This window comes from Scyliorhinus torazame, chromosome 1 (assembly GCF_047496885.1).
Source record: "Scyliorhinus torazame isolate Kashiwa2021f chromosome 1, sScyTor2.1, whole genome shotgun sequence".
NCBI classification, from domain to species: Eukaryota; Metazoa; Chordata; class Chondrichthyes; order Carcharhiniformes; family Scyliorhinidae; genus Scyliorhinus; species Scyliorhinus torazame.
The window spans coordinates 174,389,899-174,496,024 of NC_092707.1; the positions used below are offsets into that span (position 1 = coordinate 174,389,899).

Sequence of the window (106,126 nt, forward strand, 5' to 3'; positions counted from 1 at the left end):
TACTGCACTCCTCGAGTCTCCTGGAGCCATTGCCATTGTAACTAGCACAACTGCCAGATGCAGTGCAACAATCCAGTCCCTTGTCATTTTTTATCCAATAAACACCTCAATACATGGTGTGGGAAGAGAACTGGAATTTCAATACACGGTGGGAGACCATTCAACCATCACTGCAAAGCCACTTTTGGCCATATTTGCTCATCTCCAGCAAGGCAGTGCTTCCAATCAAGAGGTCCAACCTTTGTTCCCTCAAATCCAAAGAGCAGAGACTTTATTGTAACCAGCATAAAGTAGGCTTAGCCACCCAGAACCCAGTTCTGCCTGGGCCACATCACTACCAGACCTTTATCTCCTCCACCAAAAGCTGTCTACTACTTTAAGACTCTCCTAGATGTCAATGATAACCCTGAGTTTCTTTTCCCTATTTCTAACTTTTTCCTTAAAGCATATTTTTGTTTTTTTCCCCTTCAATGCGTAAATTCAAGGCGTTTATGGATTTCTTCATTAGCAAGACATAAGCCATCCATTCAGTTGCCCCTTTGTGAGTTCTCCCATTTCCTTTGACCAGAAAGCCAAACCACCCAAACTCACTTCAGCTCCAGTCTTGGACCTTTATCTGTTTCTAAAGTTTCTTTCCCATCGCTGAGTCAAAATCATGGAACTCCCACCCTGACAACACTGGGTGTACCTACACTGCATGGACTGCAGTGGTCCAAGAAGACAGCTAGGGGTAGGCAATAAATACTGACCTAGCCAGCAATGCCCACCTCACCTCTCTGCAAGCTTATCCTGTCATGACATTTACCTCCTGCTCCATCAAACCCATTCCCACTAAACAATTGAACTTGCCTTGCTGACCACAATGCTGGCTGGCATTGTAAACATTCCCCTCTTCAGTCACCATTCTTCTACATTCAAAACTATCATCATCATCACACTCTTTATAAAGAAACATGGGGCGAGATTCCCTGACCTCCCAGGGGTGTCTTTCGACAGCGGGAGGTGGCCCACCATTGGCCAGTAGAGAGACCTTCTAGTCCCAGTGATGTCAATGGGATATCCCATTGAATTCACCCCACACCCACAGCAAGGGTGTGCCATCGGCGGGACTGGAAGATCCCGCCAGCCTGAACAGCCGGAAGATCTTGCTCGTCATCTCAATCACTCTCTTCTCATTGATCTCGTTGCCAAACTCCATTTCCTCTTCAAGATATCTGAATATCTAGTCAACTCTCAGATCGTGTCTATCTCTGCTCCAGCAATATGTCTGTGGCTTGTACGCAGAACAATGCTTTTTGCTGTACCTCAGTAGAAGTGACAATAAATTAAAATGTGTTTGGAACCCTCAAATTAAGTTTATGCTCATCCAACAACACTCACCATAATCAAATATAGCACACTGTGATGTTCACCTTGCTGTATTACGTATCTTTCTGATCCTCAATCTCTCTGCAGCCTAATACATGGTTCACAAATGATCCAGCTTAGTCAAACTTTTAAAACACAAGACAATGTAATTTGCTTTCTTGAAAATTCAGAAAATGAAATCTGACAAAACTCACAGTGATGACATGGTATAGACCTATTCAATGGCACAGAAATCTTTAGCCTGAATAAGTAAGTGCTTGCAGTTAAGTCATGCTATTCAAAGGAGGTTCTGTTTCTGTGAAACCTTGCAAAGGGAAAAATCACGAACGATGAATGCATTTACAATCATAGAATCCCCACAGTGCCGAAGGAGGTCATTCGGTCAATCGAGCCTGCACCAATCCTCAAAGAGCACCCTACACAGGCCCACTCCACCGCTCTTATCCCCGCAACCTCACCTCAGGGCAATTTAGCATGGCCAATCTAACTAACTCGCACATCTTTGGACTGTGGGAGGAAACCAGAGCACCCAGAGAAAACCCACACTGACACGGGAAGAATGTGCAAACTCTACACACCGTGCTGCCCCTATGGGAGTTGATTAGATAGTTTCCAGCCATCCTAAAAATGTATGTGTATAAAGGATCAAGGGGATAAAACATTTAAATAAATTTAAAGAGAAATTTACTGGGGAAATAGTTTAATAAAACAAGAACAATGCAAAATCTGTCACACTTGAGCGTTGAGGTGGATAGTGATCAGGAATTAAATTGCAGCAACAAGGAGCACCCATGTACAAACATCACGCGCCCAATGTACACTTTCTACTGCAAGAAAGTAGTAATGGACACTTTCCATTTTCCTTATTTAGGCAGTTTTTTGTTTTTCAGCATTTTCGAAAGATAGCTTCTATTTTTAATACCACAGATAAATCAACATTTAGGCCCACAGTGGGTGAACTGATTTACAAAGACTTTTGCGCGGATAAACAAATTTGCGAAAGGTGAATTTGCGAAAGATGAAATCACGAACCGAATCCAGAAATTACACCTCAAATGTAATCGTATATAGATGTCAAATTAATGCAGATTTCAATGCACATTAAGTATAATAGTTAAATATCTAACTGCAATCTAGATATAAACTACTTCCTGCATAGGAACAAGTGTAGGCCAATCAGCCCGTCAATCCTGCTCCATCATTCACTACAATCATTGTGATCTATCCTGTCCTTTGCTTTATGTTGTAGGTTACAATTAATTTTTTGAAATTCTAGAGAATACAGATCAAGATTTCCCAATCTCTTCTTAAGACACCCGCCATCCCTGTTACAAGTCTGGTGAACCTTCGTTGCATTCCCTCTATGACAATGATATTGGGCGGGATTCTCCCATCGGACGGCTATGTGCCGACGCCGGCGTAAAAATGTGAGTGTTTACTCCGGTGTCGGCGCCCGTTCCGGGACCCCATTCTGCGGCCCACAGTTGGGTAGCGTGGCTCTGGAGTGGCCCACGCCGCACCAGCTGCCGATCCCGGCATGAACCCGGCGCCGCGGGGTCCGCGCATGCGCAGTTGGGCCGACGCCAACTAGTGCATGCGCAGTGGCCTTCTTCCCCGCGCCGGCCCCGACGCAAAATGGCGCATGGCTACAGGAGTTGGCGCGGAGGAAAGGAGGCCAGGGTGGCAGAGAGGCTGGCCCGCTGATCGATGGGCCCCGATCATGGGCCAGGCCACTATGGAGGCGCACCTCCGTGGCCCCCCCCCGCCCCCCCCCCCCCCCGAACAGGCCGCCCCTAGACCCTTCAAGGCCGAGGTCCCGCCAGCTCAGAGGATGTTCGAACAACACCGGCGGGATTTGGCTTTTTGTTGACGGCCGCTTGACCCATCCAGGCCGGAGAATCAGCGCGCTGGCCCGGGCCGGAGAGTGGGCGCATACCCCGACCGGCGCCGCGCCAGCCACGCGGCCCCAGTGGCGCTGATTCTCCACTCTACGGAGAATCGCGATCGGGGCAGCGTTGGGCGAATCGCGCGGCCCGCCGGCGATTCTCCGACTCGGCGGGTGTCGGAGAATTCCGCCAATTATTTCTGAGGTAAGAGGATTAAAATTGCACACAGGATGCTAGGTGCAGTCTAACCAAGCGTCTATACATTTGAAGTAAGACCTCACTACTCTTGTACTCAAATTCTCTTATGATAAAGGCTAACATTCCATCGACCTTTTTAATAGCTTGCTGCATTTGCATGTTAGCCTTCAGTACTATGTGTAAGGACCCCCAGGTCCCTTTGTACATCTTATTTATATTTCATTGTTTAATACACTATAAATTAAAATATAGAATTCCACAGTAATCTGTTATGCCCAACATAATCATTTTTAAAGAGCCCCAATATCTCGGCAGGTTTAGGGTGATTAATTGAGTCATATCGACCCTGCTGAATGAACTTCTGCACCCAACTGTGATGCACATTGGAAACACAGACATCCTCAGAATCAATGTATCATCCTGGTAAATCGACACTGTATTGGCCCTCTTAATATATATCCTTCCTAAATAAGGTGTGATGCCCAGTCTGAACGCAGAGCTCCAGGTGTAATCTAATCGGGGCTTTATTTCAATTTCCTGGGAGAACAGGCTCTTGTCTGACATACTAACTAAATTCACTGTATAATATTTTAAATTCTAGAGTACCCAATTCATTTTTTCAAATTAAGGCACAATTTAGTGTGGCCAATCCATCTACCCTGCACATCTTTGGGTTGTGGGGGTGAAACCCACGCAAACACTGGGAGAACGTGCATACTCCACACGGACAGTGACCCAGAGCCGGGATCGAACCTGGGACCTCAGCGCCATGAGGCTGCAGTGCTAACCAGTGCACCACCGTGATGCGCCACGATTCACTGTATCTATGAATGGCTTTGATGGCACAAAAATAGGCAGCAGTGCAGATGAATAGAAAGATAGCATAACATAGATATAAAAATCTGGAATTACAAGTATAATGATGACCAAGAAACCATTGTTGATTGTTGTAAAAAAAATCACCATAATATCCTTTCGGGAAGAATATCTGCCATCCTTACCTGATCTGGTCTACTCAAGACCCATGGCAATGTGGTTGGCTCTTAACTGCCCTCAATTCAAGGCCAGTTAAGGATGGACAACAAATGATGGCCTTGCTAGCAATGCTCACATCCCATGAAAGAATAAAGAAATAAATATGATTCAAATGAGCCAAGCTGCAGCAAATGGATTTCAATGTCAGGTCGTCCACTTTGGACCTGAAAAGGATAGATCTAGCATACCTTCTAAATGGTGAAAAGCTTGAAACCGTGGAGGTCCAAAGAGACATCACGATCCATGTACGTAAATAGCTAAAATGTCATGGGTATGTGCAGAAAAAGATCAAAAAAGCTAACAGAATTATCAAGAGGCATAGAGTACAAAAGGGTAAAAGTCATCCCTCACCTGTATAAAGCCCTGGTTAGACTACACCTGAAATTGTGTGTTCAGTCTGGGCACCACACCCGAGGAAGGATATGTGAGCCATTTGGGATATACAGCATAGATTTACCAGAATGATGCATAGGCTCCCAGGATTAAATTACAAGGAGGGTTAAACAAACTAGGGGTGGATTCCTTGGAATTTAGAAAGTAAACTGCAATTTGATTGAAATTTTCAAGATTACAAGGGAAATTGGTGGATAGAAACTTTCCATTGGTTCGGGAGTCTCTGACCAGCCTAAACAATAAAGCTTGATCTTTCAGGAGTGTCATTAGAAAACACTTCTACACACAAATGGTGTTCGAAATTTGCAACACTCTTCCCCAAATGAGAGTTTTTCTTTTAATTTAAAGTGCTCAATTTTTCCAATTAAGGAGAAAATTAGGGAGGCCAGTCCACCTATCCATCACATCTTTGGGTTATGGGCGTGAGACCCACGCAGACACGGTCCCTAAATGAGAATTGATATGAGAATTATTATTAATTTTAAATTGGAGATTGACAGATTTTTGGATAATCAAAGTTATTCAGGGATGTGGGGCAAAACCAGGAGTTGAATTGCAGATCCGTTATGGTGGATGACGGATCTGGTTTGAGAAGCTAAAATGGCCAACTCCTGTTCCAATGTTACTCATCTTATTAAACGAGTAGCTGAGCTTTACCAATCAGTTACTGATTTGACAGGGCAGATTTTACACTGCGCACCCCCCCCTCCCACTCCCCAAAGGCAGGGGGCAGGTATAATTGCATGGATGGAATTCCCCCAGGATCCCACTCCCCTGACCCAGATGCAATTTCATGGTTGGACAGGCAGGGTGTTTTACCTATTAAGGCCACTAAGTAGCCACTTAAGGCCCTTTTCCCATCCACCTTCAATTTTTAGATTGGCAGGAGTGGATGCAAGTAGAGCGGTCGATAGAGAAATAAACCGAGTCTTCAATCTGAAGGCCCCTTCAGACTTCCAGGACCTTGGAGCTCCAACCCTCCCACTCCCCCAGCCTACACCTGGACACCTCGATTGTCTCCCTCTGGACACCTCCCAGGTCATCCCATGCCCTTCTTCCCCTTAGACTCTCGGGACTTATCTTGAGATAAGTTCTTGGGACTTAGTTCCTGGCAGAGCACTGCAGTACCTCTTGTGGCCACTACAGTGCCATGCCTGGATGGGTTGGGGAGCTGTTGGCCAATCTGATTGACCAACAGTTCTAACAGGCAGGACTTCTTTCCAAGGGCAGATGGAAGTCCCACCCACTGCCAATCAACACTCAGGTGAACATTAAAAGGCTTCCGAGAGTCAAAGGTAGCGTGTTACACACCAATTCTCAGGATGGAGGGGGGCAAGCACTCTCCATCCTTAAAATTCTACCCATAGAGTGGAAAGTTAGTTGATCTCGGTGGGTGGCAAAAGGGCCTCTACATTTGGCTTTAGGAAATATGGTTTCAGAATGGGAATGTTCTGAAATCTGATCAACCCTTCTGGACATATGAGAGGAAAGACATGATTTCACCCATGATCAAATGTTCACCTAGACTAACATAAATAATGGCCACATAGATGAACATTGGAGGGCATCCAGGACCATCAAAACAATAAACCAGAAAAGTAGTTAAGGATATACAGTTATTAGTGGTCTTATGTCAAATAAGAAGTGAACTGTTTTGTTAGAAGGATTATCTTTATTTGGGAGGGTAAAGATCCAGTTGTTGTGGTCTATGTAGGTACCAACAACATATATAGAACAAGGACAGAGTTTCTGCTGAGGGACTATTAGCAGCTAGGGTTTAATATAAAAAGCCCTGGGTCACTTTGGCCCCAGCTATTTACAATCTATAGTGACGACTTGGATACAGGGCTAGAAGGTCCTATAGCCAAATTTGCAGATTACTCTAAAATGGGTTGGACAGTAAGTTGCAATGAGGAAATAAGAATATTACAAATGAATATAAATAGGTTAGGAGAGTGGGCCAAAATGTGACAGATGGAGTTCAACATGGATAAATGTGAGGTCATCAATTTTGGTCAAAAAAATGGAAAGGCAACTTATCTGAATGGGAAGAGACTTCAGGGTGCCCAAGTACAGAGGGATCTGGGTGACCTCGTGCATGAATCGCAGAAAACGAGCATGCAGGTACAGCTGGTAATAAAGATGGCAAATGGAATGTTGGCATTTATAGCTAAAGGAATATAGTATAAAGGAAAGGAAGTGTTGTTGCAACTGTACAAGGCATTGGTAAGAACGCGCACCTGGAGTATTGTGCAGTTTTGGTCCCCTTATTTGGGAAAAGATGTAATGCCATTGAAGGCAGTTCAGAGGAGGTTCACTAGATTGATTCCAGAGATGATGGATTTGTCTTATGAAGAGAGGTTGAACAGTTTAGGCCTAGACTCTCTAGAATTTAGAAGAACGTTGGGAGATCACATTGAGGTACAAGTTGAGCATCCCTTATCCGAAATGCTTAGGGCCATGGATCAGATTTTGGAATTTTTTGGAATATACTGCACGGGTGCGGCACGCATTGAGAACTGTGCATGTGCGGTGCACATTGGGAACTGTACATTGCCCAGGAGCCTTGTAGGATTTCCCATTCATGCCATCACGTTTGAACTCAAAAGAAAAAAGTGCAGAATTCAGAATCTTTTGTTTTTTGGAATTTCCGATAAGGATGCTCAACCTATATATGATAAAAGATATGGATGAAGTTGACATGGAACGGATGCTTCGTCTTATGGGGCATTCTAGAATGAGGGGTTAGAGTCTCAGGATAAGGGGTAGGAAATTTAAAACAAAGGTGAGGAGAAACTATTTCTCCCAAAGCGTTGTGAAACTGTGGAATTCACTACCCCAAAGTGCAGTGGATGCTGGGACAGTGAGTAAATTTAAGGAGGAGTTAGACAAATTTTTAATTAGTAATGGGTTGAAGGGTTATGGAAAACAGGCAGGACTGGAGTTGAGACCATCATGAGATCATCAATGATCGTATTGAATGGTGCAGCGGGCCTCGAGAGGTTAAATTGTCTACTCCTGCTCCTAGTTCTTATGTTCTAAGAAAGAACTATTCTGTCCAGCTCTTGACCTGTAGCCCTGTAGGTAACAGCACCTCAAGCACAAATCTGGTGTTCTTGGCTATTAAGAAAATTTCTTGATTAATAAGGGGATCAGGGGTTAGGGGAGAAGGCAGGAGAATGGGGATGAGGAACCTATCAGCCATAATCAAATGGAGGAGAAGAACCCGATGGGCTGAATGGCCCAATTCTGCACCTATATCTCATGGTCTTATGTTGAGAGTTAGCATAGGACAAGAATTTGTGCCATTTCACTATTGGGACTAACAATTACTGAAAATATACCGTTCATGCCAATATTCCATTGCATTTTACTAGTGTAAATAGTTAATCTGTTGTTTTGTTAAGTGCTGCACGAGGATGTATATCATTGTCTTCTGAAGTTGTGATCACAAATTGAAGTACAACAGCAAGGGCTGCCAATTTGACTCTTAGATCTTGTATCTTACTTAAATATTAAATGAAAGGATCCTCTAATTCAAGATCTCCCAATGAGAGTGGTTGGGTATATGAAACCAAGAGGAATATCTTGAATAAAATCCCTAAAATGTAAGTGATGTCATTTTGAAAGTAGGTTGTTCAACAAGTATGCATTGTAACAAATGTGGCCTCACCAAGTGAAATATTAAAAGGTCATTATGACTTGCTCTGATTTGTAATAAAACACCAGATAACAAAATCACAATTAGAAACCCTCTATGACTCTGGCCTGGGTAAATCATACCATCTCATCCTCCTAGATCTCTCTGAAGTCTTAGACACAAATTAACCATTGCGTTCTCCAGCTCGTTGGTGTAGCCCTCACTTACTTATGGTCTTACTCATCCAATGGTAGCGAGAGTTGCTTTACTGCACAGATTTGACGCCAATCTCACCCAAACAGCCATGTTAATCTGGAGATCAGAAAACACACATTGATGTTTTGTTTAGCCTACAGTTGTTTATAAAATGCAGCCAGATCAGTTTTATGGTTGGATCATTACTTCAACAAGAGATTTTGATTATGAAACTTTATCAGCAAAGCCAGTGACTGGGAATATTAATTGCAATTTTAAATCATTGACATCACTCACGTTCTGTTACAACTTGTTTCCTTGAAACAAAACAAGATTCCCCAAGAGTTCACTTCCAGACCCCCATGCTAGCTGACATTGTAATTGCTTCTCTCTCCTTGGGTACTGCCCCCCTTCTCTTGCATCATAATTGCCCACTCACTTCAGAAAGCTCACACTGACCCATCAGTCCTCGCAAATCATCAGCCCCCCAACCAGGCTGATCACCTGGAATGTACGAAGGCTAAATGGGCCGGTTATGAGAGCACGCGTGTTCGCGCATTTGAGAGGACTGAAGGCGGACGTGGTAATGCTACAGGAGACGCACCTTAGAGTAGCTGATCAGATTAGATTAAGGGAAGGGATGGGTCGGACACGTTTTTCACTCGGGGCTGGACTCGAAAACTAGAGGGGTCGTGATCCTATTAATAAGCGAGTGGTTGAGGCGGGTAGGATAGTTTCGGATGTGGTGAGGGCCGGTTACCATTATGGTCAGTGGGAGATTGGAGGGGGTGCAGGTGGTAGTAGTAAATGTGTATGCGCCAAATTGGGATGAATGTGGAGTTTATAAAGAGGTTGCTGGGGAAGATCCCAGACCTGGATTTAGCATTGGGAGGGGACTTCAACACAATAATTGATCCTGGTTTAGACCGGTCAAGCTCAAGGACAGGCAGGGTGCCTGCAATGGCAAAGGAGCTAAAAGGGTTAATGGAGCAGATGGGGGGGGGGGGGGGGGGGGGGGTGGATCCATGGAGATTGGGGGTGGATCCATGGAGATTTGGGCAGCCAAGAGTGAAGGAGTTCTCCTACTCACACGTGCATGAAGTGTACTCTCGGATTGATTTCTTTATTTTGAGCAGGGCCCTACTGACGGGGGTGGTGGACACAGGGTACTCGGCGATCACAATCTCAGGCCATGCCCCGCACTGGATTGACCTACAGGTTAGTAAAGACAGTAACCAGCGCCTGCAGTGGAGGTTGGACATGGGACTTTTAGCTGACGAAGAGGTGTGTGGTGGCGGGCTGAAGAAATGTATTCAGAACTACCTGAAGTCAACGACACGGGAAGTTCCCGGTAGCGGTGGTAAGAGGGGGGGCTGATCTCGATACGGGCCCACAGGGAGAAAGTAGACAGGGCAGAGACTGACCGTCTGGTAAAGGAGATATTACAGGTTAACAGGAGGTATGCGGAGACCCCAGAGGCAGGGTTTTCAAGGGAACGGCGAAGGCTACAGGCGGAGTTCGGCTTGTGTTAACCACAGGGAGGGTGGTAGAGCAGCTGAGAAAGGCGAGGGGGGCGATTTATGAGGCATGGAGAGAAGGCCAGCAGAATGCTTGCACAGCAGCTTAGAAAGAGGGAGGTAGCTAGGGAGGTAGGGAAAGTTAAGGATGGGGACGGGAACCTGGTTGGAGACTCAGCAGGGGTGGAATAAGGGCATTCAAGGAGATTTATAGTAGGCTGTATGGGTCGGAACCCCCACCTGGGCCGGAGGGGGTGAGGCATTTCCTAGGGGGGGCTAAATTTCCCGAAGGTGGGGGGGGAGGGGGGGGGGGGGCTGGTAGAAGGGCTGGGGGCCGCCGATTGGGTTGGAAGGATAGCAGAGGGTCTGAAGGCTATGCAGTCGGGTATAGCCCCGGGGCCGGACGGGTACCCAGTGGAGTTCTATAAAACATTCTCTGGGACGTTGGGGCCGCTGTTGTTGAGGACATTCAATGAGACAAGGAAGCGTGGGGTGCTTCCCCCGACGATGTCACAGGCCACGATTTCACTGATCAAGGGTCACTGTTAGGGTTCGCTCGGAGGTGGCAGCCGTTTGTTGACGGAAAATTAATCGTCAGCAGAAGGGGGAGAGGGGGGGGGGGGGGGGTTAGTTTAGCTGAGAGTAGGGGGTTAATAAAGGTGGGACCTGTAAGGGAGGAAGACGGCTTTTGCACTATCTTTATAAATTCATGTACATTTCATATTTTTTTGTCGTTGTAAAACCATAAATACCCCAATAAAATGTTTATTTAATAAAAAAGAAACTGCAGCAAGATTCACCTGTGGACATGAGAAGTGTTGCATATAGAGTAGGTTTACAACTGATGTTTTGCAGCACTAATGATCATCCTTCGCTGATGTGCCATCAGAAAGTCAAATGTTTTTTTTAAGAAATATTTTAATTCAAATTTTTACATACTTACAGAAAAAAGAAAAACAAATAACACATAAATAAACATCTTACAACTACATCACGAATTCCCCCCAATATACAAACCCCTCATTAAGCAATTACAAACACAGTAGAAAACACAAAGTGCACCCCCCCCTCCCCCCCTTCTAGGTTGCTGCAGCTGCTGACCACCTCCTAACGCTCCGCTAGAAAGTCTACGAACGGTTGCCACTGCCTGAAGAACCCTTGCACAGACCCTCTTAAGGCAAATTTTACCCTCTCCAATTTAATGAACTCTGCCATGTCGCTGATCCAGGCTTCCACGCTTGGAGGCCTCGAATCTTTCCACTGTAGCAGAATCCTCCGCCGGGCTACCAGCGTCGCAAATGCCAGAATACCGGCCTCTTTCGCCTCCTGCACTCCCGGCTCGTCCGATACCCAAAGTAGTGCGAGCCCCCAGCTCAGCTTAACCGGGGTGTTCATCACCTTAGACACAGTCCTCGCAATGCCCCTCCAACACCCAGCCAGTGCCGGACACGCCCAGAACATGTGGATGTGATTTGCTGGGCTCCCCGAACACCTCCCACACCTGTCTTCCACCCCAAAGAACCTGCTCAGCCTCGCCCCTGTCATATGCGCTCTGTGAAGAACCTTAAATTGTATCAGGCTAAGCCTGGCACAAGAGAACGAAGAATTAACACTACCCAGGGCATCAGCCCACAGACCCTCATCTACCTCCATCCCAAGCTCCTCCTCCCATTCACCCTTTAGCTCCTCCACCGAGGTCTCCTCCTCCTCCTGCATTTCCTGGTAGATCACCGAGACCCTGCCCTCTCCAACCCACACCCCCAAGAGCACCCTATCCTGGATCGAGTGCTGGAAGCAGCGGGGACCCCCTCCCCTGCCGTCTTACAAACGCCCTTACCTGCATGTACCTGAAGGCATTTCCGGGGGGAAGCCCAAATCTTTCCTCCAGCGCCCCAAGGCTTGCAAATGTCCCATCTACAAACAGGTATTCCCCTATCCCCCATCCTTCTAATTTCCGCCCTGTGCCAGCTCAGGAACCCTCCATCCATTCTCCCCGGGACGAACCGATGGTTCTCCCGGATCGGGGACCAAACCGAAGCCTCTACCTCCCCCCTGTGGCATCTCCACTGCCCCCAAATTTTCAAATTCGCCGCCACCACCGGACTCGTGGTGTACCTAATCGGCGGCAGCGGTGCTGTCACCAGCGCTCCCAGACTCGTGCCCACACAGGATGCCATCTCCAGCCTCTTCCACGCTGCCCCCTCCCCCTCCATTACCCACTTGTGTATCATCGCCACATTGGCAGCCCAGTAATACCCACACAGATTAGGTAACGCTAACCCTCCTCTGTCCTTACTCCGCTCCAGAAACACCCCCTCACCCTCGGGGTCTTTTTCGCCCACACGAATCCCATGATGCTCCTATTGACCCTCTTAAAAAAGGCCTTGGGGATCAGGATGGGGAGGCACTGGAATATAAACAGGAACCTTGGGAGCACCATCATCTTCACCGACTGTACCCTACCCGCCAGGGAGAGTGGCAGCATATCCCACCTTTTAAACTCCTGCTCCAACAGCCTCGTCAAGTTGAGCTTGTGTAGGGCCCTCCAGCTCCTGGCCACCTGGATCCCCAGGTACCGAAAACTCCTTTCCGCCCACTTCAATGAAAGCTCGTCTATCCCCTTTCCCTGGTCCCCTGGGTGTACCACGAAGAGCTCACACTTCCCCACGTTGAGCTTATACCCGGAAAAGTCCCCAAACTCCCTGAGGATCCGCATCACCTCCGGCATCCCCCCCCACAGAGTCCGCCACATACAGTAACAGGTCATCGGCATACAACGATACCCGGTGTTCCTCCCCATCCCCTCCAGTTCCTGGACTCCCTTAGAGCCATAGCCAAAGGCTCAATTGCCACTGCAAATAGCAAGGGGGATAGGGGGCACCCCTGCCTCGTCCCCTGGTACAGCCGAAAGTATTCCGACCTCCTTCGATTTGTGGCCACACTCGCCACCAGGGCTTCGTAAAGTAGCCTAACCCAACTAATGAACCCCTCCCCGAACCCAAACCTCCTCAACACTTCCCAAAGGTACCCCCACTCCACCCTATCGAAGGCCTTCTCCGCGTCCATCGTCGCCACTATCTCTGCTTCCCCCTCCACTGCAGGCATCATGATTATGTTAAGGAGCCTCTGCACATTGGTATTCAGCTGCCTTCCCTTAACAAAACCCGTCTGGTCCACGTGAATCACCCCCGGGACATTCTGGTAGCCAACACCTTCGCTAACAGCTTCGCGTCCACATTGAGGAGAGAGATTGGCCTATATGACCCACACTGTAATGGGTCCTTGTCCCGCTTCAAGATCAGCGCCCTGGACATTTTCGGGGCAGGGCCCCCCCCCCCCGCCTCATTGAAAGTCCTCACTAATAGAGGGCCCAGCAGGTCCATGTACTTCCGGTAAAATTCCACCAGGAACCCACCTGGCCCCGGTGCCTTCCCCGCCTGCATACTCCCCAGCCCCTTAGTCAGCTCCTCCAGCCCTACCGGTGCCCCAAGCCCAGCCAACTGCTCCTCCTCCACCCTCGGGAACCTCAGCTGATCCAAAAATCGACGCTTCCCCCCCCCCACCCCCCTCCTCCGTCGGGGGCTCAGATCTATATAGCCCCTCATAAAAGTCTCTAAATACCCCATTTATTCCCACCGCACTCCACACTGTGTTCCCCCCTTTATCCCTAACTCCCCCAATCTCCCTCGCTGCCTCCCGCTTCCGAAGCTGGTGTGCCAACATCCGGCTAGCCTTCTCCGCGTACTCATTCACCGCCCCTTGCACTTTCCTCCACTGCACCTCTGCCTTCTTGGTGGTCAACAGGTCAAACACGGCCTGGAGGCATCGTCGCTCCTTGAGTATTCCCTCCTCTGGGACCTCTGCATACCTCCTATCAACCCTTAAAATCTCCCCCACCAATCTTTCCCACTCTCTCCTCTCCTTCTTCTCCTTGTGGGCCCTAGTGGAGATTAGCTCTCCCCTAATCACCGCCTTCAGCGCCTCCCAGACCACCCCCACCTGCACCTCCCCATTATCGTTAGCTTCTAGATAGCTTTCAATGCACCCCCGGATCTGCCCGCTCACCACCTCATCCGCCAACAAGCCCACATCCAGGCGCCACAGCTGGTGCTGGTCCCTCTCCTCCCCTAGCTCCAGCTCCACCCAATGTGGGGCATGGTCTGAGATGGCTATGGCCGAATACTCCGTGTCCTCCACCCTCTGGATTAGTGCCCTGCTCATAACAAAGAAGTCTAATCCGGGAGTAGGCCTTATGGACGTTGGAAAAAAAAGAAAATTCCCTGGCCCCCGGCCTGACAAACCTCCATGGGTCCACTCCTCCCACCTGGTCCATAAACCCCCTCAGCACCTTGGCCGCCACCGGCCTCTTACCCATCCTGGACCTGGAGCGGTCCAATGCTGGATCCAGTACCGTGTTGAAGTCCCCCCCCCATTATCAAGCTCCCTGCCTCCAGGTCCGGAATCCGGCCCAATATGTGCCGCATAAATCCGGCATCGTCCCAGTTCTGGGCATATACATTCACTAATACCACCCGCACCCCTGCAGCTTACCACTCACCATCACATACCTACCTCCATTGTCTGCCACGTTGTTCAGTGCGTCAAACGACACCCGCTTCCCCACCAAAATCGACACCCCTCGATTCTTTGCATCCAACCCCGAGTGGAAAACCTGCCCGACCCACCCCTTTCTCAGCCTAACCTGATCTGCCACCCTCAAAAGCGTCGCCTGGAGCATAACCACATCTGCCTTCAGTCCCTTCAGGTGCGCGAACACACGGGCCCTCTTGACTGGCCCGTTCAGGCCTCTCACATTTCAAGTTATCAGTCGGATCAGGGGGCTACCCGCACCACACCCACCCCCCCCACCCCCCCCCCCCCGCCCCGCCCCCCCCCCGCCGATTAGCCATCCCTTTTTCTAGGCCAGCCACGTGCCCGCGCCTTCCGCACTCTCCATTCCCCCCAACGACAGATCCCCACCCCAAATCTCTCTCCGAGCTCCAGCTCCCCTTTGGCCAATGCAGCAGCAGCCCAGTCCCCCCCCCAGCTAGGTCCCCCCCGAGCTGCGTTGCTCCCCCCCATAGCACTCCCGTAAGTCAGCTAACTCCTGCTTACCCCGGCCACTCCCGCCACTCCATTGACCCCCCCAGTGTGGTAGTCCACCCCCCCCCCCCTCCTGTCCATCAGTGGCCGCTCCTCTCCAAAACTGCCCTCCCCCCGCCCCCTTCCTTCCCTAGCGCAGGAAAAAGCCCGCGCTTTCCATCAAACCGGCTCCGCCCTCTCTGGCGCAATTCCCTTTTGCGGCCTAATCCCAGGTCCCCCACCTCGGGCCTCCCATCTCCCCTCCCCCCAACGGGGCCCCATCCTTCCAACCACCGACGCCCACACTCTCACAAAACCCCCACTTCGAACCATTTCACCCTACCCCACCCAGCACCCAGGGAAACAATACAGAACAGAACAGAACGTCCCCCAAAGCACAGTAACCACAGTAGCCCCCTGCGACCTCCCCTCACAACCGACCCTCAGTCCGTATCCAACTTTTCGGCCTGAATAAAGGTCCACGCCTCCTCCGGCGTCTCAAAGTAATGGTGCTGGTCCTGTTTTTAAAAAAAAAAAAATGTTTATTCAAATTTTTCCAACAACATTTTTTAACAAACAAACCCCCCCCCCCCACATAACAAAAAGAAGAAAGAACACAAACACCACAATCAAAAATAATAAACTACTTATACATCGGGTTTCTCCCGCATATATTAACCTCCCATATGACATTCAAAAGTACCCTTGGGGAAACTCGCCCAAATACCCCCCCGAAAGAGACCCCCCCCCCCTCCCCCCCCGGGTTGCTGCTGCTGCTGACCTCCTCCTAACGCTCCGCAAGATAGTCTAGGAACGTTTGCCACCGCCTGAGGAACCCCTGCACAGACCCTCGTAAGGCAAACTTTATCCTCTCCAGCTTAATGAACCCTGCCATGTCATTTATTCAGGCTTCCACACTGGGGGGCTTTGCGTCCTTCCATAATAGCAAGATCCTCCGCCGGGCTACCAGGGACGCAAAGGCCAGGATACCGGCCTCTTTCGCCTCCTACACTCCCGGTTTGTCCGTTACCCCAAATAATGCCAACCCCCAACTCGGCTTGACCTGGACTTTCACCACCTTGGACATAGTCCTCGTGAAACCCCTCCAGAACCCATCCAGTGCCGGGCACGACCAGAACATGTGGACGTGATTCGCCGGGCTTCCCGAGCACCTCCCACATCTGTCCTCCACCCCAAAGAACTTACTCAACCTCGCCCCTGTCATATGCGCTCTGAGTAACCTTAAATTGTATTAGGCTGAGCCTGGAGCAAGAAGAAGAGGAGTTAACCCTACTCAGGGCATGATCTCACAGACCCCCATCAATCTCCTCCCCAAGCTCCTCCTCCCACTTGCCCTTTAGCTCCTCCACCGAAACCTCCTCTTCTTTCATCTCTTGATAGATAGCCGAAACCTTGCCTTCTCCGACCCATACACCCGAAATCACCCTGTCCTGAATCCTCTGTGCCGGGAGCAACGGGAATTCCCTCACCTGCCGCCTCACAAACGCCCTCACTTGCATATACCTGAACGCATTTCCCGGGGGTAACCCAAACTTCTCCTCCAGCGCCCCTAGGCTCGCAAACGTCCCATCTATAAACAGGTCCCCCATTCTTCTGATCCCTGCCCGATGCCAGCTCCGAAACCCCCCATCCATCCTTCCCGGGACAAACCGATGGTTCTCCCGAATCGGGGACCAAACCGAGGCTCCCATCTCCCTTAGGATCCACATGACCTCCACCATCCCCTCCACTGGATCTGCCGCATACAGCAACAGGTCATCCTCGTACAGCGACACCCGATGTTCCTCTCCCCCTCGGACCAACCCCCTCCATTTCCTTGACTCCCTTAGTGCCATGGCCAAAGGCTCAATTGCCAATGCAAACAAAGGGGACAGGGGGCACCCCTGCCTCGTCCCTCGGTACAGCCGAAAGTGCTCCGACCTCCGCCAATTCGTAGCCACACTCGCCACTGGGGCTCTATATAGGAGCATGACCCAACTGATAAACCCTTCCCCGAACCCAAACCTCCGCAACACTTCCCAAAGATACTCCCACTCCACCCGGTCGAAGGCCTTCTCCGCGTCCATAGCTGCCACTACCTCCGCCTCTCCCTCCACCGATGGCATCATAATCACGTTGAGGAGCCTCCGCACATTAGTGTTTAGCTGCCTGCTCTTTACAAATCCCGTCTGGTCCTCATGAATCACCCCAGGGACACGGTCCTCAATTCTCGTAGCCAGCTCTTTTGCCAGCAACTTCGCATCCACATTGAGGAGCGAGTTCGGTCTATACGACCCACATTGCAGTGGGTCCTTCTCCCGCTTCAGAATCAGCGAGATCAGCGCCCCGGACATTGTCGGGGGCAGGGTCCCCCTCTCCCTTGCCTCATTGAAAGCCCTCACTAACAACGGGCCTAGCAGTTCCACATATTTCCTATAAAACTCGACCGGCAACCCATCTGGCCCCGGGGCCTTCCCTGCCTGCATGTTCCCCAATCCTTTAACCAGCTCCTCCAACCCAATTGGCGCCCCTAAACCAGCCACCTCCTGCTCCTCCACCCTCGGGAATCTCAGTTGATCCAAAAATCATCGCATCCCCTCTTCCCCCACTGGGGGCTCAGATCTGTACAGCTCCTCATAGAAGTCCTTAAATACCTCATTTACTCTCACCGCACTCCGCACCGTATTCCCCCTGCTATCCTTAATGAAATGAAAATGAAATGAAAATGAAATGAATGAATGAATGAAAATGAAAATCGCTTATTGTCACAAGTAGGCTTCAATGAAGTTACTGTGAAAAGCCCCTAGTCGCCACATTCCGGCGCCTGTTCAGGGAGGCTGGTACGGGAATCGAACCATGCTGCTGGCCTGCCTTGGTCTGCTTTAAAAGCCAGCGATTTAGCCGAGTGTGCTAAAACAGCCCCTGCTGGTTTAACTCCACCTGTCTCCCTCGCTGCCACCCTCTTACGGAGCTGGTGTGCCAGCATCCGGCTCGCCTTCTCCCCATACTCGTACGTCACCCCCTGTGCTTTCCTCCACTGTGCCTCTGCTTTCCCTGTGGTCAACAGGTCAAACTCCGTCTGGAGGCTTCGCCGCTCCCTAAGTAGTCCCTCCTCGGGGGGGCCTCTGCATATCTCCTGTCCACCCTTAAGATCTCCCCCACCAACCTCTCCCTCTCCCTGCCCTCTCTCTTCTCCCTGTGGGCCCTAATGGAGATTAACTCTCCCCTTCAACGCCTCCCAGACCACCCCCACCTGCACCTCTCCGTTGTCATTGGCCTCCAAGTATCTCTCAATGCACCCCCGCACCCTCCCGCACACCTCCTCATCCGCCAGTAATCCCACATCAAGATGCCACAACGGGCACTGGTACCTCTCCTCTCCTAACTCCAGCTCCACCCAGTGCGCGGTGTGGTCTGAGATGGCTATGGCCGAATACTCCGTTCCTTCCATTTTCGGGATAAGCGCCCTACTCCAGGGGCCTAGCAAACCTCCATGGATCCACTCCCCCCATCTGATCCATAAACCCCCTAAGCACCTTGGCCGCAGCCGGCCTCTTCCCCGTCTTGGATCCGGAGCGATCTAATGCTGGATCCAGCACCCGTGTTGAAATCCCCCCCCATTATCAAGCTTCCTGCCTCCAGGTCCGGAATCCGACCCAGCATATGCTTCATAAATCCGGCATCATCCCAGTTCGGGACATATACGTTTACCAGTACCACCCACACCCCCTGCAACCTACCCGGGAAAAAGCCCGCGCTTTCCTGAGCCGGCCCCGCCCCCTCTGGCGCAGCTCCTTTTGCGGCCTTATCTCAATTCCCCCATCCCCGGGCATCCCCCCCTCCAACATCGGCGCCCACACTCTCCCACAGCCTCCCCATCTAATCCCTTCACCCATCCCCATCCAGCACCCAACCAAGGGAACATTCCCTACACGTAGTTAAAACCATATATACAGCAAACATCCCCCCCACAACACCAATCCTCAATTTGAGTCCAACTTTTCAGTCTGTATAAAGCTCCAAGCCTCCTCAGGCGTTTCGAAATAGTGGTGCCGATCTTGGAATGTGACCCACAATCACGCTGGCTGCAGCATACCGAACTTCACCCCCTTCCGATGGAGCACCGCCTTGGCCCGATTAAAGCCAGCTCTCTACTTGGCCACGCCTGCACTCCAGTCCTGATAGATTCGGATCTCCGTGTTCTCCCACCTGCTGCTCCGCTCTTTCTTGGCCCATCTCAAGACACACTCTCTATCCATAAAGCGGTGAAACCTCACCACTACAGCCCTTGGCGGCTCGTTGGCCTTGGGTCTCCTCGCCAGGACCCGATGAGCCCCATCTTGCTCCAGGGGGCTCGGGAAGGCTCCTGCGCCCATCAGCGAATTGAGCATCGTGCTCACATATATGGTGCCGGTCCTTAAACGTGACCCACAGTCGCGCTGGCTGCAGCATCCCAAATTTCACCCCCTTCCGATGCAGAACCGCCTTAGCCCAATTGTACCCGGCCCTCTTCTTGGCCACCTCCGCGCTCCAGTCCTGGTATGTACGGACCTCTGCATTCTCCCATCTGCTGCTCCACTCCTTTTTTGCCCATCTTAGGACACACTCCCTGTCCACCAAGCGGTGGAACCGCACCAATACCGCCCGCGGCGGCTCGTTAGACTTGGGCCTCACCGCCAGGACTCGGTGGGCCCCATCCAGCTCCAGGGGCCTCGGGAAGGCACCCGCGCCCATCAACGTGTTCAGCATTGTGACCACATATGCCCCAGCATCCGTCCCTTCCACTTCCTCCGGGAGACTCAGAATCCGAAGGTTCTTCCTCCTCGACCTATTCTCCATGTCCTCGAACTTCTCCTGCCATTTCTTATGCAGCGCCTCCACCTTCACCGCCAGGCCCAATATCTCGTCCTCATTCTCCGAGGCCTTCTGCCGCACCTCCATGATCACCACCCCTTGGGCCTTCTGGGTCTCGACCAGCTTGTCGATCGAAGCCTTCATCGACTCCAGCAGCTCTGCTTTCAATTCCGTGAAGCAACGCTTGAGAAACTCCTGCTCCTCTTGCGACCATTGCGCCCACGCTGCCTGGTCTCCACCCACCGCCATCTTGGCTTTCCTCCCTCGCACTTTTCGCTGCACCAAAATTACTTTTTTCACCGCTCCACTCCTGGTCCAATCCATACAGTGCCGGGGAAATCGTACTGTCACCTTCCCACACTGGGAACCGTCAAACAAATGCTGCTGGGGCCCCTAAAAAGAGCCCAAAAGTCCGTTTCTGGCAGGAGCTAACAGCACGTCTTTCGGGACTTGTGGGAGGAAACCAGAGCATCTGGAGAAAACCCATGCAGTTGCAGGGAGAACGTGCAGACTCCACACAGACAGTGACCCAAACCGGGACTCAAACCTGGGACCCTGGCACTGTGAAGCAACAGTGCTAACCACTATGCTACCTTCATAGCTAAACTATTACACGTAAATAATTGTGGCCATGTTGCCTTATGCAGTGAACAGCTCGAAATGCAAGGTAATTGGGCTTCAGAGACTGCTAGAACACCTAAAGAAATGAGATCAAAAGGTGACCCATGTTTGTTTAATAAATTCAGATAAGAGATAGAGTTTACTTAGCTAAAGAACTGGAGATGTTATGTCTGCAAAGCTCGCAAGAACAATGGCAGTCCAGAGAGATGTTTTTGTTTTGTTTAGTTAATTTTAAATCATTCAATTACCTTGAAAGGATGTAAAATCTATGTACTTAATTAGATTAAAGAAGAAACTCGATGAGGAATAATTAACTTAAATGGCAGTTTGAGGACAGCCCAGAGCAGGCTACATCAGGATGAAGGTGGGTGGAGTCGAGGGAGGTCCTCTGATTTCAATTTACTTGGGTGTATGGTGAGAGAGAGAGAGAGTGCATTTTGGACCTGATGCAACTTGTTGCTCACTGAAAAAAGTTAGCTACAGTAAATGATAGTTAGATGGACCTGCACTGTAAATGGAGTAAAGATCAAATGTCATCATTGACCATGTAGAATGCAGGTGAGGCTAAATCTCAATTTGAATCCTCTGAGGGAAAAGCAGCTTGGAGATTACTTAGTGGGAGAATCCATAATTGGTCTCACAGTGTCATTGCAAAAGAGAGTAATCAGCTGAATTAACTTGGAAGTATTGGAAAGGAATTAGAGCAAGAGATTGGGACATCCACAGCTGAGAGGGTAAATGAATGTTTTACTTCTGAGAATAGCTGGAGCGGAGGATAATTCTTCTGAGGACTGTGATGAACTTATGGGTGATCCAACAGTAGTAAATAACTTTAAGATTTAATATGATCCCAGTTAATGTGATAACTAGATGGGAAAATCCCGAATTGAACCATTGCTCAAACGACCATAACTTATATTTTTGTTTTTTTTACAAAATGTGGAGGAAGTCACAGGACCACTAATTAGCTGTAACACAAAAAAAAAACGGGTTGTGATACAATACACCTTTACTCTGTCTCTCTCTCTCTCTCTCTTCCCCCTCCCTCCCCCCTCATATCTGAACAATTACACACAGGTGTTAGGATTAACACAGACTACAAAGTACATCTTAATCTACAATGGTCTCATTAACACAAAGTCCCTTTTAAGAACACAAGATGACTGTGGCAAATGCACTCTCCACTTTGAACTCCCAAGTGAATGTGGATGTCTCCTCAGAATCCCCCCAGATGATTGTCACATGAAAATTTCCAAATACCGCTCACAAAAACATGCTTTAAAATCTTCTCTCATAATTATGCTTCCCTTATTGGTTTGCATTCTGAAATCCAGACCAGGTTTCCCAGATGATACTTTTAAACAAAGTTCCCATTTCACTTTTAACAGTGAATCCAGCCCAGGATTTTACACCAACCCCTTTAGGATTTCTTTGCCTTGATGTGCAAACTGTTCACAATTGCTTTAAGTCTCAAATGCAAACTGTATTAAAATGGCATCCTACATGCTTTTGCGTTTTATTTATTTTTCACACCATAGCCCCTCTCTAAGCACAATAGAAACACAGTTGGACCAACCCCCACACATACAAATATCTTTGTCCAGCATGAATCTAATTATAGATTTTACCGTTCCAGACAGAGAAACATTAAATTAAACCCACATTATTATTAAAACTATACCTTATTTCTGATCTTTACCAATACAAGTATAAATCCCTTCATTTTCCGAACAGATTGATGTGTTTTATACCTGGCACAACAGAAGGTGGTTGTGGTTTTTCGAGTTCAATCATCTCAGTTCTGAGGGTAGTGCCCTAGACCCAATTATTTCAGCTGCTTCATTAATAACCTTCCTTCCATCATAAGGTCAGAAGTGGGGGGTGTTCGTTGATGATTGCACAATGTTCAGCACCATTCGTGACTCATAAGAACATAAGAACTAGGAGCAGGAGTAGGCCATCTGGCCCCTCGAGCCTGCTCCGCCATTCAATGAGATCATGGCTGATCTTTTGTGGACTCAGCTCCACTTTCCGGCCCGAACACCATAACCCTTAATCCCTTTATTCTTCAAAAAACTATCTATCTTTATCTTAAAAACATTTAATGAAGGAGCCTCTACTGCTTCACTGGGCAAGGAATTCCATAGATTCACAACCCTTTGGGTGAAGAAGTTCCTCCTAAACTCAGTCCTAAATCTACTTCCCCTTATTTTGAGGCTATGCCCCCTAGTTCTGCTTTCACCCGCCAGTGGAAACAACCTGCCCGCATCTATCCTATCGATTCCCTTCATAATCTTATATGTTTCTATAAGATCCCCCCTCACCCTTCTAAATTCCAACGAGTACAGTCCCAGTCTACTCAACCTCTCCTCGTAATCCAACCCCTTCAACTTTGGGATTAACCTAGTGAATCTCCTCTGCACACCCTCCAGTGCCAGTATGTCCTTTCTCAAGTAAGGAGACCAAAACTGAACACAATACTCCAGGTGTGGCCTCACTAACACCTTATACAATTGCAGCATAACCTCCCTAGTCTTAAACTCCATCCCTCTAGCAATGAAGGACAAAATTCCATTTGCCTTCTTAATCACCTGTTGCACCTGAAAACCAACTTTCTGCGACTCATGCACGAGCACACCCAGGTCTCTCTGCACAGCAGCATGTTTTAATATTTTATCATTTAAATAATAATCCCTTTTGCCGTTATTTTTACCAAAATGGATAACCTCACATTTGTCAACATTGTATTCCATCTGCCAGACCCTAGCCCATTCACTTAGCCTGTCCAAATCCCTCTGCAGACTTCCAGTATCCTCTGCACTTTTTACTTTACCACTTATCTTAGTGTCGTCTGCAAACTTGGACACATTGCCCTTGGTCCCCAACTCCAAATCATCTATGTAAATTGTGAACAGTTGTGGGCCCAACACTGATTCCTGAGGGACACCACTAGCTACTGATTGCCAACCAGAGAAACACCCATTAATCCCCACTCTTTGCTTTCTATTAATTAACCAATCCTCTATCCATGCTCCTACTTTCCCCTTAATGCCATGCATCTTTATCTTATGCAACAACCTTTTGTGTGGCACCTTGTCAAAGGCTTTCTGGAAATCCAGATATACCACATCCATTGGCTCCCCGTTATCTACCGCACTGTTAATGTCCTCAAAAAATTCCACTAAATTAGTTAGGCACGACCTGCCCTTTATGAACCCATGCTGCGTCTGTCCAATGGGACAATTTCCATCCAGATGCCTCGCTATTTCTTCCTTGATGATAGATTCCAGCATCTTCCCTACTACCGAAGTTAAGCTCACTGGCCTATAATTACCCACTTTCTGCCTACCTCCTTTTTTAAACAGTGGTGTCACGTTTGCTAATTTCCAATCCGCCGGGACCACCCCAGAGTCTAGTGAATTTTGGTAAATTATCTCTAGTGCATTTGCAATTTCCCTAGCCATCTCTTTTAGCACTCTGGGATGCATTCCATCAGGGCCAGGAGACTTGTCTACCTTTAGCCCCATTGGCTTGCCCATCACTACCTCCTTGGTGATATCAATCCTCTCAAGGTCCTCACCTGTCATAGCCTCATTTCCATCAGTCACTGGCATGTTATTTGTGTCTTCCACTGTGAAGACCGACCCAAAAAACCTGTTCAGTTCCTCAGCCATTTCCTCATCTCCCATTATTAAATCTCCCTTCTCATCCTCTAAAGGACCAATATTTACCTTAGCCACTCTTTTTTGTTTTATGTATTTGTAGAAACTTTTACTACCTGTTTTTATATTCTGAGCAAGTTTACTTTCATAATCTATCTTACTCTTCTTTATAGCTTTTTTAGTAGCTTTCTGTTGCTCCCTAAAGATTTCCCAGTCCTCTAGTCTCCCACTGATCTTTGCTACTTTGTATGTTTTTTCCTTCAATTTGATACTCTCCCTTATTTCCTTAGATATCCACGGTCGATTGTCCCTCTTTTTACCGTCCTTCCTTTTTGTTGGTATAAACCTTTGCTGGGCACTGTGAAAAATCACTTGGAAGGTTCTCCACTGTTCCTCAACTGTTTCACCATAAAGTCTTTGCTCCCAGTCTACCTTAGCTAGTTCTTCTCTCATCCCATTGTAATCTCCTTTGTTTAAGCACAAAACACTAGTGCTTAATTTTACCTTCTCACCCTCCATCTGTATTTTAAATTCCACCATATTGTGATCGCTCCTTCCGAGAGGATCCCTAACTATGAGATCCTGAATCAATCCTGTCTCATTACACAGGACCAGATCTAGGACCGCTTGTTCCCTCGTGTACTGAAGCCTCATGACTCCTCATGTACTGAAGCAGTCCATGTGCAAATGTAGCAAGATCTGGACAATATTCAGGCTTGGGCTTTCAAGTGGCAAGTAAAATTCATGCCACTGGAAGTGTCAGGCAATGACCAGCTCCAACAAGTGAGAATCACCCCTTAACATTCAATGGCATTACCATCACCAAATCCCCCACTATCAATATCTTGGGGGTTACCATTGATCAGAAACTGCATTGGACTAGCCATAAAAATACTGCGACAACAAGAACAGGTCAGAGGATAGGAATCCTGTTGCGAGTAACTTACCTTCTGACTTCCCAAAGCATGGTGAGTCATTCTGCATTTACAGTGCAGAAGGCCAGGCCATTTGGCTGATCGTGTCTGCACTGGCCCTTGGAAAGGGCACCCTACCCAAGCCCACACATCCACCCTATCCCCATAACCCAATAACCCCACCCAACCTTTTTGGACACTAAAGGTAATTTAGCAAGGCTTATCCACCTAACCTGCACATCTTTGGACCATGGGAGGAATCCCACGCACACACTGGGAGAACATGCAGACTCCGCACAGATAGTGACCCAAGCCGGGAATCGAACCTGGGACCCTGGAGCTGTGATGCAACTGTGCTAACCACTATGCTACCACTGTTCCTTACAGGAAAGAACAAACTTGCACCTTGCCCATGGTACTCATTGTTTTCCTTCCTATGTGTGATTCACTGTGATGCACTTGGTGTGAAAGCTATCTCTTCCTATTATAAGTGGGGGTCTGACTTGTCAACAGGCTCATCTTGCAGTTTAGCTTCCTGTGCAATGTGCTCATCAGTTTGTTTCCTTGCCTCACTGAGAAGTTCTGTGGTCAGTTGATGGCTGCTTCTCTGTTTCAGCTTTGGATAATGGTAGCACTGGCTAAAGGTTGCAGCATCTGTGTTGTGGTACTTTGAGGTACCTTAAAACAGATGCTAGAGGCAAGAGGCCGAGGTTCTTCTTGCTGCTGGTTCATTTCTTGGCTGTCTTCCACTTGAGAGGCTCCATGGTAACCATCTTGGTGGTTGGTTGGTCTGACCAATAAGGAGCTTCTGGCACCAGCAAAGAAAATGGACAAACCATCTTTGTAAAGAGAGTAGACAATTCCGAGCTGAAGTCCCAGTTGAGAGTACATTTTCTGTTGAGGCTTTGGGAACTTGCAGTTCTGTGTAATTGATGGCAGAGGTTGTTTTAAAGTCTTCTGCCATTTTATGAAGGTTCAGAAGATTGGGCCTCATAAAATCCCACAGTACAGAAGAAGGCCATTCAGCTGATCAAATCTGCACCAACCCTCTGAAAAAACATCCCACCTAGGTCCACTCCGCCACCCTATCCCTGTAACTCCACCTAACCTGCACATTTTTGGACACTAAGGGACAATTTAGCATGGACAATCCACCTAAACTGCACATATTAGAACTGTGGGAGGAAACTGAAGTACCCAGAGGAAACCCACGCAGACACGTGGAGAATGTGCAAACTCCACACAGTCACCCAAGGCTGGAATTGAACCCGGGTACCTGGCATTGTGAGACAGCAGTGCTAACCATTGTGCCACCGCTCTGCTCAGAAGAGAAAAAAGACTGGTTAAGGATGAGGTACATGACTTCAAAGATTTTTTTGGCCTTGGCTTTGTTTAATGCAGTCCTCTTCTTCACCAGCTCTGCTCCCACGTTTTGATAAAACCTGATGGTGTGTCCTTCCCATTTGAACTCAAGATGCTCCTTCGCCCATCTCGGAACCCGCTCTTTCTCTTTTAAGCTATGAAACGTCATTATTGCATGTGGTTGATCCTCAAGATGAGGCCTTTGTAGGAAAGGGAGTACCACGTTATGAGCTTATCACACCATGATGGTGTGGTGTTGCCTGTTACTGGGCTCTGGGTGCTATGGGGAAGTGAATCATTAACGGCCGGGGGGGTTGGGGTCAGGGGGTTCGCGTTCACGCGCAACCGAATACACATTATAATGGTGGTGATCAACACGGAGGATGTCCTCATTGTTCTTCTTCTTTCTCTTCTCGTCTCTTCCTTTCTGTTTCGTCTCTTTCCCTGGAGCTTCTGGGGTTCTATGGATTAAGCATAGTGTCTGTTACTATCTTGGTTAATATCTCGTCTGTTAGCATGTCTGTCCTTTAGTGCCAATTTCCCTTTACAATTTGTCAACATGTGTGACTCCCTCATTGTTTTTAAAAAAACGAATATTCAGGACAAGACACACTTTAAAAATACTGAAACAGTGCGATCCGTCTCGCAGGCTGTGTGATTTACCATCCAAATGTTTGAGAATGTAAATAGCACAGGGATGGCAACCTAAGGGTTTCCCGAAAACAAAACAAAACTTTTTGAACCAAGAGTGCCGAAATGAGGTGCGTATGGGCCGCGACGGGTAAGATTTGGATGGAACCCCCGGGTAGGACGGTGACCGATGCCGTGTGTGCTCTACCCGAGTGTAGCTGACCAGAGGGGGGTCCTCAGGCAGGGCGGGTCTCATGCCGTTTCTCCACTGCCTGAGCAACCGACAAGAACGGGCAAAAATTTAGTCATCGTGGGGGGTTGCCGTATTGGTTCTACCTTCGAACCAGAAGAGCAGTTATGAACGGGGCTGGCAAGCTCTCAGCGGTTTCTGCCGATGAGCGTGCTGGCAGGTTTTCATAGGTTTCCGCCGACAAATAAGGCGTGGGGCCGTGGAAAAAAATTCCGATCTTACATACAACACATAACAATAAGAGTAACAAACAACATTAAACAACATACTGCAAGTTCCATCAGAAAGGACACCATTTCTCCCAAGCGGTTCCTTTTTAAAACATCATCTGGACACCTGAGTTATCAGTTGCGAACAGGGTTGCAAAGGGGTTCTCGCTTTGGGTGTCAGACTCAAAGTCGTCATCTTCTCCCGGATGCCATAATCTCGAATGTATAAGGGCTGATAGGGCTGCACGGTGCAATTTGGGGTCCATCTCATCGTTCCGGATGTGCCTGTATGAATTATTGCGGTGCCAAAAGGTGGTGTCAAGTTCTGTGGGGACGGAATTGTCATCGTAGGGCGGTGGTATTTGGTGGGGTTTGTTGAGGAAAGTGATGAGGAAGGGATCACTCGAATCGTGGTCAGATTTGCTGGGTGTGGGTCCTGTTGCCTGGGGATAGTAGGGAGGCGTGCTGTGGCTATTGTCTGAGTCACAGTCGCTGTTGTCTGTGGGCGTTCCGGGGCGGAATCTAGAGATCGGGGGGTGGAGTCGAGGGCGAGTCCGTGGATGTGGTGGGCGTGTTGGGGGAGGGTCGGGATACGTTGGGTATGGGCGGGGTGTGGTCTGCTGAGTCGAGCATGATCTGGTGTACGTGGTTAGACTGTGGGCCATATGCCTTAAGCTGGTTAATATGGAACCACGCAGTCTTTCCGTTGGGGTACTTAATTTTATAGACTGAGGGGCTTACTTTGTCCGCAATGGAGTACGGACCCGAATACTTCGGTGACAGGAATGTGCTGGGGTTGTAAATTGAGAGCATGACCCGCTGTCCTATCTCAAACTCAGTCGCATGCACTGTCTTGTCGAAACAGGCCTTGCTCTGTTTCTTCCTTGTGCCGAATCTTACTGCGGCTGCTAGCTGAGCCGTTTTCACATTTTCAACTAACTGTTTGACTGCGATCTCGTGTGTGAGGGCCGTCACTTCGGGGCTGGTCAAGTCCAATCCTAATAAAAATTCTGTGCCTTTCATGGGGTGTCCGGCCATGAGAGTGTGTGGGGTGTATCCTGTGGATGTCGAAAGTGTTTCTCAAAAACATCAGCGCAAAAGGGAGGACGTAATCCCAAGTGGTGTTGTTTTGTTGGACCATTTTTCTGAGGGTTGTTTTTAGGGTCCGATTCATGCGCTCCACGATACCACTTGACTGGGGGTGGTATGCGATGTGGAATTTTTGGGTAATGCCAAATATCGGGAGGATGTTCATGACACGTCCCGTAAAATGGGAACCTTGGTTGGATTCAATGCTGCGGGGGAGTCCCCATCTCGTAAAGATGTGGTGGGTTAAGATCTTTGCGGTGGTCTTTGCCGTGTTCGTTCTGGATGGGAATGTCTCTAGCCATTTGGTAAAAGTGTTTATGACGACTAATACATACTTGTGACCATTCCTGCAAGGGGACAATGGTCCTATAAAATCGATCTGGAGGTTAGTCCAGGGGCCATTAACGGGGCGGGTGTGACTAAGCTGAGCCTTCTTTGTGTATCTGTCCAGATTGTTCTGGGCACAGATAAGGCAATTCTCAACATAGTGCGTTACGTCTTCTTTTAAACTTGGCCACCAACAGAGCTGCCTAAGGTTGGCTGTAGTGGGATCAATTCCCTGATGCCCATGACTGTCATGGAATAAACAAATAAGCTGATTCCTGTGCTGTTCAGGAACCACATAAAGGGTGTCTTTTAACACCACATCGTCATGTGTGGTCAGTGCATTTTTAAATCTCTCGTAAGGTGCTGGAAATTGTCCTTTCAAAATCTCCCTGAGATTGCTATCCTGCTTCTGGGCCTGCACTAAATCCTCGCTATTAGTCTGCGAGACCTGAACTGCATTCACTGGTGTGCTTTCGGGGGGTGTCCAAAAATATCCAAGCCTGGAACCTGCTTTAGCCAGCGCGTCGGCCTTTACATTTCCAGGGTGGGGGAGGACCAGTGACGACTACGAACTTTAACAACACCAAAGGTCCTGTCCTGTGCTTTCTCTAAAATGTGGCGGAGCAATGGGGCTGAAGGGAGGGGTTTTCCGTCTGCGGAAACAAATCCTCTTGCTTTCCACAGGGGTAGGAATTCTGTAAGGCTGTTGCAGACATAGAGGCTGTCCGTGTATATGTCTGCTGGGCTGGGGAAGGAATCTGGGTGATCTATAAAGTACGCGACGGCTGCTAGTTCTGCCACCTGCGCGCCTAAGTGTCCTAGTAGTTTTAGTGAGATTTCTTCTAGGGCGCGTCCTCGACATATATGCCGCATCCTGTAATGCGCTTCCCTTCTAATACTGTGGAAGAACCACCCACATAAATCCTTAAAGGTGCGCATGTGTCTGTGTGCTGGGGGTTCTGGGGTGAACTACCTATCTTTTTGGGAGGTGTTTTCACAATAAAGGGGCCTGTGTTGTGGTGCGGTGAGATGATTTCACATTCGTGGGGGGGTGCCTGGGTACTGAAGGTTATCGGCTAAGTGTGGGTCTTGGTCCGCTTAACCGTGATGACCCGTCCCTGCAAAAGAAGGGTCCATCTTGCTGCTCTAATTTGGCTGACTGTACGTCAAGTAAAAGTCGTCCGTCAAGTAAAAGTTGGGTGGGGGTGTGTTCCGTGAGGATTGTGATGGGGTTTAGTCTGGTTATGTAGGAAAAATTCTGAACTGCCCAGAAAACTGCGAGCAGGTGCCTTTCACAGGCCGAAAATCCCTGCTCCACAGGATATAAAAGTCTGGATGCGTAAGCCACGGGTCTTAGCTGTTCGTGCCGTTCCTGGAGGAGCACGGCCGAAAGGGTGCGGTCGGTGCTAGCTTTCTCTATCGCATAGGGGAAAGCGGGTCTGGAACCTATAGTGCGGGGGCTGCAATGAGGGCTCTTTTCAAAGCATCCACAGCATCCGTATGCTGCGGAAGCCATTCCTAAGGAGCTCCTTTAGGAGTTCCGAAAGGGGTGCTGCCTTGTTGGTGAAACCGTCAATATGGTTTCGGCAGTAGCCAACCAGTCCTAAAAACGACATGAGGGCTGAAACATTCTGTGGAAGTGGCAATTTGGCGATCAAGTCAATTCTTTTGTGCTCAATCTCGCGTTTACCATGCGTGATAATCGTACCCAAATATATCACTTTGTTTACCTAAATCTGGGCCTTTTTGGAGTTTACTTAGCATCCAATTCGCTGTAGGAGTTCGGACAGAAGCGCAATGTGCTCTGCCTTGGTGCCTGTCTGCAGTAATAGGTCGTCCACATACTGGACCAGACATTCGGGGCGAGAAAACTTTGACAAACCATTTGCCAGCTCTCGGTGGAAAATGGAGGGGGAGTTGTGGAATCCTTGTGGAAGGCATGTCCACGTGTACTGCTGACTTTTAAAAGTGAAGACAAATTTGTATTGGCACACTTTTGCCAATGGAATGGACCAGAATCCGTTACTGACGTCCAAAACCGTAAAGTATTGTGAGTTGAGTCCCTGTTTGAGCATGGTCTCGGGACTTGTGGCTACCGTGGGGGCTGCTGCGGGGGTGACTTTGTTGAGTTCCCGGTAATCGATGGACAGTCGCCATGATCCATCGGGCTTTCTCACTGGCCAAATCGGGGCATTATTAGTGGAGGCTACTGATCTGAGTACGCCCTGCTCTAATAAGCTGTCGATAACTTTTGCGATTTCTCCCTCTGCCTCTTGGGGAAATCCGTATTGCTTTTGGGGTCTAGGGTCAGGTCCTGTGATTTGAACGGAACCAGTCATCCGGCTACAGTCGTGTTTATGGGTTGCGAATGCTGTCCTGTGCTTCTGCAGAACTGCCCTAACCTGCTTGTCTGTGCTAATCGTGGTCGGGTCAAACCAGAAATCGCCGACTGCGCTAATCTTGTTTGCGTATTCAGCTATTGTGAGCGTTGCAGGGCTCTTGCAGATTTTGCCATTCTCCAAACACATTGGTTTACCGGATCAAATGAAAGGTGGTGGGAGTTCATAAAGTCAATTCCCAAAATGTGTTCTGCTGTGTGGGGTAGATCGACCAAAACTATGGGGTGCTTTGTCGTTCTATTGCCAACCTGAATGGGTACAGGGGCTGTGATGTGTGCCTGCTGTGAGTGGCCTGTGAAGCCACTGAGGGTGATGGTGGCTGTAGTGGGCCACGCGTCTTTCTGAAACATGGTGGAGGAATTAATTGTGGTGCGGGACCCTCCTGTGTCCCAGAGAAATTCGATGGGCTGTCCCCATATCTTTGCTGCAACTACTGGTCGGCCGGACCTATCCCAAAGGGTGTCGCAGACCCAACTGGGGGAGCCCAAACACCGTCAGTCCGTTCCGTTCAGGTACGTCTGGTCTGAATGGGTGCTCACGCTATGTATGGGCTCTGTCCTATTCTTATTCAGAGTGCCTGCCTGCTGGGCTCTCTGTGGCTTTCGTGGGGCATTGCATTCTCGTGCAAAGTGTCCTAACTGTCCACAGTTGTAACACTCCTGTGGCTTTTGTGGGGGGCTGTTCCTGCCTGCTGTTCGTTCACCCATGCGGGCTTCTGGTGTGTTTTCACCGCTTGGATGTCTGCTCCTGCCTGCTGTTCCTCGGGTTTCCTAACAGCGGGTTTGTTTTGGGCACATTGCTCCCAGGCACGGGACAATCTCTTTATAACCCATTTCTCATTATGCGCTTCTTCTGGGGGGTCATAGTTGGTACAGGCTTTTTATCCTGCCTCTGTGGCATGGGAGATAAGGGTGTGGGTCCATTTGGCCATACCGTCTTGGGACAAATGGCCGCGGTCTAAAAAACAGCTGTAAAGTGAATCCACAGGCATCCAGCAAACGTTGTGGGGTGCTCCGTCTTTTTCTGCCTGCACTTATTCAGGCCTTCTACTGGGTCACCTGTTGTAGCCGATCGCATCTAGGATCGCTGCGTGCATCTCTGCAAGGGTGCCTCCTCCTACATTCTGTGGGTCGGGAAGGGCTGCTACGACCGAAGGGTCTAAACTCAAAACTGTGAGCTTCACGTGCTCACGCTCATTCAAGCCGTACATGGTCGCCTGCTTCTTTACTCTGGCGAAGAAGTGGTGGGGGTCTGAGGTGGGGAGGAACGGTGTGATCTTTTCACACGCGTCCCATAATTGGGTCACGGTTAAGGGGGTCGTGTACAGGAATTCCGTGTCTCCTTCCGATGTGACTGCGCGGTGGGTGGTTACTGGGTTCATTGGTGCCTGAACCATCTGCTCTGTGGGGGGTTGGTGCGCTTTTCTCTTCTGGGGCTTTCCTTGCGCACATGTTCCCTGAACATATCTATGCGCGGTCTCATTTAATTCTTCCCAATCCGGGCCGTCTTCTGCATCCAACTGGGATCCAAAGGTGCTCTGGAATCCATTCTGAACTGAAAGCAAAGACTGAAGTTCTGCAATCTGCTTCCGGCACTTTGCGTGATCTAACAAGCTGTCTCTGCTCCATGGTGGCAGCATGGAGTGCTCATAATGCTGCTTTCAGGTCGCTACACTGCCTTTGCAATGCCTCTACCTGTTTCTCTGTTTCCTCTCTTACCAGGACTGCACGTTGCGTGTCCTGATAGGCCTTTTTTGTACTGTGTCTGGAAGCTGCTTAGGTGCGACAGGCAAGACTGGTGTGCCCTCTTGGCATCATCCACCTCTCCGTCCTTTGCTGCTAACTTCCTTCTCAACTCTATGTTCTCTTTCTCAACCTTGCTTACATCAACCTTGCTCTTTCGTGTATTGCTTCTATCTCTTTACGGAGTGTCCGAACGACCTCCTCTGTGCCTCGCAATTGTGCCAAACAGGACACGATTGCCATCGGCTTGCGAGCTTTCCCCAAGCTTTTCTTATGAATCTCTGACAGGTTCTCCCACCAAGTATGTCCTATACTCCCAGGTCCTGTTTCCTTATTCTCACAGAATTCACTCCAAAGGGGCCATCCTTTCCCTTTGAGATTCTTCCTGATTGCCTCTTCCCAAACGGGACACTGTCCTTCTCTGCTGCTGGTTGCTGCGACCACGAATTCTTCATGGTTCATGAGGTGTTGCATTGCCTGCATTGCCATCTTTCCTCTCTAAATACTCTTAAAATTTGGAACGACGGGTACTAAGGCGGTGCTGTAATTACGGGTACGGCTTTCGCTATTTTCCGGAATACAAACTCCCGACAGTTTTTTTCGCAACAAAAATCCATCAGTTTTACCTTATAGCCCTGTTAGTTACACATGCATTAACACACTTCCGAATTACGAGGATTGATCAGAACTGCTTGAACACTTGTGGTTTTGTGTTCCCAATTGGATTCTAATTCAAGTTTTTGGGTTCTCCCGAAGTGGTTAAGCCACTTCTAAGTCGGGTCCCGTCAGGATGTCGCCAATAATATGTTGGTAACTTTTGGTTGGCTCTTAATTCATAATTTGCTCTGTTTGTTTAACCTTTGCTCTAGAGTCGCCAGGTATCTTTATACCACCACGAGGTTCAAGTTCAAGTACTGATCAATAACGCAACACACCAATTAGTAAGATTCAAATCAAAACACATTTATTATATACAGTAAGTCACTACTTACGCATTTAACTCTACATTCTAGACTATTTCTATCCCTAAAAGGCCTATACTTAGCTTTGGAATTGGCCCACCAGGTCAGGGGAACAAATGGCCTTTCGTTCAGGTCCTGAGTCTGCAGGATTCAAAAGCCGGTATGGACTTGTAGCTAGGAGCGCCTATCTTGTAGCGAGCGTTGACTGGAGACTTACTTGGTTGATGTGGCCACTTGAGCAGTTCACTCTCAAGGGTTGATTCGCATTGTTGAGCGATCCTGCCAAGAAGGACGATTTGAACTTGGGGACTTTACTTTATAGTCCCCAGGGGCTTCCCGCCCTTCGGGGCGGACCCCGTACCTGGTTCCAAATGATTGGACTTCTCCAATACTGGAGTTGTTCCCTGATCGCTGGGCGGTCCCTAAATGTCCGTTGGCCTTCCTTTGTCTTGGCTCCTGCTGGCGCCGAGGAGGCTGGCTTGGCTTTATTCACCTTAAGTGTTTCAATTGTGCCTTGGAATCGCTTATTACCATGCAGATGGCTGCTGATTTCAGTGCTGTCTGGTTTTTGCAAGTTCCAATACACAGGATTTCTGCACTTGCTCGTTTTTGCCTGTGATGGCTGAATTTCCCTTTAGTCTTTGCGGTTCTCCATTTTAAGTCGGGAAGTGGCCAACCCAGGTGGTTACAGAACTCTTACCAAAACCCCAGATGCAAACATCTTTGTCTAACATGAATCTAACTATAGGTTTACCCTTCCTTACACAGAAACGCTAAATTAAACCCACTTGAAATGATACCTTATTTCTAATATTTAACAATGCAAACTGTAGCCATGTAAAATGGCTGACTCCCGATTAGAATGGTCAAACCCGATTTAAATTGGCGAACGGAAGAGGCTGATGGGAAAATCAGCCAACAGGACTCAAACTGACAGCTGCAGGTAAAACAGTGTATTTGCCTCTGGGGACGTCAGTCCAGACCGATACCTGCAGCCATCAACATCACAACAACCCAGCCATCTGCATTTTAATCAGCCATCCCCGGGAACAATTGCTACAAATTAGAAACTCAAAGCCGACCCAGACCTTTCGGCGCCAGCAGGGGCTAACACAAAGAAAGGTAAACGACCACCCCCCGATCAAGGAATCGCTCCAGTGGACTTCCGGGTGCGGCGATGACCAGCTAAGTCGCACGTTTCGGCACCTCCCGTTTTAACGGACTTTTGGGCTCTTATCGGGAGCCCCAACGGCAATTTTCGAAGGCTAAACCCACTGTGAGGCGACATAGAAGGGAGTTCCCCCCCGGATGTGAATGGATAGAAGAGATAATAGTGGCCAGATTGTAGAGGATCCTCTGGAGCAGCGGCAAAGAAGGGAAGTGAGAAGCAAGATGGCGGCGGAGGGAGGCCAGTTGGTATGGGGCCTGGAACAGCAGGAGTTCCTCCGGCGATGTGTGGAGGAGCTCAAGAAGGAGGTGCTGGCGCCGATGCTGCAGGCGATTGAGGGGTTAAAGGAGGCGCAGAAGACCCAAGAGATGGAGCTCCGTGGAGTGAAGGCAAAAGCTGCCGAAAATGAGGACGAGATACAGGGCTTGGTGGTGAAGACGGAGATGCACGAGGCACTGCATAAGAGGTGTATGGAGAGACTGGAAGCCTGGAAAATAGCTCGAGGAGGAAGAACTTAAGAATCTTGGGTCTTCCCGAAGGGGCAGAGGGAGCCGACGTTGGGGCGTATGTGAGCACGATGCTCCATACCTTAATGGGAGCTGAGGCCCCGACGGGCCCCCTGGAAGTGGAGGGAGCGTACCGAGTCCTCAGGAGAAGACCAAAGGCAGGAGAAATATCTTGAGCAATAGTGGTGAGGTTCCACCGCTACAAGGACAGGAAGATGGTCCTGAGATGGGCGGAAAAGACACGGAGCAGCAGGTGGGAGAACGCGGTGATCCGCGTGTATCAGGATTGGAGTGCGGAGGTGGCGAGAAGGAGGGCAAGTTTCAATCGGGCCAAGGCGGTGCTCCACAAGAGGAAAGTGAAATTTGGAATGTTGCAGCCGGCAAGACTGTGGGTTACACACCAGGGTAAACACCACTACTTCGAGACGGCAGAGGAGGCGTGGACATTTAATGAAGAGGAGAAGTTGGACTAGATTTGAGAAAGAAAGAGTGTTTGAAATGAAGTAGCAAGGTGGTGGCAAGGGACTGTTAATCAGATGGGGGAAAATTCTCTTTCCCCTCGAAGGGGGACACACATGAAGAAATGTGGGCGCCGGTGGGGAAGGGGAGGGGGAAGGAGAGAGGGAGCTGCGCCATCAGGGGCGGGGCCGAGAGGGAAGCGCGGGCTTTGTTCCCGCGCTATGGAAATTGTGGCGGGAAAAGGGGGCGCAGGAAGGAGGGGGCCTCACATAATAGCAGGCTAAGGATAAACGGGGGCAGCCGAGGTCAGCCAGAGTTTGCTGAGTTCCGGAAGCAATATGGGGGGAGCAACTAAGCTAGAGAGGGATCTAGCGGGGGGGGGTTTAACTGGGTTGCTGCTGCTAAGGGGAAGGGGGAGCTGTTACAGGATGGGATGGTCGGGACGGGAGGGCACCGTCCGGGGGATAAGTGGGTGCGTGGGAACCGGGTGAGGAGCTGGTCTAAAAAAGGGGATGGCTAGTCGACGAGGGAGGGGGGTAAAGAGCCCCCCAACCCGGTTGATCACGTGGAATGTGAGAGGGTTGAATGGGCCGATTAAGAGGGCAAGGGTATTTGTGCACCTAAAGAAGCTAAAGGCAGACGTGGTCATGCTTCAGGAGACGCACCTGAAATTGGCGGATCAGGTCAGGTTAAGAAAAGGATGGGTGGGACAGGTATTCCACTCGGGCTTGGATGCGAAAAATAGAGGGGTGCAATACTGGTGGGGAAAAGGTTTTGTTTGAGGCGAAGACCACAGTGGTGGACAGTGAGGGTAGATACGTGATGGTGAGTGGCAGATTGCAAGGTGAGGCGGTGGTACTGGTGAACGTATATGCCCCGAACTGGGATGATGTGAACTTTATGAAGCGTATGTTGGGGCGCATCCCGGACCTGGAGATGGGAAAGTTGGTAATGGGGGGGGGGCTTCAACATGGTGCTGGACCCAGGGCTGGACCGGTCCAGATCTAGGACCGGGAGGAGGCCGGCAGCGGCCAAGGTGCTTAAGGGCTTGATGGAGCAGATGGGAGGAGTGGATCCCTGGAGATTTACTAGACCAAGGAGTAAAGAGTTTTCCTTCTTTTCCCATGTCCACAAAGTGTACTCCCGGATAGACTTCTTTGTCCTGGGAAGGGCGCTGATCCCGAAGGTGGCAGGAACGGAGTATTCGGCTATAGCCATTTCAGATCATGCCCCACATTGGGTAGATCTGGAAGTTGGAGAGGAAAAGGAGCAGCGCCCACTCTGGAGATTAGATATGGGACTGTTGGCGGACGAGGGGGTATGTGGAAGGGTGAGGGGATGTATTGAAAGGTACCTAGAGATCAATGATGATGGAGAGGTCCAGGTGGGAGTGGTTTGGGAGGCGCTGAAGGCGGTGGTTAGAGGGGAGCTGATCTCCATAAGGGCCCATAAGGGGAAACAAGAGGGTAAAGAAAGGGAGATTGCTGGGGGAGATTTTGAGGGTGGATAGGCAATATGCAGAGGCTCCAGATGAAGGGCTATACAGGGAAAGACGGAGATTGCACACGGACTTTGACTTGTTGACCACGGGTAAGGCGGAGGCACAATGGAGGAAGGCACAGGGAGTGCAGTATGAATATGGAGAGAAGGCGAGCCGGCTGCTGGCCCAACAACTTAGGAAGAGGGGGGCGGCGAGAGAGATCGGAGGGGTTAGAGACGAGGAGGGAAAGATGGAATGGGGAACGGAGAGGGTGAACGGGGTGTTTAAGGTATTTTACGAGAGGCTATATAAGGCTCAACCCCCGGAAGGGAAAGAGGGAATGATGCGTTTCCTAGACCAGCTGGAGTTCCCGAAGGTTGAGGAACAGGAGATGACAGGACTGGAAGCGCAGATTGAGGTGGTAAAAGGAATTGGGAACATGCAGGCAGGGAAGGCCCCGGGACCGGATGGGTACCCGGTGGAGTTCTATAGGAAATACGTGTACTTGCTGGCCCCACTTCTGACGAGAACCTTTAATGAGGCTAGGGAAAGGGGGACACTACCCCCGACGATGTCGGAGGCGACGATATCGCTGATCCTGAAAAGAGACAAAGACCCGCTGCAGTGCGGGTCAAACAGGCCTATTTCCCTCTTGAACGTAGATGCCAAGCTTTTGGCAAAGGTGATGGCGACGAGGATAGAGGACTGTGTCCCTGGGGTGGTGCATGATGATCAAACGGGGTTTGTTAAAGGGAGGCAATTGAATGCTAACATACGGAGGCTGTTGGGGGTGATGATGGTGCCCCCACCGGAGGGGGAGGCGGAGATAGTGGTGGCGATGGATGCAGAGAAAGCATTCGATAGAGTGGAGTGGGACTACCTGTGGGAAGTACTGAGGAGATTTGGATTTGGAGAGGGGTTCATTAGATGGGTTCAGCTCCTGTACAGGGCCCCGGTGGCAAGTGTGACCACTTCCGACTATATAGGGGTACAAGACAGGGATGTCCCCTGTCCCCGTTACTGTTTGCGTTGGCAATTGAGCCATTGGCCATACCGCTGAGGGGCTCTAGGAAGTGAGGGGGTACTTAGAGGAGGAGAAGAGCATCGGGTGTCATTATACGCAGATGATTTGTTGTTGTATGTCGCGGACCCAGTGGAGGGGATGCCTGAGATAATGCAGACACTCAGGGAGTTTGGAGAGTCTTCAGGATATAAATTGAATATGGGGAAGAGTGAACTGTTTGTGATGCACCCCGGGGAACAGGGAAGGGGAATAGACGATTTGCCGTTGAGGAAGGTAAGAAGAGATTTCCGGTATTTAGGGATCCAGGTGGCCAGGAACTGGGGGACCTTGCATAAGCTTAACTTGGCACGACTGGTAGAGCAGATGGAAGAGGACTTTAGGAGGTGGGACATGGCGCCCCTGTTATTAGCGGGCAGGGTGCAGGCGGTTAAAATGGTGGTCCTTCCGAGGTTTCTTTTTGTGTTCCAGTGCCTCCTTGTACTGATTACAAAGGCCTTTTTTAAGAAGGTGGATAGGAGTATTATGAGCTTTGTGTGGGCTGGAAAGACCCCAAGAGTAAAGAGGCGGTTCCTGCAGCGCAGTAGGGACAGAGGGGGACTGGCACTGCTGAGTCTAAGTGATTATTATTGGGCCGCCAATGTGTCAATGATATGTAAGTGGATGAGGGAAGGGGAAGGAGCGGCGTGGAAAAGACTGGAGATGGCGTCCTGTTGGGCAACTAGCTTAAAAGCACTGGCGATGGCGCCGTTACCGTTCTCCCCGAAAAAATACACCACAAACCCAGAGGTGGTGGCAACTCTGAAAATTTGGGGGCAGTGGAGACGACATAAGGGAGTGACGGGTGCCTCAGTGTGGTCCCCGATAAGGAACAACCATAGGTTTGTCCCGGGAAGGATAGATGGGGGATTTAAATCTTGGCAGCGAGCAGGAATTGCAAAATTGCAGGACTTGTTCTTAGACGGGACGTTCGCGAGTCTGGGAGCACTGACAGAAAAATATGGGTTGCCACCTGGGAATGCATTTCGCTATATGCAAGTGAGGGCATTTGTGAGGGAATTTCTGCAGCTCCCGGCGCAAGAGATCCAGGACAGAGTGATTTTGGGGGCATGGGTGGGTGATGGTAGGGTGTCAGATATATATAGGGAAATGAGAGACGAGGGGGAGACGATGGTAGAGGAGCTGAAGGGAAAATGGGAGGAGGAGCTGGGGGGAAGAGATTGAGGAGGGGCTGTGGGCAGATGCCCTAAGTAGGGTAAACTCTTCGTCCTTGTGTGCCAGGCTCAGCCTGATACAATTCAAGGTTCTACACAGGGCGCATGTGACGGGAGCAAGGCTGAGTAGGTTTTTTGGAGTGGAAGATAGGTGCGGGAGATGCGCGGGAAGCCCGGTGAACCACACCCACATGTTTTGGTCATGTCCGGTATTGCATGGGTTCTGGGTGGGTGTGGCAAAAGTGATCTCGAAGGTGGTGGGGGTCCGGGTCAAACCAAGCTGGGAGTTGGCTATATTTGGGGTTGCAGAAGAGCCGGGAGTGCAGGAGGCGAGAGAGGCCGACGTGTTGGCCTTTGCGTCCCTAGTAGCCCGGCGAAGGATTCTACTTATGTGGAAAGAAGCTAAGCCCCCGGGTGTGGAGGCCTGGATCAACGACATGGCAGGGTTTATAAAACTGGAGCGGATAAAATATGCATTAAGAGGTTCGGCTCAGGGGTTCACCGGGCGGTGGCAACCGTTCCTCGACTATCTCGCAGAGCGATAAGGGAAAATAGGAAAGGCAGCAGCAGCAGCCCGGGGGGAGGGGGGGCTCATTTGGGTCTTATGGGGTTTTATGTGTTTATATATTAGTTATTTATATTTGATTTCACAAAGTTACTATTTTAGTTATTTTTGTTATTTCTTATTTTGTTGTTGGCAGTTGCCGTTAGTCAGCATATTATTTATTTAAAAAACGATCAATGTATATATTATTACAAAGTTGTAAAATGGGAAATTTTTGTTTGATCGAAAAACTTTAATAAAATATATTTTTTTTAAAAAAGGAATCGCTCCAGTATTGGAGCATATTGAACCAAGTGATTGGGACCAAGTCCAATCACTTGGAACCAGGTACAAGGTCCGCCCCGAGAGGCGGGAAGCCCCTGGGGACTATAAGAATAGGGGCCAAGTTCAACTCGACCCTTCTCTTCCTGCTCGCAACCTTCGAGACCCTTCTACAAGAAACCGTAAGTTTTACTCCAGCGATCGCTACCAGATAGGCACCCCTGACTATCGACTTGTACCAGTTTTTGAATCCCGCAGGCTCAGAACCAATTCGAAAGACCATTTGTTTCCCTGACCTGGTGGGCCATTTCCAAAGTTAAGTATTGGCCTTTAGTGGTAGGTAGTAGTCTAGAAGTAGAATTATTGTATAAGTATTAATTGCTGTATATAATAAATGAGCGTTGATTTAACTCTTACTAAGCGGTGTGTTGCATTATTAATCATTACTTGGACTTGAACCACGTGGCGGGATCAGAAAGATACCTGGCGACTCATGAGCAAAGGTGACAGAATTAGAATAAGTAAACTAAGGCTAAAACGAGCAACAAAACATAGATAACTTAAAATGACCTGTTTCCCTGACAGGGATTATATCCACATTGTGCATCTTGCAAAGGGAGCACATTGCTGCACTGAAAAAATATATTGTGCATCTTGCAAAGGGAGCACATTGCTGCACTGAAAAAATATATTGGTGCTCAGTTGGTTTACAACAAAATTACTTCTGCTGCTTTTATACTAGAGTTGGCCATTTCACAGCTTCAGTACATTTTTAACGATCCGCTTCCTTCTATTCTGGGCCTTCTCTTCCCCTGCCGCCCCCAAATACCTTTTGGTACTAAATAACTTTTGCAATCTGTCTTCACATTCATCAGTTGTATTGCTCTCTCTGTATAGGTTTACAGTCTCGGTACTGGAACAAGTTGCTCTGTTCTAGTTGGTAAAAGTGATGGAGAACTTCTGGAGATGTGCAAGTATTAGCATAATTAATTTGCTTGAATGAGAATGAATTAAACCAAAATAATTGGTCCACATATGAATCACAGATTAACAGATAATGTATTGTTTTTTGCCTCCTTATCTTTGCAGGTTAAGTATCAGATTGTTTTGAGGAAATCATTGCCTCTTGCTTCGCGAATCCAACTATTGCAGAGAGGGAGCTTGGTTGGAAGGCACAGTTGCGTTTGATAAGTTGTGCAAGCACTCAATGTAATGCTGATATTTTACATGGAAGCAACATTTAAGTGTGAAAGGTAACTGAACATGCTGCTCTTTTTAGCCTCAAGTTTGATATCAAATATTTGGTTTCAATACAGTTAGCAAGTAAAAATATTGCATATTTACACACCAAATAGTGTCTGAATCAGTATTATACTATTGCTAAATGTTGGAAAAACTATTTTCAAAACAATGTTCTTTTCATTTTCTGTCAGGTGTGTGGTGTTGGCAATCTCAGATTCCTTATGGTTTCAAAATAATGGAAACATCTACTACAACAGCTAATAGTTGTATTTTTAAATACATCAAGTGTTTAAATCTTGTATATAATGGTTTCTGTAGCAGCCCAACATGTAGATCGCCAGTGGTAGAAGACAGCTTCAAAGCTGCAATTGATTTAAAAATAGTTTGGATTAAACGCAGGTAAACAAAGTATCTGCCGTAATAGGAAATAACCTCCTGGGACCATCCTTCACTCTCAGGTAAGTGGAGATGAGCAAAGCACTGGCAACTTGAAACAGAGTGCAAATTAAAATTTCATGCATAACACACTCTTCTATTATAAGTGACAAAAGCTTTGATTTAGTAGCAAATCTCCTATGGTATTACTCAATGCGTATCGATTCAAAATGCACATTTTTGCACTTATTTTGCAAAACATTGTCAGTTCTAATTGATGCATCTAAAGAGGGAATGTACCATGTTGCTTTGATTTGGAATGCACTGCCTGAAAGTAGCTGCCAGCACCTTAATTTTCAAACTGGAATTAGATAGATACAATGGAAGGAAAAGTTTTCAAGGATATGGGGAAACAGTTGGGAGCGGGACTAATTGGATAGTTCTTCCAACAAGGATAATAGGCCTCCTGCTGCTGCAAAATTCTACGACACATCAGAAAATATTAAAAATTAATTGCCATTTAAAAATATGAAAATTGAAAATGTAATAAAAATGATCCAAACATGTTGCTCTAATTTTTTGTTTTGGAGGGAGGGAGAATGCTTTCAGCTGCTCTTGCAAGCTGAGAATTTTAGTATGGGAAGCAATATTTTGTAACAAGCACAAATAAAAAGGTAAGCACATCTCAACAACATTATTCTGAGTTACAAACATCCAAGTTTTCCAGGTATGTCACCAAGTTGCTGGGCTAAGCTGTATACAAACCTGGCTGCCCTCACTGCGATCCTACTTCAGAATGCGTCTCTCACAGCCAAAGGGAAGAAAGGCAGAGGAGTGAGGTGCTTCTAAGATTGTCAAGACAGATTAACAGTTTGTAATTCAGTCAAAGATGAAACCAAACAAAATCCCTCAGCCAGCTCTTTAGAATCATATCTATTCATCGCCTCAGTCTTGTGTTTTAACTTGTTAGTTTATATCACGTTTAAAAATTCAGTTAGAAATAACATTCTTTCCAAATCCTTTCTGCAAAAAAAAGAATCCCAAAATACGACACCATGATGTTGCAAGAATTTTTCCAAAATTGCAGATCCAATGGCCCTTCCTCGCAGCAGCAAAAGTGCCAACCTGCTATGAGTATCGAAGGAAGTAAAAAATATACTCTGCAAATTTGAGTCTCACAGGTTTTTCCTGGAAAATCATACAAGACGGAGAGATACTCCAAAATATTATAAGGAGAGAACTTTATTCAGATTGCTGAGTTCCTTTTTTTAAAACCACATCTTACATTGTGAAAACATCAGATAGCATAAGCCTGGAAGAAAAAGGGTTGTGGACTGTTACTGAAGGAAAATTCTCCTTAAAAAGTCTGCATCAAAAACACCTAGAAGGGAAGAAAAATGGAAGAGGAAACACGATAAATAATTGGAATAGACTGTTGTATAGACAATTGTAGATTGTACAATTGTGTAGATTAAAGTAAAAATTTGAGAGTGAATGCAATGAGTTTTGAATATCGAGTACACTGCCTTGTTCCCATTATGATCTGTGAAACACATTTGTGAATGCATGCATTATAAATATTTAACCTGAGACTTCCGGGTGCGGCGATGACCAGCTGAGTCGCACGTTTCGGCAGCTCCCGGTGAAACGGACTTTTGGGCTCTTGATAGGAGCCCCAACGGCAATTTTGACGGCTAAAAACACTGTGCGGTAAACCAGAAGGGAATCCCCCCTGGATACGGATGAAAAAAGGAGGAGAAAGTGGCCGGATTGCAGTGGATCCTTTAGAACAGCGGCAAGAAAGGCAAGCAAAAACCAAGATGGCGTCGGAAGGTGGCAGTTTAACATGGGGCCCTGAACAACAAGAGTTCTTGAAATGCTGTGTGGAAGAGCTCAAAAAGGAAATTAAGAAAGAGCTGTTGGCCCCGATACTACAGGCGATCGAAGGGCTAAAGGAGGAACAAAAGACCCAGGAGCGGGAGCTTCGGGTCGTGAAGGCAAAGGCAGCCGAGAATGAGGACGACATACAGGGCCTGGTGGTGAAGACGGAGACGCATGAGGCACATCAGAAACGATGTGTGGAAAGGTTGGAGGCACTGGAGAACAAAGCAAAGAAGGAACAACCTGAGGATTCTTGATCTTCCTGAAGGTGCGGAGGGAGCGGACATCGGGGCATATGTGAGCACGATGCTGCACTCGTTAATGGGAGCGGAGGCCCCGGCGGGTCCGTTGGAGGTGGAGGGAGCATACCGAGTGATGGCGCGAGGACCGAGAGCAGGAGAAATTCCCAGAGCTATAGTAGTGAGATTCCTCCGTTTTAAGGATAGAGAAATGGTCCTTAGATGGGCAAAGCAAACTCGGAGCAGTAAATGGGAGAACGCGGTGATCCGCGTTTATCAAGACTGGAGTGCGGAGGTGGCGAGAAGGAGGGTGAGCTTTAATCGGGCCAAGGCGGTGCTTCATAAAAAGATAACATTCGGAATGCTGCAACCGGCAAGACTGTGGGTCACATATATCGAGGGAGGCACCACTACTTTGAGACGGCGGATGAAGCGTGGACGTTTATTGTGGAAGAAAAACTGGAATTAGCGGGTTATTAAAAAGAACTTTTGAACAAAGTGGTGGGGCGAAAAGGGGGGAAAGAGGCGTTTTATGTACTAATCCTGCGATGTGGTAACTTTTCTCTCTTCCACAGGTGGTGATGGGGGGAGATGGGGAGGTGGAGGAGATGGGGCGTTGGCCATTGGGGGCGGGGCCAAGGGAGAAGCGCGGGCTTGGTTCCCGTGCTATGATAATCATGGCGGGAATAGAGAAGCAGGAAGGAGGGGGCGTCGCACGGTGCGAGCCGAGGTCACGGGGGGGAAGCCGAGGTCGGCCAGAGTTTGCTGACTTCTGGGAGCAACATGGGGGGAGTAATTACGCTAGCGGGGGATCTAGCGGGGGGGGGGGGGGGGAATTACTGGGTTGCTGCTGCTGGGGAGAGGGGGGAGCTGGTATGGGAGGGGATGGGCGGGGGGGGCACCGCCTGGGGGAGATACAGCTGCGTGGGAACCGGGTGAGGAGCTGGAAAAAGGTGATGGCTAATCGACAAGGGGGGGGGGGGGGGGGGGGTAGGAAGCCCCCCCAACCCGGCTGATCACGTGGAACGTGAGAGGGCTGAACGGGCCGATAAAGAGGGCACGGGTACTCGCACACCTTAAGAAACTTAAGGCAGACGTGGTTATGTTACAGGAAACGCACCTGAAACTGATAGACCAGGTTAGGCTACGCAAAGGATGGGTGGGGCAGGTGTTCCATTCGGGGCTAGATGCGAAAAACAGGGGGGTGGCTATATTAGTGGGGAAGCGGGTAATGTTCGAGGCAAAGACTATAGTGGCGGATAACGGGGGCAGATACGTGATGGTGAGTGGCAAACTACAGGGGGAGACGGTGGTTTTGGTAAACGTATATGCCCCGAACTGGGACGATGCCAATTTTATGAGGCGGATGCTAGGACGCATTCCGGACCTAGAGATGGGAAAGCTGATAATGGGGGGAGATTTTAATACGGTGTTGGAACCAGGGCTGGATAGGTCAAGGTCCAGGACTGGAAGAAGGCCGGCAGCAGCCAGGGTACTTAAAGATTTTATGGAGCAGATGGGAGGTGTAGACCCGTGGAGATTTAGCAGACCTAGGAGTAAGGAGTTCTCGTTTTTCTCCTATGTCCATAAAGTCTACTCGCGAATAGACTTTTTTGTGCTGGGAAGGGCGTTGATCCCGAAGGTGAGGGGAACGGAGTATATGGCTATAGCCATTTCGGATCACGCTCCACACTGGGTAGACTTGGAGATAGGGGAGGAAACAGGAGGGCGCCCACCCTGGAGAATGGACATGGGACTAATGGCAGATGAGGGGGTGTGTCTAAGGGTGAGGGGGTGCATTGAAAAGTACTTGGAACTCAATGATAATGGGGAGGTCCAGATGGGTGTGGTCTGGGAGGCGTTGAAGGCGGTGGTTAGAGGGGAGCTGATATCAATAAGGGCACATAAAGGGAAGCAGGAGAGTAAGGAACGGGAGCGGTTGCTGCAAGAACTTTTGAGGGTGGACAGACAATATGCGGAAGCACCGGAGGAGGGACTGTACAGGGAAAGGCAAAGGCTACATGTAGAATTTGACTTGCTGTCTACGGGCACTGCAGAGGCACAATGGAGGAAGGCACAGGGTGTACAGTACGAATATGGGGAGAAGGCGAGCAGGTTGCTGGCACACCAATTGAGGAAAAGGGGAGCAACGAGGGAAATAGGGGGAGTGAGGGATGAGGAAGGAGAGATGGAGCGGGGAGCGGAGAGTGAATGGAGTGTTCAAGACATTTTATAAAAAATTATATGAAGCTCAACCCCCGGATGGAAGGGAGAGAATGATGGGCTTTTTGGATCGGCTGGAATTTCCCAAGGTGGAAGAGCAGGAAAGGGTGGGACTGGGAGCACAGATCGAGGTAGAAGAAGTGGTGAAAGGAATTAGGAGCATGCAGGCGGGAAAGGCCACGGGACCGGATGGATTCCCAGTCGAATTCTATAGAAAATATGTGGACTTGCTCGCCCCGGTATTGACGAGGACCTTTAATGAGGCAAAGGAAAGGGGACAACTGCCCCGACTATGTCTGAAGCAACGATATCGCTTCTCTTAAAGGAAAAGGACCCGCTACAATGCGGGTCCTATAGACCTATTTCCCTCCTAAATGTAGATGCCAAGATCCTGGCCAAGGTAATGGCAATGAGAATAGAGGAATGTGTCCCGGGGGTGGTCCACGAGGACCAAACTGGGTTTGTGAAGGGGAGACAGCTGAACACGAATATACGGAGGCTGTTAGGGGTAATGATGATGGCCCCACCAGAGGGGGAAACGGAGATAGTAGTGGCGATGGATGCCGAGAAAGCATTTGATAGAGTGGAGTGGGATTATTTGTGGGAGGTGTTGAGGAGATTTGGTTTTGGAGAGGGGTATGTTAGATGGGTGCAGCTGTTGTATAGGGCCCCGATGGCGAGCGTGGTCACGAATGGACGGGGATCTGCATATTTCCGGCTCCATAGAGGGACAAGGCAGGGATGCCCTCTGTCCCCATTATTGTTTGCACTGGCGATTGAGCACCTGGCGATAGCGTTAAGGGGTTCCAAGAAGTGGAGGGGAGTACTTAGAGGAGGAGAAGAACACCGGATATCTTTGTATGCGGACGATTTGCTACTATACGTGGCAGACCCGGCGGAGGGGATGCCAGAAATAATGCAGATACTTGGGGAGTTCGGGGATTTTTCAGGGTATAAATTGAACATGGGGAAAAGTGAGTTGTTTGTGGTGCATCCAGGGGAGCAGAGTAGAGAAATAGAGGACCTACCGTTGAGGAAGGTAACAAGGGACTTTCGTTACCTGGGGATCCAGATAGCCAAGAATTGGGGCACATTGCATTGGTTAAATTTAACGCGGTTGGTGGAACAAATGGAGGAGGATTTCAAGAGATGGGATATGGTATCCCTGTCACTGGCAGGGAGGGTGCAGGCGGTTAAGATGGTGGTCCTCCCGAGATTCCTCTTTGTGTTTCAGTGCCTCCCGGTGGTGATCACGAAGGCTTTTTTAAAAAGGATTGACAAGAGCATCATGGGTTTTGTGTGGGCCGGGAAGACCCCGAGAGTGAGGAAGGGATTCTTACAGCGTAGCAGGGATAGGGGGGGGCTGGCACTACCGAGCCTAAGTGAGTATTATTGGGCCGCTAATATTTCAATGGTAAGTGGATGGGAGAGGAGGAGGGAGCGGCGTGGAAGAGATTAGAGAGGGCGTCCTGTAGGGGGACTAGCCTACAGGCTATGGTGACAGCCCCATTGCCGTTCTCACCAAGGAACTACACCACAAGCCCGGTGGTGGTGGCTACACTGAAGATTTGGGGACAGTGGAGACGGCATAGGGGAAAGACTGGAGCCTTGGGGGGGTCCCCGATAAGAAACAACCATAGGTTTGCCCCGGGGGGAATGGATGGGGGATATGGAATGTGGCAAAGAGCAGGAATAACGCAACTGAAAGATCTGTTTGTTGATGGGAAGTTCGCGAGTCTGGGAGCGCTGACCGAGAAATATGGGTTGCCCCAAGGGAATGCATTCAGGTATATGCAACTGAGGGCTTTTGCGAGGCAACAGGTGAGGGAATTCCCGCAGCTCCCGACACAAGAGGTGCAGGACAGAGTGATCTCAAAGACATGGGTGGGGGATGGTAAGGTGTCAGATATATATAGGGAAATGAGGGACGAAGGGGAGACTATGGTAGATGAACTAAAAGGGAAATGGGAAGAAGAGCTGGGGGAGGAGATCGAGGGGGGCTGTGGGCAGATGCCCTAAGCAGGGTAAACTCGTCGTCCTCGTGTGCCAGGCTAAGCCTGATTCAGTTTAAGGTATTACACAGGGTGCATATGACTGGAGCACGGCTCAGTAAATTTTTTGGGGTGGAGGATAGGTGTGCGAGGTGCTCGAGAAGCCCAGCGAATCATACCCATATGTTTTGGTCATGCCCGGCACTACAGGGGTTTTGGATGGGGGTGACAAAGGTGCTTTCAAAAGTAGTGGGGGTCCGGGTCGAACCAAGCTGGGGGTTGGCTATATTTGGGGTTGCACAAGAGCCGGGAGTGCAGGAGGCGAGAGAGGCCGATGTTTTGGCCTTTGCGTCCCTAGTAGCCCGGCGCAGGATATTGTTAATGTGGAAAGAAGCCAAGCCCCCGGGGGTGGAGACCTGGATAAATGACATGGCAGGGTTTATAAAGCTAGAGCGGATTAAGTTCATTCTAAGGGGGTCGGCTCAAGGGTTCACCAGGCGGTGGCAACCGTTCGTCGAATACCTCGCAGAAAGATAGATGGAATGGAAAAAAGAAGGCAGCAGCAGCAGCCCAGGATCGGGGGGGGGGGGGGCGGGGGGAGGAGGAGGAACCAGAAGGACTCTCAGGGTTGTTAATATATACTGTATAGTATGTATAGGTCGTTGCTACAGATAATTATATATTGGACTGTTAAATTATATTTTTGGAGAGTGTTACTTGTGATAAGGCAGTTGCCAATTAGGGTTAGTTTTCATTTTTGTTATTTATTATTTATTCATTTTTTTTTTTGTTTTGTTTTGTTTATAAAATAGGTCATTGTTATTTGTGTTGTTATAATATTGTGTAAAGGATGCACAATGTACTGTGTTGGTTGACCAAAAATTTTCAATAAAATATTAAAAAAAAATAAAAAAAATATTTAACCTTACAAGTGTAATTAATTGTCAATGCTGCCCAGCAGTCACTATTTGGAGCTCTGAATGCTGATAAAACACCCAGATACTAAAACGATGAAACTTAGGGTGCCCTGAAGTCACCATGAATTAATCACTTGGATTCAGTTGTAAACTCAGAAGAAAAATCATTGCAGTATTAAAAATAACTGCATTTGTGTTTTCCACTTTCTTTGAGCACTTTTGTTCACTGGGTCTAATATTAGATATGGAGAAATGCGGCTGTTTAGGCGTTATGGTTGTGAATAAGTCATTTCATGAAACCTCCAGCAATATGCTCAACCAAATTTGGCAATCTTAAATGAAACCTAAATATGCTTACTAATTATTGCTGAAGAGACATTCAAAACACTTCCCGATGGACTTCTTTATTCAATTTCACATTACAAGGAGACTGGAAAACAAAAATAAAATACTGTGAGTAAAATAATCAGTTTAAACCACAGCAATGGAATGGCAAAGCATACAGTCACATGGAAATTGATTACTTCTTCTGAAGGATGCATTGACAAATGGTTTCTTTCAATGCACTCAATTACTAATTCTCGTATGACATCACCTTAACGTGTTGTTAATGGCCAAGAAATTCTCTAAACTGTTAACAATCACCAAGATTGTACAATTGTGTAGATTAAAGTAAAAATTTGAGAGTGAATGCAATGAGTTTTGAATATCGAGTACACTGCCTTGTTCCCATTATGATCTGTGAAACACATTTGTGAATGCATGCATTATAAATATTTAACCTTAAAGTGTAATTAATTGTCAATGCTGCCCAGCAGTCACTATTTGGAGCATTTACCACTCAGCACAGACACATTTTCTATCACTTACGTTTGTAAGACGTATTTAATGATTCTTTACTCTATAGCCTTAATTTTCTATAGAAGGAATGCGAGGTAGAACCAAATCAATTTATGCTTTAGCAACTATGTTGGATTAATTTAACATGTATGTTTAAGATGATTCTTCCTTCTCCCCACCAACGATACTGGAGGTCACATACCAGCTTCCAGTAATTGGGACAGGAAGGCAAGCTTGCTCTCTACTTCAAATGCCATTGGAGCTCTTGTGCTAAACTGAGAAGAGCCTTACAGAAGTTAATAAAAACAAAATGACATTGCACTGCCTCCCTCTCCTCACAGCATCACAAGCCAGAAAAGCATAGTTAGAAAGTCATGCCGTTAGGCTCTGATCAAAGAGGTGGGGGGGGGGGAGGAAGTAAAATTTATGCGCACACTAAAACGCCTGTGGACTGCTCAGCAGTCTCGACTGAGATTTGAGTTGCATGCTCTCAGAAGTCCATTTTCCAGATAAAAACTATTTTCAAGCTAGGTTTTCAGAACCTCAATAAATTACTGGATATTCCTTACAACATTATATGAATTTACATCTTGTCTGAGTATATGAAAAATTATTTTCACCCATCCTCCTTCAAAGTAGTCGATCCACCTCCAAACTCACTCGAACCAACCACATACACATTGTGACTCCTACTTCTATTTTGCGCTTTGTAATACAGTGCTGTACCTCTATCCAGTTTCAAAAGTTAAGTTTCTCAATGCGTTTTTGTGACAAAGATACTCAACGATATTCTAAATTGTGCCCATTAAAAGAGTACAATGCCATATACAAGCAGTCAGTCACATCTAAACGTAAACAGAATGAAGCCAATGTATTTATAATGGGAAAGCGACTAATCACTTTGAAAGATGGTTGCATATACTCATAAAGGAATACTCGAAACAGCTCAATTACTGAAATTTGGCGACAGCCATTAAAAACTAGCCAATAGATTATTAAAAAATTAACCTAGTGATATCTCTTCAGTGGAGAGGAAATGAAAGAAAATGACACAGTGAAAAAGGTCATCTCATTAATTCTCCCTCACATCCTCCAATATTATCTATCTTATGTTACACAAATTTCATGACATGCTACTTTTATTGAAGATATATGTGAAATGCATCAGGTGGAGTTCAGGTACAGCAATAATTTACCAAATCCAACCTTTGAGAAATTTAGTGCAAGTGCATATCACATGCTGTGTATAGGATTGTCATGTTGGATTCTGCTTTGTGGCAAATGGATCCAAGAGTACAATGTTACAATGCTTCAATGCAGTATCACTCAATACATATCAAAAACCTCAGATCTGTAATTTTACATGAATTAATTTAGATTCTGCTGGAGCAGTTCCTGAAAAGGATTTGAACTCTTACGAAGGTGATGGCATTCATAGAAACAAAGACAATTTCCTTTTTTGCATAATTTTCAGCAATTATGAACTGAAGTGCTAATCAACTTGCATCACAATATGTTGGTCAGTAAAGATATTTTGCATAATTTTCAACATTTTCTGCATTTTTAAGGCAAAAGTCTTTAACTTTGTTGCCAGCCAAATTTGTTTGTTGCTTTAAAAAGCTCCTGTGAAGCGCAGTGCCTGTTTTCAAAAAGTATTTGACACAAACACTGAGCGTAACTGAGGGTAATATTTTACCATTACAGGTTAGGGAATCAACATCAAACGTTTGTGACAGAGACCCAGGTTTTTATACTATCTTTCCATTTTATTGCAATGGATCCAGAGGGAACATGTTGGTTGTAACCAAATAAACCACATGGCAATGACTTTGACACTTTTAAAATAATTGTCCCCATTTCTCGACAGCTATTCTACTCCTCAGTGCACAGCACAGAGCTATGTCGAGCAAGCAAAAATGGTCAGCAAGGTAGACTGGATCCAAACCTCCAGCTAGCAGAATACTCATGACATTGGAAGTAATGGATGATAACCGTTAGAGGATATTTTGAGAATGGAACATGTTTTAAAAATTTGGGGGCATTACCAACAGTCACGTAAATGGTGATCCTCCATCTGTAAACGTGCCCTCACTCAATGGTTAAACATATAGATTTTCCTGTTTGGGGGGCGAGGGGGGTCACAATATCAATCAATTAGTGGGGGAGAGGCTGCCTGGGTGGATTCGTCCCTTCCAAAACTCAGGGGGTTGAGGTCAAATATCATGTCCACTTCCTGCTACAGCCGAGATAAAAGCTGAGTTACTTACACTTTTTAATGCAATTTCCACACTTTCCTTTCATTGGTCTGCTAGACATTCCGTTTCTAGACTCCACTGCCACTTTCAAACGGTTAGAAAATACACAGGAACCTTACTGCTGTGATACCTGTCCCCATTCTGACAATCAAGCCATTACTGATCATCAATCATGCTGCACCAGTGCACTGCTGATATGATGACCCTGTCAATTAAGGAAAACTACAGTATGCCTAGTCAGCAATCCCGTGTTGTTAGCCCTTCGGTTCATTCCATGATTTATTTTGCCTTTCATTTTCGAATAGACATGATTCTTCATTGCTGTTTCTTGGTCCCGTTGGCCAGTACAGCAGGACCATCTACTTTGCCTTGCACTTCTCCACAATTACACCAATATTGATCCACAATTAAATAACAAGAAGTGAGCGCATCAATTTGCAGGCAAAGCACAAAAATTAGAGTATACTGATACTATATTAAGCACATTTTAAAGCTTTAACTTTAGTTCAGGTGCAATTGGACTGAGGCTTGAATCCAAGATCAGAAAGTATGGGATACCCTTCTTGCTTGGAGGAACTTTATAAACTATTCTCATCTCTAAATAAAAGCTGCATTAAGAATCTTTTTCTGACTATTTGAGCTTGAAAGAGTTAAAATTGAGTAGATACTTCCTGTCAAAGGCAGACATCACTATACTGATAAAATGACCTCTGAAGGGTCTTAGGACTGTGCCAGTACAAATTGTGGATATATCCAGTCTACTTTACATTGAGAAAAAATATTAACTATTACAAATAAAATGGTCTGTAAAGATCTGAGGTTGGTAGCACATGGCTTGGTTTCAGTTGTCAGGTAAAAGTTGAAAGATTGAGGAGTGCTTTACAGGTTTGCTCTTTCCAGTCAGACTGGTGGAAGTTGCTGTGCAATGAATTCTTTCACTGCCGTCATTTCCTGTGTGATGAAAAAACAAAGTCCCATTAAACTCTTCAGTTCAGAAAGGGAAGAAAATGTTATTGAAGTCATTGCAATTCCATGAATGCAATGCACGTTTTCTCCAATTTACAATTTGTTGAATAAAATTAATTTCCTTATACAAACACACATCTGAACATGGGAATTAGGAGTAGGCCATTTGGCCCCTCTAGACTGCACTGCCATTTGATAAGCGCATGGTTGATCTGTTTCTGGCCTCAATTCCACTTTTGCCTTCCTAATCACTTGCTGTACTTGCAAACTAACATTTTGTGATTCAAGTACCAAGACATCAAGATCCGCTGTACCTCAGTACTGCAATCTCTCTCCATTTAAATAACATTCTCCTTTTGAGTCTTCCTGCCAAAGTAGACAAGTTCACATTTTCCCACATTATACTCCATTTGCCAAATATTTGCCCAATCAGTTAACTCATCTATATCCCTTTGCAAACCGCTTACGTCCTCCTCACAACTTACTTTCCAACCTACCTTCATATCATCAGCAAATTTGGCAATTATACATTCCATCCCTTCAACCAAATCATTGATATAAATTGTAAAAAATTGAGTGCCCAGCACTGATCAATGTGGCACCCTACATCTTATACCTTGCCAACTTGAAAATTACGCATTTATGCCTAGTCTGTTAGCTCACCCCAATCCTTCATCCAAGCTAATATATGTTACCACCTACACAATGAGCTTTATTATGTATAACAACCTTTGATATGGCATTTAGTTAAGTGCCTTCTGGAAAGCCAAGTACAGCACATCCACAGGGTCCCCATTATCCATGTTACTTCCTCAAAGAAATTTGTCAAACAATTTCCCTTTCACAGAGCCATGCTGACTCTGCCTGAATGCACTGAGATTTTCTAAGTGCCCAGCTATAATCTGCTGAATAATAGATTCCAGCATTTTCCCTTTGACAGATGTTAAGCTAACTGACCTGTAGTTTCCTTTCTATCTCCCTCCTTTCCTGAATAGAGGAGATACATCTGCTATTTTCCAATCTGATGAACCTTTCCTAATCTGATGGGACCCTTCCAGAATAGAGGGAATTTTGGAAAATGTAAACCAATGCATCTACTGTCTCAGCAGTCATCACTTTTAAGGCCCCAGGACCTGGGGAACGGTGAGCCTTGCGTTCTAATAATTTTCTCAGTAACCTTTCCTTGGTGATTAAATGTGTTTTTGTTTTAAATTTAGAGCATCCAATTATTTTTTTTCCAATTAAGGGGCAATTTAGCGTGGCCAATTCACCCAACCTGCACATCTTTGGGTTGTGGGGGGCGAAACCCACGCAGACACAGTAGCACAGTGGTTAGCACTGTTGCTTCAGTGCTCCAGGGTCCCAGGTTCGATTCCCAGCTTGGGTCACGGTCTGTGCGGAGTCTGCACGTTCCCCCCGTGTCTGCGTGGGTTTCCTCTGGGTGCTCCAGTTTCCTCCCACAAGTCCAAAAATGTGCAGGTTCGGTGGATTGGCCATGCTAAAATTGCGCTTAGTGTCCCCCCCAAAAAGGTTAGGTGGGGTTACGGGATAGGGTGGAGGTGTGGGCTTGGGTAGGGAGCTCTTTCCAAGGACCGGTGCAGACTCGATGGGCAGAATGGCCTCCTTCTGCACTGTAAATTCTATGATTCTATGACACTGGGAGAATGTGCAAACTCCACACAGGCAGTGACCCAGGGCTGGGATCGAACCCGGGTCCTCAGCGCCGTAGGCGCAAGTGCTAACCACTGCTCCACTGTGCCACCCTTGATTGTATGTATTATAAGTTCCTCCCTCCCTTTCACTTCTTGATTTAACTTATTTTCTGGGATGTTGATGACAGCTGCAAAATAGTTGTTCAACTAATCTGCAATGTTTTATTTTTCATTATTAATTTCCCAGACTCATTGGCTGGAGGACCATACTCTTTTCATTTTAAATACCTGCAGAAACCCTTACTATTGGTTTTTATATTTCTAGCCAGCTGGGCAGCATGGTGGTGCAGTGGTTAGCACTGCTGCCTCACAGCACCGAGGACCCTGGTTCGATCCCGGTCCCCTGCCCATGAGGAGTTTGCACATTCTCCCCGTGTCTGCGTGGGTCTCACCCACACAACCGAAAAAGGGTTGTGCAGGGTAGGTGAATTCGTCATGCTAAATTGCCCCTTGATTGGAAAAAAAGAATTGGATACTCTTAAACTTATATTTAAAAATATTTCTAGCTAGCTTTCTTTTGTACTCTGATATCCTCTTCATATTTTTATTCATTTGTTACTGTTTCTTATATTCTTCTCAATCTTCACAGAATTATACTGTACTATCTTTAATTTTCATAGTTAGCCATGGATGTTACGACCTTCCCCTAGACTTGTTCTTTCTGGAATGTATCTTTGCTGAGTGTTATGAAATATCTCCTTAATTACCTACCACTGCATCTTTACTGACATGACCTTTAACCTAATTTCCCAAATCACTTTGGTCATCTCGGTCTTCATGCCCTCACAATTGCCCTCATTTAAGTTGAAAACACGAGCCTCACACCCACAATTCTTTCCCTCAAACTGAATATGAAGTTCAATCATGTTATCACTGCGACCTAGGCCTGCCTTTACTATGAGGTAATTAATTAATCCAGTCTTATTGCACATTACCACGTATAGAATAGCCTGCTCCCTGGTTGGCTCCAGAGCTTGCTGCTCTAAGAAACACTCCCAAGAACTCATCTTCCAGGCTGCCCCTGCCAATCTGATTAATCTAATCTATATGTAGACTAAAATCACCCATGATTAACGCCGTACCTTTCTCACAAGCTCCCATTATTTTTTCCTCTGTAGCCCTTCCTACGGTGTGGTTACTGTTAAGGGGTCAATAAATGACTCCAACAAGTGACTTCTTACCTTTGGTCTTTCTCATCTCCTACAAAAACCGATTCTATGTCTTGATCTTTAAAACAAAGGTTATCTCTCTCTATTGTAATAGTATCATCCTTAATTAAGAGATACCCCTCCACCTTTTCCTAGCTTCCTGTCCTTTGGAAATGTCACGCAACTTTGAATATTCAGGTCCTGGCCTTTGCCTTCTTGTGGCCATATCTCCATAATGGCTATCAGATCATAAATACTTAGTTTTATTTGAGATGGCAATTTATTCATTTTGGTACGAATGCTGCGCGCAGATAGTCTTTAGTTCTGCCTTTTCACTATATTCATAACCTCAAGCCTTATCTGCTGGCACACTCGGATCATCATTATCCTAATTGCTACCTTGCTCTAACTCTCGACTTGTTCTCTCACTTTAATTCATCACGTCTTCCCTCACATGATCCCTTATCTGCACTATTGAGTTTAAGGCCCTCGCAACCACCATAGTTATACAACTCGGCAGAACACTGGTCCCAGCATGGTTCCAGGTGAAGATAAGTAACACAACGTTTGAAAGGAGTATCTGCACCTTTGAGCTAATAAATGCAAACCTGGTTTGGTTTCATGAAGTTGAACCAGAAGCAAGTGCAGCAGAACTCGAACCTACAATTATCTGATAACATTCAACCCAAAGTCAGATGCTTTCCCCATTATGCCACAAAGGCACTAAATTCACTTGCTGGCTTGCATCGTAGCCGATATGTTTTTTTCTTCTCGGATATTATCTCCCTTTGCTTTGAAAGCTGCAGTGTAAACACCCTCCTCAAAGAAATCCATCTGACTCATCAATCTTTGGAAACTGCCACCATATTGCCAGCCTCCATTTCCCCCAAAAATCCTTGAACAAGTCACATCCAAATCTGTGGTAGCATTCTTGAAATTCTGTAACTGAATCTTTAAAATCTGTTTTCTACCACAACCATAGCACAGAAATGGCTCTGGGTATAGCCTCAAATAGCATCCCATGGGTTTAACCCTCCTTATCCTCGTTGACTTGACAGAATCATATCATCCACCACCTACATAACAGCTGTTGTCCAACTCAGTGGGACTCAATTAGTTACAGTTCAACTTATAAAATCATGGCAAAAAGTTGTTTTGCTGCAAGAATTTGACATGAATCTCACAAATAGCCACTTGAACTTTAAAAATTAATTTATAGGATGTGGGCATCGCTGGCTAGGCCAGCATTTATTGCCCATTGTCCTTGACAAGGTGGTGGTGAGCTGCCTTCCTGAACCACTTCAGTCCATGTGGTGCAGGTACATCCACTGTGCAATTAGGGAGGGAGTTCCAGGATTTTGACCAGTGATTGTGAAGGAACAGCCGATTATATAACCAAGTCAGGATGGTGAGTGGGTTGGAAGGAAATTTTCAGGTACCTGCTGCCTTTGTCCTTCTCAGTGATAGTGGTCATGGGTTTGGAAGGTGCTGCCTAAGGTGTCTTGGTGAGTCGTACAGTGCATCGTGTAGATGGTACACCTGGCTGCCCCTGCACATTGGTGGAGGAGGGAGTGAATGTTTGTGGAAGGGGTGCCAATCAAGCTGGCTGCTTTGCCCAGGATGTCAAAGAGCTTTTTGAGTGTTGCTGGAGCTGCAGTCATCCAGGCAAGTGGAGAATATTTCATCACATATCTTGTATGTGGTGGACAGGCTCTGTGGACTCAGGAGGCGAGATACTTGTTGCAAGATTCCTAGCCTCTGACCTTCTCTTGTAGCCACAATATTTATATGGCTAGTCTAATTCAGTTTTTGATGAATGGTAACCCAGGATATTGATAGTGGAGGATTCAGCAGCGATAGTGATGCCATTGAATGTCAAGGGGCGATGGTTAGATTCTCTCCTGTTGGAGATAGTCATTGCCTGGCACATGTAGGGCACAAATGTTACTTGCCACTTGTTAGCCCAAGCCTGGATATTGTCCAGGTCTTTCTGCATTTGACGTGGACTCCTTTCAGTGTCTGAGTCGCGAATGGTGCTGAACCATCAGCAAACATTCCCACTGATCTTATCACAAAAGGTCACAAAAAAATAAGCCATGTTTGTCAAGCTTACTATTATTTACAATGATGCTACCAGGCCAGTTTTGGCTGAATGATCGCTTCATCATTGCTTTCTCTTTCAGCATTTTATCAACTAACCATGGGACAAAATATTGAAGAACTATATCCATGTGATAGAACCAAATTATAAATTATGCAAATACCCAAATTTACCATATATAGAATTCTGACAGTGCAGAAGGAGGCCATTCAGCCCATCAAGTCCACACTGACCCTCTGAAATTATGGTGCATTATAAATTGTTACATACAATACAAGGTTTATATATTATAAATACAAGTGCAAAGAAACAACTCTGGCAGCACTCACCTGTGGACATGAGCAGTGCTGCATTAAATATGTTTTGAACTGAAGATTTGCAGGATTAATGATTGACTTTAGTTTATGTGCTGTCATTGAACCAAATGTTAGCGGTATCATGGGATCCATTTCACCATGGCATTGCAGGATGCTGATATCCTTGTTGACATTGCTACCTGCTGCCTAGAATTACCAAGAAAATTCAAAAGATTATTTAAAAATTACCTTAAATTCGCAATGTAGCTTTCTTGCTTGTTTAGTCGTATAATTGAAAAATATCCAAAAAGGGCAAGCTAATAAATAGGCGTGTACTTTTATGCATTTATACACCTGCATTAGTTTAAGAACATCATCTGGTTATGTTATTAGCATCTAAAATTCACCAATCACAAGCCTTCCCATTCAGCCCTGCTTCTATATGACACAGGACCCTGCTGAATTTTATTGAACATGAGCTGAAGATTATTTTTATTTGTTTATGGGACGCGAGTGTCGCAAGCTGTGCCAGCATTTATTGCCAATCCCCAATTGCCCTTGAAGGGGCAGTTAAGAGTCAAACACATTGCTGTGGGTCTGGAATCACATGTAGGCCAACCGGGTAAGGACGGCAGATTTTTTCCCCCTAAAGGACATTAGTGAACCAGATGGTTTTTTACGACAATCAAGAATGGTTTCATGATAATTCCAGATTTTTATTGAATTCAAATTTCACCATCTGCAGTGGCAGGATTTGAACCTGGATCCCCAGAGCATTACTCTGGGTCTCTGGATTACTAGTCCAGTGACAATACCACTACGCCACCACCTCATTTTCCACCTTGCTGAGTAACAGACCAGAGAAACCAAGATCACCCTTTTAATTCAGTTTTAAACCAAACCATTTCAAATTTAGACTTAAGTAAATGTCAACATAAATTAGTCAACTTGAATTTGATAGGTCTCAGCTGGAATAGTTCTGGGCACCACACTATAGGAAGGATGCAAAGACATTGGAGAGAGTGCAGAAGAGGTTTAAAAGATGGAGAGCCATCAGGGATGATATTGGGATGTTCTCCTTGGAGTGAAGAAGGCCATGGGGAGATTTGATGGAGATGTTCAAAATCATGACGGGCCTGGACAGAGTAGATAGGGAGAAACTGTTCCTGCTCGTAAAGGGATCAGTACCGAGAGGGCACAGATTTAAAGTCATTTTCAAAGAAGCAAATGTGATATGAGAAAAGCCTTTTCACACGAGTGGTTCGGGTCTGGAATGTACTGCCTGGACGTGTGGTGGAGGCAGGTTCAACCGATCCATTTAAGAGGGCATTAGATGATATTTGAATAGAAACAATGTGCAGGGATACAGGAAAAAGGCAGGAGAATGGAACCAAGTCAGGACGCTCATTTGGAGAGTCAGTGCAGACAGGATGGGCCAAATGGCTTTGTTCTACGTTGCACCAATTCTGTGATATTACTTCTGCGACAAAAAGCTCAAATCATTCAGAACTCTAACTGTGCACACCTAGAGCTTACACTTTTGGATCTTATGAAATTCGTGGTGGGAGTCGAAGGAGCTGTGGAGAAGCAAAGAATTTTGCTGCGCAAGTGTACAGATAACTACAAGTTAGTGCAAAGATACAAAGCCGTTAATGGAATGTAATCCTTTATCGCCACGAGTTTGGAATGCAAAGTGAGGAGGAAGATGCTGCTGTTGTACGGAACCTTGGTCCAACCCCATCTGTGATATTGCAATTTTTGTGGCACTAAACCTATTGAAAGATATATACGTCCTTGGACAGAGGAAACAGAAATTAACCAGAATTATATAAGGGCTTAAAGAGTTAAATTATGAAGACAGGATGCATAAATATAGCTTCTATTCTCTTGAGTTTAGGAGGTCAGTTAAGGGGTGATCTAATCAAAAATGACTGGTTGGGTACAGAGAAACAAATTCCTTTAGTGAAATCAGGAATGGTAGTGGAAATCCAGAATCCTCTCCCCCAACATGCTGTGGATGCTGGGTCAACTGTAATTTTCAAGACTAAGATTGATAGGTTTCTCTGCGATCCAAGTGAATGGCAGAGCAGGCTGGAGGGGATGAATGCCCCACTCTGGCACGTGGTTTCTGGTTTACATTGCCAGGCTTTGTTTTTTAAAATATTAAGTGATGTGTTAACATCCTTAGAATAACTTTTACACAAAACAATTGACCAAAGTAATATACCTATTTCAAGATCGATTGGGAGTGTAGAGAAGCAGCTATATAGCACTAAAAGATGTGTACAAGAGAACAAGACAAAGAGCAACATCCCACCGCAGAAGGCTTTTTAACCTTCTTCAAATCTCCCCTTCCATCTTGACTGCTAATGTTTGGTACCACAGGCACCAGTTGCTCCTCAAGTATTTTGTCCGAGTCACTACTCTTTGGACAGGAATCTTCACAGTGCATGGTAATAAGCCATTCAACTATCACTGTATAGCCAATCTCGTCCACACTTGCATTCTTCCAACTGAGCAGGGTTTAGCAATCAAGAGTGAAAACAGAGTTGAATAACCTACAAGGGCCTCGTGCTGCAATTACACTGCCAGTCCCATTAAATGTGTGACTGAACATGTAAACCCATACAGCAAAACCACAGAATTAGAATCACAGAATTGTTACGGCACGGGAGGCCATTGGCCAATTGTGACCGGCTCTCCAGATGAGCATCATGGCTTAGTGCCATTCCCGTCTTTTCCTCGTACCCCTACACATTGTTCCATTGAAATAATCATCGAATGCCCTCTTGGTTGTCTTGACTGAATCTGCCTCCACCACACTTCCAGGCAGTGAATTCCAGACCCGAACCACTCATGGTCTAAAAACATTTTTTCTCACATCACATTTGCTTCTTTTCACTTTAAATCTGTGTGCTCTCGTTCTTGATCCTTTTACAATCGAGAACAGTTTCTCCCCATCACTTGGATAACTTGGAAAGTTTTAACACTTAAAATTTTTTTTTTTTAATTTTTTTTTTAAAAAGAGTATCCAATTCTTTTTTTTTCCAATTTAGCGTGGTCAATTCACCGAACCTACACATCTTTGGGCTGGGGGGGGTGAGACCCACGCAAACGCAGGGAGAATGTGCAAACGCCACACAGTGACCTGGGGCCGGGATTGAACCCGGGCCCAGTGCCGTGAGGCAGCAGTGCTAACCACTGTGCCTCCCGGTGAGTTTTAACACTTAATTAAGTTTGGACATATTAATAATTTTGGCAGAACATTATTCTGAAATCTCAGATAAATATTTTGCAGCTGCACCAGAGCAGAATGCAATATGATCTACAGAGAAAATGTAAAATCTTGAGATACCTGTGGGAAGGTTTTGTGAAGAGGAAGCCAGCAACTCAGGGCTATAACACCAGCCAGTTTGTGATGACATGTCAGAGCAGTGTACAGAGACAATGCACCACCCTGTAATGAGAGCAAGTTTATTATTTTTCTTGGTCATTTAAAAAAGGTACTGAATAGATTTGGAAATAATTCTAAAAACCATTCACCTGTGAAAATCCTCCTAGAATGATCCTATGTGAAGGGATTCCATTTTTGATCTCGTGTTCAATAACTGCTTTAACTTGGAGGGAAAAAGTTTAGTTATTATAATAAGCCACATTTCTCTAATCCCTCTACTGAATACAAATATGTAAGCACACATCACAGAAGATATCTTTCTTATATACTCCGCCTTTTAAAAGCACTACATCTATTATTTAATCTCTGTCACACCTGTGTAACCTAGATTTGCTTTTGTGTCCATTCATTTGTATTAGTAGTTGCTGTTTCAGATCAAAGCTCTCTGCGATACTATTTTACTTCCTTGGCTCTCGCACTTTCACTCAGCTTTCCCTCCTTTGTTGCCATCATTCCAGGGTTGAATCCCACTCAACCAAGTTTACCATAGGGTACCTTCTGCTTTCTCAGCATACTATTACAGTACCGGTACCGGATATTCGGCGGGGGTGGGAATCGGGCCGCGCCGGTTGGCGGCCCCCCCCGCTGGATTCTCCGGCCCGGATGGGCTGAAGTCCCGCCGATAAATTGCCTGTCCCGCCAGCGTGGATTAAACCACCTTTTGAACGGCAGGACAAGGCGGCGCGGGATGGCTCCGGGGTCCTGGGGGGGGGGGCGCGGGCCAATCTGGCCCCGGGGGGTGCCCCCACGGTGGCCTGGCCCGCGATCGGGGCCCACCGATCCGCGGGTGGGCCTGTGCCGTGGGGGCACTCTTTCCCTTCCGCCTCCGCCACGGTCTCCACCATGGCGGAGGCGGAAGAGACTCCCTCCACTGCGCATGCGCGGGAAACTTTCAGCGGCCGCTGACGCTCCCGCGCATGTGCCGCCCCGACATGTCATTTCCGCGCCAGCTGGCGGGGCAACAAAAGCCGTTTCCGCCAGCTGGCGGGGCGGAAATTCCTCCGGCGTCGGCCTAGCCCCTCAATGTTGGGGCTCGGCCCCCAAAGATGCGGAGCATTCCGCACCTTTGGGGCGGCGCGATGCCCGTCTGATTGGCGCCGTTTTGGGTGCCAGTCGGCGGACATCGAGCCGTTTTGGGAGAATTTCGCCCTAGGTTTGTGTAACCTTTGAAATTCTCCTCGTGAACCCTCTAGATCTCAAACCCCATCCCCACCTTTCTTTAATAAAATTCTTAAAACTTAATCTTTCACTAAGTGTTTGATCACTCTCCCTAATCATGCCAGCTTTAGCTGGACATTCCTTGTTCATCATGCCTCTGAAGTGCTGTCGGAAATCTTTCTGTTAAATGATGATATATAAATGCATATATAAATCGATATATAAATCTGTCCTGGTCCACCCACGTCGACGCTACCACCAAGAAAGCACAACAGCGCCTATACTTCCTCAGGAAACTAAGCAAATTTGGCATATCCACATTAACCCTTACCAACTTTTACAGATCCACCATAGAAAGCATCCTATCCAGCTGCATCACAGCCTGGTATGGCAACTGCTCGGCCCAGGACCGCAAGAAACTTCAGAGAGTCGTGAACACCAGTCCATCACACGAACCTGCCTCCCATCCATTGACTCCATCTACACCTCCCGCTGCCTGGGGAAAGCGGGCAGCATAATCAAAGATCCCTCCCACCCGGCTTACTCACTCTTCCAACTTCTTACATTGGACAGGACATACAGAAGTCTGAGAACACGCACGAACAGACTCAAAAACAGCTTCTTCCCCGCTGTTACCAGATTCCTAAGTGACCCTCTTATGGACTGACCTCATTAACACTACACCCTGTATGCTTCATCCGATGCTAGTGCTTATGTAGTTACATTGTATATGTTGTGTTGCCCTATTATGTATTTTCTTTTCTTCCCATGTATTTAATGATCTGTTGAGCTGCTCGCAGAAAAATACTTCTCACTGTACCTTGGTACACGTGACAATAAACAAATCCAATCCAATCCAAGGTGTTGTATAGTTAAAGTACTCAACTTTTCCTATTTAAAGTGTGATGTGGGATTAAAAAAAGATTTGGATACAGGAATGGAGACTTACTGCAGTCAGAAGCTTTCTTTATACCAGTTTCGTCTTCTGCATCTTCTGGTTTTAATCCTACCAAGTCAAACCTTTCAAACAGAAGAGAATGGGAATTTCTGCACTCTCAAATATAATGCACAATTAAGCAAAATAAAGTTACGGTGTAGTTAAAAATGGAAAATAATGATTTATGTTCTGCTTTAAAAGTGGTTGAATTATGAACGGAAAATAGTACCTCCAACATTGCTCTGCGATCATAAGAATTAGGAGTAGACAAATCAGCCCCTCAAGCCGGCTCTGCCATTCAATATGATCATGGCCGATCTCATCTCATGGCCTCAACTCCACTTTCCTGTCCGTTCTCCACAACCATTACTAATTTAAAATCGGTCTACCTGCTTCTTAAACTTACTTAATGTCCCAACATCCACCGCACCTAGGGTAGTGAATTCGTCAGATTCAGGACCTTTTGAGAAAAATAATTTCTCCTCATCTGTTTTAAATCTGCTACCCCGTATCCTAAAACTATCACCTCTCGTTCTAGATGACCCCACAAGAGGAAGCGTCAACTCTACGTTTTACGTTTTCTTTGTCAACAATACCTTTTATCATCTAATATACTGCAATTAGATCTGCTCTTATTCTTCTAAAGTTGAGCACAGGCCTAACTTGCTCAATCTTGCTTCATAAGACAAACCTTAATGCAACTACATCCCTCCTCAAATAAGGGGGGTCAAAACAGTACACAGTACTCAAGGTGCGGTCTCACCAATGCTTTGTACAGTTGCAGAAACACTTCCCTATTTTTATACTCTATTCCTTTAGTTCAAAGGCCAAAATTCAATTTGCCTCCCTTATTTCCTGCTGTACCTGCACACTAGCGTTCTGCAATTCATGCACGAGGCCACTCGGATCCCTCTGCACCGAACCACTCTGAAGTTTTTCTCCATTTATAAGTTGCCATTCTATTTTTCTGACCAGACCAAAATGGACACCCTCACACTTATCCATGTTAAACTCCATCTGCCAAATTTCGGTCCACTCACCTAACCTATTAATATCCATTTGTAAATTTCTTATTTCCGCATTGCAATTTCCAATCCCACCTATTTTAGTGTAATTTGCAAATTTTCCTATAGTACCTTCTATCCCTACATCCAAGTCATTAGTATATATTGTTGGGACCCTGAAGACCAAACCCTGTGGCCCCCACTAGTTACATTTTGCCAACCAGTAGTGGCAAAGACTTAGGGGTGATTACCTCATGAGACCATACTGAATCAATACACTTGAATGGTTAGACTTCTGGTTGCGGCGATGCGGAGCTAAGCCACACGATTCGGCAGCTCCCGCTATTACGGACTTTCGGGCTCTCTAGAGGAGACCCAACGGGAATTTTTTGAAGACGTTCCGTGTGGGAAGGGAAGAGTGAGGTCCCCCTTCACCGTTTATGGACCGGACCAGAAGTGAAACGGCCAAAAAAGCGGCGTTGGAGCAGCGAGGGAAGAAAAACAAAATGGCGGCGGCCGGGGATAAAGTGGAATGCGGGCCGGAACTGCAAGAGTTCATCAAGCGCTGCTTCGAGGAGCTGCGGAAGGAGATGCTGGCGCCTATGCTGTCGGCGATTGAAGGACTAGGGATGATCCAGAAGGCCCACGAGGTAAAGATCCAGGAGTCAATGAGAACGAGGACGAGATCTTGGACCTGGCGGTGAGAGTGGAGGAGCACGAGGCGCTACACAAGAGGTGGGCGGGAAGATTCGAAGACCTGGAGAACAGGTCGAGGAGAAAGAATCTTCGGATCCTGGGTCTCCCTGAAGGAGTGGAGGGGGCCGATGCCGGGGCATATGCGAGCACGATGCTCGAGTCGATGATGGGCGTGGAGGCCCCTTCGAGGCCTTTGGAGCTGGACGGGGCACACCGGGTGCTGGCGAGGAGGCCCAAGGCTAACGAGCCGCCAAGGGCGATTGTGGTGAGGTTTCACCGTTTCACGGACAGAGAGAGGGTCTTGAAATGGGCCAAGAAAGAGCGGAGAAGCAGCTGAGAGAATGCGGAGATCCGAAAATACCCGGACTGGAGCACGGAGGTTGCAAAGAGGAGAGCGGGTTTCAACTGGGCCAAGGCGGTGCTGCACCGGAAAGGAGTGAGATTTGGAATGCTGCAGCCAGCGCGATTGTGGGTCACATACAAGGATCAGCACCATTATTTTGAAACGCCTGAAGAGGCTTGGACCTTTATTCAAACCGAAAAGTTGGACTCAAACTGAGGGTTTGTGAAGGTGAGGGGGGATGTTTGGTGTTTGATGGTTGTTGTACATAGGGTGTTAATCACGCGCAGGAAATGTTACACGGGCTGGGGGAGAGAGAGGGATGGCGATGGGGGAAAAGAGACAAGGCCGCGACAGGAGCTGCGCCAGAGGGGGCGGGGTAGGCCTAGAAAAGCGTGTGTTTTTTCCCGCGCTAGGGAGGAAAGGTGGGAGGGGGAAATGGAGGAACGCACACTGATTGGGAGATTCCCACACGGGGGGATTAATGGGACGGCGGGGGAAGCCGGGGTCAGCAGGTGTTAGCTGACTTACGGGAGTGTTATGGGGGGAGCAAAAAAGCTAGACACGGGTCTAGCAGGGAGGGAGGGAGGGGGAAAGGTTGCTGCTGCACTGGCCAAAGGGGAATGGGACACAGAAGAGATGGTCGGGGCGGGGGTCTCCCGTCTGGGGGACTGGAGGGTGAGGGCGGCACGGGCACGGGACTGGCCTAGAAAAGGAGATGGCTAGTCGGCGGGGGTGGGTGGGAGCCCGGGAGCCCCCCCCCCAATCCGGCTGATCACGTGGAATGTGAGGGGCCTGAATGGGCCGGTAAAGAGGGCCTGAGTGTTCGCGCACTTAAAGGGACTGAAGGCAGATGTGGTCATGCTCCAGGAGACACATTTGAAGGTGGCGGATTAGGTCAGGTTAAGAAAGGGGTGGGTAGGACAGGTATTCCATTCGGGGCTGGACGCGAAGAACAGAGGGGTGGCAATATTGGTGGGGAAGCGGGTGTCGTTTGAGGCCAAGAATATCGTAGTGGACAACGGAGGTCGATATGTGATGGTGAGCGGTAAGTTGCAGGGGACGTGGGTGGTATTGGTAAATGTATACGCCCCGAACTGGGATGATGCCGGATTCATGAAGCGCATGTTGGGGCACATTCCGGATCTGGAGGTAGGAAGCTTGATAATGGGTGGGGATTTTAATACGGTGTTGGACCCAGCACTGGATCGCTCCAGATCTAGGACCGGAAAGAGGCCGGCGGCGGCTAAGTGCTTAGGGGGTTTATGGATCAGATGGGGGGAGTGGACCCGTGGAGGTTTGCCAGGCCGCAGGCCAGGGAATTTTCTTTTTTCTCCCACGTGCACAAAGCCTACTCCCGGATAGATTTTTTTGTTCTGGGCAGGGCGCTGATCCCGAAAGTGGAGGGAACGGAGTATTCGGCCATAGCCATTTCAGATCACGCCCCGCACTGGGTGGAACTGGAGTTGGGGAGGAGAGGGACCAACGCCCGCTGTGGCAGTTGGATGTGGGACTGCTGGCAGATGAGGCGGTGTATGGGAGGGTGCGGGGGTGTATCGAAAGGTACTTGGAGGTCAACGACAACGTGGAGGTGCGGGTGGGGGTGGTATGGGAGGCGTTGAAGGCGGTGATCAGGGGAGAGCTAATCTCCATCAGGGCTCATAGGGAGAAGATAGAGGGCATGGAAAGGGAGAGGTTAGTGGGGGAGATTTTAAGAGTGGATAGGAGATACGCAGAGGCCCCTGAGGAGGGATTACTAAGGGAAAGGCGACGTCTCCAGACGGAGTTTGACCTGTTGACCACAGGGAAGGCAGAGGCACAGTGGAGGAAAGCGCAGGGGGCGACGTACGAGTATGGGGAGAAGGCGAGTCGGATGCTGGCACACCAGCTCCGTAAGAGGATGGCAGCGAGGGAAATAGGTGGAGTCAAGGATGGAAGGGGAGCTACGGTGCGGAGTGCGACGAAAATAAATGAGGCATTCAAGGCCTTTTATGAGGAGCTGTACAGATCCCAGCCCCCAGCGGGGGAAGAGGGGATGAGACGATTCCGAGACCAACTGAGATTCCAGAGGGTGGAGGAGCAAGAGGTGGCTGGTTTGGGGGCACCAATTGGGTTGGAGGAGTCGAGCAAGGGTTTGGGGAGTATGCAGGCAGGGAAGGCCCCGGGACTGGACGGGTTCCCAGTTGAGTTCTACAGGAAGTACGTAGACCTGCTGGCCCCGCTGCTAGTGAGGACTTTTAATGAGGCAAGGGAGGGAGGGACCCTGCCCCCGACAATGTCGGAGGCGACAATTTCTTTGATCCTGAAGCGGGACAAGGACCCACTGCAATGTGTCGCTTTATGCAGATGACCTGTTGCTGTATGTGGTGGATCCAGTGGAGGGGATGGAGGAGGTCATGCAGACTCTAAGGGTGTTTGGGGATTTTTCGGGCTATAAGCTTAATGTAGGGAAGAGTGAGCTTTTTGTAGTACAGGCAGGGGACCAAGAAAGGGGGATAGGCGATCTACCGCTGAGGAGAGGGCGGAGGGGAGTTTTCGGTACCTGGAGATCCAGATAGCCAGGAGTTGGGGAGCCCTATATAACCTGAATCTGACGAGACTGGTGGAGCAGATGGAGGAGGACTTCAAAAGATGGGACATGTTACCGCTCTCGCTAGCGGGTAGAGTGCAGTCGGTCAAAATGGTGGTCCTTCCGAGGTTTTTCTTTGTGTTTCAGTGCCTTCCAATCGTGATCACCAAGGCCTTTTTAAGAGGGTAGGCAGGAGCATTATGGGGTTTGTGTGGGCGAATAAGAAACCGAGGGTAAGGAGAGGGTTTTTGGAGCGCAGTAGGGACCGAGGAGGGTTGGCGCTGCCGAATATGGGGAGCTACTACTGGGCAGCAAATGTTGCGATGATCCGTAAGTGGGTCATGGAGGGAGAGGGGGCGGCATGGAAGAGGTTGGAGATGGCGTCCTGCAAAGGAACGAGCCTGGGGGCGCTGGTGACGGCACCGCTGCCGCTCTCGCCGTCAAGGTTCACCACGAGTCCAGTGGTGGCGGCAACGCTAAAGATCTGGGGCCAGTGGAGACGGCACAGGGGTGCAATGGGAGCCTCGGTGTGGTCCCCGATCAGGGGTAACCACCGGTTTGTCCCGGGGAGGATGGACAGGGGGTTTCAGAGCTGGCATCGGGCGGGGATCAGAAGAATGGGGGACCTGTTCATTGATGGGACGTTTGCAAGCCTAGGGGCACTAGAGGAGAAGTTTGGGCTACCCCCGGGAAATGCTTTCAGATACATGCAGGTGAGGGAATTCCCGTTGCTCCCGGCATAGGAAATTCAAGACAGGGCGATCTCGGGCGTATGGGTGGGAGAGGGCAAGGTGTCGGCAATATACCAGGGGATGAAAGAAGAGGGGGAGGCGTTGGTAGAGGAGCTGAAGGGTAAATGGGAGGAGAAGCTGGGGGAGGAGATTGAGGAGGGGTTATGGGCTGATGCCCTAGGTAGGGTTAATTCCTCTTCCTCGTGTGCCAGGCTTAGCCTGGTACAATTTAAGGTGGTTCACAGAGCGCACTTGACGGGGGCGAGGCTGAGTAGGTTCTTTGGGGTGGAGGACAGATGTGGGAGGTGCTCAGGAAGTCCGGCAAACCATGTCCATATGTTTTGGTCATGCCCGGCACTGGAGGGGTTCTGGAGGGGAGTGGCGGGAACAATATCTAAGGTGGTGAAAGCCCGGGTCAAGCCAAGCTGGGGGCTAGCAATATTTGGAGCAGTGGATGAGCCGGGAGTGCAGGAGGCGAAAGAGGCCGGCATACTGGCCTTTGCGTCCCTAGTCGCCCGGCGAAGGATCTTGCTAATGTGGAAGGAGGCGAAGACCCCCAGTGTGGAGGCCTGGATAAATGACATGGCTGGGTTCATTAAGCTGGAGAGGATAAAGTTTGCCTCGAGAGGGTCTGCGCAGGGGTTCTACAGGCGGTGGCAACCGTTCCTAGACTATCTCGCGGAGCGTTAGAGGAAGGTTGGTCAGCAGCAGCAGCAGCAGCAACCGGGGGGGGGGTCTGCCTGGGGGGTATTTGAGCAAGAGAACACATGAAAGATCTGGAAAACTGGCATGTACGGGAGGAATCCAGTGTACAAATCTCTGTAACATATCGTTTTACCATGTTTGTATCTTGCTACGTGTGTTTTCTTTCTATTTTGTTACGAGGGGGGGGGGGGGCGGTTTGTTTGTAAGGGTGAAAAATTGTGTTAAAAAACTTTAATAAATATATTTTTTAAAAAACAAACACTTGAATGGTTAACATGTCTTGTTTTTTTTCCAAAGAGTAGTGAATTAATCTTCATGGAGCTTCCAGCAATTTTAATTTCAAATTTTCAGTCTCTTTCCTATTTTACACAGAACAAATATTCATTTCTACTTGAAGGTGGACTGATTCTGCTGATCTCTCTACAGTGACTCTACGAGCTAATCACTTGTAGTATTTAAGTGAAACAAGGTTAGAAAGCCTGGGAAAATTAGGATATGTGGGGTGGTGGGGGGGGGGGGGGGGGGGGGGGGGGGGAGAAGGGAAGGTGCTAACAAGTCATAAAAGGAGAAAATTAAGAAAAATAAATTCGACAAACTCACCACGATGGCATAGTCATAGACCTATTCAATTGCACAGGAATCTTAGGCCTGAATAAACAAAAGAAAATAATCAAATTCAATCTAGATATTGTATCTCAAATATACCTACTTAACGTCAAATTAATGCACATTTCAATACGATTTAAATGTAATAGTTAATTTTGAATGTAAGCTGTTTTGGGGGCATTAAACAAAGAAAGAATACTACATTATTCTTTTATACACAACATAATAATGTAGATCCCCTAATACAGGGTTTTTCAAAGTGCAAGTTGCAACTCGCGGGTTGGTCGCGGCATTCCCATGGCAGTCCTGATCGTGGGAGAAGAGTTAAATGCCCGTTACCGGTCTTTAAATCGAAAATGCCGGTCGCAACAGTCTTTTAAAAGCAAATGATGCAGTCTTTTGGCCAGAAGCAGCAGCAGAGAGCTCCCGGCTTGTACACTTCACGGAGTGCCCTGTACGTCCATGCTTTTGGCGCACAATCACGGAGAAGAGCTTCCTCCATTTTCTAGCTACAAGCCAGCAAATCAGCAGGACTGTGAGGGTGGATCGTTTTATTATAAGGGAGCGGGCTGGAGTGAGGTGACTTCTTGCAAGCTGTGCCCAGCGTACCCTCTGATTCAGTGTTTTTCAAACTTTTTTTCCAGGGACCCATTTTAACCAACTGGCCAACCTTCGAGACCCACGTCAGCCGACCATCGGGACCCACGCCGGCCGACCTGCATGGCCCACCATTTTCTCTTGCCTTGTTTGGTGCTGACAAAATGGGGAAATCGTAATCGCGCCCAAAGCACGTGGTGACGACATTCGGGGGCCGTGACCTGCTCTCTGCCTCCCTCAGGCAGGAAGATTACATTGATTTTTTTTTTTTTTTTAATCTGCTGCGTCTCCGATTGCGCAAATTTACTATCTTCAGCCGCAGTAGCCGGCTTTTATATTCATTTTTTATTTATTTTTCGTAAATTGTAACAATGTTGTTGCACGGCACGTTTAATCAAAGAGACCAAAGCCCATGTCATCGTCAGACTATTCAGATTCTTCCTGTTTCTTCTCTTCCTTTTTCTCTTCAGCAGCAACAGGGGTAGCGGTGGAAACAACTGCTGCAGCAGCTGGGGCACTGCTACCAGCACCAATGTTACAGATCAGACTATTGATGTCAATATTAGCCAATGCCTTGGCAAACAGACTAGGCCAGAAAGGCTCAATGTCACACCAGCTGTTTTAATCAGGGCATTGAGTTTGTCTTCGGTGACGGTGAACTCGTCGTCGTGCAGGATGAGCGGGCTGTAGTCACAGGCGAGTTCCTAGGTGGGGGTCATGGCGCTGGATTTCTGCGGGTGAGTCCGATGGTGCTAGTCGCCGGGGGGGAACTCGGCCTTAGCTTTGTTCAGAAGAACCGAGCACTTCCGAACCGGGCAGACCGAGCAACGGCCGGCTTTTAACTATGCCGGCTGCGAGCGGCCTTTTTACCATATAAAAAAAATGTGGCCGCACTGCCCACTGATCATCGGTGCGCATGCGCAGTGCGGCCGCATTTAAAAAATATATTTGTGGCCACTTTGAAGGCCGCTCGCAGCCAGCATAGTTAAAAGCCGGCTGCTGCAGCAGTTGTGCACGGATTTGCGTGATCGGGAGCGCCGTGACAGACGGCTCCACGACCCTCCCGACCCACCCACGGGTTGCGCCACTGACCTTTGACAATGCCTGCTCTAATTCTATATTTTACTCTCGTTCTATGCTTTTAAAACTTCATTCTAACTCTTTTCTTTTCTCTACACCCTAGCTTTGACTGTAGCATTACATTCTGAAGTCTCTCCTTCCTTCCCTAAGTACGGTATGCGTTGTCTGTATAGAATGCAAGAAACAATACTTTTCACTGTGTACTAATACATGTCTCAATAATAAATCAAATCATACAGGCAGTCTACCTCCTGGCCAGAATTTCACACATGAATTTGCTGGAGAGAGCTGTTCAGGAGAGTCCACGGCAGGCTGAAGCAGTGTTAACTCTGTACAGGGCTCCAGGGCAGCTGGTGAACAGCCAACAACGAAAAAAATGAAATTGGGAACAAATCAGTATAAAGATGATTTCTTGAGATTTGGCTTTGTTAATTGTGTCAATGCAAATCAGGATGCAAAGCCCATGTGGTTTGTATGCAGGGAAGTACTGGCAAATGAGAATTTAAAACCTTCAAAACTTCAAAAGGCATTTGAAGACTAAGCAAGGCGGGTTTGAAGATAAACCTCTCAATTTTGTTCAAAGGATTCAGCGAGAACTTAATCATCGGCTGAAGTCCTTAGTAGAAATGTAACATTGAATGACAAAGCACAATTAGCCATTTACATGGTAGTTTGCCATGTAACCAAAGATAAAATACCCCAAACTGTAGCAGTGGTTAATTAATTCTTCCTGCAGTAATAGCATGGCTCGTACGGTCATTGAGGAGGTCAGCTGAAAAACTGAAATGCATCCCACTTAGTGATAACACAATGGCCCGCCAAATTTATGATATTGCTGAGAAAATGGAAGCCCAGCTTATTTCTTGTTTAAAGTCAGCACAGGAGTTCTCAATAAAACTGGATGAAAGTACAGATGTTTCAGATTGCTAGTTTATATCAGGCATGTTTGGCACAATGAATTTGTTGAAGATTTGCTGTGCTGCCCGAAATTACCAACCAGCATGACTGGTGCACAGATTTTTGAAGCATTGAATAGTTACGTGGTTGGAAAGTGTGGCTCGATTGGGTTAATTGCAGAGGAATCATAAGCGATGGGCAGCCAACATGACTGGGAAAAACAGGAGTTATAATAACAATTACGGTGGCAGCTGGTCATGTGGCCTCGTTCGGGGGAACGAGAGTAGCGGAAAAGGGAAAGCGGAGTGGCAAGCGAGAGGAGTGCAGGGTAATTAGGGGAAAGAAGGGGCAGGAATTACAGAGTGGGCGAGGGAAAAATGAGACAGTAACGCCCGGGAGGGGGGTCGCCACATTAGCGGGAAAGATAGCGCCAGGAGCAGCAGATAAAGGCCGCTGCGCATCCCCGACAGCGGGAAAGCGCCAGGCAGTGAGAACAAACAGCGGGGACGGGGGAGCAAAGGGGCCATGTTGGGTGCTCCCTGGACAAAGGGAAAGCACGGAGCACAGGGACCTGACCGCATGGGGACAGCAGTGACAGCGTCCATCTTGGACGGCCCCCTAACAAAGGGAAACCCTGGAGTACAGGGGCGCATGCACCAGGTAAGTATGGTTAATCTCACAGGAGCTTGGGGGGGGGGGGGGGGGGCGGAGGAAGGAGACCCCCACCAGGATAGTCATCTAGAATGTCAGGGGACTTAATTGCCCAGGGAAAAGATCCGAGTCTTCACCCACCGAAGAAACATGAAAGCTGACATAGTCTTCCTCTAAGAGACACACCTGAGTGAGCAGTACTGACTGTGGGTAAGGACTGGGTGGGACTGACCTACCATTCCACATGGTACAAGGGATGGGGGTGGCAATACTGATAAATAAGTGGATGATGTTTAAGGTGACGAAGACTGTTACGGACCCAGGGGGACGGTACGTCATGGTCAGCGGGGCCCTAGACAGGCCACCGATAGTACTCATCAATGTGTACGCTCCCAACTGGGATGACACGAAATTCATTAAAAAGACCATGGCAGAAATCCCCGACATAGCGACACACCGACTGATCATGGGGTGGTCTTTAACTGTGTATAGGACCCACTGATAGACAGGTTGAACCCCAAAACAGGGAAGACCACAAACATGGCAAAGGAACTCAGTGGTTTTATGGAGCAGATGGGGCGGTGGACCCTTGGAGATTCACCCACTCAGGGGAGAAAGTGTTCTCCTTCTGCTCCCCAGTGCACAACGTATACTTTAGGATCGACTTTTTTGTGGTGGGGAAATCGGTGTTTCCAGGGCTGGTCAAAATGGAATACTCTGCAAACATAATCTCCAACCACCTCCACATTATATAGATGTGAGGTTGGGATCAGGCAGTGCCCAACGCTCCACATTCACTACTGACTGACAAGGTCTTCAGCGAGAGAGTATCTCAGGCCATAGCTGAATATACAAAACAATAAAAACGGGGAGGTAGTACCGCCACGTTCTGGGAGGCGCTAAAGGCCGTGATTAGAGGGGAAGTTATCAGCTTTAAAGCGCAAAGAGACCAGAAGGAGAGAGCGGCTAGGCAGCAGTTGGTCGACTCCATACTGGAGGCAGACCGTAAATACTCCGAGGCCCTGACCGTAGAGCTCCTGGCGGAGAGGAAAAGCTACAAAGGGACTTTGACCTCCACGCGGAAAGCGGTATACCAACTGCGTCTGGCATGGCGGACCTATATGAATGACAGACGGCCGAAGCTGAGGCAAATGCACAAAAAAAACGACCAAGAGATGCAAGTGACATCAGGGGCACCACCCAGGTGCCCCTTCCATCCGGTTTTGTTTTGCTTGTTTTGTATAAATAAAAGAGAAGGGGGTGGGGGGGGGGGAGAGAAAGACCGCTTTTCGGCTATGTGTTATGAAATTTCTTTTTCTACTTCCTCCGTTTTTTTTGTTTCTCTTGTGTACATTTGTAATATATCATGTATAAAACCCAATAGGGCAGCACGGTGGCCTTATGGTTAGCACAACTGCCTCACAGCGCTGAGGTCCCTGGTTCGATCCCGGCTCTGGGTCACTGTCCGTGTGGAGTTTGCACATTCTCCCCATGTCTGCATGGGTTTCGCCCCCACAACCCAAAAATGTGCAGAGTAGGTGGATTGGCCACTTAATGGGAAAGAATAATTGGGTAATCTAAATTTAAAAAAAAAAGTATAAAACACAATAAAAACATTTAAAAAAAGGTGGCAGCTGGTCAGACATTGTTTAGAATCATTGTTTTATTCACCGTCAGGCATTGATATCGAAAGGAATTCCATCCGATTTTGAAGTGGTGTTAATTTCATCAAACACAGTGCACTCAATACCAGGCTTTTTGAGGATCTGTGTTTCAATAGAGGGGCCGAGCACACACATTTATTGTTCCACACAGAGGTACGTTGGCTGTCACGGGCCGAATGCTTGGCAGGACTGGGGGCTTGGCAGAGCTTACGGACCGAGATATGAAATCTACGCATTCCTCCTTGAGAAATCATCCCCAGGGACTTCCGGTTGCGGTGATGCTGAGCTAGCCACACGTTTCGGCGGCTCCAGCTCCGACGGACCTTCGGGCTCTTTTAAGAGTCCCACCGGGGAATTTTTTGTCGACCCAGCCCGGTGTGGGGTGTGGGAGAAGGGAGTCCCCCCCAAACGAAGGAGGAAAAAACCGGCGGCGGCGGCTGCAGCCCGAGGAATCATCGACCAAAAGGTCAGAGGGAGAGAAGTTCAAGATGGCGGCGGAGAAAGCGCAGGCGACATGGGGGCCTGAGCAGGATGAAATCGTGAGATGGTGCGTGGAGCTGCTGAAGAAGGAGGTGCTGACCCCGATGCTACAGGCAATTGAGGGGCTCAAGGAGACATTAAAGACCCAGGAGACAGAGCTTCGCGTGGTGGAGCAGAAGGTGACAGATATTGAGGACGAGATCCTGGGCCTGGCGGTTAAGACTCAGACGCACGAGGCACTTCATAAAAAGTGCACTGAAAGTATCGAGGCCCTAGAAAACGGAGCGCGAAGAAGAACCTTCGGATACTTAGTCTCCCTGAGGGTGTGGAAGGAGTGGACTGTGGAGCGTTACCAAGTACGATGCTGAGCTCACTGATGGGTGCTGAGGCCCCTACGGGCCCCATGGAGGTGGAGTGGGCAAATCGGATTCCGTCGAGAAGACCAAAAGCGGGAGAACCACCGAGGGCGATAATCGTGCAATTTTACCGCCTTAAAGACAGAGAAGAGGTCTTGAGATGGGCTAAAAAGGTGCGGAGTAGCAGATGGGAGAACGCTGTGGTACGAATATACCAGGATTGGAGTGCAGAGGTGGCGAGAAGGAGGGCGAGCTTCAACCGAGCCAAAGAGGTGTTGCATAAAAGGAAGGTGAAGTTTGGGATGCTGCAGCCGGCAAGACTATGGGTCACGTATCAGGAGAGACACCATTATTTCGAGACAGCGGAGGAAGCATGGTCCTTCATCAAAGAAGAGAAATTGGATGGGAACTGAGGGACTGATGCTGCAGGAAATGTTATTGTTATTGATTTTGTTAATGTTATGGGTGAAGGTAATTGAGAAGCAAACTGGGAAGGGGGGAGACATTGGGGAAATGTGGGCGCCGGTGATGGGGGAAAGACGGGACACAGTCGGAGAATGGGGAAGGGGAGGGGAAAGGGAGCTGCGCCATAAGAGGCGGGTCAGGTAAACGGATGTTCCTGCGCCAGAAAGAATAAGGCGGGAAGACAGGCGCAAGGCGGATGGGAGTTCCCCCACACGGGGGGGGGGGGGGGGGGTCGAGGAGTGAGCAGGAGTAGCCGGGGTCAGTTGAAGTCAGCTGACTTACGGATGTGACATGGGGGGAGCAATCAAGCTAGATAGGGATCTAGCGGGGGGAGGGGGACAACTGGGTTGCTGCTGCGGAAATCCAAAAGGAAATGGCTAAAGAGTGGGTGGGCGGGGATGGTGTGCGACGCTGGGGGAGAGAGCGGGAGCGCGGAGGTGGGATATGGGACTGGCCTAGAGAAGGTAATGGCTAGTCGACACGGGTGGGGGGCAGGCAGCCCCCTAGTGAGGCTGATCACGTGGAACGTGAGAGGCCTGAACGGACCAATAAAAAGGGCCCGAGTGCTCGCGCATTTGAAAGGACTAAGGGCAGACGTGGTTATGCTCCAAGAGACGCACCTAAAGGTGACGGACTAAGTTAGGCTAAGGAAAGGATGGGTGGGACAAGTGTTCCACTCAGGACTGGACGCAAAGAACAGAGGGGTGGCCATTTTGGTGGGGAAACGGGTAGCATTTGAAGCAAAGAACATCGTAGCAGATAGCGGAGGTAAATATGTAATGGTGAGTGGCAGGCTGGAGGGAATGGAGGTCGTGTTGGTTAATGTGTATGCCCCAAATTGGGACGATGCGGGATTTAGGAGACGGATGCTGGGGCGTATACCGGACCTGGAGGTAGGAAACTTGATTCTAGGAGGGGACTTTAATACGGTGCTCGACCCGGGGCTAGATAGATCCAGCTCAAGGACCGAAAGGAGGCCGGCAGCGGCCAAGGTACTTAAGGGGTTTATGGACCAAATGGGGGGAGTGGATCCATGGCGATTTCTTAGACCTAGGGCTAGGGAGTTTTCCTTCTTCTCCAATGTCCATAAAGTGTACTCCCGGATAGATTTTTTTGTTTTGGGAAGGTCGTTGATCTCTAGGGTGGAAGAAGCTGAGTACTCAGCCATAGCGGTTTCGGATCATGCCCCACATTGGGTGGACCTGGAATTAGGAGAGGGCAGGGAGCAGAGAACACTCTGGCGATTAGATGTGGGACTGATGGCGGATGAGGGGGTGTGTGCAAGAGTGCGGGGGTGTATTGAGAGATACCTGGAGGTCAATGATGACGGCGAGGTCCCTGTGGGAGTGGTTTGGGAAGCACTAAAAGCGGTGGTCAGAGGAGAGCTGATCTCTATTGGGGCCCACAAAAGGAAAACAGAGGCCAAGGAAAGGGAAAGATTACTGGGGGAGATTTTAAGGGTGGACAGGGAATTTGCAGAGACCCCGGAGGAGGAATTATACAAGGAGAGGAGACGACTCCAGACGGAGTTTGACCTTCTGACCACCAGAAAGGCGGAGGTACTGTGGAGGAAGGCACAGGGGAGGAGGTATGAATATGGGGAAAAGGCTGGTCGCCTGTTGGCTCATCAATTGCGAAAGAGGGCAGCAGCGAGGGAGATAGGAGGAATTAGAGACGAAAGGGGAGACACGGTGCGAAGGGCAGGAAAGATAAATGAGGTGTTCAAGACCTTTTATGAGGAACTGTATAGGTCTCAACCCCCAGAGGGAGAGGAGGGGATGCGGCAGTTCCTGGACCAATTGAGGTTCCCGAAAGTGGAGGAGCAGGAGGTGGTAGGCCTGGGGGCACCGATTGAGGTGGACGAGGTCATTAAGGGACTGGGAAGCATGCAAGCAGGGAAGGCCCCGGGGCCAGACGGGTTCCCGGTGGAATATTACCGAAAATATGTGGACTTGTTGGCCCCGTTGATGGCGAGGACGTTCAATGAGGCCAGGGAAGGGGGGACTCTACCCCCGACGATGTCGGAGGCGACGATATCGCTAATTTTGAAGAGGGACAAAGATCCGTTGCAGTGCGGGTCCTATAGACCTATTTCACTATTGAACGTGGACGCCAAATTGCTGGCAAAGGTACTGGCATCGAGGATAGAGGACTGTGTCCCGGGGGTGGTGCACGAAGACCAGACAGGGTTCGTAAAAGGGAGACAACTGAATGTTAACGTGCGACGACTATTAGGGGTGATAATGATGCCCCCAGTGGAGGGGGAGGCAGAGATAGTGGCGGCAATGGACGCAGAGAAGGCATTTGATAGGGTGGAGTGGGAGTATTTATGGGAAGTGTTAAGGAGGTTTGGGTTTGGGAACGGGTTTATTAGCTGGGTTAGACTTCTTTATGGGGCTCCAACTGCAAGCGTAGTTACAGGTCGACATAGATCGGAGTATTTCCGACTATATAGGGGAACAAGACAGGGATGCCCGCTGCCTCCATTGTTGTTCGCGTTGGCAATTGAACCTCTGGCCATGGTGTTGAGAGACTCCAGGAAATGGAGAGGGGTGATTAGAGGGGGAGAAGAACACCGAGTCTCGTTATACGCGGATGACCTATTGTTATACGTGTCGGACCCAGCGGGGGGGGGGGATGATAGAGGTTATGCGAATTTTGAGGGGGTTCGGGGAATTCACGGGGTATAGGCTAAACATGGGGAAGAGTGAATTATTTGCGATACATCCAGGGGACCAGAGTAGAGAGATAGAAGGCTTGCCGCTAAGGAAAGTGGAAAGAAACTTCCGATACTTGGGGATTCAGATCGCTAGGAGCTGGGGAACCTTGCACAGACTTAATCTGACACGGCTGGTAGAACAAATGGAGGAGGACTTCAAGAGGTGGGACATGCAGCCTCTATCGCTGGCGGGCAGGGTGCAAGCAATTAAGATGATGGTCCTCCAGAGGTTCTTATTTGTATTTCAATGTCTCCCTATATTAATCACCAAGACCTTCTTTAATAAAATAGACAGGAGCATCACGAGCTTCGTGTGGGCAGGGAAAGTTCCGAGAGTAAGGAGGGGGTTCCTTCAGCGTAGTAGGGACAGAGGAGGATTGGCACTACCGAACTTGGGCGATTACTATTGGGCCGCCAATGTGGCAATGATACGTAGATGGATGATGGAGGGTGAGGGAGCGGCGTGGAAAAGACTGGAGAGAAAGTCCTGTAAAGGGACGAGTTTAGAGGCGTTGGTGACGGCGCCGCTACCGTTCTCACCTAAAAAGTTTACCACGAACCCGGTGGTGGCGGCAACACTGAATATCTGGGGACAGTGGAGGTGACAGAGAGGGGTGCGGGCAGCCCTGGTGGGGTCCCCTATCAGGAACAACCATAGGTTCGCCCCAGGAAGAATGGATGGAGGATTTCAGAGCTGGTACCAGTTGGGAATTAGGAGGGTGGGAGATTTATTTATAGATGGGACTTTTGCGAGCTTGGGAGCATTGGAGGAAAAGTATAAGTTGCCCCGGGGAAATTTCTTGAGATATATGCAGGTGAGTGCGTTTACTAGACAACAGGTGAGGGAATTTCCGTTGCTCCCGACACAGGGGATACAGGACAGGGTGCTTTCAGGGGTGTGGGTCAGAGAGGGCAAGGTGTCAGAGATTTATCGAGAGATGAGGGAAGAGGGGGAGGAGTCGGTGGGCGAACTAAAAGGAAAGTGGGAAGAAGAATTAGGGGAGGAGATAGAGGAGGGTATGTGGGCTGATGCCCTAAGTAGGGTGAATTCCTCTTCCTCATGCGCCAGGCTTAGCCTGATTCAATTTAAGGTGCTACATAGAGCACACATAATGGGAGCAAGATTGAGCAGGTTCTTTGGAGTGGAGGACAAATGTGGGAGGTGTGGCGGGAGCCCGGCAAACCACGCACATATGTTTTGGGCGTGCCCGGCACTGGAAGGGTATTGGAAGGGAGTGACGGGAGTGATTTCGCAGGTGGTGAAGGCCGGGGTCAAACCAGGCTGGGGGTTAGCTCTATTTGAGTTGCGGAAGAGCCGGGAGTGCAGGAGGCGAAAGAGGCCGACGTTGTGGCCTTTGCGCCCTAGTAGCCCGGCGCAGGATCCTACTCATGTGGAAGTAGGCGAAACCCCCGGACTGGAGGCCTGGGTAAACGATATGGCGGGGTTCATTAAACTGGAGCAGATAAAGTTTGCCCTGAGAGGATCGGCTCAAGGGTTCACCAGGCGGTGGCAGCCATTTCTCGACTACCTAGGGGAACGTTAGAGGGAAGACAGATGACCAGCAGCAGCAACCCAGGGGGAGGGGGGGTTTAGTTTAGTTTAGGTCAATAGATAAGGGGGTTTTGTTACTTGTGTATTGTTAAAAATTTCTGTATTGTTACTGTTGCGTTTGTTTTGTAAGAGGAAAAATTGTTGTTTGGGAAAAAAAATTTCAATAAAATATATTTTAAAAAAAAGAGAAATCATCCCCGCTGGCTGATCCGTTTGATGATGAAATTTGTATGTTACCTACGTCTTACCTTGCAGGCATCTTTTCACTTCTAAATGAACTGAACCTCAAATTGCAAGGGAAGGATTATGATTGCTTTCGGCACTCTGAAGAAATAGATGCTTTCCAAAAGTCATTGAATGTTTGGCAAGTGCGAGTACAAAGCCAAAACTCACTGCTACGACACAACGAAGAAAACAATGGAAGTAAGGGAACTGTCAATAGACTGGCAAGCTTTATTCAGTCGCATCTGGCTGCATTGATCAAATAGTTTGTTGCTAATTTCCAGAGGAGAAGTTTCAGATTTTGAAAAGAGGTGGGTGCAAAATCATTTGGCATTTGAGACCCCAGAGTCAATTGTTAACTTACAGCTGACTCCAAATGAAGAGACTGAACTGCGCATCACCTGTGACAACACTTTAAAAACCCGCCACAAGTCCATTCTGGAGTAGCATCTCCGAGGAGTATCCAGTATTGAGTAAAGCAAACATTTTGTTGCTATTGTTCTTGACAATGACCTACATGTGCGAGGTTGGATTTTCCGTCTTCACAAAGATGAAGATGGCACAGAAGAACCAGATGAACTTTGCACCTGGTGTGCGCATTGCCCTCTCCTCCTGTGAGCTTGATTGGAGTGAGATCATGAGTACCAGGCAAGCTCACCTGTCGCATTAAAGGTAAGCGAAAATGATGGGTCGCGAAGGTCAGCTGGCTGTAAAAGTAGGTCCCACAAAAGAAAACGCTGCCCTAACATCTCAGCAGGTTTAGGATGATTAATTGAGCCATTTGGACCATGTCGAGTTAGCTCATTTCTAGCACGTGGCAGCAATTGTAAGGAATTACTCTAGGCTGTGTAGGGAAAAAAAGGGCAGATTCCGCCCCAAAACTGTGATGCATATTGGAAATGCACACGTGTTCATATCCTGGTAGGACAGGATCACGCTTGGCTATGATGCGTCTGGTGAGTGAATAGTTTTGCCATAATTTGTTGTTGAGGGTCATACATACACTGGAGCGGTTTTCTTGACCTACTCGATTTGTGGCTCTATAGCCCAAGCAAGTTATCGATGTGCTCAGGAGAGGGCAAAAAGGAGGAAAATCAAATAATTAAAACTGCTGGAGTTTAAACCAGTGTGGTTTTTAAAAAATAAATTTAGGGTACCCAATTCATTTTTTCCAATTAAGGGCCAAATTAGCGTGTTCAATCCACCTACCCTGCACATCTTTGGGTTGTGGGGGTGAAACCCACGCAGACACGGGGAGAATGTGCAAACTCCACACGGACAGTGACCCAGAGCCGGGATCGAACCTGGGACCTCGGCGCTGTGAAACTAGAGTGCTACCACCGTGCTGCCCTAACCAGTGTGGGGTTGAAAGTCATTCATCTTTCCACAGGATCACATACACTGGTTTTGAGCATATCTGGCTCTAGCTCAAAAAGGTTTCATATTCCTTTTTAAACAAGCCACAGCTGTTATATGATTGCTAGGCTCTGACAATTCCGATTAACAGTAATGAGTAATAACAAGGGCAAACGTGACGTACCACATTTTTTCAATCCTACCACCAAGATTCTTACTTTCATCTTCGAGTGTCATCAACAATTCAATGTTTCAAATTAAACACTTAAAAATAATAATAATCGCTTATTGTCACAAGTAGGCTTCAATGAAGTTTCTGTGAAAAGCCCCTTAAAAATAATAAAAAGCATTTATCAACAAATTTCACACAAATTGAACAGCACTTACGCATGAGGACAGATATATTTGATATAGGGAAGTCGGATTGAGGATAGCGATTCGGCCCAACCATGTCTGAAAAGAAGAATTTAAACTGTTCAGCTCCACAATGCAATAAATATGCAACAGCTACACAAATACAAAATAATTCCAGGAATGAGGGATTTTAGCTACAAGGTGAGGGCTGGAGAAACTGGGGCTGTTTGCCTTGGAGAAAAGGAGATCTAAGAGAGATTTGACGGAGGTTATGAGATTTAAGGCAGTGTTACGCAAGGGAGATATTAGGCAATTAGGTCCAGAAATGAGACCCCAATGTAGCAGGTAACGTAGAGGTTAAACAGACTGAGGCAATAAAAAACCTGCTAGCACAGAGTCACAGGGATACGCTCACACTTGCCGGAGTTACATTGTCCCAGTCAGACTTAAACTCGTTAGTTGGAATGCACAGGATTCCCCAGATCCATTGTTCTTCGAGACACCCCTGTCTGACCAGCTATTAGTCCATTACAGAGTCTGATGGCCTCTTTGTCGGTCAATAGGAGGTTAGTTATGTGTGGAAGTTGAATTTAAGGAAGAAAGCGTGAGGATTATAGACCGCTCAGTCATCTGTCATTGAGAAATAGAGAGAGTCTATAATTAAAGATCAAGTGACTGAACATTAAGAAAACTTTAAGCTGAGCAAAGTAAACCAGTATCAATTTGTGATGAATTTGTCCTGCATGACGAACCTGATAAAAACTTTTGAAAAGGTGATGAAGGACAGGGGAATTATGTACAGATGTTATTTATATGAACTATCAAAAGGCATTTAATAAAGTCCCTCATAAGAGACAGCTGATTAAAGTTGGAATCGAGGGCAAATTATTGACCTGGTTAGGAGAATTGCAGAGCAGCAGGAGACAGACAGAAGGGAGAATTGGAATGTGCAGACTCCGCACAGACTGTGGCCCAAGCCAGGAATCGAACCTGGGACCCTAGTGCTGTGAAGCAACAGTGCTACTCACTGTGCTATCGTGCCGCCCATGTGATTCAGGCTGATTAAGACATTTACTACTTGAGGTAGAAGGGCAGTACGGTAGCATTGTGGATAGCACAATTGCTTCACAGCGCCAGGGTCCCAGGTTCGATTCCGGCTTGGGTCTCTGTCTGTGCGGAGTCTGCACATCCTCCCCGTGTGCGCGTGGGTTTCCTCCGGGTGCTCCGGTTTCCTCCCACAGTCCACAGATGTGCAGGTTAGGTGGATTGGCCATGGTAAATTGCCCTTAGTGTCCAAAATTGCCCTTAGTGTTGGGTGGGGTTTACTGGGTTATGGGGATAGGGTGGAGGTGTTGACCTTGGGTAGGGCGCTCTTTCCAAGAGCCGGTGCAGACTCGATGGGCCGAATGGCCTCCTTCTGCACTGTAAATTCTATGAAACAGTTATTAAACACAAGTAATGGTGAAACCTGAGCCAAGAGACAGACAGACACACACACAGACAGACACACACACAGACAGACACACACACACACACACACACAGACACATACACTTGAGCCCTTTTCAGAATTGGGCCCTTGATGCCAATTATTTTGTTTGCATCAATGATAGGTGACTCATTCCCCACCCATAATTAGCATACAATTCCTGCCTGTAAATTGGAGGCTTGGGTGCTCATTTAGCACCTGAAATCGAGGCACTATATTATCAAATTTCTCAGCCAAAGAATTTTTCCCCCCCAATTAAGGGGCAATTTTGTGTGGCCAATCCAATTACACTGCACACCTTTGGGTTGTGGGGGTGAGACACACGCAGATACGGGGAGAATGTGCAAACTCCACACTTGAGTGTGACCTGGGGTCGTGATCAAACCTGGGTCCTCAGCGCTAACCACTGCGCCACCATGTTGCCCTTAGGCCAAAGAATTGTTAAAGACTATTGCAACTACCCGAGTTAAAGTGCCAAACAAGATAGAACTGCATTGAATATGATTTGTCGGGGGAATTTTAAAGTGGCAAACATTAGTCCGTAATAAGAATGCAAGAGGTTGACACATTAAGAGTTAAATTTGATTTAAACTGAATAATGTCATGACCACATTTTAAAAACAAATAAATTTAGTGCACTCAATTTATTTTTTCAAATTAAAGGACAATTTAGCGTGGCCAATCTACCTACCCGGCACATATTTGGGTTGTGGTGGCGAAACCCACGCAAACACGGGGAGAATGTGCAAACTCCACACGGACAGTGACCCAGAGCCGGGATCGAACCTGGGACCTCGGCACCATGAGGCAGCAATGCTAACCACTGCGCCACCGTGCTGCCCTGTGATGACCACATTTGCTGGTATTCTCATTTAGGAAAGCAAATAATTTTCTATCAATGTTAGTCTGATTCATAGTAGCTATCGAGCCACTGCTGGTGGTGAATAATGAAGAAGCAAGAATGGTGATTTCAAAAGGGCACGTTACGCTTTGATGTTGCTTGAGAAAAAAGGAGAATTAAGAAGATGAGTGGTAGAAAAGGCAAATTGAATAAATGGAGATACGTTTACTTATAGAAGGCAGAGGTTTTCATTCAAAATATCCAAGGAGCAGCAACAGGGATGACAGAAGAAATATTAGCACACATACTTCTTGGTTAGCAGTCAGACTATAGGTGCAAAATAAAAATTGATACGGGAAAAGTTTAGAAAGTGACAAAGTAAATCAATCATAACAGCAGAATGATCAAAGATAGAAATGGTTGGAATTGAGATTGCAGTCATCATTCAGCAATGTGATGCGCAAACCTAGCCTGGTCTGACATCCTCCAGTTTACCTCCTCTGTAGGGAAACATCTGGCTTCAACTCAGCACTTTTCACTGACATCAAAAATGTTTTAAAAAATATAGAGAGGGCAGCACGATGGCACAGTGGTTGGCATTGCTGCTTCACGGCGCAACAATAGCAAGTATCCATTACATAGAATCTCATTCCTGTCCCTGCCCAATGCTCACGTTCAGAGTTTCACAATAGTGATCAGGAACCCAAAGAGAGTGGAGGTGAACTGCAGCACTTCTAATGCCAATCTGGCTGACATCAGGTAACTCAGTACAGATCAGGAATTGAATCTGGGTTTTATAGTCTGTCTGGTCATAGTCACTGGATATGGTTGCTAAGCCAACAAAGGAATTAGATCCTAACTGTAGCATACAGGAAGCACTTTATGCAAGTGTTTGGGAGGGGGGAGGGGTGAAGGGAACTGTGTCTCTCTTCCAATTTCAAGGGCATCTTCTAGCTACATATTGAAAAACTTCCATTCCACTGCATCAGCTGAAGGAATCTTTGTGGAAGATACAGACTGCATCAGGGGAAATGAAAGGTAACTAGAACAGAAAGAGGTTTAGCTTTCGAAAAAGGTCTACTTAAATTGTCAAATCACAAAGTCCGTTGGTATTTAAGTCATTTTATTCCAATTAGAATTATGAAATTGGTCAACTTCTGTCCACTTTTCAGCAAGAAAAAACTCACCCAGTGTCTCCAAGCCCATGCAGGAAAATAACCTGTAAAACACAACCCAAACACAGTGACTTCATACCAGCACAAAATAACAGGAGCCAAATCATCAGAGCCATGATAATTCTAATCTAACAGAAAAGTGCCAAATACAGAATGTTTAATTAAAGCTGTCTGGGGGCATCAAGGAGTGAGATTTCAAACTGATTACAGCCATGAGAAGATAATAACTGTAACTCCACTGGTCCGCCATTAATCTCAAAAGTGGCACTGCAGAACCCTGCATACAATTAACTACCCACACACACTCCAAGATGGGTCAACAGTAAATTTGGACATCTCAATTGCTGCCCAAAATACAGAGGGAAAACTACAAAAGATGATCAAAAATATATTTATAGGGGAAGTTTTTTGCAAGTTAAATTGAAGCACTATTCTTTAAGTTGGTGTTCAGCCATTATTCTGGGATTTAAGGAAGATGGAAGCTTAAAATAGACAAACTACAGATTCAATCGAATTTCAGGCAGCAATATGTAGCGTGCCTGTGACAGAGTGCTAAAGTACTAATAAACTTTCCACAGCTGCTCTCGCCATGTGGAAAACAACCGCTTCACATCGTTTTTTCCTTCCAGATAAAACAGAAACAAATTATTCATACAAGTTTAAATAGTGAAGCAAAGCTCAACATACTAAATGTGATGCTTGCAGATTTCATAAAAGCCAGAGATTTCTGGTTCAAATTCAAGGCTAGAGTTGAAAGGACATTGCAGCAACGGCCAGACCCTATGTGTATTAACTGAGCAATAACTAATACAAGATTCCCTTCAAAACTGCAAGACTTCAAAGGTCACATCAAGGGACTCAGGAGGCTATATTATAAATCTGAAATGTCTCACAAAAATCAGATTCCAGCAGATACCATCACAGTACAGATATAGGGCAGAGCAAGAGAACAGATTTCTTACCACTGCAGTTTCCCGTTCTGTTGCAGACACGGTTGCAGCCTCATTGAGCAGCGGCAATGACATGTTGTTACCACACATACAACGACACAAATGCCAACTGTGAAACCTGCAGGCAGACACATGAAACCAGAGTAAGAAACAGGGGTAGCCCTTCCAGTAGCACATCTGCTAATTACAGCACTCAGAACACTAGATTAACAACACAAGTTTTCATCTCATATCCAGAGATACCCAAACTCACCATCAGGAACACAATCTATTTTATTTAATTATTTATCCTACGCAAAGAGTAAAAAAACTTAGCGTTGACTAATAAATTGATAATCAGCCCTCAAAACATAACCTGGAGTCTCATTATTGCTGAGGTTTAATTTTTATTTTCAGCACAAACCACAATGAGTTCTGTTTTACTGTGCATACTTTGTGTTTAGTTTCATTAGCAAGCTAATTAAAACAGTATTTATTTCACTATTAAATCAATTGAAACTCCCAGTTAGATTGCTGAGATATAGTATTCCAATATAAGGTAAGCTTGTAACCCCAGCTGCCAAGTACTTGACACCTAACCAAAGATCAGAAGATGAAGCACCCTACCAGCCCTCACTTTTATTGGTTTGCTTCAACGATTGGTTTGTCCCTGGTTAGAGTAAAACATTTCATCTTCAGGACCCTGAAGCACAGCTTCGAATGTCCAATGACAATGTGACAATGGCACCCACAAGGTGGTCAAATAGACATATTGCCCAAAAGAAAATGCTGGAAAATCTCAGCAGGTCTGGCAGCATCAGTACGGAGAGAAAAGAGTTAACGTTTCGAGTCCAGATGACCCTTTGTCAAAGCAACAAAGGGTCATCGGGACTCGAAACGTTAACTCTTTTCTCCCCTTACAGACGCTGCCAGACCTGCTGAGATTTTCCAGCATTTTCTCTTTGGTTTCAGATTCCAGCATCCGCAGTAATTTGCTTTTATTTCAGACATATTGCCCAGTTTGGGATGGGGAAAAAGGGAATGTGTGCCAAGGTCAAAGGACTAGAAACACTGATTTTTTACAATGTAGGTAGGGTTCAAACAACTTTTAGGAAATAAACAGATTGCTCTCTGGCATAAATATTCTGAAGTATGCGAGGCTTTATCTGACATAGAGATCTACAGCACAGAAAAGACCCTTTGGTCCATTGTGTCTGCACCTGTCAAAAACAACCACCTAACTATTCTAATCCCATTTTCTAGCGCTTGGCCCATAGTCTTGCATACCATGGCATCGCTAGTGCACATCTAAATACTTCTTAAAATACTTCTTATGAGGGTCTCTGCCTCCACCACCCTTTCAGACAGTGAGTTCCAGACTCCCACCACTCTCTGGGTGAAAAAGGTTTTCCTTACATCCCTCTAAACCTCCTGCCCCATAAGAAATAGGAGCAGAATTAGGCCATTTGGTCCTTCGAGTATATTCCGTCATTCAATCATGGCCGATATGTTTCTCATCCCCATTCTCCTGCCTCTTCCCATAACCCCTGATCCCCTTATTAATCAAAAACCTATCTATCTCTGTCTTAAAGATAGTAACATGGCCTCCACAGCCTTCTGTGGCAATGAGTTCCATAGATTCACCACCCTCTGGCTAAAGAAATTGCTGATCTGTTTTAAAATTTCATCTTTTCAGTCTGAGGCTGTGCCCTCGGGTTCCAGTTTCTCCTACTGGTAGAAATATCTTCTCCATGTCCCTTACCTTAAATCTATGCCCTCTGGTCATTGATCCTTCCACCAAGGGGAAAGGTTTCTTCCTGATTACTCTATCCATGACCCTCGTAATAGTATACATCTCAATCATGACCCCCTTAATCTCCTCTGCTCCAAGGAAAACAATCCCAGTCTATCCAATCTCTCTTCGTAGCTGAAACTCTATGCCCAGGAGTTTTAGCCCAGGAAATCACCTGTTAAATCGCCTTTGCATCCTTTGAAGTGCTGTCACACCCCTCCTATAATGCAGATTCCAGAATGGCACACAATACTCCCTCTCTTCTCTTAAACCCTATGCCTTGGCTAATAAAGGCAACTACACCAAATGCCTTCCTAATCACTGTATCCATCTGCTGTGCTACTTTAAGGGACCTCTGAGGCACACCAAGGTTCCTCTGATCCTCGGTGCTTCCCAGGGTCCTGCATTTATCATGTATTCTCTTGCCTTGTTTGCCCTGCCCATGTGCATCAACTCACACTTATCCGGAATTAATTCCATTTGCCACTGATCAGCCCATCTGATCAGCCCATCTATAATCCCTCTGTAACCGAAGGCTATCCTCCTCACTATTTACCATCCCACTAATTTTCACATCATCTGCCAACTTACTGATCAACCCTCCTACATTCATGTCTAACTCATTTATATAAACCACAAACAGCAAGGGTCCAACACCGATCTCTGCAGGACACCACCGTACACAGGCTTCCAGTCAGAAAAACACCGCTTGACCATCATTGGATTGGATTTGTTTATTGTCAGGCGTACTGAGGTACAGTGAAAAGTATTGTTCTGCTTACAGTTCTGACAGATCATTCCATACATGAAAAAAAAAAGGGCAAACATAAATACACAATGTAAATATATAGACACAGGCATCGGGTGAAGCGTACAAAAGTGTAGTACTACTCAGTAGAGAAGATGGATGAAGAGATCAGTTCGGTCCATAAGAGGGTCATTTAGCAGTCTTGCAGCAGTCACTGGTAACAGTGGGGAAGAAGCTGTCTTTGAATCTGTTTGTGCATGTTCTCAGACTTTTGTAATTCCTGCCCGGTGGAAGAAGTTGGAAGAGTGAGTAAACCAGGTGGGAGGGGCCTTTGATTATGCTGCCCGCTTTCCCAAGGCAGCAGGAGGTGTAGACAGTCAACGGATGGGAGGCAGATTCGCGTGATGGACTGGACTGTGCTCATGACTCTCTATACTTTCTTACAGTCTTGGGCCGAGAAATTGCCAAACCAGGTTGTGATGCAGCCAGATAGGATGCTTTCAATAGTGCAACTGTAAAGGTTGGTAAGAGTCAATGCAGACATGCTGAATTTCCTTAGTTTCCTGAGGAAGTATAGGCGCTGTTGTGCTTTCCTGGTCGTAGGGTCGATGTGAATGGACCAGGATAGATTGTTGGTGATGTGCACACCTAGGAATTTGGAGCTGTCAACCATCTCCACCTCGCACCATTGATGCAGACAGGGGTGTGTACTTTGCTTCCTGAAGTCAATGATCAGCTCTTTAGTTTTGCTGACATTGAGGGAGACCTTGTTGTCGTTACACCGCTCCACTATGTTTTCTATCTCCCTCCTGTATTCTGACTCATCGTTGTTTGAGATCCGACCCACTACGGTCGTGTCATCAGCAAATCTGTAGATGGAGTTGTAGCCAAATTTTGCCACACAGTATTGTGTGTATAGGGTGTACAAGGAGTCACCCTCTGCTTCCTGCCACTCAGCCAATTCAGGATCCAATTTGCCAAATTTCCTTGGGTCCCATGGGCTCCTACCTTCGCTATCAGTCTCCCATGTGGGGCCTTATCAAAAGCCTTGCTGCAGTCCAAGTAGGCCAGTCAAATCCATTTCCCTCATCTACACACCTGGTCATTTCTTCAAAAACTCAAACAAGTTGGTCAGACATGACTGTTCTTGAGCAATCCCTGCCTCCCCAAATGCAGATTAATTCTGTCTCTCAGAATTGCTTCCAATAGTTTCCTCACCACTGAGGTTACCCTGACTGATCTGTAGTTTCCTGGTTTATCCCTTCCTGAATAATGGTGCAACACTGGCTATCCCCCAGTCCTCCGGCAACCTCTCCTGTGGCCAGAGAGGAATTGAAAATTATTGCCAGCGCCCTGCTATTTCCTCCCTTGCATCACTCAACAGCCTGGGATGTGTTTCCTCCGGCCCTGGAGATTTGTCTATTTTTAAGCATGCCAGACCACTCAGAACTTCCTCATTGTCTGTGTTAATCTCTTTAATTTTATCACTGTCCTTCTTCCTGATGTCTATCTCTACATCATCCTTCTCACAAGTGAACACCAACACAAAGTATTCATTTAAAACCCTAACTCCGACCTCCAGCTCCACACACAAATTACCACTGTGGCCTTTAATGGGCCCTTCTCTTTCCCTAGTTATCCTTTTACCCTAATATACTTGTAAAACAACTTAGGATTTTCCTTTATTTTACTTGCCAGTGTCCTTTCATGTCCCCTTTTTGCTCTCCTCGTTTCCTTAAGTTCCCTTTTGCACATTCTATATGCCTCTAGGGAGTCTGCTGTTTTGAGCCCTTGATATCTGCCATAAGCCTCCATTTTTATTCTTATCCAATGCTGTATATCGATATCCAGCAATTACTATGTAGCCACCTAAATTGGCCAACTCCCGATTTAAAATGGCGAACGGCAAAGGCTGAAGGGAAATTCAGCCAACACAGGCAGAAACCAGCAGGTGCAGGTTTGCTGTGTATTTAACTCTGCAAAAGCCCAGACAGCATCGATACCAGCGACCATCAGCATAATAATGTAGCAGCCATCTACATACTAATGAGCAATCCCCAGGAACAATAGCAACATTTGGGGGACACAAAACTAAGCCAGACTCCCCGACGCCAGCAGGAGCCAACACAAAAGAGGGTAACGAACACCTCAAGACCGCCCATCGATCAGGGAACCGCTCCAGTATTGGAGAAATCGAACCAAGCGATTGGAACGAAGTCCAATTATCTAGAACCAGGTACAGGGTCCGCCCCGAAAGGCGGGAAGCCCCTGGGGACTATAAAGTTAAGCCAAGTTCAACTCGCTCTCTTCGTTCTGCCCGGGTCACCCAGCAACGCGACCCAACCTTGACCGTGACCGGTGTAGTGACCACCGAAAGAAGTAAGTCTTAATTCAACGCTCGCTACGAGATAGGCGCTCCTAGCTACCAATCTGTACCAACTTCGAATCCCGCAGACTCAGAACCCGAACGAAAGGCCATTTGTTCCCTGACCTGGAGGGCCAGTCCGAAGTTAAGTATAGGCCTGTTAGTTGTAGAAGTAGCTTAGACGTAGAATTTGTGCATGAGTAGCGATTACTGTGTATAATAAATGTGCTTTGATTTGAATCTTACTAATCGGTGTATTGAGTTATTGATCATTACTTGGACTTGAACCTCGTGGCAGTATCATAAAGATACCTGGCGACTCGAGAGCAAAGGTAATAAAACAGAGCAATTGAACTAACCGGAAAGTTAGCAACATACTAAATTTGGTTTTTTTTAAGAATATTTTATTGAAAATTTTTGGTCAACCATCACAGTACATTGTGTATCCTTTACACAATAATATAACAGTATAAATAACAATGACCTGTTTTATAAACAAAGAATAAATAATATATAACAAAAACGAAAACTAAAACTGAATGGCAACTGCCTTGTCTCAGATAAACACTCTCCAAAAATATGGTTTAACAATCCAATATACAATTATTTATAGCAACGACCTATACATATATATTAATAACCCTGAGACTCCTTCTGGTTCCTCCCCCCCCCCCCCCGGGCTGCTGCTGCTGCCTTCTTCTTTTCCATTCCCTCTATCTTTCTGTGAGGTATTCGACGAACGGTTGCCACCGCCTGCTGAACCCTTGAGCCGATCCCCTTAGGACGAACTTAATCCGTTCCAGCTTTATAAACCCTGCCATGTCATTTATCCAGGTCTCCACCCCCGGGGGCTTGGCTTCCTTCCACATCAACAGTATCCTGCGCCGGGCTACTAGGGACGCAAAGGCCAAAACATCGGCCTCTCTCGCCTCCTGCACTCCCGGCTCTTGTGCAACCCCAAATATAGCCAACCCCCAGCTTGGTTCGACCTGGACCCCCATTACTTTCGAAAGCATCTTTGTCACCCCCACCCAGAACCCCTGTAGTGCCGGACATGACCAGAACATGTGGGTGTGATTCGCTGGGCTTCTCGAGCATCTCGCACACCTATCCTCTACCCCAAAAAATTTACTGAGCCGTGCTCCAGTCATATGCGCCCTGTGTAACACCTTAAATTGAATCAGGCTTAGCCTGGCACACGAGGACGATGAGTTTACCCTACTTAGGGCATCCGCCCACAGCCCCTCCTCAATCTCCTCCCCCAGCTCTTCTTCCCATTTCCCTTTCAGCTCATCTACCATAATCTCCCCCTCATTTCCCTATATATATCTGACACCTTACCGTCGCCCACCCATGTCTTTGAGATTACTCTGTCCTGCACCTCATGCGTCGGGAGCTGCGGGAATTCCCTCACCTGCTGCCTCGCAAAAGCCCTCAGTTGCATATACCGGAATGCATTCCCTTGGGGCAACCCATATTTCTCGGTCAGCGCTCCCAGACTTGCGAACTTCCCATCCACAAACAGATCTTTCAGTTGCGTTACTCCTGCTCTTTGCCATATTCCAAATCCCCCATCCATTCTCCCCGGGGCAAACCTATGGTTGTTTCTTATCGGGGACCCCACCAAGGCTCCCGTCTTTCCCCTATGCCGTCTCCACTGTCCCCAAATTTTCAAAGTCGCCACCACCACCGGGCTTGTGGTGTATTTCTTCGGTGAGAACGGCAATGGGGCCGTCACCATAGCTTGTAGGCTAGTCCCCCTACAGGACGCCCTCTCCAATCTCTTCCATGCCGCTCCCTCCTCTTCCCCCATCCACTTACTCACCATTGAAATATTGGCGGCCCAGTAGTACTCACTTAGGCTCGGTAGTGCCAGCCCCCCCCAATCCCTACTACGCTGTAAGAATACCTTCCTCACTCTCGGGGTCTTCCCGGCCCACACAAAACTCATGATACTCTTTTCGATCCTTTTGAAAAAAGCCTTCGTGATCACCACCGGGAGTCACTGAAACACAAAGAGGAATCTCGGGAGGACTACCATTTTAACTGCCTGCACCCTCCCTGCCAGTGACAGGGATACCATGTCCCATCTCTTGAAGTCCTCCTCCATTTGTTCCACCAATCGCGTTAAATTTAACCTATGCAATGTACCCCAATTCTTGGCTATCTGGATCCCCAAGTAACGAAAGTCCCTCGTTACCTTCCTCAGCGGAAAGTCCTCTATTTCTCTGCTCTGCTCCCCTGGATGCACCACAAACAACTCACTTTTCCCCATGTTCAGTTTATATCCTGAGAATTCTCCAAACTCCCTAAGTGTCCGCATTATCTCTGGCATCCCCTCCGCCGGGTCCGCTACATATAACAAGTCATCCGCATAGAGAGATACCCGGTGTTCTTCTCCTCCTCTAAGTACTCCCCTCCACTTCTTGGCACCCCTCAATGCTATTGCCAGGGGCTCAATCGCCAGTGCAAACAGTAATGGGGACAGAGGGCATCCCTGCCTTGCCCCTCTATGGAGCCGAAAGTATGCAGATCCCCGTCCATTCGTGACCACACTCGCCACTGGGGCCCTATACAACAGCTGCACCCATCCAACATACTCATCTCCAAAACCAAATCTCCTCAGCACCTCCCACAGATAATCCCACTCCACTCTATCAAATGCTTTCTCGGCATCCATCGCCACCACTATCTCCCCTTCCCCCTCTGGTGGGGGCATCATCATTACCCCTAGCAGCCTCCGTATATTTGTATTCAGCTGTCTCCCCTTCACAAACCCAGTTTGGTCCTCATGGACCACCCTCGGGACACAATCCTCTATCCTCATTGCCATTACCTTGGCCAGAATCTTAGCGTCTACATTTAGGAGGGAAATAGGTCTATAGGACCCGCATTGCAGCGGGTCCTTTTCCTTCTTTAGGAGAAGCGATATCGTTGCCTCAGACATAGTCGGGGGCAGCTGTCCCCTTTCCTTTGCCTCATTAAAGGTCCTCATCAGTAGCGGGGCGAGCAAGTCCACATATTTCCTGTAAAATTCAACTGGGAATCCATCCGGTCCCGGAGCCTTCCCCGCCTGCATGCTCCGAATTCCTTTCACTACTTCCTCTATTTCAATCTGTGCTCCCAGTCCCACCCTTTCCTGCTCCCCCACCTTGGGAAATTCCAGCCGGTCCAGAAAGCCCATCATTCTCTCCCTCCCATCCGGGGGTTGAGCTTCGTATAATTTTTTATAAAATGCCTTGAACACTCCATTCACTCTCTCCGCTCCCCGCTCCATCTCTCCTTCCTCATCCCTCACTCCCCCTATTTCCCTCGCTGCTCCCCTTTTCCTCAATTGGTGGGCCAGCAACCTGCTCGCCTTCTCCCCATATTCGTACTGTACACCCTGTGCCTTCCTCCACTGTGCCTCTGCAGTACCCGTTGTCAGCAAGTCAAATTCTACGTGTAGCCTTTGCCTTTCCCTGTACAGTCTCTCCTCCGGTGCCTCCGCATATTGCCTGTCCACCCTCAGAAGTTCTTGCAGCAACCGCTCCCGTTTCCTACTCTCCTGCTTTCCTTTATGTGCCCTTATTGATATCAGCTCCCCTCTAACCACTGCCTTCAGCGCCTCCCAGACCACTCCCACCTGGACCTCTCCATTGTCATTGAGTTCCAAGTACTTTTCAATGCACCCCCTCACCCTTAGACACACCCCGTCATCTGCCATTAGTCCCATGTCTAATTCTCCAGGGTGGGCGCCCTTCTGTTTCCTCCCCTATCTCTAAGTCCACCCAATGTGGAGCGTGATCCGAAATGGCTATAGCCGTATACTCCGTTCCCCTCACCTTCGGGATCAACGCCCTTCCCAAATAAAAGTCTATTCGCGAATAGACTTTGTGGACATAGGAGAAAAACGAAAACTCCTTACTCCTAGGTCTGCTAAATCTCCACGGGTCTACTCCTCCCATCTGCTCCATAAAATCTTTAAGCACCTTGGCTGCTGCCGGCCTCCTTCCAGTCCTGGACCTCGACCTGTCCAGCCCTGGTTCCAACACCGTATTGAAATCTCCCCCCATTACCAACTTTCCCACCTCTAGGTCCGGGATGTGTCCTAGCATACGCCTCATAAAATTGGCATCATCCCAGTTCGGGGCATATACATTTACCAAAACCACCGTCTCCCCCTGTAGTTTGCCACTCACCATCACGTATCTGCCCCCGCTATCCGCCACTATAGTCTTTGCCTCAAACATTACCTGCTTCCCCACTAATATAGCCACCCCCCTGTTTTTCGCATCTAGCCCCGAATGGAACACCTGCCCCACCCAACCTTTGCGTAGTCTCACCTGGTCTATCAGTTTCAAATGCGTTTCCTGTAACATAACCACGTCTGCCTTAAGTTTCTTAAGGTGTGCGAGTACCCGTGCCCTCTTTATCGGCCCGTTCAGCCCTCTCACGTTCCACGTGATCAGCCGGGTTGGGGGGCTTTTTACCCCCCCCCCTTGTCGATTAGCCATCCCCTTTTTCCAGCTCCTCACCCGGTTCCCACACAGCTGTCCCCCCCCCCAGGCGGTGCCCCCCCGCGCATCCCACCCCATACCAGCTCCCCCTCTCCCCAGCAGCAGCAGCCCAATAATTCCCCCCTCCCACCCCCCCGCTAGATCCCCCACTAGCGTAGTTACACCCCCCATGTTGCTCCCAGAAGTCAGCAAACTCTGGCCGACCTCGGCTTCCCCCCGTGACCTCGGCTCGCACCGTGCGATGCCCCCTCCTTCCTCCTTCCCTATTCCCGCCATGATTATCATAGCGCGGGAACCGAGCCCGCGCTGCTCCCTTGGCCCCGCCCCCAATGGCCAACGCCCCATCTCTTTCACCTCCTTTCCTCCCCCCACCACCTCCTGTGGAAGAGAGAAAAGTTACCACATCGCAGGATTAATAACATAAAACTCCTCTTTCCCCCCTTCTTCGCCCCCCATACTCATCCCACCACTTTGTTTCAAACGTTCTTTTTTTTTAATAACCCGCTCATTCCAATTTTTCTTCCACGATAAAAGTCCACGCCTCATCCGCCGTCTCAAAGTAGTGGTGCCTCCCTTGATATGTGACCCACAGTCTTGCCGGTTGCAGCATTCCGAATTTTATCTTCTTTTTGTGAAGCACCGCTTTGGCCCGATTAAAGCTCGCCCTCCTTCTCGCCACCTCCGCACTCCAGTCTTGGTATACGCGGATCACCGCATTCTCCCACTTACTGCTCCGAGTTTTCTTTGCCCATCTAAGGACCATCTCTCTGTCCTTAAAACGGAGGAATCTCACCACTATGGCTCTAGGAATTTCTTCTGCTCTCGCTCTTCGCGCCATCACTCGGTATGCTCCCTCCACCTCCAGCGGACCCGCCGGGGCCTCCGCTCCCATTAACGAGTGCAGCATCGTGCTCACATATGCCCCGACGTCCGCTCCCTCCGCACCTTCAGGAAGGCCAAGAATCCTTAGGTTGTTCCTCCTCGCGTTGTTCTCCAGCGCCTCCAGCCTTTCCACACATCGTTTATGGTGTGCCTCGTGCATCTCCGTCTTCACCACCAGGCCCTGTATGTCGTCCTCATTCTCGGCAGCCTTTGCCTTCACGACCCGAAGCTCCCGCTCCTGGGTCTTTTGCTCCTCCTTTAGCCCTTCGATCGCCTGTAATATCGGGGCCAACAGCTCCTTCTTCATTTCCTTTTTGAGTTCTTCCACGCAGCGTTTCAAAAACTCGTGTTGTTCAGGGCCCCATATTAAACTGCCACCTTCCGACGCCATCTTGGTTTTTGCTTGCCTTCCTTGCCGCTGCTCTAAAGGATCCACCTCAATCCGGCCACCTTCCTCTCCTTTTTCCATCCGTATCCAGGGGGGATTCCCTTCTGGTTCACCGCACAGTACTTTTAGCCGTTAAAATTGCCGTTGGGGCTCTTATTAAGAGCCCAAAAGTCCGTTACACCGGGAGCTGCCGAAACGTGCGACTCAGCTGGTCATTGCCGCACCCGGAAGTCCCTAAATTTGTTTTTTAAAAGAAATTTGGAGTAACCAATTCTTTTTTTCCCCAATTAAGGGGCAATTTAGCATGGCCAATTCACCTATCCTGCAGTTTACTAGATTTGTTGGTCCCACACTTTTTCTTGATTGGAACATGTTTCTCTCACCATAGATGCCGCCAGATCTGCTGAACATTTCCAGCATTCTCTGTTTTTATTTCAGATTTCCATCACCCGGAGTATTTTACTTCTGTGTTATATAAGACTACTGTACCTCATTGTCAGATTGTCATGAGAATGTTGCTTTAAGAAATGGTTAGCTGCTCATGTTACTGCAGTGATGTCAGAGTGTGGGTGGAGCTGAGCTCTGGTTCTGCTTTTTAGTTTCACTTTGAGAAAAGCTGGGGCGAGTCTGTCTTTTTGGTGTGGTTTTTCAGTGTGTTGCAGCTGAAGTCAGGCAAAGCAGCTGTACTGTTGATCTCTCTGCCATCTCTTAATCATTTGGTGAATTCAGAAGACTTATAAAACTGTTTTCAGTAGTGAATGTCAACTCTGATATGCTTACGTTTAAAGGTTTGTTAAGTCTTCTGGGTGTTAAAAGAACAGCTTAAAGGATTCTTTAATGTTGTATTCTTCTGGGGGTTACCTTTGAATTAATGGTTGCTAAGATATTCACTGTTTGTTTTAAAAAGGTTAACTTGAGTTCATAGAATAAACATTGTTTTGTTTTGAAAAATACTTTTCCATTTCTGCTGTACCACACCTGTAGAGTGGGCCGCGTGCTCCCCATACCACAATCTATTAAAAGTTGTGGGTCAGGTGAACTCCATGATACACTTTGGGATTCTCTAAACCCTGACCCATAACAAGGTTAATAACCACCATGTTGACTGTATTATTTATAAATGTACATTTAAGTTGACTGTCCACTCTGTCAAATAGTTCATATATTATGCAGATATAATTAACCTGATTCCAATTAATAAATGTGTTTGATTAATGCAAGACATAGCTCTACAGCACAGTGGATATAATGGGGGTAGTTGAAATATCAATGAGCTTTTGGATCTACTCAGAGTGCAAAGAGTTCTGGCTGTTGGCAGGTTCTCTGAAATGAATATGTGTGTTCTGTATGCAAAGAATTGAGTGCAGAAGGATCTCAATAACATTTCATGTTAAAAATATCAAGAATTTTAAATCAGGAGGCCTGATGCAGCAAGAACATTTTCTTTTTAGATTAAAAGCATGATGAATATTGACAAATGCATTCTGCATGTGAAGAAGTAATTGGAGCAATGTAGTGCATTAACAACAATCATTCAGAGAGTTCACAAGTAGAAAAGACCCACAGTGGCACAAATGAACTGTGAAGACTGTATCCAATGGGAATTAATCCCACTGCACATCAGAAAATGAATTTAAAACAACTTTATCTTTAGTGATGATGGAGAGTCACGTGACCACTTACTAAATATGTAGTATAAGCTTGCATATACAGTTTGCCAGCACAATTTGCCTTCATACAGCACCTCTCATATCTTCAAGTTGTTCCTTATTACCATTATTTATATGAATATGATCATATTGTCCTTTGCATCTTATTTAAATACACAGACTGGAAAGCCAGATGCTCTGCAGATCGCTGGTCAATTCTATTTTTACTGCAGACAGCACCAAGGTTGACAGAAGTACAGGTTCTCTGACAGCCAACTTGGCAACCAAAGCAATGCTCTGCAGATCGTTGGCCATTTCTATTATACGCAGACTGGAAAGCCAGATGCTCTGCAGATCGTTGGTCATTTCTATTTTTACTGCAGACAGTAACAAGGTTGACAGAAGTACAAGTTCTCTGACAGCCAACTAAAGCGCAAAATGCAACAAAATCTCATAGATCAGAAAATTCAGTTTCAAATCTCGGTATTGTGTTGGTTTTACTGATTTCAGCTGAGACAATAAAAATTCCACAATTGAACACAGCAAGTTCTACCAGATTGTTGGGTGAAAGCAGAGGTTTGGCTGGAAATTATGCAGATATTACAGAAATACGAATTCTGTAAATAATGTCCCGCATGTGCCAATCTTTCCACATTGGTGTAACAAGTAAAACAAAGAACCCGTGTGGAGAACTGAAGCATCAAAATCATTTGACTCCTCCAAGAATTTGAAGCACTGACCTTCAGGTTATTTTCTGAATGCAAAACAAAGCACACACAACTGACTGAATGTTACGGATCAATTCCCATTCACACTGTTGGGAATAGATCACACCTATTTTTTCTTTCACACACAGCTGTGTATAAAGCATCCACAGGTGAATATTTAGTCTATTGGTACAGCTGTGACTGATGTTTACACACCTATAAATGCTACAATCCAGGATATGCTGTGTTGACCAACCAAATGGCAAGAAATAAAGATTTGCATCCTTCCAGTAGTTCACAATTTCAGGGCATCAAAAAGTGCTTTGCAGCCAATGAAGCACATTTGAAATATGGTCAGCATTGCAATATATGATACACAGCAGCTACTTGTATATAGCAATGACCAGATCAGTTTAATGTTGGCTGGTAGATAAATTATAGCTAAGATGCCAGGTAGGCTGGTTTAGCACAGTGGGCTAAACAGCTGATTTGTAATGCAGAACAAGGCCAGCAGCGCGGGTTCAATTCCCGCACTGGCTTCCCGAACAGGTGCCAGAATGTGGCGACTGGGGGCTTTCCACAGTAACTTCATTGAAGCCTACTTGTGAAAATAAACGATTATTATTAGAGCTCTCTTGTTCTTAATCAAAAAATTGCAATGGGTGTTTTACGTCTAGGTTTGATGTTTAGTCAAAAAGATGGCACGTCAGACAGTGTAGCACTCCCCTTGCAATATCACATTGATGCTTATGAAGGAGCGAGAACAGCTCAGAAAAACCTTTATTGGCATCTTTCAATCTCAGGAAACAATGTACTGCACCCGTGTGTTATGTCAATTCATGAGTCGCAGTCCCTTTCTCAGCTGGCACACTGAGTTGTATTGGCCCTCGGTTAACTGATTTTTTTTCCTTCTTCTGGCAGGCTCTCTTGTCCACCATTTGGTCATTCCTTTTGACTTTGTTTTTTTCCATGACCTTCCTTTTTTCTTTTTTAGAATACACAATTTTTTTTTTTCAAATTAAGGGGCATTTTAGCGTGGCCAATCCACCTACCCTGCACATCTTTGGGTTGTGGGGGTGAAACCCACGCAGACATGGGGAGAATGTGCAAACTCCACACGGACAGTGACCCGGGCCGGGATTCAAACCCGGGACCTCAGCGCAGCAGTCCCAGTGCTAGCCACTGCGCCATATGCCCCCCTTTTCCATTACCTTCCTGACTTCTTGTCTCCAGACACTCCAGTCAGCAGCAAGAACTTCCCATGCAATGACCCCAATCCTCATCCAGTCAACTTGAAGTCTCACTTGCAGGCACGGGCAACCCGATGGATGTGCTGATATCAAGCTCACCACTGGGCATGTTTTTGGAGATGCAGCCATCATCCAGTAGGCTCATAATAGAGTCAATGAAGTCGCCTCTGACTCAAGGCGGCAAACATGTCAGGGATCGGTGCATGTTGGTGTATTTCCACATTCCGCACTGCCTTGCCAGAGTTACCCAATATTCATCTGAGGCAGCAGAGGTTGAAACAGTTCAGCCAATTTCGTTGCCTTGAAGTTGTCCGTGCCTCACTACTAAAGAGCGGGTGGAGAACACAAGCCTGGTACACATGGTGATTTGCATTTTCAGTCAGTTTGCTGTTGGTCCACACTCGAATTTTCAACTTTGACGTACAGTAACCGGACCTGCAATTTTCCTACTCATCCCCTTGCTTTGCTAAGTGAAACCCCGCCTCCTTTCCTTGCCCCATTGCATCATGATGTTCATTTTAAACCTGTAACTCTACCGTGTTCGTTAAGAACACAATCAACACAACAGTAACCCCAGAGCTGTCATGTGGGGGGTGAGGTTTGCCCCCGGGGTCGGGATGGAGCAGTCAGAGGCCCGGCTTCCCTGTAATTTGCTGCCTTGTGACGGACGGAACAAGAGATGCTGAACCGCCGATTCATCACAAGGAGACGCCGGGCCCCTCAGTGGTGACCGCCGCCCCGCCGACATCTCCCCCTATCGCTGTAGCCCACCCCCAATAACACCCAACATTTACCTTTTGTCACGGAGCCGCCAACACCCAGCGCCCTCCCTCACATCGACCGGTATTTCCGGTTGAGTCACATGACCGGAGGCCACTTCCGCTCCCAGAGAGGCAACGTCACCCCGAACCCCAGTGTATCTCCCCCGCAGCCAGCTGCACCTTCCTGTCCGCTCTGCTCCATAGCGGCAGATGCAGCAGGCACCGCCTGGGCATTAGATCCACACTCTGAAGTCGACCATTTGGCAGCACGAATGCAATGTTGCATTGTCACAGCTCAGCCCTTTCCCTACTTCCCACACCCAATCCCCCTTCCTGCGGTCCAAAACAAACCTCTGAGCAGTGTGGTAAGATGAGAATCGTTAGATATGTTACCCCCTCGATGCGGATTCTCAAATACTCAAGTGAAGGGGAAGATTAACATATGTTATTTGGAGAAAGTTCAGGAGGAGGCACTAGCTCATGTAAACACATTTTAGTCCCTGGATCGTACGGTAGTGCAGTGGTTAAATCACTGGACTACTAATTTACAGCTTTGGCCCACCAATGCAGAAAATGTGAGTTCAAAGAATTAACTCAGTTCACGAAAATTTGGAAATAAAAAAGTTGTAAACAAATTATTTTCCTATCCAGTGCAATCAAATAATCAAGCTTGGTAAATGACCCAATTAAAATAATTTGAATCATTACTACATGTATTCATGAGATTTCTAGACTTTTGCCAGTGTATATTATATCTAAATGTAGTCCAATGCTTCAACTAAGCTCATTCTTCTTTTCAGTTATCCATATACTGGGTCACATTTAAAGCAACACATTTTACTGTTGTGGTCATTTTCTTGCATGGTGTATTTACTTCAAATTGCCTCCATTTCTGCCACCATCAGTTACTGTTTTGAAATGATCAGAACTTCACTGTAGCATATCGGTCCAATTGCTCTCCAATCTCACAATCCAAGATTGGAATGACAAAATCTGTAATTGCACTATTATACATTTGCACAGTAGTGCAGTTTGTATATACCTATGTCTAATGTTGAGATCCCTTCATGAAGTGGTTGTAGATGGTAATTAGATTAGGGGTGGCCGTCCCAGGTCAGCTGATCATTTAATGGTTCAGAAGCCCAGGAAACCAAGTTGGCAAGAAAATGATGCCCGTTGAGCAAAGCTCCAAGGCTAAGCAGATCCTCAGCCTGCATCCCCATGAGACACACACATCACAATGGAGAATTTCAGGATAAATCACTTCTTTTAAATGCAAGAGAATCTACACTTCTGCTGAGAGAATTGGGGGTACTTTTAAAGACAACTAATTGCCACCATGACATATGAAATTGCTGACTGCAATCATTCTCAAATGCAACAAATCTGCTGCAACTCCAATGTTTGATGGAGGCTAATATGCGATAAATAGAATGTGTAATATTGGTGCTATTACAACATCTATGGAGTGATCCATGTGTATTGACAACCCTATCTCATGGTAGCATGGGATCAAGTCATTGAGCCTCTGCCAGATGTACGTTCTCAAACCTCCAAGTCTTCATTTACTGAATGTCTTCACGATGTGAACAACAATCTACCTCATTGTATGTCTCCTTAGGATCTCAGCAACCACAGCATAGTATTATTTGGCATTGCTTCCACCATCTGTTTGGGATTTAGCGTCAATTGCTTGTGCCATTTAGCACTTGTGAGAAAGCACAAGAGCTGTCTCTAAACAATAGTATAACTGCCTTTAATGATGGATCATAAATCTAGAAGTTATTGTTCATGATTTCAACATATTTACATGACATTTTTCTATGAATAGTTTGTAATTGTCATCATTAAAGAGGATGTTGCCGATGTAGCAGTAAAGGAGAAGGTTTTAGCGATACAAGGATGTGCTTAAAAGATTGTTAATCTTCTAAATTGAAAGTCATCCAGTTCAGATGGGTGCATCTGCAGTTGCTGAGGAAAGCAAGGGTAGAAATTGTAGAGGCTCCGGCCAGAATTTTCCAATCCTCCTTGAATGTGGGGGTGGTGCTCGAGAACCGAAGGGGATTGTAAATGTTACAACGTCTAAAGAAAGAGGGCATGGATAAATCCAGCAACTACAAGGTTAGTCAGTCTAAAGGTGGTGGACACATTTAGAGTTACTAAACCAGGGCAAAATTAATTGGTATTTTGTAAAGTATGCATTAATAAATGAAAGTGAGCACGGATTTGTTAAAGACAAATTGTTGTTTGACTAACTTGGCAGAGTTCTTTGATGAAATAATAGACAGGTTGATGGCAGTGTTCGATGGCAGTGTTCGATAGAAGTACCACATATTGGACCCATTAGCAAAATTTAAGTTCACGGCATTACAGAGAAAGAGCAAGATGGTAGCATTAATTAGATGGCTCTATTAAAGAGCAGGTGCAGGCCCAATAGGTCAAATGGTCTTTTTCTATGCTAAATAACTGTGGGAGGAATCTTGCATCCTCCCCTGTGGTGAGTCAGCATTTAATCAGGCAGGAGGCACCTTCCTGCTATGGGCTTAATGGGCGGTGAGCAGGAATTTTGTCAGTTGTGTAGCAATCCCCAAAAAAGAGGCCACAATTCAAGCTTCGTGAGAACTATTTCCAATTCCAATTCTCTTCCCACACCTAATGCACTAAGGCAGACATTTGTCTGTTTCCAGGTAATTCCTGGAACAGGTTGTTAATCTATCGCCAGGGGCTTTTACTTGGGGGATGCCACTCCACATCAACCAGGAGCCTTCCCTCTCTTACCACCAGCCATTGGCGTGTTTGGAAGGATTTGCAAGTTGACACACTCAACATGTTGACCATGTTATGAACACACCTTCCTTAACCA

The 106,126-nt window shown here is 47.4% G+C and overlaps 1 protein-coding gene across 1 annotated transcript; it reads right to left on the reverse strand.

The window, feature by feature from the left end:
- Positions 1-50,265: 50,265 nt before the first annotated feature.
- Positions 50,266-103,386, reverse strand: lypla2 (lysophospholipase 2). Its single transcript, XM_072501179.1, has 10 exons — positions 103,297-103,386; positions 88,256-88,361; positions 87,306-87,337; positions 83,822-83,887; positions 71,390-71,437; positions 64,757-64,827; positions 62,739-62,812; positions 62,551-62,652; positions 59,229-59,402; positions 50,266-53,923 (listed from the first exon to the last, which is right to left on the reverse strand). The coding sequence occupies exons 2-10, from the start codon at positions 88,331-88,333 to the stop codon at positions 53,873-53,875; spliced, it is 696 nt and encodes a 231-aa protein (XP_072357280.1). The 5' UTR covers positions 88,334-88,361; positions 103,297-103,386; the 3' UTR covers positions 50,266-53,872.
- Positions 103,387-106,126: the final 2,740 nt, after the last annotated feature.

Bases quoted from the DNA above. Each gene is read 5' to 3' on its own strand.
- lypla2 (XM_072501179.1), bottom strand. From the start codon at position 88,333: ATGTGTGGTAACAACATGTCATTGCCGCTGCTCAATGAGGCTGCAACC. The intron at 64,828-71,389 runs GTGAGTTTGTCG...TCTGTTTGAAAG, and splicing joins TCTATGACTATGCCATCGTG to GTTTGACTTGGTAGGATTAA. The intron at 62,813-64,756 runs GTAAGTCTCCAT...TTTCCCTCCAAG, and splicing joins AAAGAAAGCTTCTGACTGCA to TTAAAGCAGTTATTGAACAC.